The sequence below is a fragment of the Phyllostomus discolor genome, chromosome X (genome assembly GCF_004126475.2).
Source record: "Phyllostomus discolor isolate MPI-MPIP mPhyDis1 chromosome X, mPhyDis1.pri.v3, whole genome shotgun sequence".
In the NCBI taxonomy this organism is placed as follows: Eukaryota; Metazoa; Chordata; class Mammalia; order Chiroptera; family Phyllostomidae; genus Phyllostomus; species Phyllostomus discolor.
Window position 1 is genome coordinate 32,107,521 of NC_050198.1, and position 137,000 is coordinate 32,244,520.

Sequence of the window (137,000 nt, forward strand, 5' to 3'; positions counted from 1 at the left end):
ACAAAAAAAAAAAAAACAGATGTGGCATTTAGTTCTCTTACTGAGATGCTGTAAGGAAACTGGAGGACACATGTGGCACTTCTCTCCTTTCTCTGCTGGTGTCTGGTGATCTGAAGGCAATAACTCCCAGAGAAGTGGTAAAAGACCAGGGGTGCATGGAAGTCACGTACTGAAGACCCCTCTAAATTCTGGGAAGGCAGATAATTCCCAAGACTGAGGCCAATATCCTTACTGAGCAGCCAGTGGGAGAATCAGTTCCAAAAAGCAAATATCAGCCCAGCTGACCAAAGCACTGGAGGGACAGGTGTACTGAGTGTGGCTGTGCAGTGTGTCTGTCCTCAGAGCACTGCACTGCCTATCTGACCTGACCTCCTACCTCTGCCTCCTTCATTTCCTCCCCTGTGGCTACACTGGATTCCTCACTGTCCCCTTAGCACACCAGCAATGATCCCACCACACAGCATTTCCACTGTTTGCCCTGCCTGAACCACTCATTCTGCAGATAGCTGCATTATGCTCCCTCACTTCCTTTTTGTCTTTGCTCAGTGTCACCTCTGTAGTAAAGCCTTCCCTGGCCATTCTATGAATTCTGCCATCTTCTCACCATAGATCCCCTTTATTCTGCTATTCTTTCTTTTTCCCTATGGTTCTTATCACCTGAATAATTTCCTTCTTATGCTTATCACTCATCATCTCTCAGCCCTACTAGAATGTCAGGTCCACAAGCACAAAGATCTTTTTTTTTTTTTTTGTTCATGGTCATACCCCCAATACATAAATTCATGCCTGGCATATAGTAGGGACTCAATATTTGTTGGATGAAATAGTTTACTTTCTACTGTATCCCTAGATGCAGAACAGTACCTGGCATACAGTAGAGGATCAACAGATGCTTGTTGAATAAACTTGGTGAGAACCCACCTCATGTAGCTTTCTAAGGTGTCAGGTACTTATCCCTCTATGTGGTCCTAGACATGGAGGTCAAGAGGCCTCAATATGGAAGTGGAGGGGAGCATCCCCAAGCCAAAGAAGGTGTGTCAGAAGAGTCTATCTCTATATACCTGCCATGAAACTCAGCCACAGGAAGCACTCCCAAACACCCAAATAATTTACTTCTGTATGAAAGGCTGAGAAGCTGCTTCTCTTTGAAAATTTCGGGGAAGGCAGGGAGAAAGAGAGGGAAAGAACATTGTTGACAGAGAGAAGCATCAATTGGTTGCCTCTCACACGCACCCTGACTAGGGACCAAACTCATTACCCAGGCATGTGTACTGACTGGGAATCGAACCAGCGACATTTCACTTCACAGAATGATGCCCAACCAACTGAGCCACATCGGTCAGGACCAAGAAGCTGCTTTTTTGAGTTTGATTCCTTGATCAGTGTCTGCACAGTTTTCAACAGAGATAGCATGCTGCCAGGGAAACTTCTGGGACTTGGCAGAAGACGCAGATACTTCTTCATCCACATCTAGCTCAGTCCCTGTAATATTGAAGAAGCCAGTCTGGACTGACTGTATGGATCACAGTCCCCACCTTGTGAGTGGTCCCTGGAGAATTCAGACTCATGGAAACTGTTGCTGTAGTAACCATTGCCCAAGGGGCAACCTTGGCAGCAGGCAAACACCAGGCAGCAAGCCAAGAGAGAATGGTGCAGACTCAAAGGGTCTTGAGAAACAAGACTTTGGGCACAATAAACAAGGGGCAGATTGGGAACGGCGCCTTATATTGTCCACACTTATCAGAATGTAAGGAGCTCTGTCTTCAAATTGAGGGACCAAGAGGGATCCTGTCAGGGGAAGCACAAGAAAAAACCTATGGTCTGTCAGGGGGGACCAGGCACTCTGCCTAGGGCTTAGTGTTTTGGACATGGGGCAGTATTCAAGAACTTCAGGCCATTTTGAAAGACAGGCTTTGAAGAAACATTAATTCCAGGAAATCAAAATCTGATGAAACATCTATTTTAATTATCATAGTGCATGGAGGAGATGAAGAGATTGTCCAAAACTGCCAGATTATTCCATGTCGCAGAGCAGACACAGGGGACCAGTGCCCTCCCCCTGGGAGATTTGAGCCCTTTTTTTTTCCTTTTTTGGTAAATATTTTATTTATTTATTTTTAGAGAGGGAAGGGAGAGAGATAGAGATAGAGATAGAGATAGAGAAACATCAATGTACGGTTGCTGGGGGTTCTGGCCTGCAACCCAGGAATGTACCCTGGCTGGGAATCGAACCTGGGACACTTTGGTTCCCAGCCCGAGCTCAATCCACTGAGCTACGCCAGCCAGGGCTGATTTGAGCCCTTTTCAAGAGTGTTAACAAGATGGACTTATTATGATTTGGAGAAAGGAGTAGGCCTTCTTGACTGGGTGAAGCACATACAGTGTAGTAAGCTGACTACTGAATGTGCCAAATTGGGAACCTCTAGAACCCCAACCTTTCCCCCCAGGATTAAAATACAACCAAGCATGGAATTCAAAGGGTAGCATGTGCAACCATGATGACTGGAGAACTGGAGGAACTGGGAGTACAGGTTTGTCCCTGTCTGCCTGAACAACCCTGTTTGGACAATCTTGAAAACACATGAGTTCTGGAATTAGGGGTGATGAAAAAGTAAATCAGTGTGCAAGTGTAGTTCATGCTGGAGTTGGTAAACACTGGAAGGTTTTCTAGTCATCTCTTATTTTAGGGGCACATGGCCATTGATGTGGCCAGCTCATTTAGGCTCTAAACAGCAGTCTGCATCTGCTTAGTGGGACAGAAGCTTACCTTTACTATCCTGCTCTAGGGGTGTTTAAATTCTTCAGCACTGTGCCACATTCTAACCCATCAGGAATTTATACCGGTGGCCTAGATCTAACTCAAATTGTACTTATTACATCAACAACTTAGTGACTGGGGATGATTCAGAAGCAATTGTGCCTAAAGCTGACTTCCCTTGCTCATTTTGTATCCCACACCACTAAACAGAAAAGTCTGAAGGTTCTTTGTCTTTGACAACCTTTTTAGACTCCAGTTACCTGGAGCAACCAGATAAATTCTACTTGAGACAGACAAAAGTTTTTTACCCTCTTGCCAAAGTTTTGGGACTAAAATAGGGCCCATGAAATTCACTGGCTTCTCTGAAAGGCAGTCCTAACACATCCCATTCACAGGTAGATGCTTCCCTTCCTCTTGACTCCCCTAACTGGCTCAAGTTATCATCTGGGCATCTGCACCAAACCAAGACTAGAAGCAGAGTCACTGTTAGGATTCTTGCTTAGAAAGTTGTCCAGAGGTATTCCAGACTCCATATTATCTGCTTAGGGGATAGATTTCACAGCTTCTGTGTTCTAAGTGAGCTTGTGAGCAAATGGATCCTTTTTAAATTTTTTTTTATTAAAAAATTTTTAAAGTCTTTTTTTAGAGAGGAGAAGGGAAGACAGGGAGAGAAACATCAATGTGTGGTTGACTCTCACACACCCCTCACCGAGGACCTGGCTTGCAGCCCAGGCACCTGCCCTGACTGGGAATCGAACCTGTGGCCCTTTGCCTTGCAGGCTCGTGCCCAGTCCACTGAGCCACACCACCCAGGGATTTTTATTTTAAAGATTTATTTATTTATTTATTTATTTTTAGAGAGAGGGAGAGAAACAATGTGTGGTTGCCTCTCACACGCCCCCTACTGGGGACCTGGCACACAACCCAGGCATGTGCCCTGACTGGGAATCAAACCAGCAACTCTGGTTCGCAGACCAGTACTCAGTCCACTGAGCCACACCAGCTAGGGCATGGATCCTTTTTTTTCTTTTTTTAAAATCTTCACCCGAGGATATGTTAATTGATTTAAGAAAAAGGAAGGGAGGGGAGACAGAGACAGAAAGAAACATCGATGTGAGAAACATTGATCAGTTGCTTCCTGTATGTGCCCCAACTGGGCATCAAACCCAAAACCTAGGCATGTACCTTCACTGGGAATCAAACCAACAACCTTTTGGTATATGGGACAACACTCCAACCAACTGAGCCACCTGGATGGATGAATCCTTTAAACTGTCTGGCAGCCCAAGCAGGGCAATGGGGCTGAAAAATGAAATGGTTCCCACCTCAGTGTGGCTCTTACCTACACTCACAGCTCAGCATACCACTTATGAGCTCTTCATTTTACTAAGTATTTGAAATGGTTTTTATTTTATACTAACTGCTGGTAAGTACTAGGTTTGTTTTCATCCTCCCTCTGGTCTATCCATTTTGTGCCCTGTCCCTGTCCCAGGGCTGCACTCCAAGTACAGGGTGGACAATGGCCTCCCCACCTTCACAAACATGGGCTTTTTACACTGTACAGAACTGGTAACTGCCTGGGGAACTGAATGAGTCCATGGGTCAGTCTTCATCTGAGTTACTGGGGCCCCTGTACTCGCAGACAGCATCATAGTGAAGCTCTACCAGTCGATTCTCTCTCCGCAGCTGAACCACAGCCTGGCTCTGTTCTCTGTCCCAGCCCAGCAGACGGCCCACCTAGAGTATGGACAGGCAGAGTCAGCTAGGCTAACCCAGACCTCAACACATCCCTTGCATGCTCCCACTCCCAGGTCTGGGACTCACCCTTCCAGCCTGTGGTCCCAGCACTACCATCACCTGTTTGCCCTGGACCTTGGGGATGAGGGTCTCCAGCATGTTTTCCATGATACCTACAGAGAAAGAGAGGGGAGTAAGGTCTGCAGCCAAGGGCCAGCCCAGCCAGAGTCCTGTCAGAAGGGCCTTTTCTGTATTCCCTGTGGCCACTCTGTACCCTAATGACAGATGGGAGTCCCACCACACCCATTTCATAGATGAGAAAGCCTAAGGAACAGTTCCTAGCAATAGTTGTTCTAAAGGAGGCATTTACACATTATGGTGATGGGCGGTGGTGATAACAGACACTTTACTGTGACCATGTTGTAAGCCCTGCCGTATAAGAGGAGCTCAATACACACCCTTATAGGGCACCAGTCACAATAAGGAGAAATAGGCCATTTCAGTGCTAATTTTGCAGATGTGGAAAGTGAGGCTCAAATAAGTGTCTAATTTTGTGTTAGGATGCTGGGCCTTGCAAAAAACCTTAACTGCCCAATCTCCCAGCTTTGCCTTGGCAGGCTCTTGGCCTCAGACAGCCTTTCTAAAAAAAATTTCACCTGAGGATATGTTTTCATTGATTTTTAGAGAGAAAAGGAGGGAGGGAGGGAGGGAAGAAGGAAGAGAAACATCAGTGTGAGAGAGACACATCAATCAGCTGTCTCCTATAAGTGCCCCGACTGGGGATTGAACCTGCAACCTAGGTATGTGCCCTGACTGGGAATCAAAGGTGCAACCTTTTTGTTTGGTGTACTGGATGATGCTCCAACCAAATGAGCCACCCAGCTAGGGCAGACAGCCTTCTTGATCAGCCTCTAGGATGGTAACAACCCAGTGGCCATCCCTCACACTCACCTTCCAGGACCTGGCCTTCATCTGTCCGACATACACAAGTATCTGGGCTGAGGACATCTTCGATTGTCATCTGGGGGGAGGGTCAGGGGATGAGAGAATGTTACGACAGTGAAAGGGGTTCAATCCCTAGGGGAAAAAGTGAACCTAGGCTGTGGGGTACCCACCTTGGTGTTGTAATACTGCCCACCCTTATGCAGTTTATCCACAAACCGCACACGCAGGTCCCTGTGCAACCAGTGCTGTCTCCTGGAGGCCACTTTCTCACTCTTGGATGGAGGCCTGTCTTGCCTGTGGAGATGGGACAGACACCAGGCTCAGTCGGATATGCATTCTGGTCACCTCACCTTTGTTGATGCTGTAGAACCCACCCATACTGCTGTTTCTAGTTCCTTCTATGCATCTGCCTTGCCCTGGAAGCCTTCTCTGACTGTGGAGCCTCCCCACACTCCCTCATCTTCTTCTGTAATCCAAGATGCTCAGGGCCCCACCGGTCTGGAAGGCGTTTCCGCTTCCTCTCTTCTGTTCCCCGCTGGGTGGGGGGGTCCTGATTCTGGAAGGCCTTTAGTGACGACGACGAGGGTGTTCCATTCTTTTGCCCTGGAGAAGTTTTGCTCACCTGGCCTATTCAAGAGGGCGTGGGGAGAACCAGGAAAGAGCTTCAGTATCTCTTTTTCTTTCCTTCCAGGCCATACCTCAGCCTTGGGTCACCTCTCATCCACCAAAGTGTCCCCTCTTACCATCATGCCTTTGCGTGGACTATTGGGATGCTTTCCCCTTCCTCTCAACTGCCTTGGCCTCCTTCAGGAAGTCTTCCTTTTAATATCACCCCAGCCTGTGCTGATAGTGCCTACCTGAATCAACTGCCTAGCATGGGCTAGGAGTCCTGGAGAGCTCTACTTGCTCCCGCCTGCTAAACTGCCCATTCTACCAACATGCCTAAAATGCCTTCCTCCTGTTATTCCTCAGTCCTAGCTGTTCTCACTCCCTAGCAAAAGAGAGGTTCATCGCCCTAAATAGACAAAAACCTCTGGGGGTAGAAACTAGCTTGCACACTTGTTTCTTCTCCTTTAGAAAGAGGCTAAAGACTCGGGGTTACTAGGTCAAACTTTATTCAGTCAAACTGAAGAAAGCACTCTCTCTATTCTCACCTCCTGACCTCTGACCAGGCATACCTGCCAGGCAGACCTGGCTGCCCCTCCCCTCTGCAGATCTAACACCTGCCCAAGACAGGCCCTGCCACCCTCTGGGATGCTTCTCTAATTCCCACAGCTAGGAAAGAGGCTCACTTACTGAGATCCAAGGAGTTCTTATCAAATTCCTTCTGGGAGATAGGCTGTAGGCAGTACTCACTAACAGTCACCATGCGGCTCCCCACAGCCAAACGAACCATGGCTCTAACATTGTCAGGGTCAAGGCCTTCCACCTGAAGTGTTGAGAGGAAGAAGTTAGGCAAATGTTGAGCAGACTCGACCCACATTTCTAGGACCAAGCTGTCCACCCCTACCTCTAATCGGCTTGACCCCTGTGTATTCTGCAGTAGATTGTGACCCCTGAGAGTGAAGACCAGGCTTGATCACTATGTCTCTCCCAGCTGAATTTGATCCCTGAGGTCTGAGACTGGAATAGGTCCTTGTATCTCCCCCACCAGACTGTGGTTCTTAGACATACTTTAAGCATTTAATCCTTAGGGACTTGTGGCATATAGCATTCTCTCCCCTTAAGCTAGAAACTGAGGCTCAGAAAGACCTAGCAAGTGGTCCTGAGTTACCAAATGAGGCAATGAGCCAGGCAGGCCCAAAAGACAAGGACTTCCAGGCTTTCTACCCCAAACCCAATTCTTCTTAGTTCTGTCCCTCACATAAATCTTCCCTGCTGCCTGTCTTGGGCTCCAGGAACATCTTGGTTCCTTACCTTCCCATAGAGGCCTCGGTAAGGGCCAGAAAGAACCACCACAGCTCCTCCAGGAACCAGTCCTTGATGCTGGTCTTCCTTATCTTTCTCTTGTTCCTCATCTGGCTTTGGCAGGCGGTGGGGGCCACTGGAGGCCAGGGCCTGGACCTCAGTCAGGCTGGCGCCCAGCCCTAACCCTTTAGGCCTCAGTGAGTTGACACGAGGCTTCACCACTCTATAGGGAGCACAGAATATGAGCTTGTTGGGGGATGTTACAGTCTTCAATGCTCTACCTGCCCCCAACCCCTACCCAAATTCCACCCTTTCTGTATTTTTAAGAATGTACTCCCCCATTTCACGTCAGGATTGCTTCTGACCTACAGAAATGGCAATTTCATTTGGCTCAGCCTAAAAATGTGCTACGTATGCCATCCATTACATAAGATATATAATATAGCCAAATACACTATTTGTACAGGGGAAACCATAGAGATATTCACCCCTAGCAGGTAAAACATACTATAAAACACTGTCAATTCGGGTCACATTTTGCTGCCAAAAGGTTTATGAAAAAAAACTGGTTTTCAGAATTCTTTGGCATTTAGAACTGTAGAGAAGGGATTATAAGTCTGTGTGATGATAACAAATGTCTAGTCTGTGCTTATTTGGGGTCAGCACCTACTGTGAGTACTTTACATGTATAATTTCACTGAACTATCACAACAGACCTGGGAAGTCAATGCTGTTATTATCCTCATTTTTAAAATTTTGATGTACACTTACTAAAGCTGGGGACACTGTTAGGATACAGAAAGTTAAAGGTAACACACCTGGGAGATGAAGGGGGAAGGGAAAGATGTGAGCCTGCTCTGGAAGGAGGGGAGCCCCCATTTTTCACATAAGGAAGCTGATGCCCAGACAGGCAATCTTTCCATAAATGGAATCCCATTATGGAGTTTCAAAGGGCAAACAGGAATTTGAAATAGTAGTGGAAGAGACTACTGAATCGGTTACGATGGTAATGTGCCCGTCCCATGACTAGATGGTTCTGGATGGATGATAACCACAGGGGTCTCATTCACTGCCTTGTCTGTTGTCCCCATGGCCCTACCCCAGAACTCACTGACTGAAGGTTCGGCCGATGCCTTGGCCAGGTTTCCAGCCCATGCCCCGCAACATGGCCAGCCCATATGCCTCCACAGGGACTGCCTCGTAATCGGCCTCCTTGGGCACCTGTGGGTTCAGGTGGAGGAATGACAGTCAGGCTTTGCTTATCATAGGCCCTCTGATGTGAATTTGCTATCACCTACTGGTGACCTTCAATTCTTCTTTTCTTTTTTCTTTTTTAGATTTTATTTATTTATTTTTAGAGAGGGAAGGGAGGGAGATAAAGAGAAACATCAATGTGCGGTTGCTGGAGGTTATGGCCTGCAACCCAGGCATGTACCGTGGCTGGGAATCGAACCTGCGACACTTTGGTTTGCAGCCCGCGCTCAATTCACTGAGCTATGCCAGCCAGGGCTTCAATGCTTCTTTTCTAGTCAGCTCAAGTTAGCTTTTATAAATAAAATATTTTATTTATTTTTTAGAGGGAGGGGAAGGAAGAGAGGGAGAGAAATATCAATGTGGGAGAAAAACATTAATATGAGAGAGAAATATTAATTGGCATGCACCCTGAATGGGAACTGAACCTACAACCCAGGCATGTGCCCCAATGAGGAATTGAACTGGTGACCTTTCGGGGTTTGAGGGGCAGCACCCAACTAACTGAACCACACCAGTCAGGACTCACGAGTAACTTTTGATTTCCTCTTGCCATCCCTCCTTTAATTCTCCAGGTCAGTCCTTCAACAAATGCTTACAAGGTACAGGTACTGTTCTAGGTGCTAGGGATAAAATAGTGAACAAAACAGACAAAAAATCCTGTCCCTATAGGATTTATGTTCCAGTTGTAGGACACAGAATAAATAAAATACACAAAACGTGGTATGTCAGGTTTTGGTAAGTTATATGCAGGAAAATTAAGCAGGTTAAGGAGATGAAAAATATGAAGAATGCAGTGTCACTGAGTTGGTATTTGCGCAGAAGCCAGAAGGAGATGGCAGAAAGCCATGAGGATATAAGAAAGAGTGTTTCAAGCAGGGAGAACAGTGAAGAGCAAAGGCCCTGAGGCAGGGGAAGATTTGGTATGTGTGAGAAGCATCATGATAGTCAAACTGACTGAAACAGAGATGTGGAGGCAGAGAAGAATGATAAGAAATTAATTAGGAGAGCTCAGCAGGAGTCACAAGAGGGTGGCAAACACAAGGAGGACCAGCAAGTAAGAAACTGTAACAGTCCGGATGAGACATGTTAGTGGTTCAGACCAGCATGCTGGTTGGTGGTAGTGATGGGGAGGAGTGGTCAGATTCTACATGTATTTTGGAAAGGGACACGATGGAATTCTGCTGACATTTTATGGGGTATAAGATAAAGAGGGAGTCAAAGGTTTTTTTTTTTTAATTTAAATTTTTTCTTCCTTTTGTAACTTTTTAAAAAAAGTGGCTGAGAGGAGGGATGGATAAAATTGTGATCAATTGAGATGTGGAAGGCTGCAAGAAGAGAAAAAATGAGAGAAATGAGGCCAAAGCTAGAACAGGATGGAGAGTGAAGTAAAAGTTTTTTTTTTCTCTTTTATGAATGATGAAAGAAACCAGAGGACACCTGAAGGCTCATGAGAACTGTTCAGTCAAAAGAGATGGTGGTCTGGGGCTGTAAGAAAACTAGGCTCCAAAGAAGCATCTCAAAAAAAAATTGTGGTCCTGGCTGGTATAGCTCAGTGGATTGAGTGCTGGCCTGTGAACCAAAGGGTTGCTGGTTTGATTCCCAGTCAGGACACATGCCTGGGTTGCAGGCCAGATCCCTAGTAGGGGCATAGGAGAGGCAATCACACATTGATGCTTCTCTCCCTCTCTTCCTCCCTTCTCCTCTGTGTGAAAATAAAAAATTTGAAAACAAATTGTGAATGAAGAGGTAAAAGACTAAGTCCACAGCTATGAAAGGCACAAACCTTGTAGACACAGCCGTCACCTGTCATGTTCTCACCTCCCATCATCACCCCCTCAATTCTTGATACTCATTCCAGACACCCCATAAGTTGTCTCACTATTGGAGACATACCACATCAACTTCCTGCCACCATGCCATTGTCTGGGTTGTTGCTGCCATTAGGAGTACTTACCCTGCTCTCCCCTTTTTCACTAAACCCTACCTGACCTTCCAGGTCTTGGTCCTACCACTCTGGTCTCAGTCTCCATCAACTCTAGCCTGGACTACTGGTCTCCTTGCTTCCATCTCGGCTTATTAATTTTTTTCTGCTCACAGATGCCAGAGAAATCCTGTCAAATCATAAGTATTGTCCCTTCTATGCTCAGAGCCCTCTCATGGCTCTCATCTCATTCAGAGTAAAATCCAAAGTCCTTACCATGCCCCACAAGGCCCTACCTGGTTTAATCCCCACTTCTGACCTCATCTACTACCCATCCCTTTTACTCATTCCACTCCTTCCCGTTCAGTCTCCTTGGTGTACCTCTAACATTCCAAAGGATGGAAGGAGAAAGGAATAGGCAGCAGGCCTCTAGTACATACAGGCTTTCCCTGAAAGATGTGCAGGGAGGTGAGGCTGGCAGACATGGAAAAGAAAGGCTGGGATAGAAGGGGGGTGAGGGGCCAGCTCACTGTCTCAGCCTGGGGCTCGTTGTCTGACCCTTCCTCATTGGGGGTACATCTTTTCTGGATCATAGGGATAGCGAGCGTGGGGTCGACACCTGCATTCTCTCTCTCCTCCAGAGACTTCTTGGATTCTAAGGAAGAATGGGAGTGAGCAATGAGGTCCCACCATATCCTTCTACTTTTCTCCCATTCCTTCACCAGAGCAAGGCAAAGGGGGATCACTCACCCTCAATGAGCTCCTTCACAGCCTGGGAAAGCATCCCATCTGCCCTGGCCTCCACATCTGTGGATGGGCCAGGGGCCTGGGTTGGTGGCTGTCTTCGAGAGCCACTCTGAATCAAAGGGATGACGAGTTCCTTGGGGGCTTCTGAGGGATTCACACTGATGTGGACACAGAGGAATAAGGTCTGGAGAGTAGTATGGTCAGTGGGTGCTGAGCTACACCCCTTCATTCAGAGAAAACACAAGAGCCAAACTCACCCCCACCCTGTCCCACAAACCACACTCTCCCTCTGTTCTGTCTGGTTCTCCAGTTATGTCTCTGATGGTGCCTTCTTTGGATTCCCTTCTCCACACCCAACTCTTAATTGTGCCTTTGAGGAATCAGTCCTCAGTCCATGGCTTCCACAATGACCCACAAATGACCACCTTAAGTCCACACTCTCCTTCTATTTCCAGGATCCACACCAACCTCCCGATGGTAGATTCTCTTCGTGAAGCCTCCCCTTTCCTCAGACCCCCCGAATTAAGCTGGGGGTGTGGCTCAGGACTCACTGACCATACTACTCCTTCTCCTTTCCGAATTAAGTTGATGATGGCCTCCCCCAACCCCAATCTGCCACTCCATCCCATTCCCCATACCGGAGAAGCCCCACCACTTCAGGTGAGACATTAAGGGTCCTGTCATTCTCTCCTTTCCTTCTCTCAGAACGCAGACACCTCAGGGTTCCCAAATCCTAAAGACACTCCCTCTCAGGATGTATTCTCTCCTGCCAATCCCCACGGCCATCAGTCTCAATTTCTTCAGTTGTCCTACAAACTCTAGTCTCCTCGCCTCCACGAGTTTCCTCAGATATACATAGGCTTTCCAGGCCACTGTCACCAAAACAATCAATTCTGATTGCACCCTCCCGCTTGCACCCACCGCAACCTATTTCCAAGGGATGAAAGACCCAGAGCATCACCTCTGCAATTTTCTCCCTTCCACGGTCCTCAAGAAATCCTTCTCTTCTGGAGCCGCACCCATGCCGACTCCACGGTCGGCCAGCCGCTTTCGGGCGGCAGTGCGACTGAAGGTGAACGAAACTGGGGCAGTGGAGTGTCCAGCGGACTGCAAAACACCCTCTTCGCGTTCCGCCATCTTGCCTCTCTTCCCAGGCGGGTGCAAGGCTTGCTGGGAAGTTTAGTTTAGGCTAAGTTTGCTGGGGGCCGAAGGACGAGCTCTAGAACTACTTTTCCCACAAAACATTGCGGCATCTGACAGACAAGGCGGTTACAGGGCGGTGGGAAGTAAGTGTCGCTCTTTTACTTCACAGAACTGCGTCGCGCCCTGCATACGGGAAATACAATTCTTCAGAAAGTTAGGAGTGGTAGGAAGTGGACTCATTCTTACCGGGTATTCATTCCTTCGTGTAGGAATTTGACAGCTATTTATTGATTGTCTACTTTGTGCACGTGACTGTGCTCTACTGGTGTGGGAAGTGTGGGTAAGATAATTAAAAAAAACTGAATGCCAGTTGTGTACAATAATAAATAATAAAGATGTAAAATAAATAAATACCCTAAGCAATAGACATGTCAATGATGCCTGCAGATGCCAGATTTAATACTCGACAAGCTCTGGTAATGCTAATAAAATAGACCTCCTGTAAGAGACTCGTAGTCGTGTACGGAACAAGGACACCCCCCCGTCCTTGGGGCGCAGGCGCAATGTGGCGCCCGCCCTGCGAACCAGCGCCGCCACGTCGGCCGCAGCTCGGGCCGCCAGGGGGCGCGCGTCCAGCCGCGACAGGAGCTGCCGGGCGCTGGGACTGGCCCGCTGGGGAGCGCGGCGGCCTGCGCGGGAGGGGGCGGGGGAGAATAGGTCAGCACAGACCCCGAGCCTCGGTGCACCACCACACTCCTCTACGTCCGAAGACCTAGATGCTCCTCAGGGTCCCCGGAGACCTCAGGCCCTCCCTCGATAGTTCCGGAGGCCGCCGACTGTCCCTCTCATCTGCCGCTAGCCCCAGCCATCCCGTGTGCTCCCGTGGACCCCCGCCGGTCTTCACGGTATCCCTGGCGGCAGCTACGTGACCGCAGTATTCCTGGACACTCCGAAGACCGTGTGACTATCTCTGGAACTTTCCGACTGCCCCTTCGTCACCCCTGATTCCAAACTCTTACCCCCGCAATATCAGGAGGGTCCCCGATTTCCCCAGATGTCCTAAGAGAACACGGTCTGCCCCCCTGTGGCCCCGGGACTCAGGACTCACCCTCCAGATGCCCTAGGCAATCCTCATGGCCCACGCCGGGGCCCCAGATTGCCCTCCGCTTATCCCCAGAGGCCCCAGTCTAAGCCCCTGCCATTCGCTGCAGACCCTGAAGTGCTCAGGCATCCCCAGTGACCCCAAGCAGACCCCTCCAGCACATCTCCCCGGAGACTCCTGAGAGCCCCCGGAGCTGGTGCGCAGCCCCGTGGCGTGGCGCGGGTGCAAGTGCTGAGAGGGGGCCTCGAACCCAGCCCGGGTCTCTTGGCCCCTGTCCCCAGCCGCCGCCATCGCCGCCGCCACCACCGCTGCCTGGGTACCAGGCTGCCTGGTTTACCACCTATCCAAAGGGAACGGAGAAGGAACAGACAGGCGGGGCGAGGTGCGGCGGGGACGCGCCCATCTCACCCCCACCCCAGTACCTCCTCTGCTCCCCCTAGGGTCTGTGGTGTCCCCCGCACGCGGCTCCATGACCCAGAGTGGTCCGGGTGGACACAGAGCCGCCAGCGATACGTTCTGAGCGCCCGTGTGCGCGCGCTCACCTGGCTGCCAGCCCGGGCCTGGACGCAGTGAGGCCAGCCTGTTCCGTGCCGGGCACCCCAGCCCGCGCGATGACCTACCTGGCGGCCCACAAGGAGGCGTGGCTGTGGGCGCCCGCGCTGGGCCTCGCTCTGCTTTCTGTCCGGGTTCCAACCCTGCCAGCATTCTCAGTAACCAGAGCACTGTTACCTCAACCCCAATTCTTGCTACTGTCTCCAGATTTGCATCCCTTCTGACCTCGCTCTCAGAGAATCCCTTCCCCTGTCCCTACAATTTATCCTTAGAGGCTGTCCTTGGACACCCTATTGCTTCACAGAATCTTCCAGGACTAAGCATTTCTCAGTCTGGAAGAAATTCCCCACCTGCAGACCCTTGAGCATCCATCCAGTTGTCAAGCTCTCTGTCCTATTTCTGAAGCATTGAGGCTTCCCAATGCTTGGCAGCCTCCCCTCACCATCCATGCATCCTAGCTATTCAATAATGCTGCAGTCTGCAAGACCACCCATTAGGGATCTGCAGAACCTCAGTCTCCTGTTCCCCAGTCTGTAAGCACCTCCCTACCCGATCCATCAGTTCTGGAAACCCCAAGCCCAGGAATGGAAGCTGCTCCCTTCGTCTGCAATGCCTGAAGTCTCAAGAATGGGGTGGAGCAGTGAAGGAGGTCCAGTATGTACCTCCACAGACAAGGCCAGGTCAGAAGTGGGAGAGGCAGGAGCCTGCAGGAGGAATGAAAACAAAGACCTTCAGCCTCCTTCACCTATGACAACAGTGGGACCCTGACAGGTAGATGAGAAAGGTTGCCCAGCCAGCCATAATGGACATCAGGACAGTATGTCCACGGCCCACAGTGGAATAATCATGGACCAAGTGAGTGTTGGGGATGAGCTAGCTGCCTGAGACCAGTACTGTTGTCAACAGGCTGCTGGGCTCTGGGCAGGTGCCTGAGCCCCTCCAGCCCTCAGTATCTTTCTCCACGAAGTGGTGGCCACAGGCCATCTCTCACTGGTCTGCATTCCTCCCTCCACTACAGTAGTACTGTGTGCAGGTGCTCTCCCCTTGAGCACTATGTCCCCAGACCCCACCTCCACCTTCTCAAACTTCGGAAGGGCTTCATTTTTCCCTTCTTATTGGTTGGTGTCCCCTGCAACCCAGGTGCCTTCAAAGCCTCCTCAAGTACAGGACCCCACTACTGTCTCTGCACTCTTCATGGAGCCTATCCTTCTCCCGTTTTTGAGCCCACAGCCCTATCAGGCTCAGGGCCATAGGCCCTGCCATGGCCCTAAAGGTTCCAAGGGTGGCTCCTCCCCAGCCACCCATACTCTTCCAGTTCCCCAGTAGGGATGGGTTTGGCAGATACTCATTGCAAATTTACTGAGTGTCTGCTATGTGCAAAGCTCTGTTGGAGGTGACAGAATTCCCAGATAACTTGGGTTCCAGTTTTGCATCCCCTTTTTAGGTGTCAGGGCTCAGGCAGGGCCCTCAACTTCTCTGGGTATCAGCTTCCCCTTTTCATACATGAAGTAACAACATCCTCTGGGTGGCAGGAGGACCCTAGTCCAGGGTCCTGGGATAACAGAGGCGCCCCTGAGGCACAGCGAGGCCCAGCGCGGGCGCCCACAGCCACGCCTCCTTGTGGGCCGCCAGGTAGGTCATCGCGCGGGCTGGGGTGCCCGGCACGGAACAGGCTGGCCTCACTGCGTCCAGGCCCGGGCTGGCAGCCAGGTGAGCGCGCGCACACGGGCGCTCAGAACGTATCGCTGGCGGCTCTGTGTCCACCCGGACCACTCTGGGTCATGGAGCCGCGTGCGGGGGACACCACAGACCCTAGGGGGAGCAGAGGAGGTACTGGGGTGGGGGTGAGATGGGCGCGTCCCCGCCGCACCTCGCCCCGCCTGTCTGTTCCTTCTCCGTTCCCTTTGGATAGGTGGTAAACCAGGCAGCCTGGTACCCAGGCAGCGGTGGTGGCGGCGGCGATGGCGGCGGCTGGGGACAGGGGCCAAGAGACCCGGGCTGGGTTCGAGGCCCCCTCTCAGCACTTGCACCCGCGCCACGCCACGGGGCTGCGCACCAGCTCCGGGGGCTCTCAGGAGTCTCCGGGGAGATGTGCTGGAGGGGTCTGCTTGGGGTCACTGGGGATGCCTGAGCACTTCAGGGTCTGCAGCGAATGGCAGGGGCTTAGACTGGGGCCTCTGGGGATAAGCGGAGGGCAATCTGGGGCCCCGGCGTGGGCCATGAGGATTGCCTAGGGCATCTGGAGGGTGAGTCCTGAGTCCCGGGGCCACAGGGGGGCAGACCGTGTTCTCTTAGGACATCTGGGGAAATCGGGGACCCTCCTGATATTGCGGGGGTAAGAGTTTGGAATCAGGGGTGACGAAGGGGCAGTCGGAAAGTTCCAGAGATAGTCACACGGTCTTCGGAGTGTCCAGGAATACTGCGGTCACGTAGCTGCCGCCAGGGATACCGTGAAGACCGGCGGGGGTCCACGGGAGCACACGGGATGGCTGGGGCTAGCGGCAGATGAGAGGGACAGTCGGCGGCCTCCGGAACTATCGAGGGAGGGCCTGAGGTCTCCGGGGACCCTGAGGAGCATCTAGGTCTTCGGACGTAGAGGAGTGTGGTGGTGCACCGAGGCTCGGGGTCTGTGCTGACCTATTCTCCCCCGCCCCCTCCCGCGCAGGCCGCCGCGCTCCCCAGCGGGCCAGTCCCAGCGCCCGGCAGCTCCTGTCGCGGCTGGACGCGCGCCCCCTGGCGGCCCGAGCTGCGGCCGACGTGGCGGCGCTGGTTCGCAGGGCGGGCGCCACATTGCGCCTGCGCCCCAAGGACGGTGCGTGTTGGGGCGGGGCCTTCCCGGGTGGCGGGTTCGGAATGCAGCCAGGTTATGAAGTGGTAGGTGAGTTAGGAGGACCCGGTTTGGAGCGGGGGATTCGAGGTGGCTGGGACTTGGGGTTACCCTAGCATATTCCTCTAGGAAGTGACACTGGGAGGGTTATTGCAGTAGGTGAGTGTTGAAAAATTAGTTGAGGATGCAAGGATCCTCCTCATCTTCGTGAAGGAGGCTTTGAATGGAGGGCACTTAGCTTAGGGTAGAGCCTATAAATGCTTGAGGTGGGGCTGGAAATGACAGGATTGGTTGAGATTTATAGACTATAAAAGAGTGGAGCCTGGAATTGTTCAGGAGCCTGGCTATGCACCCTCCAAGGTGGACCTATGGTTTATTTGAGGGTTGGGGGTCTGCATGTTATTAGAGGGAAGTAGGAATGTATGGAGAATGATTCAAATAGCTGGGCCCAGGATAATTATTTAAGAAATTGAGATCAAGACAGTGATATGAGTATGCAGAGCCTCACTAAATGGGTGGGCGATTCTGTCTGTGCAATCTAGATGCAAGTTAATGAGATAAGGCTAGAATGGCAACTCATGGGGTAGGACCTTGGTAGTTTACATACAGTTGGACCCTGGATTTCATCTTTCATTCCCCAGCCACTAACGAGCTGGATTCTGCGGACATAGAGGTCACGGACAGTCGCTTGCCTAATCCCACTTTCATGGAACAACGGCCTCAGGTACCACCTAGTCCTCCTAATCGAGGTCATGTGCCTAGAGACTGGCAATGTATGTACACTCGTGTCCTTACTCCAGCATCGTCGGTCAGAGACCTTGGGTACACGCACGGCGCCATCCCAAGTGACTCAGTTTAAGGCTTCGAAGCCGCCTCAGGCCTCTGGTCCGTTCTGTGTGGAGCTGGCTCGTGGTTCTGCAGGCTTTGGCCTCACACTAAGTGGAGGCCGAGACGCAGGTACAGACACTCCACTGGCAATACGCGGGCTGCTGAAGGACGGGCCGGCACAGCGCTGTGGTCATTTGCAGGTGAGCCATAAAGCACCCTCCATTCCATGGTGCTACCCCCGACCTCATCCTTTGTTGGGGTGCTCCCAATCTGCCCTTCCTACAACACCCATCACTTTTTACTTCTGTAGCCCGGTGACCTTGTGCTCCATGTCAATGGACAGTCAACTCAGGGCCTCACCCATGCCCAGGTTGTGGAGCGAATTCACACAGGTGGGTCCCGGCTCCACCTCGTGCTGAGCAGACCTCTTGATACGCACCACAGCAAGCCTGAGATGGGGGGAAGACCTCGGAAAGGAGACGGTGGGTTTCCCAGGGGAGAGGGGTCTGGGATCTGTGAGGGGATAGAAAGGGTTGCAGGGTAGAGAAAGTCTGGGGTCCTGGGTGAGATGGGTTAGGTGGTCTCAGTGGGGAGGGTTGGGAGTTTGGTGTCTGTGAGGGGGTCATGGCATTCTCAAAAGTAGGGTCAGGGAAGGCAGGGTCCCATGATGAGAATAAAGGTGGATTTCAAAAGGAAGGTAGTGGGAGTGGGGAGGAAGGAAGGGGCCTGGAATAAAAGCAGGTATTCAAAAGGAAGGGTCGTGGACCTTGGAGAAGTCTGAGTGATATTAGCAGCAAGGGGATGGGATGGGGATGTAGAAGGTAGGGGGTCTAGTTCCTAAAGACAAGGGGTTCATAAGGGGAGGGGCAGGGATTAGAGGGAGGTGGGTTGTGCAAGAGGAGAGTTTGGGAACTTAGATGGGAGGGGTTTGATTTCCGTTGGGTATTGTGGGAAATGATTTCTGAGTTGTGTGTTCTGGATCCAGGAGGGGCTGGGTCTCTAGAAAGGAGATATTGGGGGTCTTGTGGGGTGGTATTTTTTCCTGAGGGGATATGTCCAGGCCTTGATGGAAGGTTTTTCTAAGGGGCGTTGTCTCTGTCTCCTTCAGCACTGAAGATTCTCCTGGCCACCCTGAGTCCCAGCTCTCTGTACCCTACCCTGTCACTTAATCTAATCTGCATTCCTACCATTCTCAGATTGCAGTCCAGATCCTGGGGGACCAGAGGTGATGAGATCGCCTAGGGCCAGCGCCTCCCCACTTCAGCAGCCTCAATCCTGTACAACACCCAAGACCTGGGGCAGCTCAGAGCCTAGCCCAGAGGGGGCAGCTGACAGCCACACTGTTCCTCCTCCTGAGCTCTGCCAGGGGGACACAGACCACCAATCCCCGGGTTCCCCAGGACCCTGGCTGGTGCCTAGCCAGGAACGGCTCTCGCAGGCCCTAGGTGTCCCAGGGGCCACACAGCTTGCTCTGGAGATGGCAGCTGGAAGGCGGAGGCACTAAGCATCATCTAACATCTGATGGCTGCATGCTCACTTGAACCAGGCTTGCTCCCTCAGCCATGCATTAGCACTGCAAGCAGAACCACCACTTGGCCTTGTCCCCCCTCCTGCTGCACAGTTGACCAGCCCATACTCCCCTCATGGTGTCATAGCCCTTCCAGACCCGCCAGCCTGGCGTTTCGGGGTGGGGAGGTAATAAATCTGCCGATCTGTCTTGACTTGCCAGGTGCTCTAGGCTGGGTGGGGCTCCCAAGTCCACCTGGTAAAGGAGGGGGAGGGTCAATCCTGTTTTGAAGAGGGCCTCTTCTTGCAACCACTGATAAATGCTGCTTCTTTCATGCTTCTAGAAGGGCTTTTGCTTCTGCCGGTCCTCAGCCCAGCATGCTTTCTCCCCACTGTTTCTCTTCGAGAACTCCTGCTTCTCTACCCAGTCATTAATTTCACTTCTTTTTGGAGGTGTGCAGGGCTCACAGATAATTATTGAGCATGTGTGTGGAATGCAGAGGGGGGCCTGTTATGGTGAGAGAACAACAGTTATACCCACAGCCTTGGCCCTGAATCACCTAGACCCTTGGCAGTGGCTGGATAGCAAGGCTAGAAACTGGGTGGCTTCCTTCTTCAGGAGCCTGTGGTCTCTTACTTCCGGTCTGACACCCTCAGGGCAAGAGCTGGGGCCCTGGGGCCCCTTTGGGGTGGAGCCAGGTAGGTGTGACTCAGCGGGCTGGACTAAAAACAGCTGTTAGAACCTTTAGGCTTCTCCCCCCTCTTCCATAGATGGTGACAAACTGCAGCCGTACTTGTGTGCACAAGCCACATGCTGGGCGTTCCCAGTCCTGGGAGAGGCCAGAGTTTCCTCCATCCTGGGAACAGAGCCCTAAAGCCCAGGCTTATATGGCCAGGAGGACTCCAATCTGGGTAGCCCCCAAACCGGTGCTGTCTGAGGCCAGAAATATGCAGTCACCTTCGCTGTCACCACATCCTGAACATTTGGCCTCATCTCTCCAACAAGGGAAGCTGTGGTCAGTGGGCAGTTTTCACTCCTATGGGGAGGGGCCAGGAGTGGGGAGAGAAATGAAAGGACCAGAATGTGAGTGAGCATCCAGGGCAGCCCTCGAGAGGAGAGAAGGACTACAAAGCCAGGCTGGGAGTTGGGTTATAAAGAGGTGAGCCACTTCGGTGTGGCTCAGTTGGTTGGGCATCATCCTGCAAACCAAGGGGTGGCTGGTTCAATTCCTGGCCAGGGCAAATGCCTGGTTTGCTGACCCCTGTTGGGGTGGGTGTGAGAGAAGCCACTGATTGATGTTTCTCTCCCTCTCCTTCTCCCTTCCTTCCCCTATCTCTAAAAATAAATAAATAACATCTTTAAAAAAGAGGTGAAGAAGTGGACCCTGACTCAGAGCTTGGTAGAGGTATGGTTCCACAGAAGTAAGGAAAGGACTGCTGAGCCCCAGTTCAGGAGACTAACAATAGTAACCCCAGCCACCATTTACTTGGCCTTATCCCTGCTACTGGCTTCACTTGCACTATTTCCATCTAGTTACACATCTATTAACTAATCTTAATATGTCCATTTCACAGAGGAGGCAAGTGAGGCACAACGAGTATATGTAGCTGGGTGGGGGTGTTGAAGCAAGATTTAATCAAGGCTTGATTCCTAAGCCTTAATCTCACCTTCATTTGAGAAGTATGAATCAACTCCAACTGTTTACCTTGCACTGTGATAGGCACTAGGGCAATGCTGGGGGAAAAACATAAAGATTTCTATCCTTGTGTAGTTGATGTACTGGGGGTAAAACATGTCAGAAGAGATAGGAAAATTACTAATATCATAAGGAAGTGAGCCCTGGCTGGTGTGACTCAGTGGATTGAGCACTGGCCTCCGATCCAAAGGGTCGCTGCTTTGATTCTCAGTCTAGGGCACATGCCTGGGTTGTGGGCCAGGTCCCTGGTGGGGGGCACTCAAGAGGCAACCACACATTAGTGTTTCTCTCCCTTTCTCCCTCCCTTCCCCTCTCTAAAATAAATAAATAAATCTGAAAAAAAAAAGAAGGAAGTGAGAGTTATGAAGACAGCAAGGAGGTTTTGATGGAGAAGGTAAATTATGAAGGGCTGCTGGCCTCTTTAAAGACATAACATTTGAGCTGGGACCTGGATGACCAGAAGCCAGATGTAGAAAGGTCTGGGGGAAGGGTGCTGACAGCAGTAGGAACATCAAGTTCAAAGGCTCTGATGCATAGCAAAGCATGTTATGTTCTAAAAACTCAAGCATGTCTTCACAGAGTGGGAAAGCACACACCGAGCACTGGGAAAAAGTATGTTTCATCCCTTCCACTATCTCAATTACTTTTTCACTGGGCTGAAAGAGGGGAGCCCCTTCTTTGGTTTTGAGGGGCCTGGGGCTAGGAAATGGAGATCAGGCAAGCCATCGGGTTGAACTATCCTGGCCTTCCAGTCACAACCCTTGCCTCATCAAATGAGATGAGAATAAAACCAATGTCCAGTCTAGAGAGTATGGCCCCCAGCCCATCTCAGGGGAGATCCAGATTCCTGTAACCAGGTGCCGATCTCACATGCAGAAATAGGGTGAATCAGAAGAAATTCCTTGCTCAGGGTAACATACTCTCCAAATGTGGTCGGCCTTGTCACCCAGCCTGGTACTCCACAAGCCTTCTCCTCATTTTGCCAAGCTCCCAGTAATCAAACCCATGATCCTTTTCCATTCTTCATCTAGGGTTGGGCTGACTGCCCCCCTCCTCAGAACCAGAAAACCAGACTTCCCTAGGATTGCAGAACAGAGAATCAGACAGACCCTGGGCTCTGACACTATTCTTGATGATGTTCCCCTCCATTTACAGAGCAGCTTGATGCTCACCAGGCCCTGTTCTCTCTTGGCCTGTGCACCAGAGATCTTATTCCCATTCCTAGTAAGAGTTTTATTCCATGGTCCACCATCTTTTATCTGCAATTCTGATGTCCCCCAAAGCTCTGGAAACTGATAGTTTTCCCACGATGTGGCATACCATTTGGTTACAAAACCTGACCTGACCTTATGAGGCACAATTTTCAGTCCTAACTTATTCCACTTACTGTGAATGTCCACACCTTTGAAGGAAATATTAACTTTTTTTTTTTTTGAAATGGGGCAGCTTCACTCCCCACTGACTGTTAAGTAATATATCATATATGCACCGGGAAATTTTTTCAAAATTTGAAATATTCCGAGTTCTGGAAACATAGCTGAGTTTCAGTAGGACCTCGACTATTTTTTTTTTCCTATTGTGAAGGAAATTAAGTCACTCCCTCCCAAAGGCAAGCTCCCCTCGATTCTGAGATGTAGCAGCTTCGGGTACATTTGTATTCTAAAACAGTGAAAAGTCTCGCCATTACCATTCAAAGTACCCTGAAGTGCCAAGCCTCAAAGGCTGGCATCTCCGGAGATGAGGTGCCCAGTGGCTGTGCTACGGGTGGGGACTATCCATGGCAGGCGGGGCGAGGGGGCTTCCGGGGCGGCAGCCACCTGGCCCGGCCCCCTCAGGCCCCGCCTGCTTCTGTTCGGCGTGGTGATTCACTCCCTTCTTGGCCCCTGGGCCCCCTTCCCGGACAAACGGCAGGCTAGACGGCTGGGTGTACAGTGTCCTCGAACCTGCGAGAAAGCGAGCAGATCATTGGCGCCCCTAGGGACTCTGGCCCACGCCATGGCGGATTCCGAGCGCTTCTCGGCCCCCGGCTGCTGGGCTGCCTGCACCAACTTCGCGCGCACCCTCAAAGGAATTCTTCTGTTTGCTGAGATTGTGAGAATCCCTGAACTGGCGGGTGGGCAAAGGCGGGGTGTAGTGGCTGGATCATGCGAAACCGGGCGGCCCCGGGTGAGGCAGGCGCATGGCCCGAGACGCTGGGCAGTGGGACTGGGGGGAAGTGGGTTAGTGGCGGAAGCCCGAAACCAGGGGCGCAGAGAGAGTCACTGGGGTTTGAAGAAGGTGGTTGGGAGCTGCTGGGCAAAGGGATGAGGCCAGGGGTCCATGGTGCATATGGGGGACGCCGTGGTGGTAGACCGCATAGACTCACCCATGGGCTCATTGAAGGGGTGTCAGGGGGCTGAGAGGTGGGGGGCATCCCGCGGCAGGGCGTGGCGCGGCCTAGGCACGGTCGGGCGGGCTGGCGGGGCGCCCAGGGGCGGGGCCTGTTGGGGTGGAGCCCCAAGCCTGTCCCTCGGGGTAGGGTGCTCCGCCGTTCTCCGGTTCTTTCTTGCCCTACTGTGGTGGGGTGGGAGGTCCTTAGCTATCCCGAGCCTCGTTTCTCCGCCCCCCTCAAAGTGGGCGCCGCCCTTGAGTTACTTGTAAATGGGGCGCGATGCCTTTAACCGGAGCCCTGCCCCTCCGTTGTCACTCTCACCGCTTCCCCAAGGGTTTGCCGGAGTAACTGCACGTCCCGCCCGCGTCAAGGCCCTAAGCTGGCTCCAGCAGTGCTCTCAAAACACATGGCGGGGCCACTCCCTGCAGGCCGCCCTTATCTTGGAAAAGAGGGAGGAACTGAGGTTCCCAACTCTACCCCTTATTAGCGAGGTGACCCTGAGCAAGTCACTTAACGTCCCTGTGTCTCACTTATCTCACCTATAAAATAAACATACTAATAACAGTACCCAACATATTAGGTTGTTGGGATGATTAAGTGAATTAATACTTGTACAGCTCTTAGAACAATATTTGGAACACAATGAACACACAGTAAGTGTGTAGCTATGATTATTCATCTCAGTCTTGGTAGGCACCTGAGTTTGAGACCCCTGGTTTAACCCATCCCCACAGCCCTAGGAATTGATGGAGGGCCCCTTCCTCATGTTTTCCTTCCAGATATTGTGCCTGGTGATTCTGATCTGCTTCATCGCCTCCACATCGGCATACTTCTCTCTGTCAGTGGTTGAGATGATCCTTGCCGCTGTCTTCTTTGTCATCTACATGTGTGACTTGAACACCAGGATAAAGATTATCAACTGGCCTTGGAGTGTGAGAAAGGGGCCAGAAATATTTAGGCATGGGAGGGGTCCTGACAGTTGGGATTGTCCTGGCACTCTGGACACTGACTTCCCCTTTTTCCCTACCCCTTACAGGATTTCTTCCGAGCCCTTGTAGCGGCCATTCTCTACCTGATCATCTCCATTGTTGTCCTCGTTGAGAAAGGAAATCACTCCAAAATCATTGCAGGGGTAAAAGCTGTGGAGGCAGCTCCAAAGCAAAGAAAAAGAGATTTGAGGATCTAGGGGCCATTTCTGTCTCTGCTTATGGCAGAAAGTGTGTGACCCACAGCAGGCCACACTTGTCCTCAGTGTCTGCAGGAAAGTCTGGCCCAGGCCCTGGTTTTTCTTCCAAGATCATTGTTTGCTGAAAAGGGCTATCCCTTGCCTGACACAGGATCTTTGTCAACACACTAGACTGCCATCTGCTAGAACTTTGTCTCAATGTACACTGAAGTGTGCCACTTGTATGTGGGGCCACCAAGTGGCTGTCCTGTGTTGAACAGTATTAGAAGGGAGAGTGGGGGTAGAGTCCAGTTTCCTGACCTTTTCTTGTGGCTCTCTGGCTTCGCAACCTGGGACTTTAGTCACCATCCCAGCACGGGGAAGTCCTGGAGATAGGAAGGACGAGGCTGAGTAGGCTGACCAGCCTAATTCAACCCCCTCACTTCCATCCCCACCTGCAGGTGATGGGCCTAATTGCTGCGTGTCTCTTTGGCTTTGATGCCTATTTCACCTTCCCCTTGAGGCAGCAAAGACATACAGCAGCCCCTACTGGTAAGTAAACATGTATGTGTGTGTCTATGTAGGGGTGTGTTGTTGATGGGGTTGAGGAGAGAAGGAAAGGGGTATCCCAAGGGCATGAATGCCAGCTTTGTCCTTTGTTGGTACTTATGGCTTTAGTGCCAATAAGTACCATAGGCTTCAGTATTTTTGTCAAATGGTCATATGGATGCCGCCAACTGCTTTCCATCTTTTCCTCACTTACAGACTCTGCAGATGGCCCGGTGTAGGCGAACTCCCTTCATTCCTCTCTGCAATCTGCAAATAACACTTCCATTGAAATGACTCCTCCCCAACCCTACAAACACTTCTAGCCAACTCCCAGCCCCCTAATTGGGGTAAAAGTGCCTTTATCAGAATTTGTCTTTCAGCCTGCCAATCAACGGTCCTGGGTGTGGCCACCTTGATGGCTGTGTCTAGGTCCTTCTCAAATATCCAAAAGCAGACACCAGTTCTGCCTGGACTATGCCCCCACCTCAACCACAAAATGAGGGAGAAATGTGCTTCAGATTTCACAGTTCAGCCCTTAGGTTGTGGCCCACTTCAATAAGCCTCAGCATGGAGAGGTGGTGGTTCTGTGGAGGGATAAATATAAATAAATGATAAGCAGATTGTTACACTGTATGATAATGAATAAATTAATCCTTTGATCAAATATGGATAAATCTCAAACATCAGGAGGGGCAAAATTGGGAAGGCGGACAGCTACAGCAAGGAGGTAAAAAAGCCAGGCCTGTTTTACACCAAATATTGAATTACTTCAATGGCACAGAGGGAGGAAGGAAGGGGATTTATTCTCAAGTTAGCTACTGACTTGAGAATGGAGGAATGGAACCCTCCAGGACTGCCTTGCCTTCAAGCCACTATGCAGTTCTTGTCTCTGGCCTGGCGAGGCATCCCTGGGCCCAAAATTGCAGGGGTTGGTGGAGATGGAAAGTTGGGGGCCTCCGCTGCAGTGTCCTGAGCAGGCATGGGCCTGCACAGGTGCCGGGGCAGTGGGATACGTTCCCCTAGGAAGAAGCCATCATCCTCTGAGGACTCAGAGCTGGAGCTAGAGGGTGAGCTAGAGCAAGATTCTGAGTCAGACCCGGATCCCAAGTCACACTGATGGTGGTGAAGTCTGCCAGACTTGTGGCAGTGGCGGTAGAGATGATGGTGGCTGTGGCGGCGTGTGGGGGCTCTGGGAGGGGGACTGCGAGGCCTGCGGCGCTGGGCTGGAGGTGCACTCAGGGTCCGACGAGGGCCTCCCTCAGACACCAGAGGGTCTCGGAAGCTGACACGAGGGGCACTTTGTCGACTGAAGGCACCATCTTCAGGGTCCAGCTGGCTGGGAGTCCCTGGGGGTGGCTCAGGGGCACTGCGGAGCCCCAGCTCGGGCATGGAGTGTCGGTGAGGGGCCCCTCTCAGAAAGCGGGTGGGCTCCTTGGGGCCTGCAGCTGAAAAGAGAGATGGAGGGAGTCCCTATATCTGCCACCTCCTAGAGGGGCACTGTGGAAGGGCCTTCTTTCCCCTATCATGACTGGGAAAGTGGGGCAGTGGTCAGAGAGGAGGAGCGGAGTGGGGAGTCTAGGAAATATGAGACCTGGGACAGGCTCTGAATGGAGGGGAGTGCAAGGTTGGAACACAGGAGTAGGAATGGATTGGTGTAAGGGTAAGGGGATATGGTTTTTGATAGAAGGGGCATGGAATAAGCTGGTACAGATTAGGTTTTTGATAGGGTGGAAGTTCAAGGGTTTGGAGAGGGGGAAGAGGAACTTGAACTCAGGCAGTACAAGTTGAAGTAGGGAAGGGCCCTCTACAGAAGAGGGCAGAACCAGGGTTCATGGTGGGGGGAAGTGTAGTTTGGGTGGTGACTAGGCCTGGAATGGTTTGGGGGCATGGCCAGGGATGTAGCAGGTGAAGGGTCTGGGTGTGTCACCTTGAGGGGTCTGGGGTTGGGGGAGGGGAGGACTCAGAGTGGTTGGGTAGGACTCGAGGGTTAACTCACCAGGCTCTAGCTCCGTGCTGGTGTCTTTGGTGGTGAGCTCAGACGTCCCCTCCACAGCAGAAAAAGAGGCCGTGGAGGCTGCAAGTGGTGCGGAGGCTGTGCCTGCACTCCAACTGCAGCGGCCTGGCCCTGGAGCTGTGGGCTCCGACCCCAGGCTGCAGGCTCGAGAGCAGAAGATTAGGCCACGGCGTGGCAGGAAGGGGCGGCCCAGCAGGGCTCGCCCACAATGATTACAGCAGAAGCAGCGGTCTGAGGCGTGCCAATGCTGGCCCTCATAAGTCATCTGGCCCTGGTCCAGGCCTGCGGGGACACCGCGAAGGGGAAAACTAAGGCAGAGCCCCCAGGCATGTTCCACCCCTCCCGAATGGGGCTCTTCTGCAGAAGAGGGTAGGAATCTGAGACAGGGTACCCCAAGATGCCCTCTTCCCACCACCTCTCCAAAAAACAGGCCCTTGTCTGCAGAAAGCAGGAAATTTGAGGTTTGGTCCTCACTGTAGGGTTCCTCACCCTCCTCGCCTGGAAACTAGGTGATAAATGCCCCCCCTCTTTCTTTCCCAGGTGCTCCCTCCCAGAATAGGGGGTGAGCATTTGGCTCTAAGGTGTGGGTCAGGCTTAGACAGTAAAAGGTGGCTTCAGGTGGAAGGAGAGTGGATTTAAAGAAGTCTGGGTGGTGGGGACAAGGCTTAGAAGGTAGGGCGTGGCCTTGGTGCAAAAGGAATGGATCTTAAAGAGTGGGGTATGACTTAGAAAGTATGATTTATATAGGCTAGCAATTTTCAACCTTTTTCATCTCACGGCACACATAAACTAATTAGTAAACATCTATGGCACACCAAAAATATATTTTTTGCCAATCTGACAAAAATGGGTATAATTTTGATTCATTCACACCTGAAGACTATTGCTGTGTTGGCTGTTGTCATTTTTTTTTTTTCATTTCACAATCTAAGGGAAAAGATGTCAGTGGCCTCACTAAGTAGTCAGGTATTGCACATTTTAAAAATTCTTATGGCACATCAGTGTGCCTGCCATACACACTGGTTCAAAATCACTTTTCCAGGTTGATGGAGGGGAGTCTTAGGGAATGGAGTATAGCTTAAGGGTGTAGGGGATACTGCAAGGGGGAGAAATAGGGCAGAGCCTCCCAGCACATACCACTCCTCCCGAATGGGGCTAGACTGAGAGGGTAGCCCTGAGGTACTGGGAATTAGAGGTCACTCTGGAGGTGGGCCTAGATGCATAGTGGTGTCTGAACTGTGTAGGTGGGGTTTAGAAAATATGGCCAAATGGAGGATATCAGTGATGGGACTTGCAGTGAAGGGTACAGGGCTATGGTGCTTGGGCTAGACTGAAAGTATCGTCTAGCAGGGAGAGGGCATTGGGGATGGAGAACAGGAGAAAGCAGGGGCTGCGGGCCAGCTGTTTATCCATCCCCCTGTCTACTGCCATGTTCACCCACCGATGTGCTCCCCACAGCCGTCACAGTACTCTGCATGGCGGGCCTCATAGCAGGCGCAGCAGTGGGGGCGACTCTGACGCATGACATAGCGCTGACCTCCTAGCGATGCTTCACACTCGAAGCAGCAGAAGTGACCCATGTGCCAGTGCCGGCCTTCAGCCTCCGTGCATTCAGGGGAGAAGATGATCTGGGGGGTGGGGTGCAGGCCATCTGTGGCCATCAGCAGGGCCTATCGCTGGTCCTGCCCACCCTCCACCCCCACCCCTGGGCAGAGAGGCACACACCTCGTCACAGGCTTGACAGCGTGGGCGCAGGCGTTCGGCATGGTGACGACCACAGTAGACCTTGCCAGCATGGTAGAAGTAGATGAGATCCACCAGCAGCTCCCGGCACGTAGAGCACACAAAACACTGGGGGTGCCAGCAGACACCCAGTCCTGCTCGGCTGGCGAACACTGCAATGTCCCCACCTCCAATCTGCTTCCCACACTGCCAGATGATAAATAACACTGTCACCCTCACCAAGATGGTTAGATGAGGATAAGCCAAGGTCTGTGTCATACTTGGGCCTTCCCCATGGTGGATCTTCGTGATTGGCCTTACCCATGGGGTAAATTTGAGACAGGCACTGCCTACATGGGGGAAGGAAGTGCCTTAGAAACTGACCATGCTCTTGTTGGAAACCTTAGAGACAGGCCCTATTCATTGTGGGTGGCCTTAAAGGCAAGTCTTGCCCTTGGGAGGTTGGTGAAACCATAGAAACATGCCAGGCCCAGTGGGGTAACTGTGGGGACAGACCTCAACTAACAGTAGGATCTAAGTTCAGGCTCCACCCATGGAGGAGCTTGGAGACAAATTCTACCCATCACCTTGCTCTAGGGATAGGTCCTGCCACTGGGTGGGTTCTTAAGGATAAGGCTCAACCACAAGGGGACCAGACAAACAGCCTCTGCTTTGTTGAAGGCAGGGAACTAATAGAGAAGGTCCACTGGGGCCTCCTCAGAGACAGACTGCACCCAACAGTGGGATCTGAGGGACAGGTTCCATCCACCAGGGGGCCCTACACACAGACAGCGCTGGCCAGGAAGGCCTTAGACTTTAAGGCCATCCCTGACAAATAGAGGGATAAGGACATGTGACCTGAACCCCAGGGCTTGGAGCAAAGGCACCACTCACATTTTGAGGCCCTCCATGGCTCACCTCCTCACAGATAGCCCCAGTGATGGTCACGGGGAAGATTCGCACAGTGCCACGCCCCAGATTCTCCCGTTTCCGCTGCTGGCTGAAAGCTTTGAGCTCTTTCTTCTCCTCCTCTTCCAGTGCTGTGCAGTACTGTGCCTGGGGTAGTGGAGGTTGTCCAGGCTCCCCCTGATGTCAGCCCCGCTACCCTCTTTCAAATTCCATCCATGCTCAAAAAGTTTACTTCTAGGCCTTTGTATAGCTGTTGCTTCCTCCCTGAAATACCCACCCCAGACCTCTCCAAAGTCCCAGCTGTGGTTCTGCCAAGGAATGTCCCCTGATTGCCCCTGCCCCTTCAGATGTTTCACCTCAGATCAGCTCACCTCTGATCCTGCCCATTTCTTTCCAACTGCCTGGCATTGCCCAGGCTGTTCCCCCTACATGGCATGACCCTCCTGTCTTCTCTCTCCTCACCTCACTGTCATGTGGGGGCAGCTGGTGCAGCAGCTGCTTGATTCTGTATTTCTCCCCGGGACTGTTGACATAGGGGACCTTGTCCTCTGGGAGGCAGCTGAAAAACTGGTATACCTGGGAGGATATGGAAGATGGGAGAAAACAATTGAGACTGGGGGCAATTGGAATGCAGTGGGATGATGGGTCCCTACTTCTCTGAAAAAATTAAAGTCATCAGAGGGGAATGTCTCCTGACTCCCTTCATTTCTCCTACCTACAGGCTGGATCATTTTTGTTACCTCCCAAACATGCCAAGAGTTCCCTTATGTCTTGACACCATTTTTCCCACCAGCTACTGCTCCACTTTTTTCCTCCTTCCCTTTACGGAAAAGTTCCTCAAAAGAGTTACATGCACTCACTGTTTTCACTTCCTCTTCTCCCATTCTCTCTAGACCCAATTCCAATCAGTCTTCCCTGCCCTTCCTCTGAAGCTATTCCTGTCAGGGTCATTGATGCCATCCACACTGTTAGTCATTGGTCAGGTCTCAATCCTCATCCAGCTCGACCCATCAGTAGCACTGGACACAGCTGATGACTCCCTCTTCCTGGAAACATTGTGTTCCCTTGGCTTCCAGGATACCACATTGTCCTGGGTTTCCTTCTACCACCCTCCCCCCCCCCCCAAAAAAAAACCCTATTTGGCTGCTCCTCTGTTTTTCTTTTGGTTCCTCCTCAACTAATCAACCCCTGAATGTGGGAGGGTCTTCAGGCTCAGTCCTTTGTCTTCTTGCCTCTGTTTCCCTTCACTCCCTTGGGAGTCGTATCCAATCCCATAGCTATAAATACTCTCTCATGGCTAATGTCCCACAAATACATGCCTCTAGCTCTGTGATCGATCTCTCCCTTGAGTCCCAAGCAACATGGCCACTCAGATGTCTAATGGGCATCTCAAACTCCAGATGCCAAAACCAAACTTATGCTTAGACTTCAAACACGCTCCTGCCTTGGCTTGAACTGTATCAGTTAATCCATCCACCTTTAAGGTCATCTTTGAGTCCTTTCTCTCTCACACCCACAAGCAAATCCTCTCAGCTTTTCTTTCAAAATATAACCAGAATCCGACCACCACTTACTACTTCCACTGCCAAAAGCATCGTTGGCCACCTAGACTATTGGAGTTATCTCCCTTTCACTCATACCTTGCTTCCACCCTCACTCCTACAGTCTGTTCTACACTTGGCAGCCAGAGGGATCCCATTAAATCCTAAGACAAATCACATCCCTTCTCTGCTCACAAATCTCTTGTGGCTTCTCCCTCATCAGTGTAGAAGTCCAAGTCCTTTCTGTGCCCCTCCCCCTGCCACCTCTCTGACCCCTCATCCAACCACTCTCCTTGTTGCTCACTCTGCTCCAGTGCACTGGCCTTCTCACTTTTCCTCACACATTCCTGCCTCAGGGCCTTTGCATTACCTATTCCATTTGTCTGGATCTCTCTAGCCTCAGATTTCTGCATGGTTTCCTCTTCACCTCCTTCAGGAAGTTCAAACATCATATTCTCACAGAGGCTTACCTGGGCACTCTATTTACAATCCTAACATGTCTCTACCCCCTCCCTGCTTTTCTATTCTAGACCTTTCACCATCTGATGTATTTGTATAGATTTGCTTACTGGCTGTTGCTCCCTTCAGGGATCTAACCTCTATGTGGGGGTATATATATATATATAGATGTATGTGTGTGTGTGTGTGCCCCCACATATAGTTTTGTTCATTGTTGGAGCCTGTCCTCAGTGCCTGCAACAGTGTCTGATATGCAGTAGGCACTCAATAACTGTTGAATGAATGAATCAATGGAGATGTGGTGAACCAAGTGCCAGGATAAACCCTTAGGTAAGGGTATAACAGGAGTGGGGTGAACAGAACCTGAAAAACTTGACCACTCAGGGTTCTCTGAAAGTTTTGGGGGTCAGATTATCCCTAGGTCACAAAGGGTTAAAAAAAGATAGGCACAGTCTGACCACACACCCTAGTGTTGCCCCAGAAATAGGTTTCCACTTGAGTATATGTGTGTACACCCACTGGAGAGCAACAGTGGGTGATGCCTTCTGGTCACCTGCTCCGGCTTGAGACCAGGGGGCACCCAAGCATACTCCTCTGAGGCACAGCCCGAGTCATCATCAGAGATGGAGTGGCGCTGGAAGTCTGAGATTAGCCGACACATGATGCGTTCCAGGTCCACAGGCACTGCATGCACAGCGTGCTCCTCCCGAGGGCATTTGCAATGCTGGCAGATCTTTCTGAGGGGGCCGGAGTGGGGGCAAATTACTAAAGGTTAGTCCACTTGGACCCTTCTGCAGCCCAAGGAAGTTCAATTGAGGGGCAGGAACATGCAGATTATCACTACTAAAGGACTCTGAGCCTGAGGGTGGGCTGAGAAGGGGTGGGGCTGTGAGGCTGGGCACTGGAGGTGTAGAGATGGAGCTGTGGGGTCTCAAGGCTGGTCCATTACTTTCAGTTCTGGGACCTGGGCCTGAATAGGGGTGGGGCTCTGAGGCTGAGATTGGAGGTATACATTGGGGCTTCCCCTCAGGACAGGCCCTGGGCATTGCAGAACTTTCCCTGGAGGTAGGCTCTAGCCTGTGCTGAGCCTCTGAACTTTTGGATAGGGCCCTATTTGTGGCATATTATGGGATGTTTTGGGTACTGGGATCCAGTAGGAGGATAGGGCACAGGAGTCTGGGAGAGCTGCTCCTAACTCAAGAAGGGGGCTGGGCTGCGAAGGCTGGTGTGGCTCAGTGTTGATTACCAGGTAGGGCACAAGTCTGGGTTGCAGGCTAAGTCCCCAGTTGGGGGCGTGTGAGAGGCAACCGATGGATGTATCTCTCACACATTGGTGTTTCTCTCCCTTTCTTTCTTCCTCCCTTCCCCCCTCTCTAAAAAGTGAATAAATAGTATCTTTAAAATTAAAAAAAGGGGGCTGGAGGTCAGTAGTCTGTGCTCAGGGCCCAGGACCAAGAGATAGGACTAGGAGGGCTAGGGAGGACACTTCTGGGGCTGGGCTGTGTCATGGGTGGAGCTCTCCTGCGAACGGACAATAGGGAATGAGTCAGGGGGCGGGACTCTGAATCAGAGCGTGAAGCTCTTTTCCCGATTGAGCTTCCTCTGTGGACCACGCTCATGCCCAGGGGTGTGGCCTAAATCTCTGGGGGTTCCCTGCAATAGTCACCTACCTCCAGCGGTGCAGCAGAAAGCCAGGGCACTGCTCCCTGCAGGAGTTGCAGGGCTGGCCTCGATCTGGGTCTTCTGCCTCGGGAGGCTGTAGTGGCGGGGTGGACAGCCGCAGGATACCGCCAGGCGCCAGGGGCAGGGAGGGAAAAGTCAACGCCCTCCTCTCCACTCCAGAGCCCAAGCCCGCACGCCAGGGCCTGTCTTATTAGGGCACCACTGGGCAGGCTGGGACAGCACCCAGAGCTCAGGGAAGGGGAACATAGCAGAGATAGAGGAGGGACAGCTGAGGCCACCTCCCTCTACGCCCCCTTTTCAGGGAATTCCCCTTCCCAGGTTGGCCACCAACTTCCCCCACCCAGTGGAGGATTCCCCTCCACCAAGCCTCTGATTCCTCCAGGCCTCAAACACCTCCCCCAAAACTTAGAGTACTCTCCCCACTCAGAACTCAGAGTCTCTAATCTGTATGTCTCCCCCCCACCCCCAGGCCTCTCTCCGCCCCTTCTCCACCCATAAGGCCAGCAGCACTCAAGTTCCAGGGGTAGGAGTCTGAGACCTTATCCTTACCTGAGGTCCACACGTGAACCACTCCCCCAAGCCCTAGTTTTACTCAAGGAACTGGAGAGCCTCCTCCAGGACCTCTGGAGGCCCTTGATCCATTCAGAAACGCTGCCCCAAGAAGCCTTGGCCCTTACCCCTCATATCCTGAGGCTATTCACTCCTCTGGACCACCAAACCAATGCCCCACTTAGAGACCGCTACCAAAAAAAAAAAAAAAAAAAAAGAGAGAGAGAGAGAGAGAGAGAGAGAGAGAGAGACCCTCCTGTGTAGGAAGTAAAAGTTTGTCTGCTTAAGTGGAAGCCTAGAAGCCCTCTTACCCAAAATTCCAATCCCTTGCCCCTCAGTATTGCAGCCCACAGGAGTGTAGATCCTCACCCTTCAGTTCACCTTCCACCAAGGTACAGGGGGAGGTCTCTTTCCTCAGAAGCTGGAAAGGACCCTACTCAATCCAGGAACCCAAGACCTAATCTTTTGGCCCTCAGAATCCCTTCCCATAATTCACACAAGAGGGGAGCATGCCAGGTCCTTGAGATGCTAATAAAGGTGTTCGGAGGGGCGATTAGGGAGCGTGAGCCACCAGATCTCCACGTTCCTTTATCCACAGGCTTCCAGTAGCCCCAGCCCCTCTGGTTTGGAAATTCTGGGGATGGGAATTCCCAAACCCTCTGTGGAGTGCCTCCTCAATATCCCTATCCCTTGCCCCCTCTCCTGGGCCTCAGTTTACCCTTGACCCCTGACGCTGTACTGAGTCTTGCTCACCGCACGCCCGGAGCGGCGCCTCCGGGACCCACGTACGAACATGGCGCGCCGGGTAGGGTCAAGACGGGCCGGGTCAGGAGAATGAGATCCTCGCAGTCAGGCCATCGGGCGTCCTGCTTGGAAACTCTGTTCCGTAAACCTGACACCGGTGGGGGAGGAGCGCGCCCCGCAGCGCCCGCCCCTGGGCTTGTTGTCTCTGCCGGGCCAAGGCGCCCCCTGCCTAGAGGTGTAGGGCATGCAGTCCAGGAGTGCTGTGTGGGAGAGCTCCCCTCCTGCTCTACTGCCACGCACCCCAGATCCCCAAGGTGCCACGTGGCCTCTCACAGAACATTCTAGGGCTTGAGAACTCTGTAATGGAGGAAGGGCGACTTGGAAGTGGCGATCTCACTGCAAGGCGTGGTGCACTAGGGTACTTGTATTGGCGCTTTGTGTCCATTTATCTTGGATGCTTATGTGGGGGAGAGGTTAAAGCCCTTTCGGTCTCTTCTCCACTGGTGATGTTCTGAAGGACTCTTTATCCTGGATGAACGCTGCAAAAATGGTCCCCAATTCCATCACAGCTCTAGTTGGTACTCCCTCACCTCCATCAGAGAGGCAGAGCTTATACACCCCCACACATCCCGCTCCCATTCCTTCAGAGCCAGGATTATTTGAGATTTATGAGGAGGTTAAAGTCACTGGCTAGGTTACCATCTTCTCGTCCCCTCTCCCTCCCCATCCCAGTTGTCATGCCCCCTAAATCCTGAGATCTGATAAACTTCTTTCCCCTGCTCCCCTTTTTTTCTTAGTTAGATATCCCTTTCCCTGAGCTCAGTTCCAGAGCTGGAAGTCTCTCTTTCATGTTGTCAGGCCTTGCTGTGCCTTGGGGCGGGCAGGAAGGGGTCCCGGGCCCGCAGTCAGAACTCGGGCGCCGGGTTGGGGTCTCTAATTAGGCGTGGCGGAGGCGGCGATCAGCCGATCCTTTCATCGCAGGCGCCAGGGATTTCCCTGCCCCCCTCCCACCCCATTACGCACATCCCAGACATTTACCACCTCTCCTTACTCTAGGGAGGAGCCTGGAGGGGTTAAAAACAATGAATGAATGAAATAACCAGTTACCCCAGCGCCCTGCCTCCCGACCTTGCAGCCTACCGGGTCTCCCGGTTTTCCAGCTGGAAGGGAAGCAAAGAAATGAAGAGACAGCGGGGTCTGAAGAATACGAGTGGTGTTGGTAGACGGAAGTCTCTCTGTGAAGTATGGGCTCCTATTCTAACTCCTTGAAGATTTGAGGACAGGGCGGAGAAGGTGTGTGGCTAAGGGAGCAGAAATAGAACTGAACTTTTGAAAGACAGGGCTTTCTGTGGTCAGTAGTGGAGCATTGGGCAGGGCTACCCAGCGCGTGACTTAGGCTTCACTACTGTTAGAGGGGTCTCAAATGGTGAGATGACTTGAACAGTGTCCAGCAGGTCAGGGGCCGAGCTTCCCCTCACCTTGTCTCCTCTCTCCCTTTGTGTCCCCCCAAAGACACACTGAGAAGTTCCAGCCAGAGGTACTAGTTGGTTGAGGAGTTTATTTAGAGGAGGATAATTAATCATATTGGTTCTTCTTTTGGGAGGGAGTCTTCAAACAATACCAAAAGGCAAGGGAAAAGGTGGGGGTCTGGAGGGGAGGGGGAAGGGCCACAGCCAGACAAAATGGCAACACACAGTCACAGGCACTACCGACATCACAGACACAGCAGAAGGTGTAGGAGAGGGGCTCCAGACCGGGCCTCCAACAACCCCAGTATAGGTGGGATGTGGAGGGAGGGAGGAGGCAGGAGAAGAGGGGAGAGGGGTGGACTGGCCCCACAGGCCCATTGGCTCTGTTCTCTAATTACCTAGCAGTCCTGTGGTGGAGGTGGGCAAGGATATATGTGGTTGCTTCTCTCTGGATGCCACCCTTTACCCTCCATGCCATACCTCTCAGGTCTCCACAGGCCCCCTCAGTCCCTTGTCTTGGCCAGGGATATTCTCCCCACCACTTACAAAACCCATCCAGCAATCCCTAGCCACTGTCAAACCTGCCCACTTTAAAACATATTCTTGTCATTGCTCCATTGCGGAGTGGTTGGTCAGGCTGTCCCTTCGGAAACCACCAGGCATATTCCACTCTAAGCCCCGCCCCATCTAGAATCCTGACCAAGCTCTCACTCCAACAGCAGCCCATTACTGAATCACCCTTCCTGCCTGTCCGATTTAGAGTCAAACTCAATCTCCCAAATGTTCCAAGCAACACCCCTCCCAATAGACTCTGGTCCCAATCCAAGACCTGCCCACTCTGGAGCTTCACCTACCGCCTGGTTCAAGCCCCACCCCTCTAGAACTCTCAGTGTTTTTCCAAACCCTGTCCCCAGGCCCCCCAAGTCACATCCCTTCCATAGAACCAAGTCCTACTACAAGCCTTGATCACTTTGGGGCCCACCCGCTGCCTCACTCAAAGGTCTGATCTTTCTAGAATCTCACCCTCAGCCTCCTTCCAAGCTCCCCTCCAGAATGCTGTAGGGCACCCCTCTCCTTTAGATTATACTTCCAGTATGTCTGGAACCAAACTCCCTGCTTATTAGTCCCCTCCACCCCGGAGCTCCTCTCCATGACCATCTTGGGTCCCAACCTCTCCAATCTCTGCCTTTCTCCCCCCTCCCACCCTACTTAGGGTTGAATTTTCTGTAATGGTCCTTGTTCAAACATTGCTGAAGAAATCAAGGCCAGAGTTGGGAGGAAGGATGGGAGAGAGGGGAGAGAGTCTGAAGTCAAGCCTACCCTCCCCACATAGCCAAGGCCTGTCTCCTCCCTGTCCCTCTTTCAGAGTCCTCTCCAACTTCAGGGTACAGGGCCAGGGAACAGAGAGGGGCCAAGGGATGCAGGGAAAGGGCTAGGGGTAAGAGAGGGGCCCACTAAAGATTGAGCCCCTAATGCATGAGTGGAGTGGAGTGGGGACAGGGCATATATATATATATATATATATATATATATATATATATATAAAATCAAAGACAGTTAAGGGTCTCCTGGCTTGAGAGGTGGAGACCTGGGGTATAGAGGTGAGAAGGGGGGCAGGCCTTCTCCTGAGCTCTTGCCCACCCATGGGGTCCTCCTGGGTTCCACTGACCTGCGGAGACAAAAGACAAAGAAAGGAGAGGGGGTTCCAGACACAGGTGGCACCCTTAAGGAGGGGCTGGGTTGCTATGTCTTCACTCTGGCTTTACCCTCTGCCTGACATGCCTTTTCTTCCTTTTCCCTTCACTCAGATTCCTTGAGTCAGTTCCTCCCAGCTGCCCCAACTGGGAAGATATATTTTTCCCCATTAGGCTAGGTACCAAAGAAATTATGGTCCTCACTCCCATAACCCAAAAAGTCTGTTAACAGAAACTGTTCTAGTCATTAGTTACAAACTATATTGAGACAAACGAAGATCCTCATCTTTGTGGATCTTACACTGTAGCAGGGGAGACAGACTTAAGGTTATTATAAGTGAAATGGAAAAACAAAAAGTAGACCAGGGTGAGGAGATTAGGAGTGCCAGTAGTGAAGAAAGGTTGCTGTAGTAAGTAGGGTAGTCAGAGAAGACCACATAGAAGAAATGACTGGGGGTGAGGTGTGGGGATAGGGAAAGAGCATTCCGAGCAGGGGGTAGAGCCAGTGCAAAAGCCCTGGGGTGGGACCATGTTTAGTGTTTTTGAGGAACAGCAAGGAGGTCAGTGGGGCATGAGAGGAACGAGCAAGGGAGAGTGGTAAGAGGTGATATCAGAGAGTAGGTAATGGGATCACATAGGACTAGGTTGTGAGGACTTTAGCTTTGACTCTGGATGAGGTGTAAGTCATGGTGTAAGATTCTGAACAAAGAATTAAAAGTCTCATGTTGTTTCTATTATTTATTTCCTCAATAAATGTTTCTTAACGTTGGTTTGCTCTAAGTGATGTGTGTACAGCATAAATAAGTCACGGTCACACCCCCTAGTCTAGTGGGAGAGACAGTCAATAAACATATAAACTGATAATTACAAACTGTGATAAAGAAAAGCACAAGATACTATGAGAGCGATAGGAAAGGGGGACCTGTAAGGACCTGGCCAGGTGAGATTATCAGTGGGTGTGGTTGTGAAACTCCAGGAGGAAAGCAAGTATCAAGGCAAGGCACTAAAGTTGGATTGTGCCTGGCACATCAAGGTGGCTAGTGTGGCTGGAACAGTGCATGTGTGTTTGGGGAGGTGGCAGTAGTAGGAGGTGAGATGTCAGAGAGATGAGGGGAGGGGCTAGATTGTGTAGAGCCCTGTGAAGTCTTGGCTTTCAATCTGAGTGAGATGGGAGCCCTGGCAGGAAGGCAGGAGGACAGGAGGAAGGTGGCCTGACTTAAGATTTAATGGTATCCTTACCAATGCTGTAAACAGAACAGAATGGGAATGGGGTAGAAGCCTCTTAAGATGTTTGGGGGAGATGACAGTGAGAAGTGAGAAGGTTATAAATATATTTTGAAGGTGGGAACAACGGGAATTTTTGATAACTTAGATGTGGGATGCTTAATAAACTCCTCCCTGCCCTTTCCATTCTGGCCAAGTGCAAGAAGCTACCTCCACCCATGTGTAGCCACCTCCTTGCTTTTCTCACGCTATCCCCCAGCCTCTTCCCATTTTCCCCCATCATATGTGAGGGAAATCTCACTTTGAAGGTCGGGCAAGAAGGCCAGCAAGCCTTTCTAATGCCCCCGCCCCACCCTTTTTTTTTTCCTTCTTTGAAATTCCACACCACCTCCTCGGCCTCGAGAGTTGGGGGACAGGTGGCAGATAGATCGCCTCCTCCCGGACAGGGGAGCTACTTGGATCTTTACGATCCAAGCCAGTTTACTCTCACCAGCCATTTGCATTATCAGGATTCATTAGCTTATCAATCACTTCTAAGACTACCTCCTCTGTCCTCCAGTACTCCCACCCTCCAGTGATTCTCCACTACACAAGTCCCTCTGCTATTCCCTCTTTTCATTGGTTGCTTTGCTGGTTTCTCTGTTCCGTTCCTTCCCTCAGAGCCACACTTCTACCTCTCCCATTGGCTCCTTATTCTGCCCATCTTCAAGAACCACTGTCGTGCAGCTGTGCTTCTGTATTGGCTCCTTCAAACTCCCACTGTCTTTTGTCTAGGCCAGCATCTCACGTGCCATTTACTACGGACTCTTATTGGTTCACTGACCCGCCCACCATCTTTCAGGTACCCTCCTTGGCCGCACCGCCTGCCCGCTCATCACTCACCGGACTACATCTGATTGGAGAAGGAGGTGGGCGCACCCTGAGGGCCATATCCTTGCTGCCCGTAGTCGCCCTGAGGCCCATAGCCACCGCCACCGCCGCCGGCTGGCTGCCCGTAGTCAGGCTGGTAGCCTCCTTGGGGCCCGTAGGAGTCCTGGGGCCCGTACCCACCAGGGCCCTGCCCATAGCCCGACTCGCCGTAGGCGTCCCCAGGCGCCGGTTGCTTCTCGGGGGCGCCAGGAGGTGCACGTAGGAATGGGGCGGCCCAGCCTGTCTCCTTGAACACGAACCACAGGTTGCCGACCCAGAGCACCAGGTTCAGGAAGCCGAACACCTGAGGGGAGATAAAGCCCAGCGGTCGTCCCAAGCCCATTGCTTCTGCGGCCCCGGGAACATCGAGGCAGCGCGCGCTGGGCTCAGATCTGCGGGCTAAAGAAGGGTGGTGGTTTCTGAAATCCAGACGCCTGAGTTCCAGCGCATTAACATCAATGTGCAGAAAAACCACCTTGCGCGGGGAGGGGTAGGGAATGTTAGAGTTCAGATTCCTGGGTTGTTGAAGAGCAGTATTATGTACATTTGTTTATATGTTTGTGCATTTATGGTACATATGCACATTTATACATGTATAAAATATAATAAATCTAAATTTGTGATGTAGTGAAATGTTAAGCATACACTTTGATTAAATATGTAAATATACCACTAATAGATGTGTAATACACGTATATATGTGTAACTACAAATGTATAAAGTATATAAATATTGGGTTGGCCAAAATGTTTTTTCCATACAATGGCTCTCGTAGTGCTTAGTTGTCTTTAACTTCATTAGAAACAATTTTGTTAGATTATATTGTGGCAGCTGCCATATCACCGTGCATTTAAAAGGCACTTATTAAATTGGTGAATTTTTATGTAGTCATACCCATTTTAATATGGAAGATGGAAGAAAAGCAACATTTTCAGCATATTAAGCTTTACTATTCCCAAGAAAGGTAAAAACGCAACTGAAACACACAAAAGATTTGTGCAGTGTGTAGAGAAGGTGCTGTAACTGACTGAATATGTCAAAAGTGGTTTGTGTGTGAGAGACAACCAGTCAATATACTATTTTGTTGTGTATAATGTGCACCTCCATTTTTGTGCACATTATACTTGGGATTATACCCATGGCATGTAATCATCACACCCATGTGTAATGTGCATCCTTATTTCTCCCTGAAAAATTTTGGCAAAACACTGCACATTACACATGGCAAAATATGGTCTCTCACACATCGATGTTTCTCTCCCTCTCTGTTTTCCTTCCTTCCCCTCTCTCTAAAAATAAATAAAATCTTTTTAAAAAGTGGTTTGTGAAATTTCTTGGTACTATTGACATTTTGGCCAAATAATTCTTTGCTGTGGGGCTGTCTTATGCATTGGAAGATGTTTAGCAGCACCCCTGGCCTCTACTCACTAGAAGCCAATAGCGGGAGATAGCCAACATACTCAAAATATCCAAATCAATAAACATTTGTGAAAATGAAAAAGTGTCTTATGGAAAAAAGTAAATGGACATCTTGGCCAACCCAATATATACTTTTATATTAAATACATGTACAATACAAAATGTGTTTTATAAAATAAAACACATAAAATATATAATGTATATAAAATAAACATATACAATATAATGCAATTTTGGGACAGGAAGTAAATATCTCCACTTTACAGTTGAAGATTTTAGGCCCACAGAGACTAAGTTGCCTAAGGTCTCAAAGCCAGCAAATGGCAGAGTTGGAATCTCAACATCTGTAATACTTGTATTTGACTTGCCATATGCCACACCCTTTTCTAGGCACTCTGTATTATTAGCACACTAAGTATTCGACTTTGGAACAGGACCTATTCTTAGTTTGCAACTTACATGCTGGAACTGAGGCCTGAGAAGCTGAGTAACTAATTTCAGGTCACAAAACTTGTTAAGTAGCAGAGATCTGGGATTTGACCTCACACAGACTCTGGCCAGTAGGGGGCGTCCAGTTGGGAAATATTTCAAATTATTAATTTTGCGTGTAAGGAAACAGGATCCAGAGGGTACTGAGTTGCTGGAGAGTTTGACTAGGCTGGGGCTGGGATCCAGATCTCCAAAACCTAATTGGACAGAAGATGTCATGTTCCCCTTTTGGGGACAGTTTGTGGTACAGTCACAGTAGTAGTTACAATTGCTATCTAATCCTTCTAGGCTTTGTTGTTGGTATGCCTTCTCTGGGGAGCCCTCTTGAATATCCTCTGAATTCTCTCATTCTCTCTCTCCACCACTCCCCAGATTTTAAGTGACCTATCTCCCCTTCCCAGCCAGCCTGGCCAGTTTCCCAGGGCTCACCACGGAGGTGTTGAGGCCAGAGGTCACAGGGTCTCTTATCTCCTTGCATGTATTCTCCTTCTGGAGGCAGCTAGGAATCTCCTTGATAATGGTCTCTGGGTCTGTGGCCATCTTCACATCCGACAGGCCCTTGGCCCATGCTGATGAGCTAACCAGCCACATGAAAGCAAATACAGCCGTGGCGAGGAAGTCCTAGGATGGGCAGGAGAGAGCAAAGTGGCACTGTGAGTGGTCTGCTTCATGTTGGACTATGGGGCCTCCCTTAGGTTACAGGATTTCTTGGTAAAGGGGTCCCCCAGAAGAGGTTTGTCTCTCCCCTGCCTTTTCCCTAACACTCACTTGAAGATGGTCCTCCTAGCTTGGGCATGTGCATGAGACAGAGGATGTGGGTATGGGGGAATTCTGAGGGATGGTTGTCGAATCTGTGTCTTTCTACTTTCATCTGAATGTGGGAATATGTGTCATTTTATGTCTGGGATGAGGGTGTATGAGTACAGCTGTGTAGGAATCAGTGTGTCTGTGTAGCATGACAAGCATGACTGTTACAGTGAACCTCTGTGTGCTCCTTTAATTGAGACTGTGTGGTTGTGTGAGAGGTGGCAGGTTTCCTGGTGTAGGTCTGTCTGGGATTCTGTGTGGGCTATGAGTGTGTCTCTGTCACTCTGTGATTTGGTGTTCCTGATATTTATAGCATCAGCAGCAGCAGCACTAACATGGGGTGGTGGCTGCTGGGAATGGGGCAGTCTGGGATTTGGTGTGACCTATGAACATGGCTGTCTCCTTGAGGCTCTGTGTCCCATGGGGCCCTTGCATACAAGTGGATGTGGGGGCTCACCAGCATGGGCCCTTTGTTGTTTTCTCGGTACTTGTTCTGCAGAAAGATGTAGGTGGCCAGAGCCCCCATGGAGTAGAGGAAGGCAAAGACTGCCACGGTGACAAAGAATTCCGCTGATGAGGAGTAGTCTCCCAGTAGGAAGACTTTGGAAGTGCCCCCTCTGCAGTCGGGTGCATCAAAGTACACTTGGTGCAGCCTGCAGAGAGAGGTGGGTAGGTGTGGCCCAGACTTGAAGAACCCCTCCCCCGCTGCCCAGTCATGAGTCCCCCAGATTGACAAGGTCCCCAGAAGAGGAGGAAATAACCATCCACAGAGCACCTACTGTGTACCAGTCACATTTCATTGATTGCTTATAGCATGCTGTGAAAGAAGTTTTATTCATCCCTCACTCTAACACAGGCACCTTGGCCACTTGGTTATTTGTAGAACAAACCAGGCACCTTCCCACCCCAGGATCTTTGCACTGGAATGCTCTCCTAGATATCTTTATGTTTTGCTTCCTTCATGTCCTTCAAGCTTTGCTCAACTGTCCCCTTTTCAGTGAGGCCTTCCCTGATCTTACTATTTAAAATTGAATTCAACTATTCCCACCCTGGCTCAGTTGGTTAGAGCATTATCCAGATACACCAAGGTTTTGAGTTCTCTCTGTCTCCCTTTCTCTCTTTCTCTCTCATCAATAAAATATTTTTAAAAATTCAACAATTCCCTCCCAGCACTCCTTAGCCACCTTCCTTGATCCATTTTTTCACTGTAGTAGTGATATCTCATTTGACACACCATTTTCCCTTGATTTTTGCTGTAATTACAAGAAGACAGGCCTTTGCCCTTATTTTGTTCACTGCTGTGTTTCTAGGGCCTGAAACAGTATTGCCATATAGTAGGTGTTCAATAAATGTTTATTGAATAAAATGTACAGAGGCAGAAATGGAGACTTGGTGAAGTGCATTAGCTTGCCTAAAGTCATACAGATGGCGAAAGAATGGTAGAGTTTGGGATCTGAACCCTGTGATTTCCCCCTACATCATACTGACTCTTTTCATTCTACTTCAGGTCCCCAAGAAAAAGAAATGTATGCATAGCAGAGGAGAGCCCAGGAATTACAAAATAAGAAGAGACAGACTGACAGGAGGGTAGAAGGGATCCTGGAACAAGATGTATGTATTTGAGGGGAGGAGGGTCTGATTGTGTAGGCATGGGACTAAGGCTTTCCTTGTGATATTATGGAAGAGAGAGTCATAGGGGAAATATGTGTGGGGAGGACTGGGGTGGGGTCCCAGAACGCATCTCAGACTGGGGCACAGGATCCTGAGATTGAGTAAATGGTGCCAATGCCCTTGTGTAGCAAAGGTCCCAAAGCTTATACTTACTGATCCCCTATTATTTTGCATAAATGCCTCATTTAATGATCCTTCACCTGTAATTCTCTAAAGCAGGTATTATTATACCCATTTTACAGATGAACAGAGTCTCAGCAAGGTTAAGTTACTTGCTCAAGGTTGTACAGCTGTTAAATGTTGGAACTAGGAGTTGAATCTGGATTTGAGCTGCTGTGTTTCTAGTGTGCTGCATTGGGAGGGGAGTATCCAAGGGGGACTGAAAGGCCCTTGGGGGCTATTGGGACAGTGGTAGGTTGGTCAGGGGGACCCATGGCACAGACTTTATCCTGGGAGACTTGTGAGTAAAAGGTAAATCCTCAGGACCAGAGGTCCTAGGCATGGGAAGTGTAGGGGGGGGTGACCATATATTTTTGTGGTCTTCTGGATTCTCAAAGTGCCTGCTCTCAGCACTATCCCATGCTGCCAATTCTCCCTCCCCATACTCTCTTCCCTGGCTTCTGTGAACTGGTGGATCCTTGGTTGTCCTGCCTCTCAGGCCACACCTTACCAGCACCTCCTTTTCTTCCAACCATTCCTCAGAGTCTTTGCTGGGCTTTCCTCTCTTCACTCTACCCTCTCACCCTGGGTGATCTCCTGAGCCTCCATTTACCCTTAGTGCTAATCTGCCTCAAATTTCCAACTCAATTAATGACCTCCTTCCTGAGTCCCTTGAACTTATTTATTTTCCTTATGTTAACAAATACTCATGGAGTGGTTATTGTGTGCCTGGCACTGTGCTAAATACTTTACAAGTATAATTCATTTAATATTTATTATAACCCTGTAATACTCCATTTTATAGATGGGTAAATTGTGACCTAGAGCAGTTATGTGATTTGTCCAAGTAGTGGAGGAGCCTCAGAAGTCTCTATTGAAATTGTGTCTGTGGGTCTCTGCCTCTCCACCAGCCAGGAGGTAAATATCTCCTTAAGGGCAGGAAACTTGCCTGCCTCTGCTCACTGTCATGTACCTAGCACTGAGCACTGAGTATGAGCTCAGTAAATATCAGAATTGTTTAGTTGGGTTTAATCATTCCTTATAGCTAAAGAGTACCCCCTCATTATTCTCTATCATAAAACTCTGCAGGATCCTTTCCTTGAATTTCTTCCAATCTTCAATTATCCTCTTTATTGATTAATTATTATAATGTTGGCTCCATGAGGGTGGGGAGCTTGGTCTGTTTTGTTCACTAGCCCTTTGAGCAGTACTACAGATTCTCAAAAAAAAAATGTGTATGGTTGAATGAATGGGAATTAAATAATGATGCTGGCTAACATTAGTTGAGAACCTACTGTGTTAAGACTATATATACTTTTACTTTTGAACTTTGTTTATTGTCTGTCTCCTGCCCCCCCTTCACTAGAAAATAGCTGGATGGCAAGAGCCTATGCGTGTCTTTTTTTTTTTAAAGTGAAAGTTTATTAGTGAAGTAGTGGGACAGAGAGAAGACTACTCCACAGGTAGAGAAGCCTATGCTTGCCTTGTTCACTACATGTCCTAGATATCCAAAGTAGTGCCAGGCACAAGGTAGGTGCTCAGTGCATGCGCAGTGACCTGAATTGGTGTGGTCTCCTTGAGTAAGGGGTGGACAGGAGCCACTGGGGAGGAGGTATTGTCCAGTCCCACCCCACCCCTTCCTCTCCCAGGTCTGTCAGGGTACCAAGGGTGGGCTAGGGTGAGAGCACACCTGAAGGGGTACTCGAATTCAACCTCGATGTTGAGGAGACTGTGGGTCTTGTTGGCACAATCCACGCTCAGCTGAAGCTCCCCACTGTAACTGCCGCATGTGGCAAAGGCGAAGATGGCAAAGACCTTAGGCAGCAGGAATGGGGATGGCGGTGAGCCGGTGTGCATGTTGGGGTGGGGATGCCCTCCTCTGGACAGATCAGGGCCTAGCACAGGCAGCAGCAGATGGACCGGTCCCCACCCCCACCCCCTAATCAGGGCTCATCCTGCCCAAGGACAAGCTGATTACAGGGGTGTGGCTATCTATCTCTTCCTGTCTTTCTTCTAGTGCCTCTGTCTGTATCTCTCAATGCTCTGACCTCACTCTTCTCTCTCTTCTGTCTCATTCTCCCTATTTCTATGTCTCTGTATTTCCATCTGTCTCTTTTTCTCTGTGTCTCTATCTTTCTTGGTATCTCTCTCTTTATGTGTCTTTGTCTTTCTCAGATGTCTTTTTTGTCTTCTGTATCTTTGTTTCTCTGCCTCTGCCTCTCTAGTATCTCTCTGTGTCTCTTTCTCTTTTTTCCCCTCTCACTGTGTGAATGTATGTCTCTCTATGTCTTTCTGTTTCTCAGTCTGTCTGTCTCTATCTTCCTGCTGTCTCTCACTTGGTCTCTGTATGGTGCTCTCTCTGTCTTCCTTGTACTGCCCTTTCTCTGTGTATCAGTCTCCCTTTTTCTCCTTTCTTTGGGTGTCTCTTTTTCTCTCTTTCTCTCCCCATCCCCTTTTCATTTTCTGCTTCTCTTCTTGTGTTTATCTCTCTTTGCATCTCTGTTCTCTGTGCATCTGTGTCTGACTACCTTTTCTTTGTCTCTTTCTGTTTGTCTCCTCTCTGTCATATCTCTGTACTTCTTTTTTCTCGATATTTCCATCTCTATCTTCATCATTCACTGTCTCACATTCTCTCTCTTTTTCACTGTCTCGGGTTTTCTCTTGGCTTTGCATCTCTCCCGCAGCAACCGGCTGCAAGCTCCACCTCCCCTTCCTTTCTCTCACCTCAGGAGAAGAGGTAGGACGTCACAATCTTCCACTTCACAACAGGGGTACCCTTGGCCTTATGTGACGTCACTTCACAGCCCATCCATTCTCTGGCCCCAACCAAGCCCCTGGGACTTCACCCTGGAGTATAATTCCACCATCCTCTTCTACCCCCACTCCACTCATCCATTGCTTGCTTCTCACCCCAACTACACCCCAGCTCTTCCAGATCCCACTAGCTACCTTCCTCTCTCCCCAATGGCCCAGACCACACTCACCCATTGCAGCACCTTCAAAAAGCCGAGGGGCTCCTTGACCACCCGGAACTGACCCCCAGCCACCAGCTGAGGAGAGAAACGGTGGGGAGGGTATGGGGTTGTGGAGGATGGAGAGGGAGGTGAGGGGGGCCATCAGATGATGACCCCTGGGAATAGGGCATGTGACCTCTAGGAAGGAGTGAGGGCATTTGTTTGGAGAGGGGGTGAGAAGGAGAAAGTAACACTTTGGGCAAGTGTGGGTATAGCTTCCCTGAGAGAAGACGCTGGGGGTTCAGAACTGGTGGGGAGGTCTGGAGAGATGGTGAGGTGGCTGGCAGAGAGGGTCAGGAGTGAGGAAGATGGGGTTAAGTCAGGATGGGTTAGGGAATGAGAGAAGGTCTGAAATGGTAAAGGTGAGTCAGATGGAGAAAGGGATCTGGTGGAATGAGTGAGGAAGGAGTCGGGGTTCATTAGGATGAGGGAAGGGTCTGCAGTGGTAAAGGTGAGTCATATGGTGGTGATGGAAGGTGGTCTGAGGTGATGAGGATAGGGAGGGGTTGGTACTTGTTAAGGAAGGGTGAGGTTCTACTGCGTTGAAGAAGAGTGAGATGGCAGAGGGTCTAGGTTGATTAAGGTGGGGAAGGCTGGGGCATGGCTTTACTGGATATGTGCTGGGGGAGGGGAGACTAGGGGTTTTGGAGAGGCAAAACCAGATCGACCCCCTTGGTCTGCTCTGGGGGAAGGAGTGGTTCTCCACTAGGGTACCGTCTCTGTTTGGGAGGGGCAGCTGTCAGCCCTCTTCCCATCCCCCGCCCTCACACCTTCTGTTGCTCTATTTCCTGGCTCATCCGAAGCACCCCTATCCTCCTTCCACTCTCCCCTTTCTCCCCCTTGTCTGTACCCTAGCCCCAAGACTCCCTCTTCCTCCCTTCCTGGAGGCCTGTAAAAGAACCGGGCTTGTGACAGCCCCCGCTGCGGCAGTGAGGACAGCCCTCGCTGCGGCAAAGGGCGCACTCCTTCTTCACCTCCCTCTTCCTCCCCTCGTCTGCCGCAGACCCCCGGCCCAGTGTCGGGGGCCGGACGTCCGTGGCCAGGACCCTGGTCACCACCTCGGTGTCAGCGGATCAGCTGCGCCCTGGGCGGGGAGGCCAGGCAGCCGCGGGCTCTGTCCGCGGTGCTGGATCGCGTACCTGATTCACCACGTCCATGTCGGCCAGCAGCAGCATCAGCAATGCGGGGGGCGGGAGGAGCCTGCTTGCAAGGGCGAGTGCGGCGGGGGGAGGGGTGCGATCGTCAGAACAGCCGAGACAGCCGCAGCTCCTCCCTCTGCGCCCCCACCTCAATGGCCACTTGCGCCTGCGCACCGCGGCTGTGCCTAAGTCACTGGCGGCCATTCTAGCCCCGAAACTGGAACCCTGGGAACGTTCAAAGATCTATCTCTCTGAAAACAGGTGGAAGTCTGGGGAGGGGGTACCGTTCAGTTCAGTTCTACAGTATGACATTTTGCCAGGCCCTTTTCCGAGTTTGTTGAATGTATTCACTCATTTAACCTTTACAACAGCCCTATGTGGTAGAGACTATTAGCTCCATTTTTACAGATGAGGAAAACAAGCCCCAGAGAGGTTAAGTGACTTGCACAAAGTCTCCCAGCTAGTAACTGGCAGTGCCCCAAATCTCTGCAATTTAAACATAGTTCAATGTCTTGAGGGTTTCTTCTCATCTGTATTTTAAGCACATCATATAATGCCTCCCACTTCCAACCATCTTCCCTGTTTCTCTCTCTTAGGTCAAATTCCTGCCTACTTTAACACTACACTTTACATCCTGTTTATTCCTCAGCCCGCTCTTAATTGGACTGCACCTCCTGCATACCACTAAAACTAGGCCCACCAAAGTCAATGGTGAGTGCCATGCAATAAAATCCAATGCACAAATACAGCTGGAATTTAAGATGCTCAAAATCACTCACTCATACTAAAAGAAATGGCTATAAAAACTACTAAAATACTGTTTCTCATCTTTGAGGATGGTGAATATGAAAAAGTTTGTTAATGCTCAGTATTGGCTGGTTGCCCAGAAACAGACATTCTCATAAGTTGCCCATGGAAGTTAAATTGGTATAACCTCTGTAGAGGACAATTTGGGAAAATCTAGCAAACTTACAAATCCATTTAGTGTTTGGCTTACCATTTACACTTATAGGAATTTATCTTACAGATAAATTCATACATGGGCTAAAAGATGTATGTGTTAAGATGATACACTGCAGCACTGTTTATAATAAGAAAGAGTGGACACTCCCTAAGTACTCATTACTGGTGACCTGTTTCAATAAACTCTGACACAGCTATACAAAATGGAGTATGCAACTGTCATTAATAGTATGGAGATATGGAATGATCATGAAGATATTTAGTTAAGACATGCAAGATGCCAAACTGTGAGGATTGGGTACAAAGAGAAGGGGGGATTATATCATAATTATAGAGAGAATAACATCTTAAATTGTGGCTGTTTTTGTCAAGCACTGTTTTAGAGCTTCACTCATATCACTCATTAAATCCTCACAGCGACCCTATGAGAAAGGTACTACTACTATTTTCGTTTTACAGGTGAAGAAACTAAAATGCAGAGAGGGGAAAGAATTTTCCAAGTTCACAGAGTTGGTAAGTGGTGAAACTAAGATTTGAATCCAGGAATTCTGGCTCCAGCATCTGTTACTCTTAGCCACTTACTTATCAGTACAGCACATCTTATACATGCATAAAAGCTATCTGGTAACACTGGTTGCCTCTAGAAGGGAGGGAAACTTTTCATTGTATACTCCTTTGTACCTTTGGAATTGTGAATCATCTGAATATACCTATTTTTTAAAACACACACTCAAATTTATACAAATATGTAATGGATACTTCTCAGTTATTGTATTATTGGGGGATGAGCATAGGTCTTGACATTTAATTGATTGAATTTAAATGTCACCTCTAATATTTATTCTGTATGACTTTGGACTTGTAAGATGGTTTAAAACAGTACCTATAAGGTTGTTGCGCTGATTACACAAGATAATCACTGTAATGCATTTAGCACAGGGCAAAATAAATGGTTCATTTTACCTCCTACACATCTCTGGAATCCACTCACTCCTCACCATCTCCTCTGCCACCTCCCCTGGCTAAGGCGACCATTGTTCCTGCTAATTTTAGCATCTCCAGTCTCTTTCCTTTCCCTTCTGTTTCAGCACAGCAAACAGATCATCTATTTAAAATACAAAGTTAACTATGTCACTACCTTTCTCAAATCCTTCCCATGGCTCCCCACTGCTTTTAGGAAAAGTCCCAGGGTTTGGGGCCTGGCATTGAAAGGCTCTGCATCATCTGGCCTCAGATAGCCTCTCTCACCTCGTTCTGTAACAGTCTTCTTTCACTCTCTACATCCTGACCATGACTTGCTGTTCCCACAATACACTAGCCCAACCACTCCAAGCCTTTGTTTCAAGGTCTAGTGCAACTCTGTATTCTGAGTCCTGGTCTCCAGTTCTGACTTTCTTCAATTCAGTACTGGCTCAATTGACAAAAATTATACAAATGAGAAACCTTTGCTCTGAGATCTGGGTGGGGTGGGGGGAGATCCTAGGTCACACCCTTTCCAGTGGTGGCCCCATCCCATGCCACTCTCAGCACTGCCTTCAGTTTTTTTTTTGAGAGGGGCTGACTACCACTTTGGACAAGTCATGTCACATGTCTAAGCCAGCTCAGTTTGCTCTGAGGGAAACTCAGAACAGTGCCTGGCACAAAGTAAATGCTGGGTAAACAGTCACTGAATGAATGAGATCTCAAATGCTGGCAGTGACTAAAGATAGGGCAAGAAAAAGAAAAAGAAGGCCCTGAGATCTATGTAGGAAGACAGTGGGTTACTCTTTGCTGGTCTCAGAAAAGCTAAATGAGCCCTAAGAGGGTTCTCCCAGATTGGGAGCCCCATCCTTTGCTGTCACCCATGTCTTTTGCCAATGGATTTAAATTTTCTTTTTCTCAGGCAGGATGTGGGAAGTGGGAGAAAGGATGATCACAATTTAGCTCTCCTGAAATTCCCGATGCCATCAGAGGACCCTTCTGCCTGACACATCACCTCCCAGGCCAATTCTAATCTCCAGGCTTTTCTACTAGCAGAACTCTCCTCTGGTTTATCCTTTCCTTTTCATCTGTGTGTCCTTCCTCAGTCTGACGTAACTGACCTGTTGTGGGATCTCTGACTTTACTGCATTCCTTACCCAAGACCCCTCTGTTGTCTTTCCTCCATCTCTGTCCAGGCCTGTCCCCCCACCACCACCTCCACTCTGTCTCCAGCTTTTTTGGGCTACTGTCTCTTCCTCCTCCTCCTCCCTCCGTCACTGACGCTGAATAATCAGACCTAGCTGTCCTGGTTTCCGGAAATACCCGTGTGTGGGCAGTGACTTGGTGCTGAAGCGGGGATGGATTGATGGGGGCTGCCGGGCAGCCTTAGGCTTAGAGCGCAAAGACATCAAAACCCAAGCATGTGGTCCATGCCTATCTCCCTCTGGGGAGGGGAGGGCAGGAAATTTATTGAGTAGTAGGGTAGGAGTATGAATTCACAGGGCATGAACACAGGCCATCTCATCTCCCAGGTCCTCCTCATCAAAGCGGGAGAGGATGGACTCCTCATCACTATAAAGTGAGCTGGTTCCCTGTGCCAGCAGGTCACTGGCAGCACTGTCCATCTCATCCAGTGTCAGGTGACATGCATCTGCAATCTCCTGCTTGGCCAGGGCCACGAAGTGTGGGTCTTGGGCAAAGAGGCCCAGGCCCTCGGAGATGAGCACCTGGGGACACAGATAGGATCAAAGTTGACAGAGGGCACAGCATGGAGTCGAAGCAGAATGCACAGAGAGATCAGTGTGGATAAATGATGTACCCATAAGGATGTGCAGGGAAGTCTAGGGGACAGTGGCACACATGTCATGCTAAGTACAAGTTGCAGAGCAAAGGGAGAGCTATGTGCACAGCACAGAGACTGGGGACCATTTTCCCCTCTTTCCCAAGCTCCCCCCTCCTCTTCTTCTCACCCATCCCTCTTGCCCATGTCCTTTCTGGACTCACAGCTTCCACCAGGCTGTCAGCACTGCCCCTCTTGCCATGGTTGGGGTCTGAGTGGGTTCCAGGCACATGCAGACAGGTGAAGGTGCAAAGTGGCCCACTGGATTTGCTGAGGTATCCCTCCCTTGCTGCACCCCCTTCCACCAATAACAGCGGGGCATACAGGAGCCGACCCCGCTGAGGAGGGGTTGCCCAGGAACCCTGGACCGGAATAAACATCACAGCAACAGTAATTGATGGCTGGGATATGAGGATATAAGACTTATTTCTGTGCCTACCTCTTATCGTCCCCCCAAACACAACTGGAGTCAAAATGAATGTATATAAACTAAACTGGAGTTTATTTATGAGCATAGAAGACCTGGGTTTAAATCTCAACTCTGCCACTTACTAGCTTGTGTGACCTTGGGTAAGCCTCTCTGGGCTTCTGTTTCCTTATCTGTAAACTGGGACTAATAACAGAACTCACCTCACAGGTACAGTGAGGGATATGTGAATTCATATGTGCCTTGTTCTTCAGAAGGGCCTGTCATGCAGTGAGTCTGATAAATTCAAACTGTGTTGCCCCCACCCCACCTCACCTGTGCCCTGCTGGGCCCTGAGTTGCACCCACGATGATAGGTGCCTGGGATGGGTAAATCTTCACAACTTCCCTGACGACGCAGACACTGGATGGTGAAGGAGGACTTTTGACCTGAGTGGGGTTGTAGGGGATGCCCAGGGGCAAAGAAGAATGTCAGTGCATCCCAAGCTCTCTGCCCTTCTGGGCTTTGGGGTCCCCTAGGATCCACACATGCTCTCACCTGCAGGTGTTGGGGGTAGCAGACGGCGGCGTGGAGCATGGTGTCCACCCATGTATCTCTGGGGTCTGTGAGATGGTAAAAGGATTGGGCGCGGGGGAGTCCCAGCTTGTTCATTTAAGTAGGAGAGCCTGTATGGGAAGGAGGGAGGCCTGGGGGTGAGCTCAGACCTGGAAATGGGTGATGGGGTGCCATCAATCCTGCCGTCCCGCACATGGGTTCATCCTACTTGTCATGGTTAGAGTACTGGCCCGGGACTTCCTCTTCCTCATACTGTTTCTCCTGCCCTGCAGATCCCTTGGGCTGAAAATTTTCTTCTTCTGGAATGGTGAAAATGAGAGCCCCAGAACTTCTCCTGGGGAAAGTGAGGCAAGTTAGGCAGACAGATTCCGAAATATGTGGTTCTGGGTCCCTAGTTCTCTCTCGTGCTACACCCCCTCCCTTACAGAAACACCAGACTCTATTTTTTTTAATTGGGAGAAAATTTGCATAACATAAAATTAACCTGTCATTTTAAAGTGAACATGGGATTTCTTTTAAGAGATGTTTTTCTCATTGGAAAGACTCCATATTGAAAAAAAGTCAAAGTTGGTCTGCTAGAGAGACAACTTCAACACTAGAAATGGGGGTGTGTTGGAGTGTAAAAGCCAGGTGTAATCTCGTTCTAACCTTCCATTATCTCCATGTGATAAGGTGCCATTATTTAAAAAAATATTTTATTTATTTATTTTTACAGAAGGGGAGGGAGAAAGAAAGGGAGAGAAACATTGATGTGTGAGAGAAACATTGATTGGTTGCCTCTTGCATGCCCCCAGCTGGGGACCTGGCCCTCAACCCACAAGTATGTCCTGACTGGAAATGGAACCAGCAACTTTTGGGTCTGTAGGCCAGCACTCAGTCCACTGAGCCACACCACCCAGGGCAAGGTGCTATTATTATCCTCCTTTCACAGGTGAGGAAATTGAGGACCATGAAAACTAAGTGACTAACCCAAGGTCACTTAGCAAATGACGGATTCAGGATTTGAACTTAAACCCGTTTAGTTCCACATGATGTGCTTTTCTGCATCAAATCTTTGCATTGCCTTTCTCACAGGAATCTCTTATTACCCTTTATTCTCACCTGAGCTCTTGAATCCATACCATCTTTCCCAAATTTCACTAGAAGTCTTCACTCCTATGCCCCCTAAAGTTATTCCCATACAGTGGCTAGTCCCTGCCTTCCCTCACAATCTTCCCTCAGACTCTTGACCATACCTCTGGTCATGAGATCCAGCCTGGGACACACTGGGCTGTCTGGATTTGGGAGCATCCCCATCATCATCACTGGGTCCAAGGGAGAGTGAATGTGGAAGTTTGTCCCCAGTAGGCAGAGACACAGAAATCACAGAGCTCCTACGAGATGGCGGCTGGGAGTCCATCGGAGCCTGTGGGAGTCACAGGACTGAGTGTTACATCCATGTTATATCTAAGTTACTTAGTCATGTATTGTATCTCCAATGAGCTTCCCAGGGACTGGGCTGAATCTGGGTCTTGCCCTCCGATACTGAGTGGGTGGTAAGTACCAAATAAACAGTTGTCTATTGCAGGGGTGGGGGGAGTGCTTCTCCTTAGCAGCAGTGTCAAAGTCACTCAGGGGATTGAGGGAATGCTTTATAATCCTGGGGAAGTAGAAATTTGTTGTCCTTACTTGGTTTGTTTTTGGGTCCTTCTCATCTTCCTCCTCTTCCTCATTTGTGTCACAGGTGAGAGCCTGCCTTATCTCAGGACCCAAGCCCTGTAGGCTCTTCAGACCAGCCTGTGAGTGTGGAAAAATAGGGAAGCAGGACAGCTCAGGGTCTAAACTCCCCCTTTATTCAGCTCGCTTCCCATGCAGGAGTGTGGGGTGGAGGAAGGAGCCCCTCAGCTACCCCCAATCCTTTGTGGGTCCTGAGGCCTCAGTTTCCTCATCTGTGACATGGGCTCCATGAGGCCAAAAGGGCAGTTAGCCTCTGCCACAGTGCTCCCACATACCCCGACCCACCCAGACTCCACTCTGAAAACCTGAAGGGCAGAGGAGGTGCTTGGGGGTAGCTCCGTCCCTAGTAGCCCCTTTTCTTTCCTCCGCCGGAATTTTTGGAAATAGTCCTGGATCAGAAATGTGGCATAGAATTTGCCCACGGTGACCTCTTCTTCTGGGGGCAAGGGAGAGGAGGCAAAGTCACTTAGGAGTTCACTGATCCTCCCATCCTACCCACAGCATGGACTCCTCTTTACCGCCCCCACCCCAGCCAGTTCTGGTTTTGTGTTGATGAGCAAGGATCTAACGTTCAGGCGCCAGCTCAAGGATTAGGGTGGGGATGGCTCACCGTCAGCAGTGGGGATGACCTCATCTAGTAGCTTCGGCTTCACACGCTTCCAGATCTTTTTGATGACAATCCGCAGCTCCTGATTGGCTTGCTCCAGGTTCCCTGCACCGGGCATGAGCCAATAGGAAGAGCCCTTCACAGCCACTCCCTCACTGTTGGCGGGGCTTCACAAGCTTCTACCGCAGTCACCCACTGCCCCTATTGGACAGGTGAGGAAATGGGTCTGGAGAAGCCAAAGTCACCCATTTTGAATTTCAGAGCTAGGAGTGGGGCCCATCATTCCCGTTTGCTCCCTGCTCCCTGCAGCCTCCCCAGGGACCCTCCCACTCCTTCCCACCCTGACCTTCTGTCTTGATCTTCAATGATGTCCGAACCAGGGCAAAGAGTGTGGCATTGAATGTCACTGTCCCATCTGAGTTGAGGGGCATGTTCATCGCCACAAGTCTCTGTATATATCAGGGACATAAAACCCACTTTGGGCAAATGTCCGAGATGCAGGCATGAATGCCTGCGTGCAGAACCTTTGATAATACAATCAACCACCCTCTCCTCATCTAAGGCAAAGTCTCTGCCCACCCCTGCCAGATGGTGGACAGCTGTCTCAGAGGCAAGGTGGGAGTAGACAGGCGCACAGACCTTGCAGGCCACTCGGTGTGGGCACAGCTTCCCAAATCCCAGTGGTGGCTGGATGCGTCTCAGCAGGGCAACCACATCCAGGTGCTTGATTCGGCCCCTTGGGCAGGTGGGGTGGGTGGGAGGCACCACTGGATTGGAGATAGCCCCTCTAGCCCTTTCTCAAGGACCCACCAGCTCATCAGTACCTCTCCCCACCAACACCCCAGGGCCTGCCGGGGCAGAATTGAAAGGTAGTCATTGGGGAGGGGAAGAAGGATGACAGGGGCAGTGGGGACCTTGGAGCATCTACTGACTGGGTAATGGGAGGAGTAGGCCAGAGGTTCTGGGACTGGGAGACTGTGTGGGGCCAGTCCCCTGGGATAAGACGTATGGGGTTAGAGGGCATACCTGGCCCCAGGGTCATATTCAGACCAGATCCTCTTGAATTCATCGAGGTGATGGGGCCCCAGGATGGACCAATCTCTGGTTAAATAATCAAAGTTGTCCATGATGACAGCCACAAAGAGATTTATAATCTGTGGGCCAGTGAGCAGGGAGGTTAGGTGAAGGGCAGAGCAGGGTGTGGAGGGTTGGTGGGAGGCTGAGGTAATCTGATATGTTTGCTGGGTCATGAATTCCTGAATTGATCTTGTTGACAGGGCAGCCCTTTCACCTACTCTGAAGATTTGGGCTCCCCACCTCATTTGACATCCCCAGACACTTCAGGGCCAGCAGTTATGACACTGGGGGGTGGTTATGGGAAAATGGTCCTCACCAGGAAGGCACAGAGCATGAAGAAGCTAATAAAATAGGCGATGGCAAAATTGCTACCACAGGTAAACTCCTCGCCAGGGCCGAAGTCAGACTCAGGGTCACATCGATTCCCGGGAAGGGTGGCAAGCATTATCTCCTGCCATGCCTCACCAGTGGCACACCTGGAGATCACATAGGGGTGTCATCCTGGAGGGAAGGATATGAAGTCATAGCAAATGGCATTATAGGGACTGGAAAGGTTAGGAGATGACCCACTTCCGCCAAGGGCTACATCTGGCACAAATAGCATTTTGACATTTAAAAAGCTGGCATGCCATATTAATGACTGCCATGTTCACATTTTACAGATGGGACACTGAGGCTTAAGAAGGGGATACATCTTACAGGCAGAAAAAGGATGGCTGAGGCTAGAATATTCTAAAAGATTCAGATCACAGCCAGGAAAGGGCCCAGTCAATATGGAACCGCATGCTGTCCTGTTATTTCTACAGGTAAAGCAGGCTAGGGCCCACAAGAGCATACTGGGAACTGATATGGTTGGAGAGGGGCCGATGTCACCTGAACAGAAGCAGCACAGCCTGTGGAAAAGTCTGAAAGTTGTTGTTTCGGTTGATCTGTGTGCCATCCTGAAGAGCTACCTTGCCAAACATCTGTGGGTACACAGGGGTTATGTCAGAGGGGTGAATTCCTGCCCCTTACAGGTTGCCACCCATTTCGCAACCTCTAATGCCCAAAGGGTTCTCACAACCCTGACACGCAGGCACTGCTGATCTCATTTTACGAATATGTGAACTGACTCAGGGTCATCCAGCATGTCTGTTCGTCTTCCCACCCACCAACCCCACTTTTAGGTTATTCCTACCTGTCTCCCCTCAGCAGAGAAGTGCCTGAGGGATGCTCCTTAGGGTCCCCACTCACCTGCATTCCAATGACTGCATAAATGAAGAATATCATTGCAATGAGAAGAGCAACATAGGGCAAGGCCTATGGAGATAGAGAGAGGATAAATAGCCAGGTCCAGTCAGAGAACTATAATCCCCAGAATTCCCTGCTCCCTCAAGCCTGGACCTACTGAGAAGTGTGGTCCATCCCCCAAGAGCCTTTGTCAAGACTACAGTATATCCCAAATGTGGATACAGTATTAAACATAATAGAAAAAGGTCAGTGAGGCCAAGACATGTTGGGAATTGAGAGCCTAGAAAAGAGAGAAAACTGGAAATGGTAAGTTGTAGGCGGATGTGGCATACTAGAAGATATAGTTCTGGGGCTGGTAAAGTGGAAGGCTGAGAGGTGTGAGCTGGGAGCAAGGGGTGGTCAAAGGGATGGGGTGGCTACCTGGAAGGACTTGATGAATGTCCAGAGCAATGTGCGGACCCCTTCACCTTTACTGAGAAGCTTGACCAGCCGCATGACTCGGAAGAGGCGAAAGAAGGTGATGGAAATGCGGGAACTGTCCTCAGAGCTCTGGAGTTGGGGGTGTGATGTGTATGCTCAGCCCACATTTGCCCCAGTCACCTCCCTGCCTCATGCTTTGGCCCTCCCAGCCCCTAAATCCATCAGAAGTCAGGCTCTGGGGTGGTCAGGGAGCATTTCTAAAGACTCTTTAATAAAAAAAAGAAGGAAGGGTGCATGTGGAAAGAACCAAAAATCCCTGTTGAGTAATGGGAGGGCTACCTCGCCAAGATGACCACCGTTCTGGAGGGGGATATGACCAAGATAGAGGTGAGAGAGATGATGTGATCACAGGCCCAAATGAACAAGGGGAGAATGATGAACAGTTGTAGGGGATAATGGATGGTACAGTGATTATGTAAGGGATAATAGGGAAGGTTATGTGGCAGTGGATCAAGATAGTTGTGGGAAAAGTTGATAATGAGGGTGGAAGGACAGGAGGGGGTACAGGAGATTACAGAGGAAAGATATTGGAGCCAATGGAGGAAATTATGGAATCAATTGTTTTATATAGATGATGGAGATGAGAGAATCCATGGGGAATTCAATGGAGAAGCCAGTGATGGAGATATGGACACAGCAGCATTGTCAATCGAGGTTATAGAACCATGTAATACCCAATGGAGGAGATTATGGAGCCAATGGTGCAGTCCGTGGTAATGACAGAGACGTCAAAGACCCAGTGTTGGAGATGATGGAGGAAACGGAGTCAATGAAGGAATCACAAGAGATGATGGAGCCAAACAGGAGTTGGTGGAGATGAAGGAGCCAACGGAGGGTGATGTAGAGGCAATGAAGGCAATCACAGAAATAACAGAGTCATTTTAGGTGATGGTGGAGCCAGAGGATAGGTTGCAAATGGAATTAGGGAGCTGGTAAAGGGGGACTTTGGCTGAACTTAACAGGGACTTAGAAGGGATAGAGCTAGTGTGAGGAACACTGAGTCTCCATGAGTGAGGTGAAGGGGAGTGTGAGTCACCTACACATTTGAAAGAAAGCCCTGGGGTTGAGGTGGGGGGTGGGGGAATCTTAGTAGGGGGAGAGTAGGTTAGTGGAGAGGCCAGTACTCACATTGACTTCAGTGACAGCAATGTCCACTATGCTGCCCACCACAATAAGAGCATCAAATGTGTTCCAGGCATCGGCAAAGTAATGCTGTAGGCAGGAGGAAAGTAGAGTCCTGTCTTCTAAGATCTAGGAAGCTAGGATAGGGGGCCAGTAGTGGTGGGGAAATTGGGGAGACAAGGCCCAGCTTGGACCACATGATGAGCCTGCATCTGGATCCATCTCATTTTCTAGCCTCATGATTTCCTGGTTGCAGCCACCCTGCCCCCCGCCCAGAGCTCTGCAAGGAGTTCCACCCCAAGGAATTCATCCACTGCAGGTGGGTCTAGGGCTGGGGATCACCTTGGGTTTGAAGGCGATGATTTTGAGCACCATTTCAACAGTAAAAAGGCCAGTGAAGACCATGTTGAGGATGTCCATGGCATAGTTGAAGGGAGCAGTCTGCTCATAGTGCTGGAGGAGAAAATTAGGTGTGGGAGCAGAGCCTGAAGCAGAGATTCCACCCCCCCATCCCTAACCAAATGTTTTCTGGCAAGAAGCGAGAACAGTCTAGAGACGTGGTGGCACTATGGGTTGGCCAAACTCCTCACATTATCTGCTTCCCATTATGGATATTGGAGGAGACCAACTTTTTTAAATCTGTCAATTACATTGACATTCAATATTATTTTATATTAGTTTCAGGTATATAGTATAATGGTTAGACATTTATATAATTTACACAGTGATCCCCTTGATAAGTCTAGTACTCACCAGACACCATGCATATTTATTATAATATTACTGACTGTATTCCTTATACTGTACTTTACATCCCCATGACTACTTTGTAACTAACAATTTGTTCCTAGCCCCCCAACTCCCTCCACATCTTGCAACTATCAGTTTGCTCTCTGTATCTATGGGTCTGCTTGTGTTTTGTTTATTTATTTTGTTCTTTAGATTCCACATACAAGTAAAATTATATGGTATTTGTTTTTCTCTGTCTGACTTATTTCACTTAGCATAATACCCTCTAGGTTCATCTGTATTGTAGCAAATGGTAAGATTTCATTCTTTTTTAAAATTTTTTAATTTTTATGGAAATCCCAGCTCTTGATTTTCTAGTCTCCCTTGCAGCTAGTTGTTACTGAGACAGAAACATAAGTCTGTTGTTGGTTGGGCAACTTCTCTGAAAAATATTTTCGCTCTTCAATAAAAGGCTCAAATGAAGAAGATCCTCTGGTGCAACCTCCCCTCCTTTTTTATGCTCTGAATGTAGTGTTGATGCCTGGAGCTGTGGAAGCCACCTTGTGACTATGAAGCAACAATCATGAGAATAAAAGCCAACTTACTAAGAATGGTGGAGCAGAAAGATAGAGCCTGGGTCTTTGATGACCAATGAGCAAATAGTCTACCTCTACACTTCATGTTAAGTGAGGTAAATACCATATTTCATTGACTCTAGGATACACATCTTTTCACATTTAAGAATCTTTGAAATTGGGGTGCGCATCACAATCAATGGCAAATTGCCGCCTGCCATTTCTTTTTCACATTCTTAGATTCCTGAAGTCAGGATGCAACTTAAAATTATTGGTCTTAAATTTAAAGAAATGTGGCAAATATCTTTATAGCATCTCTGTCAGTGGTGGGGGGAGGGTTGTTACTTGCAGCCTAAAGCATTTCTAATGGTTCCCGTGGGATTGTATGGGTAGGATAGGACATCTGACAGGGATTGGGGTGGGGAGCTCAGACCTGCATGGCTAGTGCAACTGTGTTGAGAAGGATGAGCAGGAACATGAGGTACTCGAAGGTAGCAGAGTTCACAGTGGCCCACACACGATACTGATGTGGGTTCTTGGGAATGTAGCGGCGGAGTGGCTGGGCCTTGAGGGAATACTCCACACACTGGCGCTGCATATGGGTGTAGGGCATGAGTGAGCAGTGGGATCCCGGGGCAAGAAGGTAAGTGTGGGGGATTGGTGGTAATGGATCAAGGGTCAAAAGTCACCTGGTTCTTGTCCAGCTCACAATTTTGGTATTCCTGTTCCCCCTGGGCACGGAAGGTGATGATGACGAAGCCCACAAAGATGTTCATCATGAAGAATGCGATGATGATGATATAGACAATGAAGAACACTGAGATTTCCACATGGTAATTATAGATGGGGCCCTGGTCTTCTGCATGTGCATCTATGGCCTTGTATAAAAGACTGGGGATCCAGTGGAGGCAGGTAAGAGGATATCCCAGGCCCCTTAGATCTTCCCCAGACAACTTATTATAGACACCAAAGAATCTCCTGTTTGGCACCCCAAAGACCCCTAAATCCCTTGCCCTAACCACCTAGGACTTTCACACATACCCCAGGAGACCTCCACCAGGCTCTCAAGCACCCCCAGATCCCTTACACTCCCACAGGTCCACAAGTCCCTTTTTCCATCCACTTAGAGATCACCAGGCAGTTTCCCAGAACTCCCACACCAGCCCCCAAAAGATCTCTAAATCTCCTGTCCCATCAACTTGAATTCCCTTCTCCATACCCCCAGAAATCTCCAACTACTACCCCAAAGACTTGTGCAGTTCTCTGGAAACTCCTGAATCCCCCCACTCCATCTCCTTTGGGACCCCCAACCAGTCTCCCCAGGCATTAACTTTATCCACCCCCACTTAAATCTTACTCAGTACTCTCTAGACTTTCACCTAGTCCCTCAGAGACCTCTACCCAATTCTTAGAGACCCCACCCACCCAGGTTCCCAAAGCACCCCAGCCAGCTACTGGAAGACCCACACTCAGTCTTCTGACATGCCCACCAGTCCCCAGAAAACCCTATCCAGTCTCAAGGGAGACTTTATCACATTTGAAGATACCCTCCCACCCATCCTCAGCAGATTCTAAGCCAGTCCTCTATATACTTCTTCCCTGTTCCCTGCCCATCCTGGGGCCCTGTCCCTCACGCAGGCCAGCCTTCGAAGGTGGAGACAGTGAACAGAGCCATCATGGCTGAAAGGACATTGTCAAAGTTGAAATCGCTGTTGACCCAGAGCCGCTCCCGGACCAGGGGCCGTGACACATCTCCGTCAGGATAGACCAGGAAGGAGCCCCTGTGGATGTTGCAGACAGTCTGGGTGGGTGAGGAGGGGTGGAGAGCTGTGGAACAGGGACTTGGACCTCCTGGCATGGAGGCAGCAGGGGATAGTGGTAGAGCTGAATAGCCTGGGTTCAAATCCTGCCCCTCTGTTTACTGGTTGAATGACCTTAAGCATTTAACCTCTCTGTGCTTCAGTTTTCCCCATCCATGAAATAGGATTGACAACAATATATTTCTTGGCTTGTTACAAGTATTAGTTAAGCCAATTAGTGAAAATAATGTGTAGCACATAGTTGGCACCACATACAAGGGTGGGCAAAAATAGGTTTGCAGATGTGAATACATGAAACACAGAGTTTATTCTTGTATTATTATTTATTAATTATTTTATTACTCATTTGTGTTACAACTGTAAACCTACTTTTTCCCATTCTTGTACGTTAGCTCTCATTACCATTATCATCATTATCATTGTTACCCAGAAAAAAGTAATACAAATAGTAGCCAACTTGATCAGCATTAAGTCTATGCCAGGCATAGTGACAGGCTTTATATATAATAACTTTACATTGTAGCACGCTCTCTGTGTAGTAATTCATTTACTTCTCACAAAAAATCTTGTGAGAGTCGCATTTTAAAAATCCCCATTCTTTAGTTGTGGAAAATCAGGCTCAGCAAGATTAAGAAATGTAAGAAATTACAAGGTTAAGAAGTCTTATGGTATGGATTTGAACCAAGAATGTTTGACTTCAAAGCTCATGCTTGTAAGCACTACCTTCCACAGGAGTCACAAGATAGAAGTTGAGGATTGGGTGGTGCTTGGCAGCGAGGGGAGGTGGCGTTTGGGGATGGCTGGGAGGTCCAGAGTGGAATGTAGGTAACTCTGAGAATGTGGAGAGGGTTTTAGAGAAGGTATTGGGAGAGCTCTTAGGGTTTGGTGAGATCTGAGGGCCTTTGCCATTATTGGGAGAGTTCTGATGGTGCATTTTGGAGTCTTGGGGAGTTTTGAGAGTCTTGGAGGCCTTGATAAAATCTGGGGCATCCCTGAAGTTCTTGGGAGGGTGCTCTAGGGGCTTCAGAGGACTTGGTGACCTCTAGGGGCTTCTGTGACCTTTGGGAAGGGTCCTGAGCCCCACGAGGGCATGGTCTCCACCACTCACTTGCATTCTTGGGGTGTGTGTTTGGCCTCATCAGTGCAACTGTAGAATTTCCCCTGTAGGGAAGATATTTGTCAAGTAGGTGCACACTTCATCCCCGCCTTCACCCATGCCTGGGCCTCCCTCCAGTGTTTCTTCCCACCTTGAAGAGCTGCACACCAATACAGGCAAACATGAACTGCAGGAGTGTGGTTACAATCATGATATTCCCGATAGTTCGGATGGCCACGAACACACACTGCACCACATGCTGCAGGTACCCAGAAATAGGGCTAATGAATACCACAGGCCACAGCAGCCATGGGGCATGGACTCTGGGCATGGATGGGGTTCAGGGCCTTGGGTCAGAAACATGTGGTTGTGGGTCAGCGATCTGTGGTCAGGAACATGTAGTCAATGGGCAGTGATGTGGGCCAGGGGCATGTGGGCACCAGCCAGGAATAAGCATTTGCTGGGTATGGATATGTGGCCACACACCAGGGACTCGGAGCAGAAAAATGTGGCCATTGGTTAAGGAACATGGGTAAGGTTGCATGGCCAGTGGTGAGGCATGAGTGGTTTCATGTGGCCATGCATTAATGCAAATGGTCAATTTGACCAGTGATTCTGGCCCTAGGGGCAGGGCAGGGCCTGGGTCCTGTGGGTTTGTGTGGGGTGGGGGTTACCTTAAGTCCTTTGGCCCGGTTGATGGCTCGAAGGGGCCGAAGTACTCGGAGTACTCGCAGAATCTTCACTACAGAGATGGCGCTAGAGCTGGGGAAGGAGCAGCCCACAGGTCCTGATTCAGACCTGGCCTCAGATCTTGGAGGAGTGGGGTGGGCAAAAGGTTACTTACTGGATGCCAAAAGAGATGAGGGATACACTGACCACCAGCAGGTCCAACAGATTGAACCAACTACGGCAGAAGGAGCCTTGGTGCAGGAAGGCTCCAAACACTGTCATCTGGGGGTAAGAGGTCATCAGGCTAGACCCCAGATTTGGGGATAGAAGGGGTAGGAGGGGATGGAAACAGGAGAGGTGAACTGCAGGGGTTGGTAGGAAGTGGGTTGGGGCAACTGGGGGTATGATTGGGGGCCCATTAGTTACCTTTAGTAGAATCTCCACAGTGAAAATGGAGGTGAAAGCATAATCGAAGTACCCCAGAATCTGGGGAATGAGAAAGAGGGGGAGTCACTGAGTTATGGCTGAGGGGTATCCTAGGTGTGTGTGTGCATGCATGTGTGCATGAACATGTACCTCTCTATGCATTGTCCCTTCCTCCCTCCCTCCTTCCTTTCCTCCCTCATGATCATCAAGAATTTCTCTACAAGGCAAAAGCCCTGGCCATCAGAAAGACCAGCATTCGAATTTGGGTTTCTCTGCCTCTACCCAGCTACACAGGTGCACTTGGCCTATTCAACCTCTTTGAGCACAGCTTTCTTTTCAGCTGAATACTGATCTCTTCCCTGACACTTCTGCAAGTGTGCTGCACATACAGTAAAGGCTTCCATTATTACTACTCTTTTTCTGCCCAGATAGGAGTCTTCTCCTTGTCTCTACCCTGGTCCTGGCTTGTGCCCACTAGGACATCCGTGAGAGTGCTCCCCTCCAAAGGCTCACGTGGTTTCGAAAGGAGTGGGCTCGGATAGGGTCCTCAGCGGCCAAGGACACACTGCTGAGGATGATGAATACCAGGATAAGATTGGTAAAGACATGATGGTGGATGAGGGTGTGGCAGGCCTTCCTCAGTCTGGCAAGTGGGGAATGGACCATGGTTAGAATCCAGGACCACAGAGTTGATTGGGTGAGCCCAAGGGATGCAGCTCAGGCCTCTGCAACATGCCCGGCTGAACTTTGGCTGCTCCTTGGCCCACCACCTACCGCAGCCCTTCCTCCCCCCACCCCCACCCCCAGCACTCACGGGTTGGTTTGGCTGAGGCAGAAGAAGGCACTCCCCTCAGGGATGGGTACCACTTTCTCCTTGGGTACAACTTCCTGCAGAAGTTCCACACCCCCTGCTCCCTCTTCCTCCTCTTCCTCTTCTTCCTCCTCCTCTTCTTCCACACCTGGTACCAGAAGATTAAAAGAGAGAGAATAAATTGAGAAAATGTATGTAAAACACCGTAAAATAAAACATCTATTAATCTTTAATCTCAGTGCCCCAAATGTTGATGGCCACACACTAAGCTCACTGTTTTTGAGATGATCTTGGAAAGATCATCTCAAAAATCTTCCTGGCTGCTGTCCAGACAGGAAGATTTCAAGGATCAAGAGCAGTGCTTGGGTGTTGTCCCTAGGGTCCCACACCTTCTCCACCTGGCCCTGATCACTTGCCTGCTTCTTCATTCTTTGTACCCTCCTCTTTCTCATTCTCCCCACCAGACACCTGGGGACAGGAAGATGGGGGTCATTGATGGTGAGGGAGACAGAAAGGGATGTAATAATGAAGGATTGAATAGGCAGAAGTTGGAGTTAAAAACAAAAACACATAGACAGGTATTTCTGGTAGTATGCGGTGTAGACAGTGTCTGGGTTTCTAACTCACCAAAGCTCCATTCTCCTGTGAGGGTTTGCCTTCAGTGCTCTTCTCCCTGTGTGAGGAAACGAGGAGGGGGTAGTGATTGTTAAGGATCACAGCAGATGGGTAAGGCTGAGGGGGAGCACTGTACTCAGAACAGACCTTTCTTAGACCCCACAGAAGCTCTCTGCTTCCGCCCTCATCTCTACAGTCTGTTCTCATGGTAGACAGAAGGATTCTGTTAAATCCTGAGTCTGGCACATCCCTCCTCTATTCACACCCTTCCCATGGCTCCCACTCACTCAAGCAAAAACCAAAGACCAAAGTCTTCACCGTGGCCCAGAACACTCTCAGTCTGGACTTCCTATTCCGTCACTTGAGCTCATGTCCTACCACTCTTCCCTTTATTCATTCCACTCACTGGAATGAATTCACTGATCTCTCTGGTGTTTCTTTTTGAATGTGCTAAGAATATCACCACCTCAGATCCTCTGGATTTGATGTCCCCTTGCCTTGAACATTCTTCCCCCAGATATTTGCATACTTCACTCTCTCACTTTATTCAGATCTCTTTGTTCAACTGTCACTTCCATATAGAGAACTTTCTTGACTATGCCAACTAAAATAGCAATCTTTATTTATCTCTATTATTTTATTTCACTTTTTTCTTTGTTCCATATTATTTACATATATTTAAAGTATACTATATATTAATTTGTTTGTATTTTGCTTGCCTTAGCCAACTCAAATGGCAGTTCTATGAAAGAGAGAATTCTGTCTACCTTGACCCCTGCTGTTTGCTCAGAATCTAGAACAGGACCTGGCACAAAGCAGGTGCTCAATAAATGCATGTTGAATAAATGAGGACTGGCAGGTTGGGTCTGGGGGTGGGGATTGCCAGGGTGACTGAGGCATCTCTGGTGGTGTGGGATGTGCCTGGGGGTTCCCAGGCAGGGATACAGGGAGAGACTGTCTTGGGGCTGGAACCAGACATCACCTGCCCTTATCCTTTGCAGTGTCTGCATCTCCACTGGCTAGGTTGTCCACAGCAATGGCAAGAAACACGTTCAACAGTATGTCTGGGATGAGCTCAGGCTGAAAAGGATGGAGAAGTAGCCTGCCTGTGGACTGCCCAGGTTCCCCTATCCACCGCATCTCCCCACCCCCCACCGCCACCATCCAACTCTCCCTCAAGGCTCTAAAGATACAGTTGCCACAGATGAAGAGAATGATGAAATAGGTGCACACCAGCATCCCTGGGAAGAAGGGGCCACCATAAGCCATGATACCATCATACATGACCACGTTCCAGTCCTCACCGGTCAGGATCTGGGGATGGCAGTTCACCATGAAGCTCTTGGGACCTTCCCTGCACCCTAGGGTGTCCCTGACCCACCCATCCCATGGTTTCCAAGCCCCACCTGAAAAACAGTGAGGAGGGCCTGGGGGAAGGTGTCAAAGGTGCTTCTCTTGGTGTGGGTCTGGTCAAAGTTGAACTTGCCCCCAAACAACTGCATGCCAAGAAGGGAGAAGATGATGATAAAGAGGAAGAGGAGAAGCAGCAAGGATGCGATGGACTTCATCGAATTGAGCAGGGATGCCACCAAATTGCTCAGAGATGCCCAGTGTCTGCAGCAGAGATAGAGGGAGCAGGGTTGACATGTCCAGTGGTGAGTCAGGAGCCAGGGCAGGGATCCAACTTAGGATGCATTGGAGTAGGATAGGTTAAAACGACCTTTGGTGTCAGGGTTAGAAGTGATTTTGGAGCTGGGGTGAGGTAAGAGTAAGAAGAAAGGAGAAGGTTGAGACTGGGGTTAAGTATTAGAGGAGCAAAGGGAGGTGCAGTTAGGATAGAGGATAAATGAAAATTGATGGAGCTAGAATCGGGTTTTAGGTTGGGATCAGGACTGGGGTTGGGATTACAAATTGCAACTGGGGTTGAGGTTGGGGTTAGGGGTTGGGGGGTATTTGGAGCTATAGATGATCGAGTTGGGAATAAAGTTGGGGTTGAGGGTTGGGAAAGAGGAGAGGATGGCGATAAGATTGGGCCTGGGGCTAGGAACAGGGTTGTGGTTGGAGATAACCTGATGGTTAGGAGTTAAGGATGTGGGGCTTGTGGTTAGTGATGGGTATGAGCCTGTGAGTTAGGGATGAGGTTGGAGATATGGTTGGGATTGGACGGTGGGGTTGTAAATGGGCTTGTGGATGACAAGTTGTTGGGGGTTGGGCTAGAGATGATGTTAAACTCGAGGGTTGGGGATGGGGTTTGGTTTGGGCATGAGTATGGAGTTGAGTTCAGAGACAGGGTTGAAGCTGAAGAACAGGATTGAAATGGAGTAGATATCTCCCCACTGAACTTGAATCTTCATGAAGGCAGAAACTTGTGTTTGCTTTTATTCCTGGTGTTTCTCTGGGGCCTGGAAAGATGCCTGGCACACAGTAGGCACTCAATGGATATTTCCAAATTAAATGGGAATATGGAGAAAGTTATTACTGGAGCTGGGGTGGGGACTGTTGGGGTCTATGTTTGGGGCTCCAGTTCTCCTCCCTACACGTGCGCGTGTGCGCACACACACACACACACACACACACACCTGGTGACCTTAAAGATCCTGAGGAGTCTCACACATCGGAGCACCGAGATGCCCAGGGGCTGCATGGCTCCCACTTCCACCAGTGTGGTCTCCAGGATGCCCCCACAGACCACGAAGCAGTCAAAGCGGTTGAAGAAGGAGGAAACATAGGTGGAGGGGCCCAGACCATACAATTTGAGAAGCATCTCCACCGTGAACAGACAGAGCAACACTTTGTTGGCATACTCTGTGGGGAGAGGGGGAGGGGTTGGCCAGTTTCCATGGTGACATGTGGGAAGATAGGTTCATGGGGTGATCTGGGGTAGATGGTATCAGACTAGACAGGCTGGGGTGGGGCTAGGGTTAGGGATAGGGATGAATTTGTAGGCCAGAGTGGTTGAGGTTTTGAGGGGTTTGGAGCTGGGGTGAGGGGAAGATTTGGGGTGGGGCCCCAGTCCACCTCCATGAGTTTGGAAAAGCTCCAATTCAAGGGTAGACTTAGAGTCTGGGTTTTAGTTAGGACAGGGGCTGGTTTGAAGATTGAGGTTAGAAGTGTGCTCAGCAGTAAGGTTGGGGTTGAGATTAAAATGAATACTAGTAAGGGCTATCACTCATAAAGTTTTAGCTTCATGTAGGCCAGGCAATGTTATAAACGCTTTTCATTTTAATTTAATCCTCCTACCCACCTCACAAAGTGAATACTATTACTAGCCCCATTTTGTAGATGGGGAAATTGAAGCACAGAGGGGTTAATTTTTCCATTGTGGTGTTAAGAGCATGGACTCTGGAGCTAGGCTGCCTGGATTTGTCACTCACTACCTGAGCCCTGGGGTTAGTCACTTAACTCTTCGGTACCTTGGTACTCAGTACTCTAGTAATTAATTTCCATAATGTTGTGGTGTAGAGAAGTTGAGTTAGTTCATGTAAAGCACTGAGAACAGAGCTTGACACACACACAGAAAGTACTATATAAGTGTAAGTTACAAGGTGGGATGGGACTGGCTAAGGTTCCTGCATTTATTTGCATTGAAGGCAGTGTCTGGGGGTCTGAGGCACCTGAGGGATCCTGCATTGGAGCTTCTGAGGTGGAGGGAATTAGAGGCTGGGGGAGAGGACTGGCAGGCTGTGGGAGTGGCGCACCCTGGGTCTGGGTGAGCCATATGGGCTGCCCATGGTGCTCTGAGGCGATGGTCAGTGTGTTGAGGAAGACGAGCAGCAGCACAGCCCAGTAACAGGCATTGGACTTCACAGCCCGCCGGCAGCATGCCCTAAGGCCCCGGTTGGCTCGACGGAGACTGCGGCTGGGAGGAAAGGAGAACCCATTGGCTGAGATCACCTACCTTAGCCTGTCCTGGGGGACTCAGGTGGGGCTCATAATGTCATGGAGTCCAGGAGTCACATAACTTCCCCAACTTACCAGACTCTGGTTTTCATGATCTTGTTTCTGAAAAAGAGGGGGATGGGAGGTGTCATAGGGGTCAAGGAGCTGTCAGTGGCTGGTGTCAGAGGTTAGGGGCTGAGGTCTAGGTTGGAAGCTAAAGTAAACACTGGAGTGAGAGTCTGGACTGTTTTTTTTTTCTGGCTGAGTCAGGGGCAAGGACTTGGGGCCCTCACAGGCAGTGTGTACAACTGGCCAGAGCCCCCTCTTCCTCTTCCTCGTCGCCTGGAGTCTCTGCCATCGAAGCAGTGTCACTGGCTGGCAGGCTGGCTGTGGGCAGAGTGGGAACAGAGGTTAGCACATGAAAACCCCTGGTTTCTACCCTTGGTTTTCTCTTCTTCCTACCCATCTTGCCCCCCTCCCCAACCTGGATGGACCCCCACCATGGCTGCTGGTGGAGTGTGTGGAGCGGGTGGAGTGACTGAACCAGTGCAGATGTCCACGTCTCCTATTGGTCAGCTCTTCCAGTTGTGGCCCTGTGGGGATAGAGAGGACAGTTGCGGAGCATAGCCTGAGGCAGGGTTAGGGCTATGAGTGTGTGTGTGTGTGTGTGTGTGGGGTTACTTGGAATCTTTGTTCTGGGTACAGTTGGGAAGGGGATCTGGTTCCAAGTCTGGGTTCTGTATCCTAGGCCACAGCTGAGGGCTGGGCCAAGAGTTGTTGCAGGTGGTGATTGGGTCTCTGGAGGGCAGGCCATATTTGATGCCTGTGTGGATCAGGGAATGGGCCAGATTGGGGTTGCCTACGGTGGCCAGCCCTGCCCTCTTCAGCCACAGAACCAAAGTTGCCATCAGCTGAGAGGTCTTCAATGTCCAGCTCCTCTGCCTGCGTGATCCAGTCCAAGTAGCCCCTCAGGTCATCCTCTAACTGCTGTTTCTCCCTCAGCTTCTGGAAGTCCCCTCGTGCTTTTGCCTTCTCTCTCTCCTTGGAGAACTCCCTGAAGAAGAAGGATAGAGGGCGAGGTAGAGGAACCACCTTGGCTCTTTCACCTTCCCCATTCCAGCTACACTGGCCTCTTCGCTGTTCTTTGAATATGCCAAGCACATTCTTGCTTTGGAGCCTTTACACTGTCTGTTCCCTTAGTGTGGGGCACTCTTTCCTCAGATAGCCACATGGATCATTCTCTTAACTCTTTCATATATTTATTCCAATAACACCTTCCAGAGGAGGCCTGTCCTGACTGTCCCTGTTTATAATGGCAAGATCTCCCCTTTACTATTTTTTGCCTTTGCAAACATGTTTTTATTATCCACAATAATACATAGTAAAGAAAGGCATAAGACCAATTAATGTACCTTCAGCTGCAACTTTTGCAAATGTGACATAAATCCAAAATATAATTGTAGATTTGTTCAAAATTAATATACATGTTTTTCCCCCCTGTTCTGCCATCTTGGCCAGAAGCCTTCACATTCTTATTTTTACCCTTTCTTTCCATAGCACATATTCCACATAGAATACTACATGTATATTATTTATTGTGTATGTTGCTATAGTCTGTCTCTCCTCCCCCTCAAAATGTAATATCCAGGAAGGCAGGGATTTTGTCTCTTGTTCCTTTTCTAAAATGGTGCTTTGTATACAGGAGATGTTCAATGTTGAGTGAATGAGTGAAGGGTTGTTTCAGATGGGTTTTGAAGATTGCTTAGGAGTTTGACAAAAATTTTCAAAACGAGGCAGAGGCTGAGGGTCAGGGTGAGGGGAGTGTCTAGGCTCCTCACCCACTCAGGACGCCAAGAACAAGGTTGAGGACGAAGAAGGACCCAAAGATGACAAGACTCACGAAATACACCCAGGGCAGCTCATACCCCATGGCATCCTGCATCTGGGGAGAGAGAGGGTATGCATCCCGCAGGATATGCAGACACTCCAGCCTGAACTCAGGAAAGAAAAGCAGGTGTAGCTTACGACATGTGTGCCTGCCTCCCACCTCACCCAGTAGAGCACATCAGTCCAGCCTTCCATGGTGACACACTGGAAGACTGTCAGCATGGCGAAGAAGAAGTTGTCAAAGTTAGTAATGCCTCCGTTGGGCCCTGCCCAGCGCCCGCGGCACTCGGTCTGGTTCAGCATGCACAAACGTCCTGAGCCGGAAGACGTACAGGGCGATGGGTCTTCTTCTGCTTCCACTTCTGCGGGAAGACTGGAGCTCTGGGCTCAGACACACCCACCGCATTCACAGCCACCCCTGTAGCTCTGTCCACCTGGGAAGTTCAACTCAGGGACCTAGATATTTCTAAATCAAGGACAACCCTTAGCCCTTGACTCTGCCAGGTCAGGATTCTGAACCACTGGGAAGCTGAGTCCCTACTGCAGGGATCTGGGGAGTGGGACTGTAAATCTTGGGGTAGAATTTTGTAAATAAGAATGAGGCATCAGCCTTAGGGCAGCGTCTTGTGAATTTTGAAGGGTCTCTTAAAAAGGAGGTGGAGGCAAGGCTTGGGAGTCCTGATGAAAGGGCGGGGCATATGGGGCCAGTCCTGGAGGATGGAGTCTTAAGTGAGGGGCAAGGGGGCTTGACTGGAAGGTAGAGTCTTGTGATAGGGAGGGGCTGCTAGTGAGACGGGTGGTTGTAGTCTGGGATCGAGGGCGGAGTCTTGAATGTAAGGATAGGGGTCATTTATCAGAGGTTGAGCCTGAGGCGGAGTGTGAAGTGCTGCGAATCGGGGTTTCCTTGAGAACAGGGTGGGGCCTAGGAGCCAGTGGAGGGGGCGTGTCCTGTCCTGGGAGGGGTAGGTTAGCTGACCAGAACCCAGGAAGTAGCACGTCTTGTGCATGCGTCCGAGGAACAGCTCGAGCCCGATGATGGCATAAATAATGATGACGAAGAGCACGAGCAGTGCGATGTGCAGAAGCGGCACCAGAGCCTTCATGATGGAATTGAGCACTATGTGCAGGCCTGCAGAGAACAAGGGCCGGGTAAAGTAAGTGTGGGATCCATTCAGTCCTCCTCCCGCTCCCCTCCCCTCCCTCCAACCTTGGGGGTGCGTTACACTCACTCGGGACCCCAGACACCAGCCTCAGTGGCCGCAACACCCGAAATGCTCTCAACGCCTTCACATCGAAGCCCCCCGGCTTCCCCCCAGTGTGTGGAGCATCTCCAGGCCGCCCGGGGCCCTGCTCCAGCAGCACGCTGAACAACCTGATGGGGGAGCAAGGGATGAGGCGGGGGGTCCGGCCTTGGCACCCCCTCCCACCCTTCCCCTTTCCTCAGGAAAGCACAAGTCTCTAATCGGAAATGCAAATAGACAAGATATGTTAATATTCCTTATTCTGATTGCCGAATGGGGGCAGTTTAAAGTGGTCACTTCTCTGAGCTCCGAATTCAGCGGGCCTGGAGTGGGAAGTTGAACTAGAGTAGGAGTGTCCCCTGCAGACACGCACCCGACCACAACGATGATGAAATCGAGTAGGTTCCAGCCATTGCGGATGTAAGCGCTTGGATGAAGCACCAGCCCATAGGCCACGATCTTGAGCACGGTCTCCACAGTGAATATCACCAGGAATACATACTCCACCTGCTCCTGGGGGCGTAGCCGGAGATTGGGGAGTTATTTGGGCTGAGAATTGAGGGTGGCTGGGGTGGGGGTATATGGTGTAGCCAGGATGGAGCAGCGTGGGGCTGGCAGGGATGAGTCTTCTGGATCAGAGAAGGGCGGGGCCTGGCTCGAAGGCTTGAGGTGTGGTTCTATTGGGTCTGTATCTGAGGGGTGGTCAGGGTGGGGCTAGCCTTACCAGGTTGTGGTTGGCAGTGTTGGAGTCGTCTTCTGGGAAGGGAATGTAGACTCCCAGGGCCACGCAGTTGGCAAAGATGGTCAGCAGGATGAGGATGTCGAAGGGCCTCAGGTGGATACAGTCAAGGACCCATGCAAAGCAGCCTCAGAACCCCCACATTCCCTTGGGGCCCTCCCCACCCAATGCTTACCCTTGATCCCAAGGTGACCAGCCCTGACAGTCCCAGCCCCTGCTCAGACCAAGGCCTTGATTCTGACCACCCTGGAAAACTTAGCCATCCTCAAACCTTGCTGTAATTTATTCCTTGACTCTTGAACCCCTAGTGACTGACCTTCACTTTTCTCAACTCCCCCTTGAAGCCAGTACTTGACTCTTGATGCTCGGTGACCTTAGCCCTCCTTCATTCCAGCTGTGACCCAATCCTTGACTCTTGGTACCTTGGTGACCCTCACCCCTGAGGCCTGCCCCTGGCCTTGCAGGATGCTTCCACTCCACAATGCTGATGCAGGATTGACGCAGAGGGTTGGCCAGGGTGAGGCAGAAGAGAGCCCGGGGTGACCGCTGGGCACTGGCCACTGCCACTGTCTTGTGCTTACTGTGCTGAGTCCTTCGCTTAGGGGTTCCCAGACCTGATGCCTCACTGATTTCACCTCCTGATTCTGGAGGCCCAGGTTTCAGCCCCCATTTTGGACCAGGGCCTGTCTCATTGGCTGGACTGGGCTCTGGGGTGATATCTGTGTGAAGAAATCAACTCTGGAGGGACAGGGTATTGGGGCAATCATGGCTGCCTCTTCCCTGATCCCATCTCTTTGTCTGAAGGAAGGAGAAAAAAGCATGTAAAATTAGGAAAAGTTAGGGGTAACAGAGTTAAGGATTGGGGGGTAAGAGTTAGTATTGGAATTGATTGCAGGTAGAGTGAGAGTTTATAGGGGAGGGAGAGATTACGTTTCCAAGTGAAATAGGCTTTGGTGTTAGACTTGGGGGTAGAGTTTAAATTGGCATGGGTGCCATTAAGTTTATAGCGGGAGACAGATTTAGGGTTAAATTCAGTGAGTGGAATTTTGGGTTGGGCTTAAATACAGGTGGGACTGGAGTGTGCTTGAGTTATGATTTAGGGTTAGGACTAGGTATTTGAATGAGCTGGGATTAGAATTAGGATCAAAGTTGGGGCCCAAGTTAAGTTTGGATGGGATCAGAGTTTTGCACCGAGGTTTTAGCTAAGGCCATTCTCGATTCCCATGGCCTTGTTTCAGCCCCTAAGGGGCAGTAGATTGACCTGGTTAAGAGCCCCAGTTTTAGCCCTGACTGGCATGGCTTGGCATTTGATTGAGTGTCATCCCTCAAAGCCAAAGATTGCCAGCTCTATTTGATGTTTCTCTCCCTCTCTTTCTCCCTTCCTTCCCCTATTTCTAAAAATAAATAAATAAAATCTTAAAAAAAAATTAAGAGCCCCAACTTTGGAGGAAAGAAGCTCTCTGAGTTTAAATCCTGACTTTATCACTTGGTAGCTAGCTGTGTGTGGCCTTGGGATAGCTACATAACCCCTCTGAGCATCAATTTCCTTATCTGTATAATGGGGTGATAATAAGAGGACCTACATTATAGGGTTGTTGTGAGGATTAAATTAGTCCGGTATTTGGAAGACTGTCTGGCACATAGCAAATATTCCCATTTTGCAGGTGAGAAAACTGATGTAAAAAGAGAGGTTAAGTCATTTGATGCAGTGGCTGTATTGGTAGTCAAACCCAGGAAGACTCTTACTGCAAGCCCTAACAACTTACCACCATCATTAAATGTGTGTTCTCTCTTTCCAGTTTCGTTTGCCTTTAAAAATGGATCTGCACTCTTTCTGGAAAGTCAGAGAAGCACTCACTAACAGTATTGACAACCAGGGGTGGGGGTTGAGGTTAGGTGACTCATGGTAAAGTCTGTATCCAGGTTGGGGTTTGGACTCTAACAGGGGTTTGCCATCTGGTTGGTAAGGTTTGTGTTAATTAAGTTTGGGGATAGCTTTGGAACTGAAGATGGGTGGGTGGTAGGATAGGGGTCAGGGCCAGAATTGGGGGTGGGTTTCAGCTAGGAACTATGGCAGTAGACGGGGACTGGAGGCCATAGAGGGCAGTGTCTAGGTGAGGCTGAGCTTCACAGGTTGGAGGTAAGGCTGTGTTTGGGGCTGGCTGGGATGAGAACAGGGTGATTCTAGTCACCTGGTGGCTCTCTAAGGGTGGGGTCCTGGTGGGCAGTGGGTGAATCAGAGGGACCAGGGGTAGAGCAGAACCCAGGCTTGCTCAAAGGGTCTACAGGGGTGGAAGGCTGCTCTCACCTTTCTGGCCTTCAGATGCCGACATCCTCCTTTCGAGGTTGAAGTGCCATCTGCAAACAGCCCCTCTCGCTTTACCCAGCTTTGGAGGGATTAAGGCCACAGGGCGGAGCCATAACAAGGGAGGGTGAGCAGGGGCAAAGATGGGACATTGGTGGATCAAAGCCTGGCAACAGAATAGGCACTGGATTAAAACATATTTTTACAAAATATATACCAGCACAAAACAGTCAGAAACTAGAATGGGAAAAATGATATAATTTTTCCAATACTATCTGAAATTTGAAGTACATAGGAATAGATCTAACACAATATACATGTGAGAGCTCCATGCAAAAAATTATCAAATGTTATCAAGTGATTAAAAGGAACCAAAATATGTGGACAGATATATTAAATTAACTAATTGAAATAGTCAAAATTGTGAAGATGTCAATTCTTCCCAAAATGATCTAGAGATTTAATGCAATCTCAAGCAAAATCTCAAAAGTCTTTTTCGTGGAATTTGACAAAATGATTCTAAAATGTATATCGATATACAAGGACCTAGAAAAGCCAAAATTATTTGATAAAGAACAAGATGAGAGGATTTGCCACATCAGATATTGTCTTGTTATAAAGCTACAATAATTAAAAATAGATTAAAGTTCCAAACCTGAGCCCCATATATACTTACCCATAATTTATGATTTATGACATATATGGCACTACTGAGCAGAGGAGACAGGGTGGTCTTTTTAATGAATGATGGTTGTATGGATGGTTACTGTGTAATCATTCTTTGGAGTGTGTACATATGTATAACAGCATTTATTGAATGCATGGATACTTAGTAACTACAATTTACATACTCTTTTCTTTATTATGTGTCAGGCACATAGTACAACGTGCTTTACATGAGTTAATTCTGTTTTAATCCTAGGAAGCAGGTACAGTAGTTCCCCTCTTACGCATGGAGGTACATTCCAACACCCTCAGTGTATGACTGAAAGAACAGATTGTACTGAACCCTAGATAGACTATGTTTTTTCCCCTATGCATACATACCTTTTCACTTAAAGCAAGTACTTTATGCTTTCTTTTTGGCATATCCTAATTCCCAGCATTGCTACTCTTGCACTTTGGGGCCATCATTAAATAAAATAAGGGTTACCTGAACACAAGCAGTACGAAGCTGCGACAATGTTTCTGAAAATGAGAAGGCTACTAAGTGACTAATGGGCAAGTAGCATATAAAGGGGTGATTCACGTGGGCGGGGAAGGGGAAGGGGAGGGGGACGGAGATGGGTGGCCCAAGAGTTCACCATGCTACTCAGAATGGCGTGCAATTTAAAATTTATGAATTATTTATTTCTGGAATTTTCCACTTAATATTTTCTGATGGCTGTTAATCTCAGGAAACTGGAACAGCAGAAAGTGAAACCATGCACGAGGGTGGGGAGACTACTGTAGCCCCATTTTACAGATGAAGAAACTAAAACAGGGAAGTTATTTAACTTATCCACTATTGCACATCTAGCAAGCTGAGCTAAACACTTGAGCAAAAGAGCTGAGACTCAACCCTAGACACTTTGTGCTAAAGCCCCTTTGTCTGTGCACTTCTACAGTCTAGAAGATGAATGCCGCCTTATATGAATGAGTCAAGAAGTCACTCTCTGTCCCGCCCTCCCAACACACACACACACACACACACACACGCAAAACACACATGCGCGCGCACATACACAAGATTATTTCGTTGCACGCTTGGAAGTGCCCACCGGAATGTAGGCGGAAGAACTACAACTCCTAGCAGTCATTGCTAATCCACGCCTGCGCTCACATCCGCACCAGGACGCACTGCACTCGCTGTCGAAACTACACTTCCCGGCTCTCCGGTGGCAGCCCGTGACACTCCTTGGACAGGGGCGCGGAGCTGGGTTTCAACAGCTGCGCCTCCCTTGTTCGCTCGCTTGGACCCGGCCCCGGACCCAGCCCCAGACCCGGACATAGCTTCACCATGGAGGAGGCAGACCGAATTCTCATCCATTCCCTGCGCCAGGCCGGCACGTAAGGACACAGCCCCCGCCCACCCCGGAATGCCCATATCCGGGACTCCAAAACTCCGGACCCAGTCACCCGGGAACCTTAAAACTCTGGACCTTGACATCCAGGGATCCAACTTGCAGGATCCTAAACCCCCATTCCCCTTACACGCGCGCGCGCGCACACACACACACACACACACACACACACACTGACATTTAGGGGCCTCCCAAACTCGACATTTGGAAAACCCCAAAGTCAAGGATCCAGACACCTTGAGATGTTAAAACCTTGGAACTTCAAGACCCGTGACTCTGAAATCTGTGGATCTTGAGTTCACTACACTGGGACCCTGATACCTGGAGATTTTAAGATACCTGTATCCTGAGAACCAGGGAACTTAAAACCCCAGGGCCCTAGCACTCAGGGACTCCAGAAAAAAATCATGGGACTGGATATTTGGGAACGTTCAAACCCAGTTTCTCAACACCTGGAGATTTTAAAACCCCAGGACCCTAAAAGCTGGTGGACTCAATGCTGGGTGACCCAGACACATTGGACTCCTGCATTCGAGGGCCCTAAAAACCCAGGATACCAACATGTAGGGAATTTGATTTCTGGATTGCTAGAAACTAGGTGGTCTTAACATACACCTAATATAGAGATATTGAATTCAGGGATTCTGACATTTGGAAATTCTGAAAACCCCAACCTCCTAACATATAGTCTCAAAACCCAAGCAGCTTAATATCTAGGGGCCCCTGACATTAAGGGAACATGATATCTGGGGACACAGAATATCAGAGATCATGTCACAATAGGCCCTTTGCCCTTCCCAGACCCCAGAAATTTGGAGCCTTTAGGCATAGGGAAATTTGAGATTTTCTCAACTCAGCTCCCTTCCATTGGCTGTTCTCCTACACCAAGTTCTTAGGACCTGAAGACATCCTCAGTTCTTAGTTTTCTGAGTGGAAATAACATTTATCAGCACCCAGGACCTGTCTGAACTGTGGACATTCTCCTCATCCTCACTTCAGTTCTAGGGCTTTCAGAAGGCAGCCCAGCCCAGCCTGATCCCTGTTTTCTGACTGCTCCCCACACTGAGCTTGTCCCTTTTTTCTTCAGGGCAGTTCCTCCAGAAGTGCAGACCCTGCGAGCCTTTACCACTGAGCTGGTTGTAGAAGCTGTTGTCTGCTGCCTGCGTGTGATCAACCCTGCTGTGGGCTCTGGCCTCAGCCCCCTGCTGCCTCTCGCCATGTCTTCTCGTTTCCGCCTGGCCATGAGCCTGGCTCAGGCCTGCATGGTAAGTGCCCTCCTCCCAGTGCACACAGCCTCTTCCTTCCTCCTTCACAAAGTCACCAAGCTCCTTTGAAACTCTTGCCTTTCCTCTCTGCCACCTCCCTTTGTGGCTTACTTAGCATGAAGGCTGCTGGCTCTCTGGTCAAACTGCCTGACTAGTTCACATCCTCACAGCACCACTTGCTAACTGGGACCCTAACCCTTGTGGACCTTAATTTCCTTATCTGTGAAACTGAAGTGATAAAATTCAGGTTGTTATGAGCATTAAAAGAGTTGATCCAGTTTGTGCCTGGGCTGCCCTTGGCTCCTGCATTTTCAGTTTAGCACCAATAATTTTCCCCTATAGTATCCATTTCTCAGTTTCAGAAAAGGCCCTGCTTGGTTCTCTGGGTCATTCCTAAATTAACCACTGTGTATTCTGATTGGCCCAGCCTGATCACCTGGTCATTTGTAGGGTACTATGATTGGCTGCTTGGGGTCATGTGGAGTACGGGGAGGGACAATTACGCAAAGGAAGATGTGGTTGTTAACTGAAGACAGTGGATCTGCACTAACACTGCACTTTGCCCAGTGGCAGCCACACACATCCTGCCTCTCATGAGAATAATTCCAAAACTGTCTCCATCTGGATAATGTGCCTTCTGATGTACACACCTTTTCAGTACAGATCTGTGTCCCATTACTAATCCAAGGGCTCCCAGTAAGGTCATTTCTCCTGGTTCACTAGCTTGGTCACTTTAGGCCAGTCTCTCAATTTCCTTTGGCCTAAGTTTCCTTATGTGTATAATGGGTGTAAGAATTATATCTACCTCACAGAGCTGCTATAAGGATTAAAAATGTGTTACTATATGAGAAGCTGGATTATAATAAGCTTTGTGTAAGTGGCATTACTTATCGGGTAGGCCTGGTTTGGCTGCTTGCATTCCCGCAACCTGTGGCTACAGAATGAATGTGAGGTATACCCAGTATATGGTGGTAGAGGGCCAATAGAGGAACTACAGTGAATGCTCCCACATAGACCTAGGAGACAGCATGGTCAGGTTTCTTGAATTTGGACCTTACTTGTGCAGTGTCTGTCTCTTATCAGTCAGCCTCAGAGCTCTGCCCATCCCTTAGTTCTCAGGCTCACTTATCTCTCAGGAGTTCTCAAGTTCTTCTGGCTGGGGGTCTTGGTAGCATTATGAGGCAGACAGTCTGTCCCCGGGCCCAGGGCTGTATTCTGAAGGATGGCACTCGATAACAGGGGAAGTTATGTCCTCTGTTTGGCAAGGAGAGTGTGTAGTGGGAGATGTTAAGGAAACTCTGGGGAGTCCGGCTTCCCCAGTTGTCTGTTCCTGTCTTCTCTCAGTGCTGACTCCCACTGGACTTGATGTTGACCTACTTTTGCTCACACTAAGTTTAGTGTGGGATTGAGAGTATGGCTTTTTCAGTGATCAAGAGTTCAGTTTGTGGGATGGTCTGGCCCCTGAGCCTCACTCAGTGTGTCCGCAGCAAGCAGAAAGGTTATCTCTTGATCCAGCTGTGTGATGCCCCTGGAGCCCACCTTGGCTCAGCACTGCCACCCTCTGGCGTCTGCCTGTTCCTATGCCCTATTCCTGCCACCACTTTTCTGCAACTCAGCCACCTCCGTTTTTTGATGACTGTCACTTCACACACCCCAGCCCTGGAATGAGTTTCTGTATCAGTCACAACTCTTTGATTGCAGGTGTCGGAAAAAACTCAAAGTAAAGTAGCTTAAAAGCCAGTGGTTTTCACACTTTTTTGACTGTGGCCCTCCAAAATAAATATATCTTATGTTGTGAACCAGTACACACATATGTGTATAATAATGATGTTTTCTGAGTGTATACTTTGTGCTAGGCACTGAAGTATAATGGTGTTAAACTCATTTAATTCTCATGACAACTTTCTGAGGTAGGTATTGTTGATATCCTTTTTTTTTTCAGATGAGGAAAGTGAAGCACAGAGAGGTTAAGTGATTTGCCTGAGGTCACACAGTTGGTAAGAGGCAAAACTTAGATATGAATTAAGGAAGTCTGATTTCAGAATCCAACAGCAGCTTCAGACCAACAGCAACTCTGGCACAAAAAGGCTTTATTTCTGGGCCCATTTTTCAGTCCCTATCCAGAACCCTGGTGGGCATGTCTACCCCCTAAAGCAGCCACACAGGGAAAGAACTATCAGCTCTATTTTACAGCTAGAAAACTGAGCTTCTAGGTGTTAAATAACCAGTCCAAGGCCTATAGCCAGTAAGTGGCACAGACTGGATTTCAACTGCGATATTTTTTTTTTACTCCAAAGCTTGTAATCTCTTTTTTAGAAAGTACTTATTGTTTTGGGTAGATTATTTTATTAATCAGGTTCCAGTCTAGAGGCAGAAACCCCAGCAATACTTTAAACAGGGATATCTTAATATAAAAAATCGTGAACTACATAAAGGGTAATTAACTACTACTAAGACAGTAGAAGAGATCGCCATGGTGTGACAGAAATAGTATGATACTTTGAGATGTCTTACATACCCAACCATTCACCCCATTACCCCTACCTGTCTGCTATAAGGGAATTACTTTGATTAGTTTCTTGTGCATCTTTTTATTTTTTTAAATGCAGATATAAGCAAATGTGAATATATATTCTATTTCCCTAATTCTTATACAAAAGAAAGCATATACCTAGTTTCTTAGCATTTTTTAAATGTAAACGTATATCCTGGAAATCATTTCATATCAAATAGTAGAGATCTTAATATTTTTCCTTCTTACAGCTGTATAGCAGTCCATTGTATGTATGTACCACAGTTTATTCAACCATTCCTCTATGCTTGGACATATAGGGAGTTTCTAACATTTTGCAAAGAATAATGTAATGAATAATCTTGTGCATATATATTCTTAAATTGTTGGAGGCATATCTTCATGGTAAACTCTTAGAAGTAGGATTGCTAGATGGAAGGATAAATGCATGTGTAGTTTGGTTAGAGTTTGTCAGTTCACCCTCACTGGGATTTTAATTTTGCATTCCCACCAACAGTGTATGAGAGAATGCCTGTTTCTTCACACCCTCTCCCACTGAGTGTATTGTCAGATTTTTAGATTTTTTCCCCATTCAGTAGGTAAGAAATGGTATGTCAGTGTAGTTTTTCCCTCCCCAGCTTTGTACCTTGAAAAAATTTTCAAGTGTAAAAAAAAAAAAGAAAATAGAACAGTGAATACCTCTTTACCCTTCTCCTAAGCTTCCTGCATTGTAACATTTTGCTCCTTTCTTTTCTCTCTCTATAAACATATACACACACATATACACACCTACATATACATATATACATACACACTCTTTTGCTGAGGCATTTGAAAGTGGCTTACATCATGACATTTCATACCTAAAACTGAATATGCCTCTGCTAAGCAAAAAGACATTCTCTATCATAACCACAAATACTATGATCACATCCATGCAATTTAATAGAATCTAAGGTCTAGTAGTGGTTAGATTTCCCCAGTTGTAACAAAAGTATCTTTTATGGTTATTTTTTTAAACCGCAGAGTCTAATCAAGGATTATGTTTTATTTCATTGTTACATCTGTAATCTTAAATATCAACAGTCCTCCTTTGTTTTTGTTTCTTTGTTTCTTTTCTGATGACAAATGTTTTTGAAGTGGTCAGGCAGATTGTTTCCTGAAATGCCCCACAGTCTGAATTGCTCTGAGTGTGTTCTCATGAGTAGATTCAGGTTTGGGGCAGGAACACTGCTGAGTGATAGTATCTTCCTCCCAGTGTGCACCCTAGGAGTAGCGTCAGGTTGTCCCGGATTGCTGATGCTTGTGTGAAGTCTCAGTGTTCCTTTAATTCATGTCTCTCTTTTAAGCAAGGTTGGACATATTTCCATATGTTTAAGGGATTTTTTCATTTTTTTTCATTAAACTTTGTTCTTGCCTATTTTTCTGTTGCATTGTTGATCTTTTTTGCTTGTTTAATTTTAAGCACTTTATTTACTGTGGTATGAGTTCCAAATATTTTTTCCCAGCTTGTCATTACTCTTTTGACTTGGCTTACTCTTTGAAATCTTTATTTCTTTTCATGTATTCAGAAATACCCATTTTCTCTTTTATTGTCTTTGGATTTTGAGCCATAGTTAGAAAGTCTAGACCTTTAATCTTATTTCTTGCTCTCTGTAACATTGACTAGAATCACTTTGTGGCTCCTCCTGCAGAGGCCTAGAGGCCTTGGGTAGCCAAGGAGAGGTTTGGAGGGTGCTGGTTGGTAAGAGAGTGGGAGCATTTAGGGTCTAGGCCCAGGGCTCCCAGGGCAGGAGGAGCCTGCCTGCCTGGTTGATAGGGGCCCCCTCCCGAACCCCCAGGACCTGGGCTATCCTTTGGAGCTTGGCTATCAGAACTTCCTCTACCCCAGTGAGCCTGATCTCCGGGACCTGCTTCTCTTCTTGGCTGAGCGTCTACCTACCGATGCCTCTGAGGATGCAGACCAGCCTGCAGGTATGGGGTACCTGGGGCATGGTGAGGGAAAAAGGAGAGGGTGGCATTCCTGGGTGTTATAGGGGCTGAGAGAGGTAGAAATGGTAAAGAGGTTGCCAGATAGGAGGTGTCTTCAGAAGACCTAGGTGGGAGGATTGGAGTTGGGAGAGGGGATGCAGAGCAGGGGGAAGGGACTGGGACTTGGGCTGAACCAGGTGGTGGGTTGGTGCTGGGAGAGCCCTCTCTGTCTCACCTCTTGCCCTGTTCCCCCTCACCTACTCCACTGCCTCTGGCCTCCTCGATGCCCCTCACATATGCCAGGTGCACTCCAGCACCAGGGCCTTTGTATTTGTTGATTATTATCCCCTGAGATAGTCTCTTGGTTTCTGGTCACATGTCACCTCAGGGAGGCCTGTCATGGACTGCCTTGTTTAAAATGACATCCTTCTCTCAACAGTCCTTATCCTCCTTTCCTATCACTACCTGACAGTTCTCTGTATCATCCTTTTGACATTAGTCATGATCTCCTCTACCAGCCTGCTGACCCCAGGAGAGCAGGATCTTTATCACTTTGTTCACTGAGATAGCCTGAGAGTCTAGAGTAGTGTCTGGCACATAGTAGGTACTCAGTAAATGTTTATTGAATGACTGGGTGTGAGTTTGATAGCTAGATAGATATGTATCTCTGGGAGGGGGTCAGGGAGAGATGGCTATTTTCCCATAGTCTGTATTTTTGGAGTTGTGGCATTGTCACCTGATTGACACTCCCTCCTCTCCCCCCATAGGTGACTCAGCTATCCTTCTCCGAGCTATTGGGAGCCACATTAGGGACCAGCTGGCCCTGCCCTGGGTTCCACCCCTCCTTCGCACTCCTAAGCTGCAGCACCTCCAGGTGGGACCCCCCAACACATGTTGATCTTTGCTTGTTTTTACCTCGCTTTCCTTGTCCCCATCTGGGTACTCAGGTTTTTGGCCCCCTCCTACCAGTGCTCTCCATCACAATTCATTCTAGAGGCTCTGATTCTGCTTTCCCACCAGGGCTCAGCCCCCCAGAAGCCTTTCCATGCCAGTAGACTGTTCATGCCTGAGTTGAGTTCCAGAGGAGGTGAGTGTGGGGCGGTGGGGAGGTGCTGAGGAGAAAGGTAGAGGTGCGTGGTGAGGTGGGAGGGCTGTTTGACTCTGTTCCTGCTTCCAGAGTCCCGAGAGTTCCAGGCAAGTTCCCTGTTACTACCAGCCCCAACCCAGGCACCTCATCCTGCTGGGAGGGTGGCCTCGCTCCTCGAATGCCATGCTATTCAGCTCTGCCAGCACACAGGCCAGGACCACCCTGGTGACAAGGACTGGGTCCACAGGACATCCCGCCTTCCTACCCAGGTGCTGCCCAATGCTTGGCTCCCTGCTGTGGAGGTCTCTGTTCATCTCTGCTCCCATTCTATCTCCCATTGGTCCTCTGCCCTTCTCCTTTTCCCACTTTGTCTCTCTCTTTCATCATCTCCCCTCTGCATGCATCTACTTGGCTCCCTGCCTGCAAGAACATTGGAGTCAGAAAGGCTGTGGACTTTGGACAAGTCAATATCATCACAATCTCAATTTTCTGTTTTAAGACATGGGTGGCAGTAGTGCTGTGTGTGTTTGACTGGAAAACATGCATGAGAATCCTAGCAGCCAGAACAATCAGGATGTCCTTCCATCCTCCCTGTTTCTCCTACCTTCTTTCCACCCCTGAGGCTGCCACTCTTTCTCTGTCTCTGCCATTGTCTGTAATGCTTATTTCTTCTGTCTCAAGATATCTGCATTATTTCTTCTGGCCACTTTCTCATTCTGTGGTTTTGCTGCCCCTGTTTCTCACCCCTCTGTCTCCTCATTTCTGTGCTGTGTCTCTGCCACTCTGTCTACCTGTATCTGTCCCCTCTGCCCATCTCTGCAACTGTCTTACTGTCTCGCCCCACACCCCCACTGTCATGCGTTCTATCTTTATTTCTGTCTTTTTTAAACTTACAGAAAATTTCAAACACAGAAGTAGACATAATGTTCTGAGTCCTATGTACCTGTCACCCACCTTCAACTACAAACATTGTGCTAATCTTTCTTCATCTAGTCTCCCCCAACTTTTTTTCAGTTTCACTTTAAAGCAAATCCCAGACATGTCATTTCAACTCTGAATGCTTAAGCATATGTCTCTTAACTCATAAGGACATTCACTTTTTAATGTAACCCCTGGGCTGTTTCACACTTCACAAAATTAGCAATGATCTCTTACCACCATTCATAATCAGATTTCCTCTGTTGTCCCCAAACCGCTCCTGTTCTTGTATCTCTCTCTCACTTCCACTCTCTGCCTCCACCTCCTTTGCTCAGCACCTCTGACTCTGTGTCTGCTCTGTCTCCACATATTCCTCTGTGTCATTCTCTGATTTGGGGGCTGCAGGCTAACTGCTTCACCTTCCCACATTTTCCTCTAGTATGAGGAGTGAGTAGGTGAAACGTGGCTATGATGAGGAGGTGACCTTGTACTGGGGGAACTCCCAAACTGATGGGCCAAGAGAGCAAATCCAGTGCCCCCTTGGTGGGAGAGGCTGGAGGGTGTGATTTGTCAGTAGCACCTTGTCATGTGGCTCCCTGGAGGAGGCAGGGTCTGGGGTGATGAGGAGGCCTCTAGACCTGACCCTTTTATCTTACCCTCTGTTTTCAGGAGGATACTCGGGCTCAGAGGCAGAGGCTTCAGAAGCACCTGGCTGAGTATCTGTGTCAGATGTGGGGCCAGTTGGGTCCCTCTCCTCAAGCCCGAGACCTAGGAGAGCTGCTGCAGTCCTGGGGTGCTGGGACCAGAACTGGTGTTCCTAAGGGCTCTCGCTTCACACATTCAGAGAAGTTCACCTTCTGTCTGGTGGGTGGGCATGCATGGATATTTGGCATGTTGATGGGGCCAAGACTGTCTTGGAGGGTTGCTTTATGTATAAACACCATACTTTATCCACACAGGTGCCTATGTTCCCACCAGGTATGGCCTCTCCCCACTAGGGGCTAGTATCCAGAGGGGTCCACTGACTTCTCAGAGACTTCAATGGAGAAAGAGTAGAGGGATGGGAACCATGTAAGGGTAGAGGAGTGTTCATTGTGCAAACTCCAAGCTTCCTCAGGAAATTTCCTCTGGGTATATCTTTCCTTGGATGGTCACCCAGAGGGGCACTCATCCTTCTCATGGAAAGTTGGGGCTTCATAGGTGGGCCAGGCAAGCAGAAGCTGTCAGGATCAGGGAGGTTTCTTTATGAGCAAACATTCTAGTCCGAGGCCACATAGATTTCTTTGATCCTCATATAGTCATAGCCCGGTAGTCATTAGCAGTTGAGTGGGCATAGGTACGGTGCTAGAAGGGTACTTTTGGGGATGTTTAGGCTGGGCTATGAGGGGCAAGGCCTTCTTTGACAGTGAGGATGCTCCCCTCTCCCTCCTCCAGGAGCCCAAGGCCCAGGCAGCCCAGGTGTCAGATGTGCCAGCCACTTCCCGGTGGCCTGAACAGGTGAGTGGAGCAGTGAGGGGTGTCCTGGGCCCTTGCCTGTCTACTGGGCCTGACATTCCCACCCTGACTGTCCTGTTCCTCTCAGGACACATGGGCAGCTCAAGAGCAGGAGCTGGAGGCCCTTCAGGAGCAGCTAGAGGGAGTGAACCGCAACATTGAAGAGGTTGAAGCCAACATGAAGACCCTGGGAATCAGCCTTGCGCAGGTGGGGGTGGTAGAGGGGATGCCATCTGGGGTCAGGTCACAAGTCTGGCCTAGAGGGCTTTGGGGGACTTGAGAAGGATGAGAGGTACTCTGTAGAGGTCTGCAGATGTCAGAAGGGTTCATGAGGGCCTTTGGGGGTTATGTGGGGTTCTTGAGAGTTCAGGAGAATCAGTGGGGGTGTCAGGGGGATGTATGGTTGCAGCGCTTCGTGGACCTATAGGGGTGAAAGGTGCCTGTGGGCATTAGTCAGGCCTTGTGGGTGTCTGTGAGATTCAGGAGGTTTGTGGGCATTTCTAGGCATCAGTGGGGCATTGTGGGTCTGTACAGGCAAGAGCTTGTGGGGTTTACCAGGGCTTCTGGGGGTAAGTGTGGAAGTGGAGACATCATAGGGGCTTCTGGGTACCCACTGATGCTTATAGGTCTCTGTCAATATCAGGAGGGGGTCAAGAAGCCCATAGAGGGGAAATAAAGAAGCCCATAGGGGCTGGAGGGGTATGTCATCATCTGTGGGAACTTGGGCTAGGCCAGGGCTTTCCAGGCTCAGTGTGGGCTGGGAGCCTGTGGTGGGTATTGAGCTCCCCCACTGATTGATATTGAGAGTCCTGGGGTACCAGGTGGAGGCCAAGTGTCGGCAGAGTGAACTTAGCACATCGGAGAGGGAGCAGGCCCTGCGCCTAAAGAGCCGGGCGGTGGAGCTGCTGCCAGACGGGGTTGCCAACCTTGCCAAGCTGCAGGTAGGGCTGGTACTGGGGCTGGACCAGGAGGGTCAGAGGTGGAAGGGCCCAGCCTATATGACATGTACCCTCCTACCACCATTCCCAGCTTGTGGTAGAGAGCAGTGCCCAGCGGGTCATCCATTTGGCGGGCCAGTGGGAAAAGCACCGGGTCCCACTCCTTGCTGAATACCGCCATCTACGAAAGCTCCAGGATTGCAGAGAGGTAGGTGGTGGGGTCCTGGGCTGTGGTTAGGGAAGGTTTGGTATCTTCCTAGGGGGCCATCCCTGTGCTTTGTTCACTGCCCTGTACCCATGGGGTCCTGGCAGCTGGAATCTTCTCGACGGCTGGCAGAGATTCAAGAGCTGCACCAGAGTGTTCGGGCAGCTGCTGAAGAGGCCCGCAGGAAAGAGGAGGTCTATAAACAGCTGGTAAGGCCCATGCCAGGGCTCTGGGTGGTTCAGAGTACGTCAGGTATGGGTCCTGGGGGAGTGTCTGCTGTGTCTCTACTTAGGTGTCTGAGCTGGAAACCCTACCCAGAGATGTGTCCAGGCTGGCCTATACCCAGCGTATCCTGGAGATTGTGGGCAACATCCGGAAGCAGAAGGAAGAGATCACTAAGGTATGCTGCTGTGGTCTTAGAGGGAGGGCCATATGGGCAGACATGTCCAAAGGGCAGATATGTATAGCATGGCCACACAAGGACCTCAGACCCTCTGATAGGCAAAGCTATCTGGCCACACAGTGACCCAGAACAGTCCCACACAGTCCACTCAGGCCAACCCTCACACAGTGACATAGGCCCTGTCTGGATGTGAGTGCATGCACATGAATGCCCTTAGTAGGTCAGCCGTCTCACCCCAGACATAGGCTCATGGCCCTGATCTCTGCCAGATCTTGTCTGACACAAAGGAGCTTCAGAAGGAAATCAACTCTCTGACTGGGAAGCTGGACCGGACATTTGCGGTGACTGATGAACTTGTGTTCAAGGTGTGAGGCAGACGGGGCCAGATAGAGGGGTGGTGTGGGGCTGGGCTGCTGCCTGCCCATCTGGTCATGCGCTGACTTGGGCCTGGGCCCTGTGTGAGACTTGTAGGTACACTGATGCTGGGGTCTGGCTTTGCTCCATGGAGGATGAAGTCATGGGGGTGGAAGAGGGTGGCCTTGCGGGTTCCTGGAGGTGGTGTACAGGGGGGTAGGGGTAGGGGCACCCCACTGATACATTTGAGGTCCTTTCTGTCTGGTCAGGATGCCAAGAAGGATGATGCTGTTCGGAAGGCCTACAAGTATCTAGCTGCCTTGCATGAGGTGAGGGGGGAAGCATGCCTCAGGGGCTGCCTGGGGAGGAGCCAGTTTGGAGTGCAAGTTTTTTCTTCCTGCTGTCCCCAGAACTGCAGTCAGCTCATCCAAACCATTGAGGACACGGGCACTATCATGCGGGAGGTTCGAGACCTTGAGGAGCAGGTGAGGCCTAGGGGTGGGAGGGGAAACCAAGGCGGGCCAGGGGACAGTTCCCTGGTTTGTGCCAAGACAGGCTATTGAACCAGACACAGCTTATGGCTGGAGACTCTGCCTTACCTGTTAGCCATGCACTTGACCTGGAACAGGCAAGTGCCAGCATCTGAGTTCCAGCGTCTGTCCCAATGGTTCTTATGCCTGCCTCCCAGGGCCGCTGGCAGAGGCTTCAGCTTGAGTATGTGGTGGGTAATCATGCTACATGGCAAACAGCGCTTTAGGTGTAGGGACAACACGTGCAAAGGCCTGGCAGTGGGACAGAGCAGGCTATTGTTGGAGGTTGGGTGGGAAGAGCCCAGGAAGGACCCTGAGTGCCTGTAACAGAGGTGGTGAGCAGGAGCTGGGAAAGAGGCCATGCTCGCTGAAGGGATGTGATTCATGTTCCTTAGATCGAGATGGAGATGGGCAAGAAGACCCTCAGCAACCTGGAGAAGATCCAAGAGGACTACCGGGCCCTTCGCCAGGAGAATGCAGGCCTCCTGGGGCGGGCCCGTGAGACCTGAGGGGTTCTGGACAGACGTCTCCCCCACCCCAGGCTTCAGCAGGGATTTGGGGAGTTGGAGGCTATGGCCAAGTGCTTGTTCTGTGTTTGCTGCCAAGTCCTTCCTACTTTGGTGACTCCTGCCCACCTGACCCCAACCCTTATCTGGGGCAAACATCCAGAAAGTAGGAGCTTGGCTGCAGTTTATTGGGGAGGACACTGAGGGTTGGGGCCTTGGATCTCAAATAAATGAGGGACTGTCTGTAGTCTAAGCTGAGGCATGGATGGGGGCACAGGGCTCAGGGTGGGGCAGGGGTGGGTGGTGGGTGAGACACAGGGTACAATTTGGCAAGTCAATGTATGTGGCTGTGTGTGTCTGCGTGGGACTCGAGAAGCCCACTGGGGCACTGTGTGGATGTACCCGTGTGAGTATGGTGTGCAGGTGAGTTCTAATGGGCTGTGTGACCAAACTTATGTGTCAGGAGCTGTGTGAGACACTGTGTGAGCAGTATGTGTCATTGTGGCTTTCTAGGACCTGAGACCCTAAAAGCACTAAGCTGCTTCTATGTGGGTGTCAAGACACACTCCATGTAACAGTACACCAAAGGGTTCGAAGGCGGGCTGTGGCTGTGTGCTTTGGGGTATGTGTGTTGACAAGACTACTTGGGTGTGACTGTCTGTATAACTGCAGATTTTAAGTGTACTGACAGGCTCATATTTGAGAGTTTGTAAAGGAGTCCAACGGACAGTATTGTGAGCTCCTGTGTTTTTTCTAGCCTGAGGTTATCTGTGAATGACTGAGGGAGGATGTGTGTGTGGTTGATTGTGAAGGCTTTGTTTGCCTGGAGAGCCTGTTGCAGGGGTTGGAGTGGAGTTGGGGGTGGGTTTGCAGGGCTGGGGCCCCTCTGAGCAGCTTTGGTACACAGCATAAGATCCAGGGGGTTAGTCAGCTGGGTAATAGGGTCCCAGGCAGGCAAGTCAGCACACATACTACTTGGTCCCTGTGGGCACATCCAGGTCCTGTTAACCCTGCCCCTGGCCACTTTTGCCTGGCATTTTGGCCCTGTCCTTGTTTCTTTCCTGGGTTTTGAGGTCAGGGACCAGGGATGGGGTTGGAACACCTGCTGGGCCTCTGGCTCCTTTTCTTGCGGAACTCAAACTCATCCACGGTCCACACAGCCCCCTTTTCACTCTCCACTCGCACAAAACACTTGTGCAGGCTCAGGTTGTGGCGGATGGCATTCTGTGGAAGGAGGACCAGCCAGTCAGGCCGGGGGTAGGGGGAGTGGGTGGGCAGTCATCCTCTGAGGTCAGCAGTCCCCACCAAACACCAACATTCTGCCCCTTCCCATCACATTTGCAAACCCAGCCCCAGGCCTTCCCAGCTTGGCCCAGCACTGTGGTGGCACTTGAGGCTATCCCAGCCCTGCCACCTCCAGAGGCACTAACCTTCCAGGTGGCAGGGTGATTTCTGAAGAAGGCAAACATGCGTGTAAACCAGTGATAGATCTCGTTGAGTGTCCGCTGTTTCTCAGGAGCCTCCAGTATGGCCTAGAAGTTAGGGGATGTGGCGGTAAGGGGAGATGCTCCTCTGAATGTGGGCTGAGAAGGACAGTGGCCTACCCTGGGCCATCTGACATGGGGTGGAATTGTGTGGACAAGGGAAGGGAGGGAGAGTGATGATATAGGGGTGATGGATTAGAGACAAGGTTAGAAGTGGGGTAAAAAACTGGCTGGGATGGGGTTATATAAGGGATCAGAGCTGAGGTTGGAGCAGGACCTAGCTTAGGGTTAGTGCTGGAGTTAGGTTCAAGGTCTGGGATGGAGTTGGAGTGGGGGTTCTCTGAGGGGTGAGGTTTCAAGATTTTGGAAGGTTAAAGGCCAGGAATGGGGTCAAGGTAAGGATTTGGAAGGAGAAAAGGGCCAGGCAGAGCTAAAAGTCAGGGAAGGGGTTGGTTAGATTCAGGCTGGGGATGGACTAGGGCTATTTGAAGGGCATGTGACAGGATGATGTGTGGCATTAGGTCAGGCATCTGAGATAAGCCTAGTTAATTATTTTATAGGCCAGGGATGTGGTTAGGTTCAGGGTTAAGAATGAAGGTAGTTGTGGTGAAATTGAGGTTAGCTGTGTATAGTTGATAAGGGGCAGGGCTGGGGTTAGTTGTGGAGTTGGGCTAAGAGTCAGGGAATTTGATCTGTTTGGATTTAAGAATGGGGTTAAGTTAAGGGGCAGTGATTACAACTTCAAAGAGGTTAAGAGTCAGGATGGGGCTGGGTAGAGGACTGTGCAGCATCGCATAGGAATTAGGTTAAGATTAAGATTTGGCATTAGGTATGGGCCTAGGATGAAGGTCCAGGTGGGCTCTGGTGAAGGTTCTGGGAAGGCATTGGGGAGATTCAAATGAAAGGGTTGGGATGGGGTGAGGCTAAGGGTCAGATAGGTGTTACAATGAAGAGGTTAGGGATGGGGTCCAGCTGGGGGATGTGTTGACATATTGGGGCTGGGGAAGGAATTAGGGCAATACCTGGAAAAGGTTCAGGACAAGGGGCAGAGATCAGGTTAGTCTTGGGGGGATTTTATAGGTCCATAAGGCAGAATAGGTATGGGTTTGAGGTGGACATCAGGAAAGGAATGGGTTTAGGGCCTGAATTTGGCTTGCCCTGGCCTGGATGATGGTTTAGGTTTGGGTTTAGGAGCAGGTCTGTGTTGAAGCCAGCATAGGGCTCCACATCTGAGGCATGAGTTTCTTCACTCAGGAACCCTCCCCAGGGGTGCTTAGAGGGAGGCTGGGACTCTGGGAGGCAGGTCCCCACCCCCTCTTTCTCTTCCTTCTCCTTGGCCTGAGCTGCCTGCTTACCCAGCGGATGAGGGTGGCATAGGTGAATGGGGGCCGCATGTTGTGGAACTTGAAGTAGTCCATGTTGTGGAAGAACTCTGTCCAAGGGAAGAGAAGAGTCAGGCTCCATCTGAACCCCCCCCCCCCACTCTCTCATACCCTCCACGCTTTCCATGATCACAATTACTGTTTGCTGAGCACCTGACATGACTTGTATCACTCTCTGTGCCACTCCCAACAAAATGGGGCTTATTCTCCATGAAGTTTAAAAGAAGAGAAGTAACTTGCACACCAAAAGGATGTAACTGGTTTGGTGGCAGAACCAGCACAATACTTGAGGGTCCTGATCCCTGTTAAAACCCACCACCCAGGCCTTTTGTGTAGTATTCACCCAGGGATTGGTGAACTTGGGTGAATTGCCTCACTTTCCTTTGGCTGAGGGGAGAGGAAGAATCCCTGGAAATTACATAGGTAGTTCCCTCCTGTCTGATGACCAAATGGAATAGCTGAAGCCCCAACCCCCAGGATAGTGTGCGAGCCCCAATGTCCAGGGGAGACAGGGCTACACATCTGAGACCATAATGGGAGCTTGGAGGCTACAGAAACTCTGAGAGGAAACTTCTAGCAGACATGTTTTTCCAAAGGCTAGGTAGTGGTGGTGGGGAAAAGCAGTGTGGAGATCCCTCACCCCAATTTCATGCCAGCCTGTGGATTAGGGGTTCAGGGACACCATGTAGGGCACAGACCATCCTTACCTGGGAATGTGCTATGCCCATGGCTGCCCCAGAGGTGCCTCCGCACAGCAAACAGGCCATTGGGGCCCTCCTGGGGGCTGGGCCAGGCTGGAATGGTGGTGCCAGGGGTGCCAGTAGCTACAACACAGCAGGAGCCCTTGTCAGATGACACCTGGGGAGGGTGGGGAGGGAGAGGCTGGTGACCCAGAGGCTGAAACTTTCCACTTAAATTTTAAATAATTAAGCATTTTTTTAAAGCAAGGGCGTCCTCTTCTGAACTCCAGTCTGATGTGTATTCCCACAAAGCAGCATGAGCCATATTTTTCAGAGTGTGGTGTGGACACTAGTGTGTGTAGCTCACCAATGCTGGGGCCACAGGCTGGGGTTGAATCGAGCTCCTCTACTACCCAACCTTGGGAGAGTCACTTAAGTGTTCCTGGCCTCAATTTAATCTCATCTGTGGGTTAGAGATGATAGCAATGCCCATGATACAGTGGCATCATGAGGACTGAATAAGTTCACACCAGCAAAGTTATCAGAAGCAGTACCTGTCACCCAGGGATCCCTCATGGGCATGTGACCTGTACAGCCGCACAGGGCTCTGCACTTTGTTTAATGCTCTGCAGTTGCCATATTGAAATTTGAACCCTGCATTTTCATTTTGCCCTGGGCCCAGCAAGTTATATTGATAGTCCTGTCAGTGACACACAGTTTGTTCAGTAAGTGTAGCTATTTGCTTTTGCTTTGAAAACAAGATTATGATGTTTTAAGAGGTTAGGGTTAGAGGGTTTGTTAGTGGAAGGGTATAGATTCTCAGGTCTGGGCATGTTTGGAGCTGGGAACAGGGGTCCAGAGATCCCAGGGCTTGGGTGTAAGGGTAGGTTCCCTGCACCATGCAGGGCCTCTCCCCTCCTTCCTTTCCCCAGCAGTATGTGCTGACATCAGGCCTGGGGTGGCTTACCACAGATGGGGCCTTGGTCAGGGCCATCTTCCCAGCCAGGTGGGCCTGCATAGCACTCAGCTTCTCCTTCTCCATTACCAGCTGTGAGGACAGGCACAAAGTGAGGTCTCAACCTGGCCTTTTCCCACCACCTCTTTGCACAGGCTATGGTCTTCCCTGGGAGTGCCCTTTCCACTTCCTTTCTTTATGCTAGCCCCATCCTCAGTGAGCTTGGCTTCAAGCTCACTGAGCTTGGTACAGGGTGGACAAGCCCACCATCCCCCCACCATCACCCCATGTTCCATGTCACCTGCTGCTCCAGAGACTGCACCACCTCTTTCTGGAGGAGACACTGTGCCCTGCCCTTCTCATCCAGGAGATGGTCTTCCTGGCAGTGCCTAGGGAGGGGGAAGATTCCATGCAGGTGGGCCTGGCCTATTGGCTCAATGTTCTGAATGGGAAGGGCTCAGACCCTTTGGGAGGTGTCTCAGCCTCCCACCCCCCTACCTCAGTCTCCTCACACCCCTCATTCCTTCAACACATGCTATTTGGCATCTCCTTTTTGCCAGACCTGAGCTTGCCACTTGAGCCTGGCCAGGGTGTTGGGGATGATGTTGGAAGAGGGGCAAGCTGGGAGCAGCCAGGGAGGTGAGAGCAGGAAAGGCATTCCAGGTAGAGGGAAGGCCTGGTGGTGAAGAGGACAGATTACCATTGATAGGTGGGTAGGGTTGGAGAAGGTGTGTGTATGTGTATTGTATTTTTGTGTTATGAAGCTAAAGAGAGGCAGAAACAGCTATTTTGAGGAGCTGGGACTTTGGGGATCGACAAAATCAGGCTGGTGTGTTGGCATGAGGGGTTGCAGGGCAAAACAGGAGTGCATATTCTGGAGGCTGTGTTCAAATCCCAGCTCTATTACTTAGGAAGTGGGTGATCTTGATCAAGACAACCTCTTTGGCCTCAGTTTCTTTGTCTGTAAAATGGAGGTAAATAATAGTACACACTATTATGCCCCATATACAGATGAGAAAACCAAGTCCCAGAGAAACTTAAGTAACTTGCCCAAGGTCTTACAGCTAGTGAGTGACAGAGCCTGGATTTGAATTCTCACTCTCAGCTTTTGCCTCTTTTATCTTACTACCTATCAGGATGAGGCCTGAGCTGAGATCTCCTTACACAAACTGGGGACTCCCCTGGACTGGAATAGGCCTTGGCCACTCACTTGAGGAAGTCCTCTGGCTCCTCGAAGACCTTTTCACATCCAGGCCACTTGCACACACCATTTGCCAGCAGTGAGTAGGAGCCCTGGGGCATGGTTGAAAGGGTACTGGGGGGACATAGGGTGTCAGGGGAAGGAGTGGCAAGGCAAGGGTCCCTCCCAGCCCTGCCCACCGACCTGTCTTTCCTGGGTGCACTGGGGCTTGGGAAGGTGCAGAGCAGTGCTGGTTCTCTAGACACCCACTCCAGGCTGGCCACATTGATCCCTATGGGTAGCGACAGGGCACTTCTGTAGACTATGGGCTGGGTTCTGGAACTTGGCCCACAAGGCCTCTCTTTTGAGCTACCCACCCTCCTAAGCCTCTGGTGTTCCTAACATCCAAGGTTTCTGGCAGAGCAGCTCAAAGGCTGCCATTTGTAAGAGCTGACCTTTTCACTAACTCTGCAGAGATCTGTGGTTCCGTGATTTTGACATTATGCATCTTTCAGGTTCTGAGCCTGACATTTTTTGGAGGTTGGAGTTTCCAAGATGATAAAACCTGACACCTGAGGGCCATGGTTCAGCAGCCAACACTGCTCACATTCAAGGACTTGGGGGCTCTAGGATTCTGTGAAGCTGTGGGTGTAGTATTACCAGGTGGCAGGCCTGGTCGGGCCTTGAGAGAGAAGATCCCAGTGGCAGCTGTGGGTGGCGGGAGGCTGATCATAGCTGGGCTGTCCAATGGGTGCACCTGCAGCATGGGGGTCCGGGTATGGGCATCCACTGTTGAGAGCTAGGGGCACGTATGGGCTGTTGTCCAGCCTAGCTCCCTCCCCAATTCCCCCACCAGCTCCCTCACACCCCTGCCCAGTTGGGTTGATACCTGGTGCATGAAGTGTGGCCTGTCCTGGAGGAGTGCTTGCAAGTGGGGTGCGGGACCCAGCCGTGCTCCAGAGGGTGCCACCATGACAAGGGGCACTGAGGGCAGCTGGGGGGAGAAGGCAGGCAAGAATAGTGCCATCTTCATCCTCACTGTTCTACATGTCAAATTCATATGCTCCTCACCACAAGCCCCCATAGTAGGTATTATGACCATCTCCTTTATACCTATGTAGAAACTCAGGCTCAGGGAAACTGAGTGGCTTTCTCAAGATCAACAAACTAATAAGTGGCAGAGCTGGCCTCAACTCTGTTGTCCCACCTCCTTGGGCCCCAGCCCTCTCCTCTGTCACATGGGGATGGGGACACATGGCCATGCCTGTGGGACCATGATAGATAGATTTCCTCTCCTGAGACAGGGATTGGGAGTTTGGGGAGAGCCTTGAATATCTGAGACCTGCTAAGTGGGGACTTTCTTGGCTCTGTGACATCTGCATAAGTCACAGACTTGCCTGAGACCCAGAAAACCACTTCCTGTGCCCCAGCCGGGCCCCCCGCCCAGTGCCAAAGAAAAGGTCGGCACCTGTAAGCCCAGGTACTCCACCCTGCTTGCTCCATCATGGGCCCTGGGCCTCACCTGCAGCTGTGATGGTGGCATGGGGTTCAAGCAGGAGGAGGAAGCATGTGTCCCACCTCGGGGGTCCCGGCCTTGGAAGGTTGCCCCTGGGCCCTTGGTCCCCAGTAGGTCTGAGGCCTTGGGTGTAGCCCTCCAGCTAGGTGAGGTTCCTGGGGATGGGTTGAGCACCATGGAAGGGGCCAAGGGCTTGGCTGGCTTGGGGTTGGGCATTGGGTCTGTGTCTGAGGTCAGGCTGTGGAGACACAGGGGGAAAACGTTATACATGTGCTGAGGGGTGTGCAAAATACCCAACCACCCAAACCATGTGGACACTCCCTCTGGTCAGAGCAGGCATTGTCTGGGACATGTCCCAAAAAGTCCCACAACTGGACCTCAGCTCTGGTCATGTGTGTGTGCACATGTGTGTGCATGCACACACATTGTTGTCAGGAACACAGGTGTGCATGTGTCTGCACACATGCTCCATGTGCAGTCTTGCACAGGTATAGCACATGGCTGCACATGATGGCACAACCCTGGTAGGGATGTGTCCTCCAGAGAGAGGTTGGGGGTTGGAGGTGGTTTGTGGGACCTCAGCGAGGGTAGGTCCCAGTTCCTTCCCCCATCACTTGAGGCTTGTCTTCATGCCTTAGCCCTCCAGTCCTCCCCATATCTGGCATAGGCCACACAACCTTTGCTGATCCCACTGGAGCTGGTCTGTGATTTTCTCCTGGGAGCATTATTTTACCCCAGTGACTTGAACATATTTAGGAGCGGCAGGGGGGCATGGACTCAAAAGATCCCTGTGGCTGCTGTGAGAGGGACAGACTCCAGGAAGGTGAGGACAGAAGCAGGGAACTAGTGAGGATGCAACTGCAACAGGCTAGGTAAGTGATGATGATGGCACAGACCAGGACAGTAGCAGCAGAGATGGTAAGTGGGTGGATTCTGAATAGTATGTTTGAAAGGTGGAGCCAGGAAAATTTTCTGGTAGCTTGGATCTGGGGGTAAGAGAGGGAGGGTCAAGGTGACTTCTGGGTACTAGCCTGAGCAGCTGGAGGGACAGAGCTGATGTGATGTGAGATGGCAGAGATGAGGGGAGCTGGGTACAGGGGTGATGATCCAGGTGTGAATGGACATGAAGAGTCTGGCATTAGACATAAGTGGAAATGCTGAGTGGGCACATGGGTACAGGAGTCTAGAGTTCAGGCGGGGGTAGGGAGGATCTGGTCACCTATGGGTTCTGCTCTGCACAGAACTGGCATGGAGGGTGCCAGAGAGAAGGAGAGACTGTCTCTCTTGACCTGGCACCTGTGGAAGCTCCTTGACTCATCCCCCACTGGAATTTATTCCCAGCTGACCTTCAAGCCTTTGCTTATGCTGTTTGGCTTGCCTGGAATGTCAGCTCTTCTTTCTGTTCCCCCATCCAAGGCCAATCCAGAAAGCACGCCATAACAGCTCCAGAACCTCACACTCCCCAAGTGCAGGGCCTTAGTTTCTCAGAACCCCATAATCCCAGCATGAAAGGAAGTCAGAGCTGGAAGGAAATGCCTAGTCCAATCTCCATTTTATTGATGGGGACACCTAGGTGCAGCATTCCACAGTCTCATGATGACTTGAGAGCTCCACTTCTTTCTCCAGAAAGGGTGTGTGTGTGTATATTACACATGTACCCTGCTGTGGGGCTATATGTGTGTGTCTCTCTGCCCCACCCCACAGCACAGGGTTGGGCACACAGCTGCTGAGTACAGCCCAAGGGAGTACAAGAAGGGTTCTGGGGGAGAAGTTGCTCCTTCCTTTTTTTGCTATCAGCCCATGGGGGTTGTCAGAGCTGTGGTGCTGAGGGTGGTGGGGGTGAAAATCTAAATACACAACTCTTAGTCTCCTCTGGTTAGTCTCCTTCTCCTATAGGTTAGAACTATACTGTGTGAGAAATAGGAGTCTGGGTCTGTGTAGACTCAAAACAAGGGCCTGAGAGAATGTCAAGTAACCATGAGGAGGCAAGCAAAAGAATGAGTGAATGAATGAAAGTGGAGATCAGGGTGATGCTTCTAGAAGTCAAGGAATGCCAAAAATTCTCAGAAAATCATGAGAAGCTGGGAGGGAGGCATGAATACTTTCTTCCTCATAGCCCTAGAAGGAGCCAACCCTGTCATCACCTTGATCTAGGACTTCAGGCCTCCAAAACTGAGACAATAAATTTCTGTTGTTTAAGTCACCCAGTTTGTGGTACTTTGTTACAGAAGCTGGAACAAACTAGTAGCAATTTTGGTGAGTGAGTGGATGTTTTCCACTCCTCTGGCTTGGTCCACAGAGATGGCCTATGGTCACTTCTGAAGCTGCCTGGACACTTGGCCAGACCTTATAATGAATCTCCTACCCAAACACATCTGGAATGGCCTGACTCAGGGAAGCAGAGATACATTCTCAGAAAGGGGACATGGATATGTTCTGTCTAGTGGTGGGGTACTGGAAGGCCGGGCTGGGCAGCCAGCTTCCTGCACTGTCTGTTGGGGCGTCACTTTCTGACTATTTCTCAGAAGACGCATGGAGGATGTTTCTGGGACATAGATTGTGTTTTCATATCGGGGTCTGCATCTGGGCCCTGTTGTCAGAGCCTTTGACTTCCCCACATTTTTCCGCCATTGACGTCATGGCGGCCGGATGCACTGGGCTTCATCGGCACCAAGGAGGAAGACAAAGGGGCAGACACCCCACCCCACGGGTTTCGTTCCGAGAATTGGCTGGCCCATCCTGCAGCTGGCTTGGCCCAGGTGTGGTGATGTGGGTGCTGGCGGATGTGGTGAGTGACGTCCATCTGGCCACCATGACAAGTCCTGGGCCCTGCAGACATGGACCTTCTTGGTCAAGGATAGGCCCAAGATTTGATACTTAGGGAGTGCCATGAAGATCCCACAGATACTGGGACCCTCAGGGTCTTCAAATGGTGCTATGCCAGAACCTCAGAATCACAGAACATCATTTCTTAGATTCAAAGGATCCCAGAATCTCAAACTCACAGACTCTCTGGGACCCATATGGCCAACCTTTCAGTATGTGAAGGCCAACATCCCTGGTATTCAAACTCACTGGAACTCTCTGAAGGACAGAAAGCTGACTACTTCATTGGGCCTCCTACCTACCAGGCCTGGAATTGCAGTAAACCTACCCTCAGCCTCCCTTCTAAGTTCTGTGAAGGCAGAATTATCCCCTCTACTTCCCCCAGCCTGGGGCTCTGCCACTAACCAGCTACAACTCTCCTCAGGCTCATATGTAAAGTGGGACAATAACAGTACCCATCTTCCAAAGTCAATGCACATGAAACACTTAGTCAGATGTCAGTGATCAGTGAATGGACACTGCAGGGTCTCCATCTCCCTGTCCATTCTGGGACAGTGTTCCCAGAATCACAGCCACTCTGCCAGAGATGGGGAGAGAAGACAGGGGAGATTGAGGCACACCTTTAGTGAGGGCCTCATGGTGGGGAGCAGGAAAATCCTTGGCCTTTGCCAGTAGAGATCCCACCACCAGGTTCTCTGGAAGGGCCTTGGGGTGGAGGTTCTCAGGAACTAGTGCCAACTATTGGGACATGGCTGAACTCTGTCCATAGCCAGACCCACTGACTGATGTCCTCCCAGTAACACCACCCTTTGCCCACAAGGCCTCCTGACCCGTGGGGCCCCAGGACTTCATCCAGCCTAGCTCTTGGGAAGCTGAGCCCCACACTGTGACCATAGATCCTCTTGCTTCAGTGAGGGTTCCACCTGTGAGAAGGCAGAATGGGGAATGACAGCATCTGGGGAGCATCCTAGGTCCCCTTGCCCCCTCATAGATGCTGAGAAGTAACTGAGACCCACAGCTGGGGAGAGAAAGAGAGCCAGGGTCCCACTGAGAGTCCTAACATCTAAGCTTGGTTCTCAACTCTGCCACTGTATCTCTGTGAGGACCTGGGAGAGGCCCTCCCACCCATCTCTGGGCCTCAATTTCCTCCTCTTGTACACTGGGAAAGGGAGGAATGTGGAGTAGGTGAGTGCCAGGGCCCTTCCACTCTGTGTCAGAGTGATTTGTTAGTTGTCTATAGGGCTTCAAATCAACAACTGCCCCTCTATCAAGGGGACTGAGAGACAGGGATACATAGAGATACATAGAGATGGAAACAGAGACAGATATAGGGGAAGGGAGATACAGAGAAAAAGAGATACAAAGAGAGATGGGAGAGACATGAGGTGGGACAGAGATGATAGACAAAGAGTAGAGACAAAGAGAATGAGAGAGACAGTGAGAGACACTGAGAAAAGAAGAGACAGAGTGTATGTGTGGGACCAATAGCATTCATTGTGTAGTGTGTGTGTGTGTGTGTGTGTGTGTGCGCAGAGAGAGAGATAGAGATAGAGATAAAGATAGAGATAGAGATAGAGAGAGATGTGGTGCTCCGAATAAGAACAGTTGCTGACCTCTGGCTGGAGGAACTGATGCTGCTTGAAATGATGAGGAATAACAAAGGGCAAGATGGGTGCTACACCCAGGTCTGGGTATGGTATGGTATGGTGTTGCAAAGCAACAATCAGTAGACAACCAGTGTAGTTCTGGTATAAGAGCAGATACCGAGGAACAGAACAGAATAGAAAGCTCAAACACAGACCCATGGCTGGAGGGAATGGAGTTTGTGATGAAGGTGACATTTCAAACTGGGGGACAGTGTAGGATAGATTGGTTAACCCATGTTTCTGGGATAATTAAGGGAAATAAAGTTATTGAATGAATAATCAGTCCATTTTCCCACTAACCCCTCCCTGCCCAGTTTGAAATGTCAGCATCATCATATACACTAAAATAAATTCTAGATCCATTAAAAAGATAAATAATAATATCTAACATAGACCTTGCATTTATTGTATTCCAGGCCCTATGCTAAGTACTTAATATCATCAATAGATTTAATCTTCACAACCATCTTTGAGGTAGGTACTATTGTAACCATCACAGCATGTATGAGGAAATGGAGGTACAGAGAATTTAAATGCCTAGTTAAAATTCACACAGATGGGTTGGGGTAAGTGTTGGTTTGTCCCAGACAGTTTAAATCTCTACAGTAAATGGAAAAAATGAAGCTATAAAAGAGACTAGAAGCCAACACATGTGAACATTTATCTCATTTTCAAGTGGGAAAGGACTTTCTAAGCACAAAACCAGAGACAGTAACCACAGAAGAAAATACTAAACTATTTGACTATATAAAAACATCACAAGTACCACAAAACACTGTGAAAAAAATAGAAAAAGCAAATATTTTATATATATATATATATATATATATATATATATATGGCTGATAGGAGGTTAATATCCTTTCTAAATAAATACCCTTTCTAAATGTGATAAATCAATAAGAAAAAAGATGAACACCCTATTAGGACTAAGGACACCAGACCCTCCAAAAGCATAAATGGTCAATAAATAGTATAAGTAATCAAAGAATGTAAATTTCAACAATGTGGTAGTACTTTTTCTTACCTGTAATGATAAGAAAGGATTAAAAAATGATAATACCCACCCAAGGTTAGCTTGAGTAGAGGAAGCATAAAACAGGACAACCTTTTGGAAGAACAATTTGCAGACAGGGTCAGAAACCTTAAAAATGTACACACACTTTGCCCCAGCACCTCCATTTTCAGAAATCCAAGGAATTAATCAGGGATGATCTTAGGAAAAACTAGAAACAACCCAAATATCCAAAGATGGGCATTTGGTATAACCAATTATGGTTCATGCCAATGTGAGGTCAGTTTTGACAGTCATGAAAGATCATATGTTGAAACAATTTTTTTAGTCATCTATAAAAATGCTCCTATTTGTTGAACAAAGCCAATGGATAGCATGGTTCTAATTTCATTAAAAAAACACTAATAGCTAACACTTAGTGAGCACTTGCTAAGCCTGCAGAAATGAGCTCACTCCAGCCTTAAATAGCCTGTTCTGTTCCTGGACATGGACTCTGCACGCGCTCGTGAGTGCACACACACACACACACACGTGTGCACATGATCCTGAGACTAGGACCACACAGTTAAACCATGATTGACAATGGCATAAAGTGTCCCACAGGAGGGTCTCCTTTCATACAGTGCAAGGACAAGTTCAGCTAAGTCCTGAGCCTGACCCGATAGCTCACAATCAACCTTCAAACGGAGCAAACAGAATTGACGCTCATTCTTATAAAACTTAAGTGTCCTCATGATCATTACTCAATACACTATTATTGAGTGCCAATAATAGTGTATAAAGTTCTGTGCTGTATGCTGGGTAGGAAAGCAGGCAAAGGAAGGCAAGACAAGAGAGCAAGTGAGATGGTGGGAGAAAGGCTGAGGAAAAGAGACTGAAGGAGTATGGTCAAGATGGAGGAAACAGACAGGGAAAATGCTCAGAGCAGATAAAGACAGAAGGATGGAGATTCTGAGTACTAGGAAAACAAACAGAGAAAGAGAGGGGCAGAAAAACACAGAACGAGTGAGACAGGGCAAATAGAGACAGAGGGATGGGAGATATCGAGAGAGAAGAGATGAAGAGAGGTGAGAGATGTAGTTGAAATTTCCAGGCATACCTGGACAGTGTTTCAAGTTGTTTGAAGCTCTGCAATTTGTAAAGATCGGCAGTTGACATATTTTAAAAATTTGCCCTGACTGGTGTGGCTCGGTGGATAGAGCGTTGGCCTGCAGACCAAAAGGTTTATCAGTTTGGTCAGGGCACATGCCTGGGTTGCGGGCCAGGTTCCCAGTTAGGGGCATGTGAAAGGCAGCTTATCAATGTTTCTCTCACACATCAATGTTTCCTTCCCTTTCTTTCTCCCTCCTTTCCTCTCTCTCCAATAATATATAAATAAAATCTTTAAAAAAAAACCCCTACCTATCAACATATCAATTTACTTATCCTTGCCTCCACCCAAGTATTGATTAAGTACCTTACTTATCATTTTCCTGGCATTTATTATTACTATTATTATTTAAAAAAAACCACCTTACCTTACCAGGAACACAGTAGCTGCATGTGTTTGGACTATACTGGAGGACCCCTGACCCTCCAGTGCCTACCTCATTGCCATCTCTTCCATTGGACCTGCATCTGGTGGGGGAGAGCGGGGACACTCACCTTGGTGAAGTGGACTGACAGAAAAGGATCAGCCTGGCTTGTGGGAAACTGTCACATATCAAAAACAACTTTGCTTTTATACCGAGAAGAAAACCCACGGTGTGGAAGCCACAGACCTCTCTCTTCTAATAATCCAATTTTTTTTTTCGATGACTGTGTGTGCTGATAATCACGGGGTGGGGGGGGGTTCTCATAGTTTTCTCTCTCTCTCTTGCTCTGTTTCTCCTCTTCTTGATTATGAGACTTAAACGGAAATTTTGGTTTTTTTTCTTTGCCCTTTAAGATTCATCTGAAAATATGATTTCTTCCCCTCACCACAGAGGTGAGAGGTATCAATGAGATAACAGGACTCATGAGAAACCACAGTTTTTAAAACAAAAGTGTGTAGAGTTAGGAAAAAAACAAGGGACAAGAACTCAAATCACAGGGGCATCACCGGCATGCAAAAATACTACTCTGTGAATGACAGGATATTTCAGGATCTCTGGGGAAAAAAAAAAAGAAAGGCACTAAAGCCATATGTGTGAGTGGGAAACACCAGCGAGAGGGAATAAGGCTGGGTTTCCAGAGGCTTTGCCCTGCTCCAAGCCTCAGTTTCCCCTTAGGTGGAATTAATATGGTTACCATCAGTCTTACTGCCCACAGTAGAGGAACTCTGGATAAACTTGTAACCCATCTTTCCACAGAGGGTTAGGGGCACAGAAGTTACTTCATGGAGAAAAAAGCAGGGAGTCCTCCCCACCTCCTACAATTAACAGAATCAAAGAGTCTGAGAACCACTGGCTTCCAGAATCCACTGAGCATCACTGGGTGAGGGCAGGGAGTAAAGTCTCATTCTATCATGTCTCGGGGACTAAGAGCTCTGACCCAGAGGCCACCCTACAGGGAAGGTCCTGACCAGGACCCTAGCATTAATGCACACATCCTCACAGAGCCCAAATCTCACGTAGTCAGGGACATCATGGCCTGATGCTGCCGAGGCCCTCAGCCTTTGCGATTTTCTTTGTGACTTCAAAAAGAAATAATCCAATTTTCCAAGGTTTTAGGATTCCAAATATCTGCCAACATCCCTATAGCTGAGATTTATGTTGAATTCTCAGTGTGCCAGACTCAGTGCTGAACACTTCTCAGAAATGGCCACATTCAATCCTCACCAAAGCCTGTTGATGTCCATCTTGTCATCATGGCCATTGTACAGGTGGAGAAGATGCACAAAGTAGTCAAAAAACTTGTTCCAGATCACAGAGGTGGTGAATAGAGGACCTGCCTTCCTTGGTACCGGGCTTTGAAACTCCCAAGTTCCCTTGAGCCCAACAGTCTCAGGTTTTAAATTCTAGGGTGCAATTACAGGGAGGTTCTAAGATTCTTCTGTGGGGGGGAGGTTTGAAGGTTGTGCAGTTTTAAGGTTGTCCAAGGATTGGTGGCTGCATTTCCTCACCTCAGCGAGCATCCCCTCCAACCAACGCTCAATGGGGGAAACGTGTCCAGGGGCCTCTCTTGACAGGCTGTGGCTGAAACTTGCAGTCCCCAGCTCCCAGCCTGGGATTCTGTCATCCATTGTTCACTCCAACCCATCTGCAAGAGTGGTTTCAGGCCTGGAAGAGAGAAATTGGAAACATCTTTTTATTCACATGGCACAAACGTGGTGGCCAAGATCCATCCCTTCACCCCTTTGCCTCCTTTTCTCCCCTCACCTCCCAAGCCCTCAAAAAAAAAGGAGAGCCTCTTTCCTCAACTCAGACTCACCTTTGTGGAAAAGCCCAGAGGGGGCCTGATGGTATGGCTTTGTGAAGGTAAGAAAAAAAAAAAGGTGAATAGAAAAAAAAGATCTAAAAAAATCAGCCTACAATGACAATTAAAAAAAAAAAAAAACAAACCCAACCCTCCCTACCATTAGTTCAAAACAAAACTTTCACTAGTTGAGGCTTCTGAGTTGGTGGGACACATGTATGACCCAAAGATGGCCTGAGCGCCAGGCATCCAGGGGATGTACCAAAGTGGGATGAGGTCCTCAGGTTGAGACCTGTAGGGACCCTTTGTACAGCAGGGGCTTAACAGATGTGGCTTATAGTTGGGAGCAAGAGATGGGGGAGGACAGTGTTTGTCAAAAAGGAGCCTGGGAAGCTAACTTTAGAGATATCCCCAAGGTTAATGACCCCTTGCTCCGTGTGGACTTGGACCTGAACATTTCTTACACCTGCTGTGCAACTATTAATCAGGCCAATTCTAGAAGCCAAGGTCTCATTCTCTGCCCCAGGTCCTGCCCCTCCTGAGAAGGGGCTGGTTTTCTTTTTCAGAGTTAGAGGTATGGGATGAACCCTTCTTATACCCTTTCAGATGATCTCTCCCTTACTGTCAGATGAGTGGCAAGAGAAATAGGAGGAAAACTGAGTGACAGCAGTGGCCCAAAGAGTCCCAGGAGGCTACCTGAGTGGACCTCAGGATGGGGAGGTGTGATGCTGCTGCTGCTGCTGCTGCTGCTGCTGCTGCTGCTGCTGCTGCTAGACAGGATCCTTGCAGAGTGAGAGCTGGGGGTCAGGTAGGCAGAGAGGGGTAGAGTTCACCACCTCTTCTTTATACTGGGCTATATCCTCTCGAATGAAGACTTCTGAGGGACGTTGGCAGGATTAAACAAAGTGGTGGGTGAAAATCCCCAGAGAAGGGGGCCTTTGACAAAGACTTGAAGGAAATAAGGGAGGGAGCCATGTAGACATCTGAGTAATTCCAGAGGAAATAGCCAGTGCAAAGGCTCTGAGGTGGGAGTATGCCTGATTTGTGTAAGGTCTACTAAGGAGGTCCATATGGTCAAAGTAATGTGAATGAGAGGAAGAGGGGTAGGAGGTTAGGTCAGAGAGTGGACAAGGGTGGGGAGTTAGCTGATGCAAGATCTCATAGCCCATGGTGAAGACTTTGTCTTTTATTCTGAGTGGGGAGGAGTCCACAGGAGAATTGTGAGCAGATGAGAGACATGAACTGTCTTGGGATTTAACAGGATTCCTCTGACTGCGGGATATAGAACTGACTATAAGAGTCAGGGTAGAAGCAGAGGGACCAGAGAGAGTGAGGCTACTTCAATAGTTCAAATGACTGATGATGGTGTTGGTGGTGGAGTGGGTAAGGAAAGTGGATTTGGGAAACATTGTAAATGGAGAGCTGATAGGATCTGTTGAAGGATGAGAGTCTGGGGGCTAGACTTGGACACAGACAATGCCCTAACTGGGTAGGCAGGAAGGAGTTCCTGGACTACTCACCAGTTTGGACTTTTAGGTGATAAAAAATAAAGTTCTATCTCATTTAAGCTTCCATTTTTTTCATGATTTTTCTCTTATGTGCAGTGGAACATATTCCTCCCTGCCCCATGACCCTTGGACACTGAGACATGTGGGAGAAGGGGAGGAAAGTGGCTGCTGGGGAGACTGTCTTTCTCCTAGGGATGCTGTGGGTGAAAACCTTGCATACAGTAGGTGTTCAGTAAATCCCCCCAGGATGGAGGGGAAATGTATGATTGGATATGTTCAGTGGAAAAAAGCTACAATTCAGTTCCCACAGGCGGTGAGACCTCAAAGGGAGAGTGGAAGGAGTTGACTAGATGGAGGAAGCAGAATGAATAGTGTTCTCAGGAAAGGGAACAGTAGAAGAGATGGAGACAGAAAGGAGGTGAGGCCACATAAGGTGTGGAGGGCCAAGCTGGGGAAGAAAGACAGGGCTTGGATTTGTGATTATGTTAGTCAGTGCCTGCCAACATGCCCAATCAACTCTTGGTGGCATAGCCAGGCTCAGTGTTTTTGCTGAGCTGGTTAGAAAAAGCCAATCTTCCAAAAGAGTTCAATTTCTCACTTGTCCATTCATTCAGTAATGGTGCCAAGTCCTGGAGAATGCTGAGGATGACAATTAGGGGCATTTTTGGCTAGTGGCACTCAAGTAAAGGCTTGGAGGTGGGCCAAAGACATCCAGTAACTGCGACAGGTGAGTCCGTTTTGCTTTCTTAGATCTCACACTAGGGTGCAGTCTAAGTCTTCAGGGGCTGTGGGGATTCACAGCTTGGGGCAATGGGGAGTCACAGAGGGTTAAGGAGAAGGTAAATGTTCTGTTTCTTGATTACCCTACAGCCCATAGACTCCTACGCACTGTCCTCTCCCCTGGCTTCCTTATTGACTCTTCATCCTCTCCTTCACACCACTTCTAACACTCCGGTTGGCTCTGCTCTTTCACATCTCACCCTGGTGCTACTTCACACTACCCTTTTAAAGTTCCACTTAGCTCTGGCTCCCCTATTGGCTACCTGCCATCTCTCTTCCTGGCTCCCGCCTTCATCACCCACCCCCATTGGTTCTGCCTTTCCAGTCCCGCCACCAAGGCACTCATACACGGCCTCTCCGGCTTCTTGCAGCCTCCATATTGGCTAACTCTGCTCTGACACCACCCCTTGAAGGCTTGTGTACGCTCACGAGAACCTCCATTGGCCATTATCGTCACCCCTTCTCTACGCCTTTGGCACGTGGCTTCCCATTGGTTGTTCTCTGTCTCTAGCTTCCATCCCACTACCTGCCTACGCAATCCTGGGATCTCCTACTTTTTGGACCTGTTCGCTGCCTTTTGCCCCCATCGCCTGTAGCCATTCCATTTTCCCCGCCGCCCAGTTGCCAATACCGCTCTTACTTCCTCATTAGCTGTTCTACTTCTCTATCTCATACCCTACACCACCCCCATTCAGTCCTCCCCATTGATTCACCGATCATCCCGCCTCCTACACGGCCCACTCTCGGGCATTCCTATTGGTTGTGTGCTTCTCCTGCTCGCGATTCAACGCCTATGTCACCAATGCGCGGCCCTCCATTGGCTGTCTGATACACCTGTCTTCATCTAGCTGCCTACCCCCGCTCAGGCCTCCCCATTGGCTGCTAGCTCATTCAAGCCCTGCCCCCGCCGGTACCGCCGCCGGTGCCGTCGGTGCCGCCGCCGATATGGCGCGTACGGCCCCTGTGGAGCCACCGCTGCGGCCTTCTGCGCCCCCCTCGCCGGCCGTGGGCGAGCCCCGCACCTCTGTCGAGGCAGCGGTGGCCCCGCGGAGGGTGCTGTTCGCCGATGAGGCCCTGGGGTTGCCGCTGGCGCAGCTGCGCCGCTACCGGCCGTGGGGCGGGCCTGGGGCGGGCAAGATGGCGGCATTGGCCGGGCAAGATGGCGATGGCGGAGGGGTTGACGAGGACGACGATGGCGAGGATGGGGATGAAGGGGAGGAGGAAGAGGAGGCTTGTCCTGAGCCCTCACCGCTGTGCCCCGTCCCCGCTGGCGGGGGTTTTTACTTGGTGCCCACATTTTCGCTGCCGCCTGCACCGGGCCGTCTGGAGCGCTTGGGGCGCGTCATGGTGGAGCTGGAGGCGCTGCTGCCGCCTCCCGGAGCGGTCCCCGGGGTTGCCGGGGTGTGGGTGCCAGGGGGACGCCCACCTGTGCTGCGCGGGTTGGTGCGCGTGTTGAACCGCTCCTTCGAGAAGGCGGTGCACGTGCGGGCCTCACACGACAGCTGGGCTTCTTTCTGCGACCACCCAGCGCGCTACGTCCCGCGCAGCCTGCCAGGGGCAGGAGTGGGAGGACCAGGAACAGGAGATCCCATCCTGGATTCGGGCCTTGGCCTGGTCTCCGGCCAGGCGTCCGCATCCTCGCCCGACGACGGCGGCAGCACCGACCGCTTTGCCTTCCAGCTGCCTTTTGCTGAGGGTGCGGGTGATGGGGCGCGCCTGGACTTCGTGGTGCGCTATGAGACGCCCGAGGGCACTTTCTGGGCCAACAACCACGGCCGCAACTACACAGTCCTGCTCCGGATTGCACCCGCTCCCACACCCACTGATGCTGAAGGGCTGCCCCAGCAGCAGCAGCTGCCGCAGCTGGAGCCACAGCCCGAGTCCCAGGGTACCGTGGAGGCGGAGGTCAGGCAGCTGAAGAGCTGCATGAAGCCGGTGAGGCGCAGGTAATGTCTGCCAGCGCCACCTCCGCCAACGCAGGGCTGTGTCCAGGATGGCAGACAAACATCCTGACCCAGGAACCCCTCAGTCCTGCTCTCCAGGACAGGGAGGAGGGCACATTCAGCCAGTCAGGCAAAGAGTGATGAGAGGCCAAACATGTGCTAGGCTCTGTATTACTGGGGTTTTATTCATTCATTTATTTAATTCCACTGTAAATATCTGAACAAGACATATTTCCTGCCCTCAAGGATCTTATAGGTTCCTATGGGAGACAGTTGGGGGGAAAACAAGCAGATAAGAAATGCAGGGATAAGGTTAGCTGCTGAGAGGAAAGTCAAACTGAGTAAGGGGAGAAAGTTTGGGAGGGAATATCTATCTTAGGGTATTCAGAGAGGGCTTTTGAGGAGGTGAGTCCTGTATGACAAGAATTATCCACAAATATGGAGGAAGAGAGTTTGTAGAAAAGGAAAGGGAGGACTTTTCTGAGGAGGTGCCTTTTAAACTGATTCCTGAATGATAAAGAAGAGCAGTTATGTGCACACATGGGAGTAAGGGTGTTATAGGCAGAACAGCAAGTGCAAAGGTCCTGAGGTGGGAATGAACTTGGTGTGAATGATAGGCTGTGTGATGGAGTGTAGAGAACTGCTGAGGTATGATAGTGTGGACGAGGCACCTTGCTAGTTACGGGGGCAGGGAATCTGACCCCCATTTGACAGAACAGGAAACCAGGGCTCCAGAGAGAGAAATGAAGTGATGGTGCCTGGCTTTTCCATTTCAGCCATGACTAACTTTGAAGCCTATGCACTCTCTTTACTGTTATGCTCTAATCAAGTCTGAGGCTTCCTGTTGAGATGAGTGGTTGAGGCCATCCTTGCAATTGGAGCCATTGGTTATGGTAGAGGCAGAATCAGATGGGCCTGGATTTGAAGCTTTTGTCCTTTGTTTCTGCCATGCCACCTGGTAAAAAGAGCCAGTTAACCCCAAAAGGCCCTGAGATAAGAGTCTAGGTTTTCTCTATCAAGCTTTGAATTCAAGTTCTAGCAGATAGGCCTGATTCTTTTGGGGGTCAACTAAGTCTAGTCTGGGATAAGCAGATTCATGCATGTGTGGGAAATACATTTCCCTGGTCATAAGAGGACTGGAAATGGGAATGGGAGAGTGCTTTTTGGACCATGTATATACTGGATTAGTAGCCTCTGGCTGCAAGATGTTTGTGGTCCTGGCAAGGCCTTGGGCTGTGAGTTGTTCAAAATGGTCTAGCTCAGTTGGTGGGCAGATGTGCCTGGATACTTGAGCAAGCAGGCAAACACCCCCTTACCAACCTGTGAGACCCATAGTAACCTGAAACTTAGTCTAATGGGGCAAGCAGCATGGCTTTCCTTACAGTGTTAATTAAGAGTATAGATTCTGGATCAGTACTTGGGTTCAAATCCCAGATCTGCCCTCTATATTGGCCTTGTACCTTTGGCCAACTGCATTGTGTCTCAGTACCCTCATCTGTAAAACAAATAATTATGCCTTCTTCACAGGAGATGAGTAAAAGAACCTAGCTTGGCTCATAGTTGTGTCATATAGGGGTGAGCTAGTGTCAGTACTTAATCACACATACAAGGTTTTTGGATTCTCCTCCCAAACTGTGCTCTGCCTGTCACCAGCTGTGTGTCCTTGCCTCAGTATTCTCATCTGCTAAAGGAGAATGACAGTCACTTTGGTTGGATTGGACACAGCAAACATTGGCAAGGTAACTGAAGCTTGATGGTAGCTGCAAAAGATAACAGTGGCCAGCATGTATTAATACCTGCTAAGAGCTTCAAGTCCATTCTCTCTTGCGACTTGCTGCTGTGCATGCTGTGTGCTATAGGTGCTATGGTTATGCCCATTTAATAGAGGGGGAAAGAGGTAGCTCAGAGAGGTAAGCCAGTTCATTCAGTTTCGCTCAGCTAGTGAGTGATGGAACCAGGGGCAAATTTTTTAAATGGTTCCCTTTGAAGGCCTGGTAGGATTCAGGGCAAATTGTGCATTTAGCTCCTGGTGTTCCTGGCATGTTATGCTTTGCTCCTTTTTTGTTGTTGTTGTTGTTGTTTGTTTGTTTTTTTCTTCATTGAGGAATAGCTACATAAAGTGTACTGAATTTAAGTGTAGGGCTCAGTGGATTCTTACATATCTGTGCCCTTTTGTAACCACCACCCAGATCCAAGAATCACCTTTTCCCAAGTCGTCATCCCAGCTGGGTGTTGTGGGAGCCCTGTCTGTAAGACGCAACAGTTTGGGTAATGGAGTTTGGTCATTTTAGAGTGTGAAAGGAAGGGAACAGAGAAATCAAAAGCTCGCAGGGCCAAGGTGGGTGGAGAGGGTGTTTTTCTTTTAAAATACATGGGTGGTTTTAAGGAGAAATTGAAACAGCCCGTTCAGACAATTGTTTTGGTATCTGGCCCCAGGTCTGTGGTTCCTAACATGACTTGTGATATTATTTTAAGTGGGCAGATGGCTTTTTGATAGCTTCTTTATCTTTTGATCTCAGCTCTTGCAAAGGGAGGTTGGTGCTCATTGCAAGATCAGCGATAAGATTTTCTTTGTAGGTCGGTGGCTTTCTTGGTGAGTACATTTCAACTTATTATTGTTTTAAAACCTGTGTGCTACCAATGAGTTGGAGTGCTGTTGAAGAACAGCTGCCCCCCTGAGACTCAGTCCTCTTGGAAATGGTGGAGGATCTCAGAAGATAGCCTTAACCTGCTGGAGTCCTATCACAGAGGTCTTTCCATTCAGGAAATGATGGTTGCAGGCCCACTGTGCATCAGGTGCAGCCACAGGGAAACACGGGAGAAGTTGATGGTAGCCATTGAAATATAGCTCAGAAACTGAAATGGCTGCATTCCCTGAGTTGCTTGACCAGGCTTTTGATAACCCTTGGCTTAGAGGTGATCCATCAGCAAGCATTTATTGAGGGCCTACTATGTGCTGGGCACAGTCCTAGGTTCATACAAGGATAAAGATGCAGACTGGCACTGAGGTGTTAGAGGGCTTGTGGTGGAACTGGGTGGAAAGGGACATGTACAGAGGGCTTGCCATTTGAGACCTGGAACATGTCTAGGCACTTGGCTATTTGCATGCAAAGTGTCATCTAATCCTTTCAACATTCTGGTATGAGATAGACTGGTTTATCTTTTTTTTTCCTCAGCAAACTGAGGTTCCCCAAGTCCAAAGACCCAGGGTTGGTGTGGGGAGGAGCCCTCCTGGTCTGCCTCGGTTTAACACCCTAAGGAGGTATCCTATTCTTAAAAACAAAGACCAAGGAAGCCTCAGCATGGCCTTCATGCACCTCCTTCCCTTTCCCCCAATCCAGTCTCTGGCTGCTAGTCTCATCTCATGCTTCCCTCTGCCTTCTGAGCTCCTATCACCATGATCTTTCCAAGGATCCTTGCCCCTTCCTGCATCAGGGCCTTTGCCCATGCTGCTTTAGTCACCAGGAAGGTTGGTCCTGTGCCCATTGAAGTCTCCTTGTTTTGATCCTTCAGTTCTAAGAGTACTTTTGGGAAGCCTGTTTATTCCGATGTCCTCTGGCCCGGGTTTTTTTTCATAGCACCCATCAGCCAAGTAGGCGAGCCCTGTTAGAGATTGTTGTGTAGTAGAGCAGATGGACATCATCACAAATTCAGGATCATTTCCCACCCCGCCCAGCAGTCCTATTTTTATGATCCATTCTTGTTGCCTCCATGATGTGTTTCTTTCAAATGTTCTTTACCTTCAGACTTTTACTTCCTGCTTCAAAAAAAAAAAAAAAAAACAAAGAAAACAAATAGAAGCCATAAGAGTGGAACTCCCCACAACTTGCAAACCCCATGCCTGCAAACTGATTTCTCTCCTTTGTGTTACAGGGTAGGAGGGGGCTTTTTCTTCCCTCAGGCCAATTCCTCCACTCGTGCTCTGGGTTTCATTCTCTTCCATTTGCTCCAGAACCTGACATTATCAGTTTCTATTTCTTTCCTAGCAGCTTTTCACTGCTCTCCTCACCCGATCCTCTATCAGCCTTTATACATGCCAGCATCTCTACTGCCTTAAAAATCTGTGCTTTGATCCCACCTTTGTCTACACTGCTCCTGGCCAGCACCTAATCATCCTCCCCTTCATTTCTGACCCCCCTCTAAAGAGATGCCTACACTTTTCCATTTGCTTCAGCCCACTGCACCTCATATTTCATAGGCAGGTTTTTGGTTTTCTTCTTGAAGTGGCTGAGCACTTAAAACGCTTTTATTCCCTTGCTTTGGGACCACACTCTGCAGCTTTTCCTCTTAACTCCCAGATCCTCCTCTTTCTCCTTGCCCTTTCTTTTAGCTTCCTATATTCAAACTCAATGTCTCCATTTGGCTGATGTTACAAAGATGCCTCAAACTTCTCCTGTTCAAGATTAAATCCATTACTTCCTGCAAAGTGTTCTGAACAGCTTCTCACTCCCCTACCCCTCCTTTGCTTGTTTTCCTTCTAAGCATCCTAAGCTCTTCCTGACCTGTAGTGTGGTCCAGGGCCACCTTGTTCTAGGATATTCTTTCCTTTTCAGAAGGCACTGACCTCAGTTTGTAGTTAGACCTTCATTAGGGGATTATTGGATGACCCTGTCTGCCCTGCTAGACTGTAAGCTCCGTGAGGGGTAGGGACATGGTCTGCTTTTATTCACCTCTGTATTCCTGCAGGGCCTGCCATGGTGCCTGGCACTTAACAGGTACTCAATAAATGTTTGTTGAAAGAATGAGTGTGAGTATTTTTTTATGTCTTCCTTCACAGTAAATTGTAAGCTTCCTAGTCTGATTTGTTCACCATTGTGTCTCCAGGATCTGTCACTGGGCGGATACACAGTAAGGCCTCAATGATTTTTTAGGTGCACCTGTACTGAATGGATGGGAACCCAACCTACTTACCAAGTTGGTAGCCTTAGGGGAAACCAGAACAATCAAAGTCAAAACAGGATGGGCCAGGGGTGATCTTTAGTTGTCTGGAGAGTGAGGACTTAGTGTAAAAATGATCCTCTTTTATTCCACAGAAAACTAGTAGGGCAACATGGTCAAGGATGTGCGACTGAGAGGCCACACGTATGAAAGTGGCAGAGCTGCATTCTGTGCTGGGGAAGTTCTGCTCTAGTGGCCCAGTTTTTAACTGCTGTATCAGGTTAGGTGATGTGTCTTACCAGCTAGCAATGCTGGGCAAGTTACTTTCCTTTTCAGAGCCTCAGTTTCCCTCAGTGGGAAAATGGAGGGGATTACTGTTAAGCACTTCATAGGCAATTTTCCCGTATCTCCTCAATCTAGCTCTCTGAGGTGGGTATTACTATTCTTCCCTCTTCGCAGATGAAGAAACTGAGGCATAGAGAGGTTTAGGTCACACAGCTGGTAGATGGCAGAGCCAAGTTTATTAAAAATTACACGTCATGACCCTTGGTTAAGATGTGAAATCAATTTACTAGATTCCAACAAACACTTAAAAAATAGCATAGGGAATAATCAGTGCATCACAATGTGCTAAAGGTAAGTGTTTCTCAGTTAAGTGTGAATATGTGTTCATACATGCATGGGGTGTGCTGGATTATGATGTACAATGTATTTCTTACTGTGGGTCACGGTCAAATGAATGAAGTTACCACTGTAAAAGAAGCTCATGGCACAATAAACTCTCTTCCTTCCACCCTGCTTGATTGTCCCTAAGTCCCAGATTGACACTGACACAAACTAGCTAGGAAAGACAGCAATGCCCCACATAACTTGGTGGCTTTCACAGGTACCTTCAAATGCTCTTCAGAAAGCAGATGGCCCAGGGTAACTGGGATTCCAAGTATCAAAGGGCAGGTTTCTGAATTCTGAAGCCACCTGTCTTGTCCCCCAACCCCCATAGTCAGCCTTATCTTCAGGTTGACTGCACGAGAGCTGGGGTCTGCTGAGTTGTCCTTTGGGTTTTATTGCATGACCTACTTTGGGCTGGCCAAGTTCTTTGAAAACATGAGCGTTTGGGGGTGCTTACGGAGGACATGGGTGGTGGTGATGGCAGTGATGGGAGTGCTCTGAAAGTGCTTTGCTCTTTTCCCATGGGGGTTGTCAGCCCTTGCTCACTCACTCTGGAGATTCACTTTTTTTTCTGTTTTGGCTGGCCTAGGCTGGGGCTGATGGCACCTATTTCTGAAATCTCAACCCCTGGTTTCTCTGGGTGTCACCTGAGGTCAGTAACCATTGAGTTTTCTAATGGCAGGAAGAATTTTCATGCCCAGATCACTGGCCCCTTCTAGGCTACAGTCTTGATTCTCATGAGCAACTAAAGGATCTGTGTCCAAAATATCCCTAGGCCTATGTGTTCCAGCCCACTATTGCCTATTGCCCTTGAGATAACCATGTGGCATTTGTGAGGCTGGTGCCAAAAGAGCAGGTTTCCTTCTCAAAAATTAGTAAGCACACTAGGGTACAGTTTTGTTCTTAATCTTTTCCCTCTCCATTTTTCTAAGAACACTTCTTCTCTGTTACTGATGAGTGAGTCAGTATACATTGGTACTCCATTTCTCTCACCATCCTCCTTTTGATTAGAGTCGTAGTTGTCCTTGAATGTTTACTGTGAAAGACAGTTCAAGGATATTTAGGTTTTCCTTTTTTTTAAGGTCAGAGTTTCAAATACTGTCTTTAAAATGGAGCCCTCTTTGGGTACTGTCAGTGTGGCGTGTAGTTAGTGAATGTAGAGGCATAGTTTCTTGAGCCTCACTTTTTTTTTATTTGTAGAAAGGGAAGGGTGTTGCTTTGAAAGATAGATGTGAATGAAGGTTTTCAAATGATTTGGTGTATCAATGAAAATGGCCCTTGGGGAGGAGGTGAACAATAGGTGCTTTTGCCTCCTGTTTTTCATCTCTTGACTTCAGAGGTAGAGTGACCTGTGTACTTTTGCTGACTTCATGGATCTTGGGGCTGACTGAATTGCTTGACCTGATATTTGGATGTTGCCCCTGTTCTTACCCTCCTTGGCTATAGAAGAGATGGTTTGGGGGCTGAAGGATTTGTTTTGTGTTTGTTTTACTTCTCTCTTCTTTCTTAACTGAACTGTGGAGTTCTTTTCTTGCTAGTTGGTTCTGTCCTGAATCTCCACCTCTTTCTCTTTCATATACATGTAGGACACTGCAGTGGCTTTAAAAGCCTGGTTGTCATGTATGTCAGTTCTGGGCCAGATGGCAGGGGACAACTTGCATAGTCCTGCCCCTGGGAGGGAGGGCTGCCTTTCTGTCTCTTTGTGGGTCTTCTTGAAGAGGTTTGCTGTAGAAGATCTAGGAAGATGACTTTTTTTTAAATAAAAGACTTCACCAGCAAAAAAAGTTAGCGGAAGTTGTGTTGGGCCAAAAATCTGAAGATCTGGATTTTAGAGCCACTGAGGGGACTGGTCCAGTTCCAAGCTGGTTTGCTTTGAAATCTTTCTTATCCATGATGGGGAGGAGTTGATGGCTGGGCTTCTGGTATCACCCACTCCAGGTCCTGTAGTGTTCTCATCCAAAGACCTCTGGTGGGGCAAATAAGCCCTGGTTCATGGAGAAAGACAGATGGTTCCTCTGGAGCTTCTAGACTCTAGATCCAAGTATACAGTTAAAGTTTCTTCCCTGAGGGTGCTAATAAAAAGCAATTCTTGCAGTTGCTTCTGTGTCTGGTGGTTTCCTAGCCACATGTCCCATGAAGACAGGGAAACTGGGAATGAATATGTGGGCAAAAGGCAGGTCTAAAGAAAAACATGAAAGAAGTAGGAGGTAGGGATCTTGTCTGTTATTGCTGTCTCCCTCAATCTGCTCCTGGAAAGGAATGGAGATGGGGTTGGAGTGAGACCTCAGTCTCCCTCATCCAAGTAGCAGCAGTTTGTTGGTTGAGAGCAGACTTAGAAGAAAGGCCTGGGTTTTGATCCTTGCTGCTGACCTTGAGCCATTTACTCAGCTTCCATTTCATCATCCTTAAGATAATAATAATAATGCTGCCTATTTGGGCCCTGACTGGTATGGCTCAGTTAGTTGGGTGTCATTCCACAAAGTGAAAGGTCACAAGTTCAATTTCTGATTGGGGTGCCTGCCTAAGTTGTGGGTTTGGGCCCCCTTTGGGGCATGTGGGCAAGGCAACTGATTGATTTTTTTTGCTCCCTCTCTTCCTCCCTCCCCCTCTCTATAAAAATAAAAAAATAAAACCTTAAAAAAAAAACACTGCCTACTTCAGAGGATTAAAAGTGCCTATCTCAGGGTTGCTGTGAGGATTTAATTAATAGTATGTGTGGAACACTTAGCACATTGCCTAACACCATAGTAACTACTGTGATATTGTTTCTGTAAAGGTAATTGTGATTACGTGTTTTCAAAAAAATTGCAACCATTTTCAGAAATGTCAACATCATCAAGTTACCTGAACTCACGTCAGATCTCTGCACATTTCAGCTAATGTTTCCCTCACTGCCTTAATCTCTAAGCACTTGATACTCATTGGTAAGAATCAGAACAGTGATTTCCCGGTGATCCTCAGGACTGCATCCCTGGCAGGGACTGCTGAAATACACTTGGCTTATGCCACTCAGACTTTTGGGTTTGATTTGCCTGGTGAAGGAGGATCAAGACCAACAAATATCTACGGGTGATACAGCTTCTCATCTGTGCCAGGCACTGGTGTCTGACTTGGTGTCCTCATTTCTTGACTGCCCTGTGCTTGGTGTGCTCATCCTGGATCCCCTGTGCTCTGTTTTAAGGTGAGGGGGTGAGGCTCAGGGAGGTTAGGTGCCTTGCCAGGCGATGGGTGGAGGGTTGGTAATGGGACCCAGGACTCTATGACCCTGGGTTACTTCCTTTTCTGCTGACCTATGTCTCATTCTCCAGGCACTTTCTCCCTTTTGGTGCTTCTTGAGCCCCACAGTCCTCACCTGCCCTTTCTTGGAAAAGATGGGTTCCTCCATAGCCAAGAAGATACCCTAAAGAAATGATCCAAGTTGTTCATAAAGCTATATCCAACAATTTCTGCTGAAGCCTGCTTTCTGAGAGTGAAATGGAGGAAACAACCTAGCTACTGAGTAGGATGGGAATGGTTACCTACCTTATGGCGAGTCCATATAACAGGAGTAGGAAGCGGCCATTTCAAATGTTTACAGAAGTATATAATGGTGCTTGTTACTGTTAAATGGATAAAACCAGCTGTGAAATTATATCTTCAGAATCTAAACACTTTCATAGAATGTCTGGAATGAAAATTTCCAAAATGGTAATGGTGGTTGCCTCTGGCTAATGTCACTTTTTATTGCTTTATGCTTTCCTGTATTTTGTAATTTTTTTACAATGAGCACGTAGGACTTTTATAATACAGAAAGAAGGAGGTAGCAGAAGAGAAAACAGCAGATGTCAGGCTCAGGAGTTGCTGGTGGATGGCAGAACTGGCTTCTCAGGGTGTCAGATCTATGCATTCTCTCCTCTGCCCCACAGGCCTAACGAGGAAGAGCTGAGGATGAAGAACATGGATGATAATACCCCTTCTGCGGGTAAGCAATTGGCAGGTGGTAGGAGTTTTAGCTTATATTTACCATTTCTTCCTCCACCTTTCCTTTCTATACAAATTAAGAGGCACCTTTGCCTTAGACTGTCACAGAAAGCTTCAGAGGCAAAACTGCCCATTGGCTAGAACAAATTTTCTTTCTTTTTTAAAAAAAGATTTCATTTATTTTATTTTTAGACAGAGGGAAAGGGAGAGAGAAAGAGGGAGAGAAACATCAACGTGTGGTTGCCTCTTGTGCGCCCCCTACTGGGGGCTTGGCCCGCAATCCAGGCATATGCCTGACTGGGAACCAAACCTGCGACCCTGTGGTTCGCAGGTCAGCAGTCAATCTACTGAGCCACACCAGCCAGGGCTAGAACAAATTTTCTTAACCAAACCAGACCTGCTTGTACACCTGCTTTACCCCAACTCTGCCCTTCTCTTCTCTTCAGCAGAGCATCCTGATGTCCAGGAGTCAGTGGGTCCCCTTGTGGCCCCCACCCCTCTCCGTCCATGGCCACAGATGACAATTCAGGTAAGCAGGACCTGGAAGCCTCTGTAGACAGCCTGATGGGAGGCTGGGTGGTGAGTGCTGACTTGCTCTGGGTTCACCCTAGGTTGGAGGGAGATCCCCTAAATCAGAACTTTAAGGTGAAGGTATAGAATGCAGTTATTTACCTGGACTTATCCTAATGTCATCCCCAAATATATATTGAATGCTTGCTCTGTGCAAAGTGCTGTTAGGGATGGTAGGAATATGGTAGCAGCTAAAAATGCTGTCATCAAGGGACTTCCTTACATTTCAGTGGAGAGAGCCATAACATAACAGGAAACAGAAAAATACATGGTGTTTTAGATTATGAGTGCTAAAGAAAAAAAAAGGGAGAGGTAGGGAGGGAGGGAGAGAGAGAGTGAGAGAACATAGTGGGTATGTATATGACAAGTTTGCAACTTTAGATTTTAGAGTGGCCAGGGAAGGCCTTAGTGGTAAGTGAGATTTGAGCAAAGATCTGAAGAAAGTGAGAGAGTGAGCCATGTGGATAACTAGGCTAAGAACATCCCATGCAAATGCAAAGTCCTGGAGCAGTGCCATGACTAATGTGTGTGAGGAACAGCAAGGAGCAGTGAGTGAGAGGGAGCGGGAGGAAGTGAGGTTGGAAAGATTATAGAGACAGATTGTATAGGGCCTCTTGGACCATGGGGAAGACTTCTGCTTCTACTCTGAGTGAGGAGGAAGTCACGAGAGGGTCAAGAGCTGGGAAGGGCCATAATCTGATTTAGGATTTAACAGGCTCCCTCTGGCTGCTGTGAGGGAAATAGACTGTAGAAAAAAATCCAGACATTATCCAATCCATAAATACTTCTGTTTGTGTCTCATACAATTAATAAGTCTTAAAAAACACAATGCCATCATCACACTTCAGAAAATTAACAGTAATTCTTTAGTACCATCAAATATTTGGTCAGTTTTCAAATTTCCTTATCTCATAAGTCTTTTAGGACCCAAACAATGTCAACACATTGCATTTGGTTGATGGATCATTTTAGATTTTTAAATCTCCCTCACTTTTCTTGCTATTTGCTTGTTCAAGAAAGCTTGTTTGTCCTGTTGAATTTCCCACAGTCTGTATTTGGCTGATTGCATCCATGTAGAAACACATTTCTTACTTAAATTTTTATTACTTTATTAAGTCAGTTTAATTATTCTGATGTATTATTACATTTAATTAATTTATCAAGGTATTTTATTAAATTAATAGATATAATCTATTTAAATAATCTATATAATCTATTTATTAATTTAAATAGCATTGATTCTGTTTATTCTCTTATCTCCACTTCATTTATTAGTTGGAATTCTTCTCTAAAGAAAAACTTTCTCACATCAATTGTCTAGCTACCTTGAAGTGTGTACCTTGAAGGTACATAGTTTGTATAGAAAAAGATGTATAAATACTTAATTTTTCCCTTTTTGTTTATCAGTTTCCAGAGTAAATCAAATTCTCCAAAGGTGGCCAAATAAAGGATTTTTGGTTTTCGTATGTCATTATTAACTCATGAATTTTAAACATTTAATGAGTTGCAATCCATTGCCCTTATTTTTTGATGCTTAATTTGAACTGCCTCTGGCCACTGAAAGCTTGTTTAGATCGGCTCCAGAGTCCTTTTTACATATATTTGTAACATTTTTTGAGCACTTCTTCACATTCTGGTATGGCAGTATGTCCCAGACTCATCTGGTACTTTATCTGCCCCAAACTTGGAAACAGCCATTTATTTAAGGAGCCCTGGTTCCTTTTAGTGGAGAATGGTTCCTTTAGATCTGAGTACCAGATGTTGCTACTAGGTTGGTCATTGTTTCTAGGCCTTGTCAAAAGACAGAGCTAGGGAATAATTGTTTTATTTTTTAAATTAAAAAAATTAAAGGTTTTATTTATTTATTTATATTTTTTAGAGAGAGGGGAAGGGAGAGAAAAAGAGAGGGAGTGAACCATCAATGTGTGGTTGCTTCTCATATGGCCCCCACTGGGGACCTGAATCAACCCAGGCATGTGCCCTGACTGGGAATCAAACCAGTGACCCTTTGGTTCGCAGCCTGTGCTCAATCCACTGAGCTACACCAGCAAGGGTAGGGAATAATTTTTTTAAAAGAAAAAATACATAAATTCATGTGGATGTTTTAGATATGTTTTGGAAGCCAACCAACAGTATTTACTGACAGTCATTCAACTCAGCTTTATGATCTGGAGGAATCCCCCTTTTACTTCATCCAATTTTGTTATTTCAATATAGATGACACAGTGTTTGGAATTTAGAGAATTACAGAAGTCTCTTTAAGGAGTTTTAAAAGAAATCTGGAAGCACCTATGGGGCTGGGTGTGGGCCGTTTCCAGTTCTCACCATCTATTGTTGTTTCATTCCCTCCTCTACTTCATTTCCTTCCCTTTATCTCCTCTCCTGTACCCTCCCCACACCATGGCTCCAGGTTTCTGAAGTTACAGTGACTGGCAAATCCCCAGAGGAAGGTGACATCCCGGGAAGAAATCTGCCTGTGGCTTTCAGAGAGGTTCCCCAGCCACCTGTCATCAGGATCCCTCCTTCCTTTCTCTGTGGCATGGGTCGCTCCCCCAGGGACCAGGCCTCAGGGCCAGATGCAAGTGAGGGGGCAGCTGGGCCTCTCCTTGAATCTAGTCAGCAACAGGTGGAGGCTGCATGGGAAGTATCAAGCGAGAATGGAGGGGGCCGAAAGGATCCCATGGTAGGGGCTATTATGGACAAGCCCTGTGGGGGTTTGGAGGTCATGAGTGGGTTGGAGGAGCTGCTTGGTGAGGACACCATTGATCAGGAGCTGGAGCAGCTCTATTTGTCCCACTTGAGTCGCCTGCGGGCTGCTGTGGCTGCAGGTGGGCCAGGAAGTATCGGGGAGGGCTCCACAGATGGAGGGGTGTCCCCCAGCCATCCCCTGGGCATACTCACGGACCGCGACCTGATCTTGAAGTGGCCTGGCCCTGAGCGGGCCCTGAACAGTGCCCTGGCGGAGGAGATCACACTACACTATGCCCGGCTGGGGCGTGGGGTAGAGCTCATCAAGGACACCGAGGACCCTGATGAAGAGGGGGAGGGTGAAGAGGGGCTCTCTGTGATACCCTCCAGTCCAGAAGGGGACACCCCCAAGGAATCACCTCCAGAAATTCTCTCTGGGGCCCATTCCATGGTAGCCACTATGGGAGGTGTATGGCTTCCATGGGCAGGGGGCTCCGGATGTGACAATCCTGTGGTTCTGGGTACAGATGGTCAGTTCATTGGGGCTCCAGAAGAGGGAATGTGCAAGGACACTGACTCTTTGCACATGAATAGGGTGATATCTGGGGTGACAGGGTTCCCGGGAGGGACAGAAGCTGGGATGGAGTTCACCACTGAGGGAGCAGACAGCTTGGTTCCTATATCTGGCAAGGAGCCAGGTGCTCCAGCCCTACAGGGGCAAAATCTCACTCTCCTTGGTAACTCGGAGGCTGAAATCTGCCCTTCTAGCCTGGCCAGGCCCCAAGTAAACTCCCAGCATAAAGAGGGTTCAGGCCGAAGCCTTGAGTCCCCAAAGAGGTCTCCTACCCTAACAGTCCCTGCGGAATGTGTGTGTACTTTGCCTCCCCAGCTCTGGGGGCCCTTGACTCAGACTCTGGGGGTCCTGGCTGGCCTGGTAGTGGTCCCTGTGGCTCTGAACAGTGGTATGTCTCTCCTGGTGCTTGCTCTTTGCCTCTCTCTGGCCTGGTTCTCATAGGAGCTGCTTGTGGGACCATTAATAACAAGCATCCCCTCTTGGGTCTGGGGAGGGATAGCCCCTGTACCACCCCAGAGGGTTCAGATGGCACATGTGGCCTGTACAGTGAGGGGGTCCTTTGCTTCTGAGAATGCTCAATTAGAGAAAGTCCTCCTTGTCCCTGAGCTCTCTAGTTAGCACAGGGCTCCTGTGGTGATACTAATGGAATGGAACAGGGGATGGGTGCATAGTGAAAATGACAACTTTCAGAATGGAACTGGGCATGTCCTCCCTTCTCCCTGCCCCCCCCCCCGCCGAGCCTGTATTTATTTTTGTATAATTCTCTGGATGAGGGAGAGTGGTCGTGAGCTGGTCTTGGGGCACAATTACCCAGAGATATATTTATTAACAGCCAACCTGTGCAACCTGCTGGAGCTTTATTTTTAATTTAATTTATATAGAGTACCTATTATTATATGCCACAATAGAGCTCTATGAGAAATGATGTGTCTTGCTGTGCAGTGTTCTGTTCAGGAATGAGTGTGCAGGGTGGTCGTATGGGAAGACTACAGTGGGGAGTGGGACATGGGATGTGGTCATGTCTGCTGCTGCTGCTGCTGCTTCAGTGTGTCCTTGACTTACCTTGTTGTCCTAATACATGTGGTCTAATGGTCTCTGGGGGGTAGGTACTTTGGTCATTTCCACATTCTGTCAAGGAGGGAGGAAGAGTGGCAGCCACATAATGGTTTTATGTCACACGTGGTTGCAATGGTGGATGTGGTCAGCTGTGGATGTGGGATATTGGTTGTGAATCAGTCACAAAGTTTTGAAGTTACTTAAAAAAAAAAGCCTTTTACACCAGCAGGGAGACTTCTGTGTCCCCAGGATTGGGAAAGGCTCAGAAAAGACAGAGGAGTGAAAAATTCATACCAGAGTTGCTATCCACAGACATTGCATTTCTAACTTAAAACAGGAGACCCAGAAGCTTTGAAAGAAAGGATTGATATATTTACTACATGTCAATTAAAAACTCTGAAATCCTTGGTTTCCGGGACACCACACTCTCCTAGTTTTCCTCTTTGCTCACCAGCCGCTCTTCTAGAAGAATTTTTGGCACATAATGGGTGCTCAAATACCCATTGAATTAAATAAATTAAGGAACAAATGAATATATGTGAGGAAATATAAAGAGATGGTTAGAGAACTTAGTTGGTCATTCAGTGGTTATAAGCTCAATTCAGTTCTGCAAATATTGACTGACTGCCTCTGCTCTGCTCTTAAGATACATGAAGGAGCTCACAGTATATGGGGGAGACAGACACAGAAAGAATTTCAGTGGAGTGTGATTAACAGATGTTAATGAACTAACAGTGGGCTGTGAGGGCCTAAGGGCAGATACTTAGCCTAGTGTGGGGACTCTGGAAACCTTAGAGGACATGGTGCCCAAGCTGAATTTTAAAAAATGAGGAAGAATCCACCAGGTAATAAAGGGGAAGAGAGAGGGCAGTTCAGTTAGAAGGAATGGCATTGTAGAGGTCTGGAAATGGAAAACAGCTAGTGAAAACAAAATCAGCACTCCCATATTTCACCTATCTTTCAATGAGGAGATTCTGACTTTGTCAAATATCAAACTCCAGAGATGTGTTGGTGTCCTTCCATTAATGTGGTAATTTGATCAATGTTCAAAAAGGCAACTTTATGCTAATTGCATTGAGAAATTAGATAAAATGGACAAATTACTACAGACACAAATCTTGCCAGAATTGTCCAGAAAAAAGGGTAATCTTGAGTAGGTCTGTTAAGTAACAGAAACTGTAGCCAAAGAGCTTTCCATATAATTTCCTCATAAAGCTAAAAATGGAACTGCCTGTTGCCCTGGCAATTCCACTGCTGGGATTATACCCTAAGAACCCTGAAACACCAATTCAAAAGAACCTATGCACCCCAATGTTCATAGCAGCACAATTTACAATAGCCCAGTCCTGGAAGCAACCTCAGTGCCCATCAGTAAATGAATGGATCAAAAAACTATGGTACATTGACACAATGGAATACTACACAGCAGAAAGAAAGAAGGAGCTCCTACCCTTTGCAACAGCATGGATGGATCTAGAGAGCATTATGCTAAGTGAAATAAGCTAGGCAATGAAAGACAAATACCATATGATTTCACCTTTAAGTGGAACCTAATCAACAAAACAAACAAGCAAGCAAAATATAACCAGGGACATTGAAATTAAGAACAAACTGACAGTAACCAGAGGGGAGGTGGGAGGGGATAATGGGGGGGGGAAGGGTGAAGGGTTTTCAGGAACAGCTATAAAGGACAAATGGACAAAATCAAGCTGGGGAGGATCAGGGAAGGGAGGTGGGGATGGCGGTGTGGGGGGAGAGTAGAGTGGGGAAAATGAAGACAACTGTACTTGAACAACAATAAATTTTTTTTTAAAAAAAGAGCTTTCCATACAGAAACTCTGGGCCCAGATGGGTTTGCTGATGAAACACTCAAGGAACAAGTAATTACAATTTTACACAAGCAGAGTGTAGAAAAGGAGCATTCCTAATTCGTTTTATGGGCCTGATAAAAACTTGACACTAAAACCTGATGAGTGAAAAACAAATACTACCGAATAATCTCAAGAAAATAGATGCAAATTTTTTTTAAAGGAAAAAGCCACCACCTACCTAGTTATGGAAGTTTTTTTTTTAAGATTTTATTTATTTATTTTTAGAGAGGGAAGGGAGGGAGAAAGAAAGAGAGAGAGAGAGAGAGAGAGAGAGAGAGAGAGAGAGAGAGAGAGAGAGGCATCAATGTGTGGTTGCTGGGGGCCGTGGCCTGCAACCCAGGCATGTGCCCTGACTGGGAATCAAACCTGCGATGCTTTGCTTCACAGCCCGCACTCAATCCACTGAGCTATGCCAGCCAGGGCAATGCAAATATTTTAAACCAAGTGATAACTGCCTGTCTGAGTCCATTCAGGCTGCTATAACAAAATAACATAGACTACATGGCTAATAAACAACAAACATTTATTTCTCACAGTTTCTGAGGCTTGGAAGTCAAGATAAGGTGCTGGCAATTTTGGTGTATTGTGAGAGCCAATTTAGTGGTCCATAGACTTCTCACTGTGTCCTCACAGAATGAGGGGAGAAGGTCAGTCTCTGGAGTCTCTTTTGTAAAGGCACTGATCCCATTCACGAGGGCTATACCCTCATGACCTAATCACCTCCCAAAGGCTTCACCTCCTAGTACTATCACATTAGTGACTAGGTTTTTGAAGGGATAGAACATTAGTCTACAGCATTGCCTAAGTCCAATACAGATACTCTTTTACTTATAATAGGGTTACCTCCCAATAAATCCATCATAAGTTGAAAGTATCATAACCTACCAAATATGGCTTAACCCAGCTTACCTTAAATGTGACCAGAACACTTGCATTAGCCTGCAGTTGGGCAATTATCTTGAGTTTCACCTCAAAAGTAATTGCCTTCCTCTTCTCACCAGAAACAGAAGACACACATGGGTATTTTGTAGACATGATGGGATATGAAAACACAAAACACAATATCCAAAAAATGATGGCAACACAAAACACTGTAGCCTATTGGTTGTTTATTCTTGTGATTTTGTAGCTGACTGGGAGCTTCAACTCACTGCTGCTGCCCAGCATCACAAGAGAGTGTTGTGCTGCATATCACTAGTCTGGGGAATGGTTTCTACTAAATGTGTATCACTTTTACATCATTGTAAAGTTTAAAAATTATAAGTCAAACCATTGTAATTTGGAGACCATGTGTATATTAAGAAAGTATAATATGACCAAATTGGATTTATTCCAAAACTGAATTGTGGTTTAACATTTGAACTCAATCAGCATAATTTGCCCCATTAGCAAATTAAATGAGAAAAAACACAATTATCTCAATAGATGTAGAGAAAGGGTTAGATAAAATTTGACATCTATTCATGATTTAAAGAACCTTAGCAAGTTAGTTGAATAAACTTTCTTACCATAAAGGATACCTACACAAATTTACAATAAAGTACATAGTTAGAAGTGAAATGTTAAGAGCTTTGACATTTGGAATGTGGCAAGCATGCTTGCTGTCACCATTTCTACTCAGCATTGTACTGGAGGTCCTATTAAGCACAATAACTCAAGGAAAAGAAAATATTTAAATATTGGAAGTGAACAGAAGTTTCATTATTTGTAGATGATACCACTGTGTTGTAGAAAATCCAAAATAATACATAGGCAAATTGTTATCATTATTAAGGATTTAGGACTTCTGGCCAAGATGGAGGCATAGGTAGACACACTGTGCCTACTCGCACAACCAAAAGAAGGACAACAACAATTTAAAAAGAAAAAAACAACCAGAACTGACAGATAATCAAACTGTATGGAAGTCTGACAACCAAGGACTTAAGAAGAAACATCCATCCAGACTGTAGGAGGGGTGGAGACTCACAGCTGGGCAGAGAGGACTCACAGCAAGGCAGTGGCTGGAGGACCAAGGTGAGCAGGGTGGCAGCTGGTGGAGTGGGCAGTCCCAAATTTGCATGCAGATAAACCAGGAGGAACAACTGGGGTGCGGGATGGACTGCGCAACCCAGGGCCCCAGCACAGAGAAATAAAGCCTCAAACCACTGATTGAAAACACCTGTGGGAGTTGAGGCGTCAGTGTGAGAAACTCCCAGCCTCACAGGAGAGTTTGTTGGAGAGACCCACAGGGTCCTACCTAGAACATACACAAACCCACCCACCTGGGAATCAGCACCAGAAGGGCCCAGTTTGCTGGTGGGAAGCAGGGGAAGTGACTGAAATCTGGCAGAGAGCAGAGCAAGCACCATTGTTCCCTCTCATACCCCTTCCCCACATACAGGGTCACAGTACAATGACTGGGTTGCCTCACCTGGGTGAATACCTAAGGCTCCGCCCCTCACTACATAACAGTCAAGTCAAGACAAAAAATGGCCCAAATGAAAGAACAGATCAAAGCTCCAGAAAAAATACAACTAAGTGAGGAAGAGATAGCCAACCTATCAGATGCACAGTTCAAAACACTGGTAATCAGGATGCTCACAGAATTGGTTGAATTTGGTTGCAAGTTAGATTAAAAAAAAATAAAGGCTATGCTAAGTGAAGTAAAGGAAAATGTACAGGGAACCAATAGTGGTGGGAAGGAAACTCGGACTCAAATCAATGGCGTGGACCAGAAGGAAGAAAGGAACACCCAATCAGAAAAGAATGAAGAAACAAGATTTCAAAGAAATGAGGAGAGGCTTAGAAACCACCAGGACATCTTTAAACATTCCATCATCTGAATTATAAGGGTACCAGAAGGAGAAGAGGAAGAGCAACAAGTGGAAAAGTTATTTGAACAAATAATAAAGGAAAAGTTCCCCAATCTGGCAAAGGAAATAGATGTTCAGGAAGTCCAGGGAGCTCAGAGAGTCCCAAAGAAGTTGGACCCAAGGAGGAACACACCAAAACACATCATAATTACATTACCCAATATTAAAATTAAGGAGAGAATCCTAGAAGCAGCAAGAGAAAAGGAGACAGTTACCTAGAAAGGAGTTTCCATAAGACTGTCAGCTGATTTCTCAAAAGAGAACTTATAGGCAAGAAAGGGCTGGAAAGAAGTATTCTAAGTCATGAAAGGCAAGGAAGGACCTACATCCAAGATTGCTCTATCCAGCAAAGCTTTCATTTAGAATGGAAGGGCAGATCGAGTGCTCCCTAGATAAGGTCAAGTTAAAGGAGTTCATCATCACCAAACCCTTATTATATGAAATGTTAAAGGGACTTATCTAACAAGAAGAAGATAAAAAAATATGAACAGTAAAATGACAGCAAACTCACAATTATTAACAACCACACCTAAAACAAACACAAAAGTAAACTACACAAACAACTAGAACAGGAACAGAACCACAGAAATGGAGATCACATGGAAGGTTATCAATAGAGGAGTGGGATGGGGAGAGAGGGGGAAAAGGTACAGAGAATAAGTAGCATAGATGGTAGGTAGAAAATAGACAGGGGGAGGGTAAGAATAGTATAGGAAATGTAGAAGCCAAAGAACTTATGACACATGGACATGAACTAAAGGGGGGGAATGATGGTGGGAGGGGAGAGTACAGGGCAGAGGGGAATAAAGGAGAGAAAAAAATGGGACAACTGTAATGCCATAGTCAATAAAACATATTCTAAAAAAAGGGTTTTTAAAAATAAATAAATAAATAAAAGGATGTGTGAAGAAATAAAAAAATTAAAAAGATTTTTGATATAAAATTCGTATTTAAAAATCCATTCCTTTTATATGCTAACAACAAAGAAATTTTAATAAAGATACCATTTATGCACTGCTTAGACATTAACAAAAGGGAGCAAGATCTCTTTGGAAAAAAGAAAACCTTGAAAGGCATTAAAAAAGACTAAAATAAATGACGTGTTCATAAAATGGAAGAGTCAATGTCATTAAGCTGTTAGTTCCCTCTAAACTGTTTTGTAGGTTCAGTGCAAATTCATTCATGATTCCAATATTTTTTGTGTGTATTATAGCAAGTTAATTCTTAAACTTATGTCTAAGTGCCAACTATCCAGGACACCCATACTTATAAAAGTATAGCAATTAAGATAGTGTAATACTGCTGTGAGGATTGACAAATAGACCGATGAAAGACCAGTGGTCACAGAAACAGACTCACTCTTATGGAGACACAGAATAGGTGGCCAAGAAAGTACTGTGAGAGCAGAGGGGGATGATTGGTATTTCAATAAATGGAACTGGTTATTCAAATTAAAAAAATGAAATTGGATCTTTACTTCACAACACAAAAATAATTCTAGGTAGATTGAAAACCTAAATGTGAAAGGCAAAACCCAGAGAGCTTTAAGAATTTAATATAGTAGAATACCTTCTTATACTCAATGGTAGAAAAGTTTTTCTTAAACAAGACACAAAAATGCTAACCATAAATGAAAATTATAAAACATTTCATTACATCAAAATTAAGAATGTCTATTTATCAAAAAAACACCATAAAGAGAGTGAAAACCACATATTGGGACACAAGTTGGAAGAAGATAATTGAAACATGAGTGAGGAAAGGCTCAAATCTAGAATATATTAAAAACTACAAAGAGAAAACCAAGATGTGCCAATAAGTATATACGTAAATTGTATATTCACATAATGGAATACTGTACAATGAAAATGGAAGATCTAGAACTACATGGGATAGCCTGGATGAATTGCAGACATGATGTTGAGCAAAAGAAGCCAAACACAAATTATTGTACACTGTATGAGCCATTTACACAAAGTTCAAAAACAAACAAAACAAATCTATTACTTGTGGTAAACTTATAAAGAAAAGCAAGGGAATGACTATCACCAAGTCATGAGAGTGTTTGCTTCTGGGGGAAGGAGGAATGTGATTAGGGAGGGACCCAGGGGATTTCTGGAATGTTGATAATGGTCTGATTGACCTGGGTGGTTGTTCATGGATATAAAATTCATTAATATTCATTAACATGCACATTTCTCAGGCAAACACACATACACACACACACACACACACACACACACACCCCAAACCAAAAAACCCAACCCACAACTAAAACAAAAGGTGGTGAGAAGTGGGAGTAATGTGGCTCTCTGGGACTCCTCCACGCAGGCTCTGGGCGACCCCGGTTTCCTTGTCTAGACCACAAAGTGTAGGTGGCCTACTTCCTTGAGAACCTCCCTTCGGGTCAGGGTCTTGCCTTTAGTCTTGAAGTTACCGAGACTCCCTCAGCTCTGTCTACAGAATTCATGTTTTGGGGAATTGTTTATTTTGTGTCTTCTGACACCAGCTGTGGGGACATCCCCACCTCACAGGGGATGAATGGGATGTGGCATTTTGTCCTCAGATGTTGGAGTTCATCTCCCTTTGGACCTCATTCATATGTGGTTTTAGAACCTGGCAGATATCACTTAAAAGCCAGAACCCCAAGTCCTGGTTGTGTGACCTTGGACAAGTTACCTGTTCTCTCCAAACCTCCGTTCTACATTAATAAAAGGGAGCTAATCCCCACCAAGCTTTGGGGCAAACATATAATGACTTTCACTCATGAACACATTTGATTGAACTAGTAGTCCAGGCAGTGTAGCAGGGTGGGCAAGAGGAGGGGCTCTGGAATGACACAGTCCAGGATTAAATTGCCACTATGTCTCACAATGGGCAAGTTACTTAAGCTGCCTCTGTTGCACTTTGCTTTTCTCACAGGGCTATGGTGGGGGTTGAATGAGATAGTATGTTAGTCACCTAGGTCAGTGCCAGGCACAGAACAAGCATTGAGTGAATGTCAGCTGTCATCAGCCCTGTCCAGAACTCTTACAATCACTATCAGCCGTAACACTCTGTCCCTGCACTCAAGTGTATGTATTATAATGTGCAGGATGGGGGCTTCCTTGTTCCCCATGCCCATTCCCAGCTTGCCCTCTTGAGGGGCATTGGGTCCCATACACCCTCCCCAGGGGACCTATACCCTCCTCAGTCTCCCCCTGTCTTAGAGGCTGGCAGAAGGGAAGAGGCACCATCTTGTAGGCGTCACAGCATTGGCATTTATTACAGAAATGGGGGCCTGAGAGGAAGAAAGGAAGTAGAATTGAGAGGACATGTGGTAGTTTCATACTGATAATGTAACAATTTTACAAGCTTAAAACAACACGAATGTGGGGAAGGGTTGGAGGGTGGAGGGATCAAGCAAAAAAGAAGAGGAATCAACAGTGTGGTGACTGTGGGGAGGAGAGGGGTGGGAGGAGGTGGAAGAGGGTATAAAGGGGATAAATGGTAATGGAAAAAATAAAGTAAAAAATAAACTGTTGGCACTGAGATGAAGAAATATGGCCTAAACAAAAGAACAGATCACAACTCCAGAAAAAGAACTAAGTGATGAGGAGATAAATAACCTATCTGATGCAGAGTTCAAAACACTGGTAATCAGGATGCTCACAGAACTGATTGAGTTTGGTCGCAAAATGAAGGGGGAAATGAAGGTTATACAAAATAAAATAAAGGAAAATATACAGGGAACTGACAGTGAAAGGAAGGAAGCTGGGACTCAAATTATCAATGATTTGAAACAAAAGGCAGGAATAAACATTCAAGTGGAACAGAATGAAGAAACACGAATTCAAAAAAAATGAGGAGAGGCTTAGGAACCTTGGGGACAACTTTAAACATTTTCAATATCTAAATCATAGAGGTGCCAGAAGGAGAAGAGGAAGAGCAAGAAATAGAAAACTTATTTGAAAAAATTATGAAGGAAAACTTGTGTAATCTGGCAAAGGAAGTAGACTTCTAAGAAGTCCAGGAAGCCCAGAGAGTCCCAAAGAAATTGGACCCAAGGAAGAACACACCAAGACACATCATAATTAAGCTACACAAGATTAAACATAAGGAGAGAATCTTAAAAGCAGCAAGAAGAAAGGAGACAGTTACCTACAAAGGAATTCCCATAAGACTATCAGCTGATCTCTCAAAAGAAAGCTTACAGGCAAGAAGGGGCTGGAAAGAAGTATTCCAAGTCATGAAAGACAAGGACCTACATCCAGGATCACTCTATCCAGCAAAGCTATCATTTAGAATGGAAGGGCAATTGAAATGCTTCCTAGATAAGGTCAAATTAAAGGAGTTCATCACCACCAAGCTCTTATTATATGAAATGTTAAAGGGACTTATGTAAGAAAATGAACAAGATAAAAAACTATGAACAGTAAAGTGACAACAAACTCATAACTATCAACAACTCAACCTAAAGAACAAAAAAAACTAAGCAAACAACTAGAACAGGAACAGAATCACAGAAATGGAGATCACATGGAGGGTTATCAGTGAGGAGAGGGTGGGGGAGAATAAGGGGAAAAGGCACAGGGAATAAGATAAATGGTAGGTACCAAATATACAGGGGGCAGTTAAGAATAGTATAGGAAGTGGAGAAGCCGAAGAACTTACATGTACAACCCATGGACATGAACTAAGAGGGGGAATGCTGGAGGGTGGTGGGGTGCAGGGAGGAGGGGGATAAAGGGGATAAATGAAAAAGAAAAAGAAAGAAAAAAGAAGAAAAATAAAAAGAGAAAACAACAACCAAAAAGAAAAAAAACCCAAACTATTAAAAAAACACAATTGTATTACATTCTGGTTCTGGAGGTCAGACAATTCACCAGCTGTGGGCAGGGCTGAGTTTCTTCTGGAGGGTCTGGGGGAGAAGTCATTCATTTGCCTTTTCTATCCTCTAGAGGCTGCCCAAAGACTTGGCTGGTGCCCCTTTCCTTCATCTTCAAAGCCAGCAATAGCGAGTCATCTTTCTCTCATCAAATCACTCTTCTTTCATTTATAAGGACCCTTGTGATTATACTGGGCCCAGCATAATCTTCCCATCTCAAAATGCTTAAATTTAATTACATTGGCAAAAGTCCCTTTTGTCATGTTAGGTGAGATATTCAACATTCTGTGGTTTAGGATGTGGACAGTTCTTGGGGGCTATTATCTTGCCTATTAAACACCCCCTCCCTTGCCAGGCCTCTGTGGTGACTGCCATTGTTTCCACACTGAGGCCACAGAAGCAGACAGATGGGGCTTAACCTCGAAGGGAACAATGTGTCCATCCTGTGGGGGAGAACAGCATGTTACCAGTTAATTAAGATTGTGTGGTTCTTATAATAATAACAATAGCAACACCTTGGCATTTACCTCAGAGTTACTCTGTGTTAGACACTGGCTGATCACTTCACATGAACCATAATTTTCTCACATGAACTCCATGATGTCAACTGTACTTGTACCACCAGTGTACAGATGAGGAAACTGAAGCCCTAGGTGTCTTTTGTGTTTGCAGCAACCCTTTGCACAGTCCTTTGCAGGGCATTCCTGATCTTCCTCTCCTTTCTCCTCCTCATTACAAGGTCCATTATTTTTATCTTGTCGTGGCCTCTGCTCTCTGTCCTCATCTCTCAGTCCTCAGCCTGACTGTCATCCAACCACATCTTACAACACCTCCACTTCCTGTTTTGGATGTCTGTGGTCCAGGATGAGTACAGGTCCAAACATGAGCTTTCTTCTAAGTGAGAGTGACCTTTCCCTTTTCTTCAGGAGAGTGTGTTTGAAGTGTTGGTCCCATGGTGAAGTCCTGGTGTCACCAGGCACAGCTCAGCCATGGACTGTCGACATTACAGTAATACCCAACTTTACCAGCAGGGAGCATCACATCTGCATGATTGGGAAAGCTTTGGAGAATGCAGAGGAGGTACAGAGGCTTAAACATTTACACCTTAGGGGGTCACAGGTCTCTCTGGGTGCCTTAGCTCCTTTCCTGATATCACTCAGAACCACCCCCCTTCTCTGTGTGGACAGCTTGGGGCAGCCTAGGACCTATTCTGCCCTTCCTCCTGGAGGACCCTGGTCCTAGTCAGTGATGTTCAGAGTGTTCTGCAGCTTGCTTTCCTCCCCTTCCTGCTCTTATTCGTTTTACCAGAAGATCATATCCATGGTTAAAAGAAAGAGAACATATTTTTAATCTTGTTCTCATTGAAAGGTTGCATTATATAGGCTTTTCCCCACAGGATGGATTGCCTCTGCTGCTGGGACCCCAGGGCAGGTTGGGCTATAGTTCAGAGTGTCCTGACAGCACAGCAGTGGATCCTGAAGGCCCTGGGGGAAGCCTTAACAAAGCGTGGGGTTTAGGAAAAGGCCACTGAATCCCCATTCAATTCCTGGCCAGCTGTAGGCTCTGCCTCCACCCAGGCCCCTCCCAGGGCCTGAATGTTGAATGCAGAATCCCTGTCTAGGGTGAGTAGATGCATCAGAGCTGCTGGTCTGGGGGAGATACAGACCTAGAAAAGGAAGCAACAGAAAAGCTCCCAATGGTTTGAGTGTATGTATGACTATGGGGCAAGAAAAGGCAACCCACAATCTGCCCACTCAGCTGCTGTGGGGCTGCAGACCCAGGTCCTGTCTTCTCTGGTCCTGTCTCACCTGCGCAATGGGCACAATTACACTCCTATCATGCAGGGGATGCTTATGAATGGAGGGGGATCAGTGTCAAGGAGGAAGCAGATTTGGCCCAAGAGAAAAAGGAGCAAGTCAGAGTTGGTGGGGAAAGACTGAATTGAGACACCTCAGGCCCAGTCCAGGTCTGTCTTCCTGGAAGTGCTCAGGCCAATCAGGCAGGTTGGGAAGCTGTGAGATAAGAACCATGGTCTAGGAATCAGTTGAGGTCCTCTCTATAGTGCTCTGGGATGGCCAGCTG

General features: G+C 48.7%; 9 protein-coding genes across 17 annotated transcripts; 4 read left to right on the forward strand and 5 right to left on the reverse strand.

The window, feature by feature from the left end:
• Positions 1-4,121: 4,121 nt before the first annotated feature.
• On the reverse strand, positions 4,122-14,122 carry GPKOW (G-patch domain and KOW motifs). Of its 3 annotated transcripts, none has more exons than XM_036016985.1 (12): positions 14,058-14,122; positions 12,232-13,102; positions 11,274-11,428; positions 11,054-11,178; positions 8,460-8,569; positions 7,358-7,571; positions 6,737-6,869; positions 5,935-6,067; positions 5,611-5,734; positions 5,447-5,516; positions 4,583-4,668; positions 4,122-4,495 (listed from the first exon to the last, which is right to left on the reverse strand). In XM_036016985.1, exons 2-12 carry the CDS (start codon positions 12,405-12,407, stop codon positions 4,361-4,363), a joined length of 1,461 nt encoding a protein of 486 aa, XP_035872878.1. In that variant the 5' UTR covers positions 12,408-13,102; positions 14,058-14,122; the 3' UTR covers positions 4,122-4,360. The 3 variants fall into 3 exon arrangements, with proteins under 3 accessions (XP_035872878.1, XP_035872877.1, XP_035872879.1); XM_036016984.1 differs by lacking the exon at positions 14,058-14,122 and adding an exon at positions 13,938-14,051; XM_036016986.1 differs by lacking the exon at positions 14,058-14,122 and adding an exon at positions 13,938-14,041 and having other exon boundaries at positions 12,232-12,735.
• A 1,661-nt stretch (positions 14,123-15,783) lies between these two features.
• On the forward strand, positions 15,784-22,348 carry MAGIX (MAGI family member, X-linked). Its single transcript, XM_036016991.1, has 6 exons — positions 15,784-15,897; positions 16,733-16,879; positions 17,536-17,618; positions 17,695-17,922; positions 18,033-18,204; positions 18,919-22,348. The coding sequence occupies exons 1-6, from the start codon at positions 15,849-15,851 to the stop codon at positions 19,224-19,226; spliced, it is 987 nt and encodes a 328-aa protein (XP_035872884.1). The 5' UTR covers positions 15,784-15,848; the 3' UTR covers positions 19,227-22,348.
• A 403-nt stretch (positions 22,349-22,751) lies between these two features.
• Positions 22,752-25,636, forward strand: PLP2 (proteolipid protein 2). The gene is made up of 5 exons (XM_028522651.2): positions 22,752-23,016; positions 24,076-24,228; positions 24,333-24,428; positions 24,923-25,013; positions 25,227-25,636. Exons 1-5 carry the CDS (start codon positions 22,921-22,923, stop codon positions 25,247-25,249), a joined length of 459 nt encoding a protein of 152 aa, XP_028378452.2. The 5' UTR covers positions 22,752-22,920; the 3' UTR covers positions 25,250-25,636.
• Positions 25,637-25,646: 10 nt separating this feature from the next.
• Positions 25,647-34,772, reverse strand: PRICKLE3 (prickle planar cell polarity protein 3). 2 transcript variants are annotated; one of them, XM_028522951.2, is made up of 9 exons: positions 34,641-34,772; positions 33,326-33,411; positions 32,209-32,392; positions 30,118-30,231; positions 29,665-29,802; positions 28,750-28,953; positions 28,466-28,652; positions 27,007-27,306; positions 25,647-26,455 (listed from the first exon to the last, which is right to left on the reverse strand). In XM_028522951.2, the coding sequence occupies exons 1-9, from the start codon at positions 34,680-34,682 to the stop codon at positions 25,875-25,877; spliced, it is 1,836 nt and encodes a 611-aa protein (XP_028378752.1). In that variant the 5' UTR covers positions 34,683-34,772; the 3' UTR covers positions 25,647-25,874. The 2 variants fall into 2 exon arrangements, with proteins under 2 accessions (XP_028378752.1, XP_035872876.1); XM_036016983.1 differs by lacking the exon at positions 34,641-34,772 and adding an exon at positions 34,257-34,605.
• A 1,391-nt stretch (positions 34,773-36,163) lies between these two features.
• LOC114505411 (synaptophysin) lies at positions 36,164-48,774 on the reverse strand. Its single transcript, XM_028523318.2, has 7 exons — positions 48,626-48,774; positions 47,457-47,522; positions 46,163-46,287; positions 43,100-43,295; positions 42,265-42,456; positions 39,901-40,231; positions 36,164-37,769 (listed from the first exon to the last, which is right to left on the reverse strand). Exons 1-6 carry the CDS (start codon positions 48,659-48,661, stop codon positions 39,905-39,907), a joined length of 942 nt encoding a protein of 313 aa, XP_028379119.1. The 5' UTR covers positions 48,662-48,774; the 3' UTR covers positions 36,164-37,769; positions 39,901-39,904.
• A 3,196-nt stretch (positions 48,775-51,970) lies between these two features.
• On the reverse strand, positions 51,971-76,517 carry CACNA1F (calcium voltage-gated channel subunit alpha1 F). The gene is made up of 48 exons (XM_036016992.1): positions 76,398-76,517; positions 74,559-74,808; positions 74,075-74,180; positions 73,724-73,863; positions 73,339-73,481; positions 73,086-73,238; positions 72,275-72,471; positions 72,061-72,164; positions 71,086-71,276; positions 70,723-70,815; positions 70,516-70,609; positions 70,319-70,345; positions 70,042-70,202; positions 68,923-69,148; positions 67,750-67,957; positions 67,537-67,657; positions 67,326-67,407; positions 66,356-66,401; positions 66,145-66,196; positions 65,732-65,876; positions 65,431-65,560; positions 64,918-64,977; positions 64,667-64,773; positions 64,497-64,584; positions 63,974-64,081; positions 63,835-63,887; positions 62,541-62,687; positions 61,596-61,797; positions 61,340-61,498; positions 59,945-60,055; positions 59,609-59,692; positions 58,760-58,780; positions 58,421-58,549; positions 58,004-58,069; positions 57,644-57,735; positions 57,087-57,246; positions 56,720-56,847; positions 56,333-56,429; positions 56,040-56,142; positions 55,697-55,798; positions 55,392-55,522; positions 55,039-55,146; positions 54,606-54,775; positions 53,579-53,704; positions 53,353-53,480; positions 53,131-53,243; positions 52,553-52,750; positions 51,971-52,275 (listed from the first exon to the last, which is right to left on the reverse strand). The coding sequence occupies exons 1-48, from the start codon at positions 76,420-76,422 to the stop codon at positions 52,045-52,047; spliced, it is 5,916 nt and encodes a 1,971-aa protein (XP_035872885.1). The 5' UTR covers positions 76,423-76,517; the 3' UTR covers positions 51,971-52,044.
• Positions 76,518-78,220: 1,703 nt separating this feature from the next.
• On the forward strand, positions 78,221-90,887 carry CCDC22 (coiled-coil domain containing 22). 2 transcript variants are annotated; one of them, XM_028522583.2, is made up of 17 exons: positions 78,224-78,443; positions 79,545-79,722; positions 84,076-84,208; positions 84,973-85,079; positions 85,226-85,292; positions 85,383-85,561; positions 86,880-87,074; positions 87,645-87,707; positions 87,793-87,912; positions 88,526-88,645; positions 88,734-88,850; positions 88,955-89,056; positions 89,140-89,247; positions 89,520-89,615; positions 89,874-89,933; positions 90,015-90,089; positions 90,530-90,887. In XM_028522583.2, exons 1-17 carry the CDS (start codon positions 78,394-78,396, stop codon positions 90,641-90,643), a joined length of 1,884 nt encoding a protein of 627 aa, XP_028378384.1. In that variant the 5' UTR covers positions 78,224-78,393; the 3' UTR covers positions 90,644-90,887. The 2 variants fall into 2 exon arrangements, with proteins under 2 accessions (XP_035872875.1, XP_028378384.1); XM_036016982.1 differs by lacking the exon at positions 89,520-89,615 and having other exon boundaries at positions 78,221-78,443.
• A 146-nt stretch (positions 90,888-91,033) lies between these two features.
• On the reverse strand, positions 91,034-107,047 carry FOXP3 (forkhead box P3). Of its 4 annotated transcripts, XM_036016989.1 has the most exons (12): positions 106,715-107,047; positions 104,969-106,563; positions 97,844-98,075; positions 97,211-97,315; positions 96,982-97,120; positions 96,352-96,613; positions 95,443-95,530; positions 95,154-95,234; positions 94,214-94,364; positions 93,480-93,556; positions 92,071-92,172; positions 91,034-91,864 (listed from the first exon to the last, which is right to left on the reverse strand). In XM_036016989.1, the coding sequence occupies exons 3-12, from the start codon at positions 98,051-98,053 to the stop codon at positions 91,715-91,717; spliced, it is 1,365 nt and encodes a 454-aa protein (XP_035872882.1). In that variant the 5' UTR covers positions 98,054-98,075; positions 104,969-106,563; positions 106,715-107,047; the 3' UTR covers positions 91,034-91,714. The 4 variants fall into 4 exon arrangements, with proteins under 4 accessions (XP_035872882.1, XP_028378721.2, XP_035872881.1 ...); XM_028522920.2 differs by lacking the exons at positions 104,969-106,563; positions 106,715-107,047 and having other exon boundaries at positions 96,352-96,456; positions 96,526-96,613; positions 97,844-98,160; XM_036016988.1 differs by lacking the exons at positions 104,969-106,563; positions 106,715-107,047 and having other exon boundaries at positions 96,982-97,078; positions 97,844-98,165.
• A 2,839-nt stretch (positions 107,048-109,886) lies between these two features.
• On the forward strand, positions 109,887-125,946 carry PPP1R3F (protein phosphatase 1 regulatory subunit 3F). 2 transcript variants are annotated; one of them, XM_028522778.2, is made up of 4 exons: positions 109,887-110,933; positions 120,383-120,438; positions 120,884-120,966; positions 123,418-125,946. In XM_028522778.2, the coding sequence occupies exons 1-4, from the start codon at positions 109,933-109,935 to the stop codon at positions 124,708-124,710; spliced, it is 2,433 nt and encodes an 810-aa protein (XP_028378579.1). In that variant the 5' UTR covers positions 109,887-109,932; the 3' UTR covers positions 124,711-125,946. The 2 variants fall into 2 exon arrangements, with proteins under 2 accessions (XP_028378579.1, XP_035873011.1); XM_036017118.1 differs by having other exon boundaries at positions 120,887-120,966.
• The last annotated feature ends 11,054 nt before the right edge of the window (positions 125,947-137,000 follow it).

Excerpts from the sequence above, each read along its gene's own strand:
- GPKOW (XM_036016985.1), bottom strand. The coding sequence starts at position 12,407 with ATGGCGGAACGCGAAGAGGGTGTTTTGCAGTCCGCTGGACACTCCACT. Across the intron at positions 5,735-5,934 it reads CGGAAACGCCTTCCAGACCG|GCAAGACAGGCCTCCATCCA; the intron begins GTGGGGCCCTGA and ends CCATCTCCACAG. Across the intron at positions 4,496-4,582 it reads TGGGACCACAGGCTGGAAGG|GTGGGCCGTCTGCTGGGCTG; the intron begins GTGAGTCCCAGA and ends TCCATACTCTAG.
- MAGIX (XM_036016991.1), top strand. The coding sequence starts at position 15,849 with ATGGAGCCGCGTGCGGGGGACACCACAGACCCTAGGGGGAGCAGAGGA. Across the intron at positions 16,880-17,535 it reads GCGCCTGCGCCCCAAGGACG|CCACTAACGAGCTGGATTCT; the intron begins GTGCGTGTTGGG and ends TTCATTCCCCAG. Across the intron at positions 17,923-18,032 it reads AGCGCTGTGGTCATTTGCAG|CCCGGTGACCTTGTGCTCCA; the intron begins GTGAGCCATAAA and ends TTACTTCTGTAG.
- PLP2 (XM_028522651.2), top strand. The coding sequence starts at position 22,921 with ATGGCGGATTCCGAGCGCTTCTCGGCCCCCGGCTGCTGGGCTGCCTGC. Across the intron at positions 23,017-24,075 it reads TTCTTCTGTTTGCTGAGATT|ATATTGTGCCTGGTGATTCT; the intron begins GTGAGAATCCCT and ends TTTTCCTTCCAG. Across the intron at positions 24,229-24,332 it reads TTATCAACTGGCCTTGGAGT|GATTTCTTCCGAGCCCTTGT; the intron begins GTGAGAAAGGGG and ends TACCCCTTACAG.
- PRICKLE3 (XM_028522951.2), bottom strand. The coding sequence starts at position 34,682 with ATGTTCGTACGTGGGTCCCGGAGGCGCCGCTCCGGGCGTGCG. Across the intron at positions 30,232-32,208 it reads CTGGTCTCAAGCCGGAGCAG|GTATACCAGTTTTTCAGCTG; the intron begins GTGACCAGAAGG and ends ATATCCTCCCAG. Across the intron at positions 28,653-28,749 it reads GCTGTCAAGCCTGTGACGAG|ATCATCTTCTCCCCTGAATG; the intron begins GTGTGTGCCTCT and ends CCCACCCCCCAG.
- LOC114505411 (XM_028523318.2), bottom strand. The coding sequence starts at position 48,661 with ATGCTGCTGCTGGCCGACATGGACGTGGTGAATCAG. Across the intron at positions 42,457-43,099 it reads ACAACAAAGGGCCCATGCTG|GACTTCCTCGCCACGGCTGT; the intron begins GTGAGCCCCCAC and ends TGCCCATCCTAG. Across the intron at positions 40,232-42,264 it reads CTGGCCTCAACACCTCCGTG|GTGTTCGGCTTCCTGAACCT; the intron begins GTGAGCCCTGGG and ends ATCTCCCCTCAG.
- CACNA1F (XM_036016992.1), bottom strand. The coding sequence starts at position 76,422 with ATGTCGGCATCTGAAGGCCAGAAAG. Across the intron at positions 65,877-66,144 it reads TACAAAGAATGAAGAAGCAG|GTGTGGAAGAAGAGGAGGAG; the intron begins GCAAGTGATCAG and ends TTCTGGTACCAG. Across the intron at positions 63,888-63,973 it reads TTGGTGTGCAGCTCTTCAAG|GGGAAATTCTACAGTTGCAC; the intron begins GTGGGAAGAAAC and ends TCTTCCCTACAG.
- CCDC22 (XM_028522583.2), top strand. The coding sequence starts at position 78,394 with ATGGAGGAGGCAGACCGAATTCTCATCCATTCCCTGCGCCAGGCCGGC. Across the intron at positions 87,708-87,792 it reads CTTCCCGGTGGCCTGAACAG|GACACATGGGCAGCTCAAGA; the intron begins GTGAGTGGAGCA and ends TGTTCCTCTCAG. Across the intron at positions 89,057-89,139 it reads AGGAGGTCTATAAACAGCTG|GTGTCTGAGCTGGAAACCCT; the intron begins GTAAGGCCCATG and ends GTCTCTACTTAG.
- FOXP3 (XM_036016987.1), bottom strand. The coding sequence starts at position 98,107 with ATGTATAACGTTTTCCCCCTGTGTCTCCACAGCCTGACCTCAGACACA. Across the intron at positions 96,614-96,981 it reads CCGACCAGGCCTGCCACCTG|GGATCAATGTGGCCAGCCTG; the intron begins GTAATACTACAC and ends CGCTACCCATAG. Across the intron at positions 94,365-95,153 it reads TGACCAAGGCCCCATCTGTG|GTGTCATCTGACAAGGGCTC; the intron begins GTAAGCCACCCC and ends CACCCTCCCCAG.
- PPP1R3F (XM_028522778.2), top strand. The coding sequence starts at position 109,933 with ATGGCGCGTACGGCCCCTGTGGAGCCACCGCTGCGGCCTTCTGCGCCC. Across the intron at positions 120,439-120,883 it reads TGATAATACCCCTTCTGCGG|CAGAGCATCCTGATGTCCAG; the intron begins GTAAGCAATTGG and ends TCTTCTCTTCAG. Across the intron at positions 120,967-123,417 it reads GGCCACAGATGACAATTCAG|GTTTCTGAAGTTACAGTGAC; the intron begins GTAAGCAGGACC and ends CCATGGCTCCAG.